At 36.5% G+C, this 135,786-nt stretch overlaps 5 protein-coding genes and 1 non-coding gene across 7 annotated transcripts; 3 read left to right on the top strand and 3 right to left on the bottom strand.

Annotated features, from left to right (window-relative positions):
* The first annotated feature begins 53,354 nt into the window (after positions 1-53,354).
* On the top strand, positions 53,355-55,682 carry LOC145042280 (Protein kinase superfamily protein). The gene is made up of 7 exons (XM_078990683.1): positions 53,355-53,604; positions 54,119-54,374; positions 54,465-54,517; positions 54,599-54,666; positions 54,798-54,887; positions 55,007-55,076; positions 55,181-55,682. Exons 1-7 carry the CDS (start codon positions 53,553-53,555, stop codon positions 55,495-55,497), a joined length of 906 nt encoding a protein of 301 aa, XP_078846809.1. The 5' UTR covers positions 53,355-53,552; the 3' UTR covers positions 55,498-55,682.
* A 6,227-nt stretch (positions 55,683-61,909) lies between these two features.
* LOC145044505 (small nucleolar RNA R71) lies at positions 61,910-62,016 on the bottom strand. The gene has a single exon (XR_013681453.1). It is a non-coding gene; the product is annotated as a small nucleolar RNA R71 (small nucleolar RNA).
* A 12,782-nt stretch (positions 62,017-74,798) lies between these two features.
* On the top strand, positions 74,799-77,387 carry LOC145042279 (uncharacterized). The gene is made up of 3 exons (XM_078990682.1): positions 74,799-75,145; positions 75,641-75,928; positions 76,007-77,387. Exons 1-3 carry the CDS (start codon positions 75,014-75,016, stop codon positions 76,997-76,999), a joined length of 1,413 nt encoding a protein of 470 aa, XP_078846808.1. The 5' UTR covers positions 74,799-75,013; the 3' UTR covers positions 77,000-77,387.
* Positions 77,388-92,426: 15,039 nt separating this feature from the next.
* Positions 92,427-93,941, top strand: MOT1 (molybdate transporter 1). Its single transcript, XM_078990680.1, has one exon. The coding sequence runs from the start codon at positions 92,440-92,442 to the stop codon at positions 93,823-93,825; it is 1,386 nt and encodes a 461-aa protein (XP_078846806.1). The 5' UTR covers positions 92,427-92,439; the 3' UTR covers positions 93,826-93,941.
* A 103-nt stretch (positions 93,942-94,044) lies between these two features.
* Positions 94,045-96,775, bottom strand: LOC145042278 (Ribosomal protein S5 domain 2-like superfamily protein). Its single transcript, XM_078990681.1, has 4 exons — positions 96,068-96,775; positions 94,776-95,216; positions 94,536-94,619; positions 94,045-94,366 (listed from the first exon to the last, which is right to left on the bottom strand). Exons 1-4 carry the CDS (start codon positions 96,765-96,767, stop codon positions 94,275-94,277), a joined length of 1,317 nt encoding a protein of 438 aa, XP_078846807.1. The 5' UTR covers positions 96,768-96,775; the 3' UTR covers positions 94,045-94,274.
* A 4,113-nt stretch (positions 96,776-100,888) lies between these two features.
* LOC145042276 (putative serine/threonine-protein kinase At1g54610) lies at positions 100,889-104,525 on the bottom strand. 2 transcript variants are annotated; one of them, XM_078990679.1, is made up of 9 exons: positions 104,229-104,525; positions 103,659-104,084; positions 103,298-103,582; positions 102,872-103,189; positions 102,532-102,759; positions 102,120-102,220; positions 101,896-102,007; positions 101,327-101,788; positions 100,889-101,226 (listed from the first exon to the last, which is right to left on the bottom strand). In XM_078990679.1, exons 2-9 carry the CDS (start codon positions 104,052-104,054, stop codon positions 101,008-101,010), a joined length of 2,121 nt encoding a protein of 706 aa, XP_078846805.1. In that variant the 5' UTR covers positions 104,055-104,084; positions 104,229-104,525; the 3' UTR covers positions 100,889-101,007. The 2 variants fall into 2 exon arrangements, with proteins under 2 accessions (XP_078846805.1, XP_078846804.1); XM_078990678.1 differs by having other exon boundaries at positions 103,659-104,525.
* Positions 104,526-135,786: the final 31,261 nt, after the last annotated feature.

Genomic DNA, 135,786 nt, shown 5'->3' with positions numbered 1-135,786 from the left:
TGGACTATTCTAGACAACCGCGTGGAAACACCAGCAAGCCCATAATCTGTAGGTGATGAATTACGAGTTCATGCAATATAACTACGTATTCATGCGATGATACTCTAACCCTTTACTATGAATTACGAGTTCAGGCGATGTTGTAACTACGTATTCATGCGATGATGCCCTAACCCTTGTTGGGCACGTATTAAGTGAGTAATCTTTGAATCAATATTGTCTATGCGATGTAGGCGATGATCCTTAGGAAGAGTCCTTATTAACAAACATATAAGAAACTGCGATGTAAGGAGATGAGAGGTAAATATGATGTATGAGACGATCCTTAGGATAAATCCTTAGGGAAGGTACTTAGGAATAAAGAAGATAATGAGGATGAGTAATTGGGTTAATTGTTTGATGATTAAACATAATAATTATATTATTGTGGGTTGAAAACCCTGTGTACTCACCAGGTTTCCCAACCTGACCCACTCAATTTACTTGTATCACAGGTGACGATGCGAAGTTACATTACACTGAGAGATTAAGGAGATATAGATCACCAGTGTAAATGAATGTAAGTTATGTTTATGCTTATGTTTTTGTATTGACGATGACATCCTAAATGTTTTAAAATGAATAAAAATACATTTCTTCGGAATGCTTTGATAATGAAATTATCATGTTTTTCTGGGAACAAATTCCGCAACGTTTTTATTAAAAGAGACACTCTGGTTTTTATAAAGCATAAACAAAATCGGTCTTTTCTGGCCGTGAAAATGGGGATGTCACATGTATCACAACACAACAATTTGAAGTTTGTATCATGTGAATGGTGGAAACCCCATACCAGGACAATGAGAAGAAACATAAAGGTTTGAACTAAAATAGAAAGTAGAAGGTGGGAGGGTCTAAGCATACCAAACAGAAAGCCTTCAAATACAACAATTGTTAAAGGGGTAGAGATTAAATCTTAGAAAGCGAATGATACGCAAGTGAGTGATGGAAATGGTGTTTTCATTCAGTAATAGTGTTGTAATGCAATGAAATCATGCTTACCTTATTTTGAATCTTTGATAATTCCGAGAGAAGCCTCAGATCTTGCATCGCCGACGGTGGCGAGGTGATTCGTCACCGGTAGCCTCAGATGTCTCAACTGACTCAAGCATAAACGGTGGATTTTCAGTCAACAAAAAATCGATACTTGATGTTGGTGACGATCGTACCGGGTAAGCCAGACAAAAACCCTAAATATTCAGAAAAAAAAAAACTTTATGTAGTACATCCAAATTGCGAGGAAGCGTCAACGGGTGACGGGCAGAGAGATGTTTAGAGGAGCGACGGTGAAAAGCAACCCTAAGAGTTTGTGGACACGAACTGAAGCAGACAGTGGTGATGGTGGTACTCAATTACTTCCAAAGAGAAACAATCACTGGAAGGATCGAGATAAAGAAACGCTGGGAGATAAAAGGAAGAGGGTGGAAGGATTGGGAAGTAAAAGGCGGAACCCTGTGGAACAGTGACACAAATGCAATGACGATAGACACGTGTGTAAAGTATATACATAATTCCATAAAATACACATGGAGCCGTAATTGCAACGAAAGCCATAAACAGAAAGCCATTTCTGCTAACCCCCTAGACACTTTATTGTTTATCTTTATGCACAACTTTAATATATAGATAATAATAAGGTAGTTCTCTTTTTTTTTTATATAAATACCTCCATTATAATTTTTAAAAAAGGTAGGTCCTAGGATTTTTTTCAGTTAAAAAAGGTATATAATAATAAGGTAGTTCTCTTCATCTGTATACGCCCCTGTAGATGGTCCCTATAGTTTCAAAATCTTGTAAACACAATTTTTTTGGCTAATTGTGTTAATTTTTTCAGTTAAATCATTTATGAAATGACACATTTTATATTCTTTATTCCATCCATAAGTACCACTTATGTAACGTCATCTATTATTTATTATTATTTTTATCAATTTATTTTTATTATTATGATTTAGATTTTTGACGTTTTGTTCGAATATGTTATTTAATGTTTTTTTATATATTTTTCGCTTATATTTTTTGATATTTTGCTCGTATAATTTTTACTAAATTTTGACATTGTTTTTCAAATACATTTATTAATATTTCTTTCGACTTTTTATTTGAATAATTTCTTCTCTTTTTTTGGACTTTTTGTTTAAATATATTTTTTATTGTTTTTTTTCTACATTTTGTTTGTTTGTATTTATTAAAGATTTCATGGTCACTCGAATCATAATTCATAACTTAGATCTTTTACAATCATTTTTTTTTTGTTTTTTAATATAGATAATGTTTTATAAGTATTATTTTATAATTCAAATATATAACTATCTAACACATATAAGAGTGTATAATTATTATTGTGAAACTTTTTTATAAAAAAAAATGTTAAACATGAATATGATTAATATAAATTAGGTACACGTAGGCTAACCTAAGACAGTCTCGTAGTCTTGACGAGAACACTCATGTCATCTCACATTTGACTTAACTTTAGTATTTTTTTTTTTTCGATTAGCCTATGTGTTTCGATTAGCCTATCTATATTAATTAGATTCACATTTAACAAAGTTTTTTATATGTTTGTAAAAAGCTTTACAAAATAATTATTATACAACCTTATATGTGTTATATAGTTATATATTTGAATTAAAAAATAATTATTATTATATAACTTTATATACATTAAAAGAAGAAAAAAATAGAAAAATATTAGTGTAAGTGAATTAAGTTACGAATTATGACTATAGTGACAATGAAATCTTTAACAAATATAAACAAACAAAATGTCAAAAAATCATAAAAAAATATATTCAAACAAAACGTCAAAAAAATAGAAGAAATTATTCAAGCAAAAACGTCAAAAGAAACATTAATAAATGTATTCGAATAAAACGTCAAAAAAAATTGAAAATTATATGAACAAAATATCAAAAAATGGAAGCAAAAATTTTAAAACAAAAAACAACAACAACAACAATATATTCGAACAAAACATCAAAAAAAATTCTAAATCATTGAATATAAATAAATCAAATAATAAATAATAAATAATAAATAATAGACAAAGTTACATATATGGTCCCTGTAGCTGGAACAAATTACATAAATGGTCCTTATGGCATGAAGGGAAAATGAATCATTTTACAAGGGACTTACCTTAAAAAGTTAAAATTGTTAGCCAAAAAGACGGTATTTGCAAGGTTTTGAAACTACAGAGACTATCTACACACAAAATTTGTTATAAGGACCAAAGTTGGTCAATTGTGTCTACCACAAGGACCATTTATGTAATTTTGTCTAATAAGAAAATCAAGATTTTAATAAACCAGTTCGAAGATCGAACCGCTCGTACCAAAAACCAGACATGATTGGTTTTATGCCAAGTTTCAAGACAGATCGAACCAGACGATTTCTTCAAAAAATGTGTTAAACCAGTATGATAGAACCAGTAAAAAACCATTTGAATAGGTTTATTGGATTTGGATAGTTGTATTTTCCTTTGACCGTTAATAAAAACTCATCTCCAAAGCAAATTGATACATATTTATGTTTGTGGATGTCAAATTCTTGGTTATATATATATATATATATATATATATATATATATATATATATAGAGAGAGAGAGAGAGAGAGAGAGATAGAGAGAGAGAGAGGGAGAGAGAGAGAGAGTTAGGTTGATATACAAACTCTAAATATTATGTGAATGTATGGTCAATCGTAGACCAATCATTTAATTTTGGAAACTTAATAATATGACAATTATTAAATCCTATAATTTTGGAAACTTAATAATTATCATTAAATTTGAATTCCAATATATTAGGCATGTGTATACCATTATCATCCACCTAATTTGAATTCAACAGATAAATCCAACCATACGACCAAGTATTGTTAACAAAGATTAAAATATACTCTCTTCACAAGTGAGCTTCATAACCTTTAGTCTTAAAAAATTGATTTCTAATAAATCATATTTTTCAAATATATTCAAATTCTTGTAGAACGAGCATTTTATGGTATCAGTTAGGGCAAGTTTTTTTAAATGATTTTTACATGTTATTCTTACAAATTGATAAACTGAAGCCTCGAACTTGATCGCCGACATGTCATTCTTAATTCTCGCTGATGGTCTTCTTGATTACTAACAAAATCGTTAAATTATATTATTTTGCCAGAATATTAGTTAGCAAAGTGTGTATAATTTCTTATTCTTTAATAATATTATATATGAACTTGTAAGTTTTGAAATATTCTTTGAGAAGGAGGATGATAAGAATTGAAATAGAATTATATTCCTGAAATGTTCAAAACAATATCCAATAAAAACTTATTCATAAAGAATTAAAACGGTAAGAATGAAAATTGATTTATATTCTTGGTAATGTTCAAAGCAATCTCCAATAAAAAACAAATTCTCCAAGAATTATTATGATTAAAATGGAAATTGAATTCTCAAACATATAAAAAAATTACTTTGTATTTTTAAGATTTTATTATTAATAATTAATTTGGTTTTGTTTCCTAAGATACATGTATTTCTCATTTCTCCTTCTTAATAAAATGCATTTATAAGTAATTAAGTGTAGTTATATAGTAAATGATAGTCTATCTTAATACAATGTACCCTATGATCACATCTGTTCACTTTTTTCAATCGAATCGTTAGAATTTAGTCACACATTCCTACTATATTTGTAATTCATATTTAATCCTAACCCTATATATATATATATATATATATATATATATATATATATATATATATATATATATATATATTATATATATATATATATTGAGAGAGAGAGAGAGAGAGAGAGAGAGAAAATTGCAAAAATGATCCTTGTGGTATGCATTTTTTTGGGGGTTGGGTCCAAACCACGAGTTTTTTTGGCTTCGTGGTCCTTTTAGATTGGTTTGTCTGTGAAAATGGTTCCTTTAGTTAACTCCCATTAAAAACAATATGTTAACAACCTCATGTGCCTTCTACGTGAGGGTATTTCCGCATTTTTACTTCTAGGGACCATTTTTGCATAAGAATGGCAATGCTTCCTTTTACCTTTTATCCCTCATTTACATTCCCAAACACCCGTCAACTCCCCACCTCCTTCCTTCTTCCTTTTGCTTCATTAAACCTGCAAAAAACCTCATTCGTTATCCAAAGAACCTAATCGAAGCAACAGAGACAAGGTCATACATTAAAGTCGAAATGGTGTACGTAATGTGGCAGATCATACCAAAAAAATAAAGTTGTGGACGTATCATCCGTATATGGTAAGTTGCTATTTTTTCTTTAACTTTCCTATTTTGCATTTTTCCCTTGATTGAAACTAAAATCTGCAAATTTTTGACTTTTTTATCATGTACAATTTTGACTTTTAGCGGGTGCACCAACATGGTTTAGTATTAAGCTTCATCATGATGGGAAGTTTACTAAGTTACCTGATATAAAGTACATTGGAGGTGAAGTGTGTTATGTTGATTATGTGGATATTGATTAGTTTTCTGTACTTGAACTTGATGCCATAATGCTTGACCTAGGTGTAACGTCGTGAATTTTTAAAACAATTTTTCATTTTTAAAACATAACATATCTCATAAAGTAAACTCAAAACATCAAATGTATCAAAAGTTATCTCAGTAGAAACATATCCCAGAATCTCAAATACATAATGCATAATACTCTATCAGTGTGTACAGATCATGCTGGCGCCTTCCTGCGATCCTCGCAGGTACCTGAAACACATATCACATAACACGATAAGCATAAATGCTTAGTGAGTTCCCCAAAATACCACATACAACACATAATCCACTCGAGGCTATAACTCGGTTAGACCCTCCGGCCAATGTGTCTCAGCGGGACCCTCCAGTCCCGTAGCTCGTTGGACCCTTTGGTCTGATCTAAATCGTTGGACCCTCCGATCCGATCTGATTAAGGACCCTTTGGCCTCGTAAGTCGTTGGACCCTCCGGTCTGGTCTAATATCACACAACATACATAAATCACAAAGCACATAATAGCAAGCAGATAACACGTAAGACCCTCGGGTCTGCACATAGATACCACTCTAGGTAATGTATAGTGAGAAGACTCACCTCGGGAAATATCGGAAAGTCTAGAAATCGAAATACTGATCTAGCCTCCGCCTAATCACATAAAGTAATTATCTCAAATCAATAACGACTCTCAAGGCTAGACTAATCCCTTCCCATGTTCTCTCAGAAGGCTAAAAGACCATTTTACCCCTCTAATGGTCCAAAATTCCACATGTTGACTAAACCTTAAAAGTTAACGAAAGTCAACTATAGGGAGGTGCGATGCGCGTACCAGCTATGTACGCGGGGCGTACTCCGTGGTCATCCGGAATCGGGGAACTCGACCCCCTACGCGGCGCATACTGGGATTACGCCCAACATAAGTCCTAGTTTCATACTTTCATGATTTTTGGTCTGAATAGATTAAGACATAAGCTCATATCTCAGATCCAGACACTCTACTGTCTCTTAAGCCATAAAGTCGAAACCTTTAAGCCTGTGCATGGCTGTAAAAGTCACCAATCATTTCAAACACATATCCTCTTTCCCTATTGAGCCCTAATCTCATGCATGACTCAATATTAACGTCCAAGATTGGATTTTTATGGATTTATAACACAAGATACACTGAAATGGGGTAGATCAAGGTCCATGGAGTCCCTTCGCTCAAAAAGTCTCCACCTTTGGGACTTAAACCCTAAATACGCTCCTATATGAGGTTCATAACAGAAGAGTGGTAAAGTTTAATGGTTTTTACCTTTGTGAGAAGCTCCCCACTCAGTTTAGCTTAAATTTAGAAGCTTGGACTCCAATCTTTCCTCCTCAAGGTCTTGTCTTCTTCTTCACAAGCATACAATGACACTTTCAAGCTCAAATACACACACACAAGTTTAGAATGAAGGTTTAGCTATTTTAGGGTTTCACTCTCTAGAAATGGAGGTTGGGATGGAGGCCATAGGATTACTTTTATAGTGCTCATGTCTCATTTAGGGTTTTGAGTCTGGGCCCAGTACGCCCCATGCACACTTTGGTACACCTCGCATACTGGGTTGAATCTGCGTCAAAGGCACGCCCATGGGTATGCGCAACATACCCTTCAGTATGCCCAATGTACCCACTTGTCATCATTTTCTACTTTGGGTTATTTTTGACAACTTGGAAAAGTAGAAGGATTAAAGAGATATACCTAATTTTCAGGATGTTACAATTCTCCCCCACTAGAATCAAACTTCGCCCTCGAAGTCTCATGTCGTAAATAACTCTGGATGATGCTCCCTCATCTCTGACTCCAGCTCCCAAGTCAGCTCGGACCGTCTCCAATGTTGCCATTGGACTTGAACCAGAGGCACCTCCTTGTTCCTCAGAACCTCGATCTTCCTATCCAGTATTGCAATTGGCCTCTCGATGTAATTCAGGCTCGCGTCCACCTGAAAATCCCCCAATGGTACAACTTCCGCCTCATCGGTTACAGACTTCCTCAACTCGGATACGTGGAAGGTGCTATGAATCTGAATCAACTCCTCAGGTAGCTCCAAACAGTAAGCTACCTTGCCCACCCTAGCGACCACACTGAAAGGGACAATGTATCAGGGCCCCAATTTGCCTCTCTTCCTGAATCGAATCACTCCTTTCCAAGGAGATACCTTGAGGAGTACAAAGTATCCAACCTACAACTCGAGCTCGGATCTCTGCCTATCCGCATAACTCTTCTGGCGGCTCTGGGCTGTCAGCAACCTTTGTCGGACTTGGTGTATCTGCTCAGTAGTCTTAAGCACTATCTCAGTACTACCCATCACTCGCTTCTCTACCTCTCCCCAACAGATGGGAGTCTAACACCTCCTCCCATATAAAAGTTCAAAGGGAGGCATACCAATACTCGAATGGTGGCTGTTGATGTAAGAAAACTCAGCCAAAGGTAGGTATATGTCCCAACTTCACACGAAGTCCATAACACATGCTCGAAGCATGTCCTCGAGCTTTTGTATCGTTTGCTCACTCTAGCCATCCATCTGTGGGTGGTAAGCAGTACTGAAGTACAATCTCGTACCTAACTCCTCATGGAACTTCTTCTAGAACCTGGAAGTGAAACGTACATCTCGGTCTGACACAATCGAGATCGACACTCCATGTCGCGATACCACCTCTCTAACATATGTCTCTGCCAGTCTCTATGCAAAGGAACTCTCACTGATAGCAAGGAAATGAGCGGTCTTCGTTAGCCGATCCACTATCACCCAAATTGCATCAACACCCTCGCGGTCCTCGGCAGTTTGGAGACGAAGTCTATAGAAATCTGTTCCCACTTCCACTGGGGAAATTCTAATGGCTGTAACTTGCTATGCAGATACTGGTTCTCGGCCTTTACCCAACGACAGGTCAAGCACCTCTCTACTACCCATGCCACATCCCTCTTCATACAAGGCGACCAATAATCTTTCTTCAGGTCCAAATACATCTTAGTGGCCCAAGTATGGATCAAGAATCTCGATCTGTGTGTCTCCTCCATCAGTATGATACGTGCCCCGCCCATAAACGACACCCAAATCCGACCATGAAAGGTCATAAGCCCTCGACTATCGGTAACAAAATTGGATACATGCCCAATCACCCGCTCTCTCTCTCTCTTGTGGTTCTCCGGTCTCACATCCTCTACCTGGGCCTCTTGAATGGTATCCAACACCGGAGTCATTACCGTCATCCTCATACATATATCTCGAATCGGGGCACTCTCCGTCCTGTGGCTCAGAGCATCGGCTACCATGTTATCCTTGCCCGGGTGGTATAGGATCTCACAGTCGTAATCCTTTACCACATCCAACTATCTCTTCTGGCATATATTCAGGTTGGGCTGATCCATCAGATACTTCAAACTCTTGTGGTCCGTGTATATGGTACATCGAACCCCATACAAATAATGGCGCCATATCTTGAGCGCGAACACCACTGCCCCCAACTCCAAATCGTGGGTGGGATACCTCGTCTTATGAGGCTTTAGCTGCCTCGATGCGTACGCTATCACTTGCCCTCTATGCATAAGCACCGCACCCAATCCCGATATAGATGAGTCACAATACACCACAAAATCCTCCATTCCCTCTGGAAGGGCTAACACCGGTGCTTCGCATAATCTCTGGCAAAGAGTCTCAAACGAGCTCTGTTGCTCGAGACCCCAAGTAAAAGCAACGCCCTTCCGGGTCAATCTGGTGAGGGGAACGACAATCTTGGAGAAATCTCTGATAAATATCCGATAGTAGCTGGCCAACCCTAGAAAACTCCTGATCTCGGTGGGGGGATCTCGGCACCTCCCAACTCATAACAGCCTCAATCTTGGCCGGATCGACCAATATCCCATTATGATTAACGAGGTGCCCCAAGAATTGGACCTCTCATAACCAGAAATCACACTTGGAAAATTTAGCATAAAGCCTCTCCGATATTAATACTCTAAGGATCTCTCTCAGATGCTCCTCATGATGCTCTATGTATCTTGAATACACTAGAATATCGTTGATGAACACAATCACCGATCGGTCTGCACACTCGGTTCATGAGATCCATGAACGTTGTTGGTGCATTGGTGAGCCCAAAAGGCATCACCACGAACTCGTAATGCCCATAAAGAGTCCTAAATATCGTCTTCGGGATATCCTCATCACGCACCCTCATCTGATGATATTTAGACCTCAAGTCTATCTTGGAGAACCAAGATGCACCCTGCAACTGATCGAATAGACCGTTGATTCTCAGTAGTGGATAACGATTCTTGACCATCAACTTGTTCAACTCCCGGTAATCAATGCACATCCGGTGTGAACCATCCTTTTTCTTGACAAAAAGGATCGACGCTCCCTACGACGAGCTACTTGGTCAGATGAATCCCTTCCCTATCAACTCCTGAAGTTGTGAGGATAATGCTTGAATATGGAACTCCTCCTGCCTCTCTGGAGGTACACCCGACAACTCCTCGGGAAAACATCCGGGAACTCACGCACTATCGGAACCTCATCGACAGAACTTGGTCTCTCTGCAGCAACTCGTGTATCCATCACATACACTACAAACCCTCTACATCCATGTTGTAGACACTATCTCGCCCTGGCAGCCGAGATAAATGCTGACCCTGATCGGGTACCCTCGCCATACACCATAAGTACTCCCCCACCAGGGTCTCGTATGGTCACTAACTGACGATCGCAGTCGATAACAGCTCCAAATTGGCTCAACCAGTCCATGCCCACAATGACACAATCATCCCCTATCGCAATCAGTACCAAATCTATCTGGAACTCAACATCGAAAATCTCGAGTACACATCCTCGAATCACATCAGTAGCAAAAACCGCCCGCTCGTCAGCTATAGAAACTCAAAAAGGTCGACTCAACGCCTCTCGTCGGATACTGATGTACTGACTAAACGCCAATGACATGAAAGATCGACTCGCACCCGAGTCAAATAACACCAAAGAAGGTACATAATTCACAAGAAATGTACCTAACAATACCACAATATAAGCATAATATTTCAAACTCAGTAATAGTAAATAAAAGAATACATACCAGCCACAACATAAGGCGTTGCACGGACCTCCTCTGATGTCAACTGGAATGCTCTCCCACGAGCCTTCGGTGCCTCGGCCTTCATTGGCCAGACCTCGGTAGCTGTAGCAGTAGGTGCAGATCCCTATGCTGATCACTGAAGTAGTTGTGGGCACTTGGACTTCCGATAGCCAGTATGGTTGTAGTGAAAGCAAACTGCAAACCCCATGGGGCAATCCCTCGCTAAATTCCCCTCCTTTCCACACTTGTAGCACACCCCTGCTCTGCATACTCCCTCATGGCTCTTGCTGCACTTCCCACAAGTGCGGCCCTTCTGTCCCCCAAATCTCAACTCAGCGGGCTTTGCCCGCTTGACTGTCGGATGTTACTGCACCGGTCGCCCGTCCCTCCTCTAAGACTCGGCCTCCTCCCTGGCCCGAGTCTCCAGCTCAATCTCCCTCTTCTGGGTATTTTCCTGGAGCTTGGCAAATATCCGGTATGTCGAGATCTCCGGGAACTCATGAATGTCTCTCCTCAGTATGCTCATATATCGGCTCATACGTGCCTGCTCGGTAGATACTTGCTTAGGGCAAAACAACGCCCTCTCATGAAACATCCGTGTAATCACAGTCACGAACTCTGTCCCCCGCTTGAGGGACAAGAACTCCTGCGCCAACCGGTCCCTCTCCACCAGGGGAACATACTCATCTCGGAACGTGGTGGTGAACCTCTCCCAGGTCACCATTGTAATCTCTGTAGGAGTGAAATCAGCCATCACAAACTTCCACTGGTCCTTCGCTCCCAAGAAAAGCTGGTTTAGAGCGAACCGTACCCTCAGATGCTCCGGACAAGAGCAAGTGTAGAAGCATCCCTCAATTTCAAATATCCACCTCATTGCAGCTATTGGACCCTGAGTCCCATCAAACTCTAGTGGTTTCGTGTTACTGAACTCTCAGTACAACAACAAGTCACCCCCCTGTGGCCTCGTGGTGGCGATAACTGCAGTGGCTGCAGCAGCCGCCGCCTTAGTAGCTGTAACATATCTCTTGTCAAATGTCTAAATCAACAAGGTCTTAATAGACCCAAACATCTCCGAGATGGCCTCCCAGATCACCGTGGCCACGTCATCATGAATCATCCGACGAATCTCCTCGTCGCTAACACTGTTGCCCCCTGGTGTGTGTCGTGTCCCAACCATGATGTCTCTAAAACACAACATAAAAGAAATTAGAGACTCGCTCGATTATACTCACACTTGATACTCAAACCTACTTTCCTTAGTACCCTAAGGATTCTTACTTGGACTGCTCATGGATCCGGTGTTTCCAGTAGTATGGGCCCTGTACTACCTTCCACACCGCATTAGTATTCTCCCAAGTCCTCCTCCTAGGATCCCAGATCACAAGTACACTATATCTCACTAAACACAGGCTACCCTCCAGTAGACCACTCATAAGCTCCTTGTTGCTACCTACCCACTCTCGAAGTAACTCATAGTAGTAGTAATATCCTAGGCTAAGGCATCACAAATCACGCCACTCTAGTCCTAGATATGAATACCTAGCCCACTCTAGCACGCATAGCATATCACATAATATCTCATAAAACATAATGTAAGGGTATTTTGGGAAATCACCGTTCGGGCGTTGACTGATTGTACACACTGCTCCGTTCTGTTTTTCGCAAATCTTTTACTCTTTTAGAAAAATTGTTTCTTTTATGAAAAAATTTCTCAAATCCTAAGTTTGTGTCCAGATACGCCCGAAGGTGCATCCGAATCCCTCAAACCACGGCTCTGATACCAACTTGTAATGTCGCGAATTTTTAAAACAAAATTTCATTTTTAAAACATGACATATCTTATAAAGTAAACTCAAAACATCAAATGTATCAAAAGTTATCTCAGTAGAAACGTATCACAGAATCTTAAATACATAATGCATAATACTCTATCAGTATGTACAGATCATGCTGGTGCCTTCCCGAGATCCTCGCTGGTACCTGAAACACATAACACATAACACAATAAGCATAAATGCTTAGTGAGTTCCCCAAAATACCACATACAACACATATGCCACTCGAGGCTATAACTCGGTAAGACCCTCCAGTCAATGTGTCTCAGTGGGACCCTCTAGTCCTGTAGCTCATTGGACCCTCTGGTCTCGAAGCTTGGACTCCAATCTTTCCTCTTAAAGGTCTTCTCTTCTTCTACACAAGCACACAATGACACTTTGAAGCTCCAATACACACACACAAGTTTAGAACGAAGGTTTAACTCTTTTAGGGGTACACTATCTGGAAATGATGGTTGGGATGGAGGCCATATTATTCCTTTTATAGTGCTCATGTATCATTTAGGGTTTTGAGTCTAGGCCCAGTACACCCTCATATTGGGTTGAGTCTGCGTCAAAGGCACTCCCATGGGTACGCGCAACGTACCCTTCAGTACGCCCAGCGTACCCACTTGTCACCATTTTCTATTTTGGGATACTTTTGACAACTTGGAAAAGAAGAAGGATTAAAGAGATATACATAATTTTCAGGATGTTACACTAGGTTACCCAGACCGATGGATGACTGAATTCGTTGATGAATCCCCAGTGATATACTACCATTTTAGGATACCCAATGGTAACTTTCAATTTGGTCTTACAGCTTTAGGGAATGATCAAGATGTTACCAATCTTTCTAAATTTATTCCGAATAACAAGTTGATTGAGGTGTACACAGAACATGGGAAGAATAATCTACTCGCCTACTTCATGTCTCCAAATGCAAATGGTAAAGTTATCATTGAGGAATTACTAGAAAATGAGTAAATTATACGAATGGTCCCTATGATTTTGGGTAATTTGCACGCTTGGTTCCTTACTTATTTTATTAACTCGAAAGGTCCCTACTATTTTTTTTGTTATACGCTTGGTCCTTACTGTTTTTTTTGTTATGCGTTTAGTCCATCTCTTACCTAAAAAGACTATTATTTAAATAGGAAAAATGGTGAGCTAGATAAGGTAAGGTGAGGGGTAGGGTTGGGGTGTGTTTATTTAAATAAATTAAAAAAATAAGGGAAAATAGTCTTTTTAGGTAATACAGGGACCAAGCGCGTAACAAAAACAAATAGCATGGACCTTCTTAGTTAAAAAATAAGTTATGGATCAAATGCGCAAATTACCCTAAAGCATAGGGACCATTCGTGTAATTTACTCGAAATAATGACCGAGTGACAATTAGCCGACACAACCTAAACGAGAATTGAAGATCTCGATAATAGTAGTACAATAGTAAAAAGGCAGACGAAAACGGACGTCTCATGAAGAAGTTATGAATTTTTAATGGACTTTTCCTGTACCAACCTATTAAAAATAAAGTCAAAATTATCTGACGAAGTCTAAACAAGAGTTTTAGAATATATTCTCACCTACGCGTGGATATAAAGAACGTAAAAAACGGAGCTCGTACGCAAAAGTTACGGAATTTCAAAGATCAGGGCACAAACTACAAGGTTGGTCCGAAGGGAACGCCCCGCATTCGAAAATGCTGGGTCTCGGTTAGTCCATGTCGCCCCTGGTCACATCACTTGGTCCATCCGAGGCTTCGGTCAACAATGATGCACGGAGGTCGCAGAACGCGCTCCGTACGAGAACGGAACGCCCTACGCTCCGGAACGCCCAGCTTTCCTCGCAGGTACGCCTTGCGTCCGAAGTTCAGCCAACCCCTATAAATATGATGCGAGGCTGCCCGGGTTTGGTTGCTTCCTTACTCATTTCTTTCACCATCAAACACCTCTTTATCCCCTCTAAGCTACCTTGAAGCCCCAGTAACATTGCTAGCACACGACGCAAGTCCCGACGCCCCTGAGATTTCCGAGAAATCGACTTTCTCTAGTCAAAGTGCTGCCCAAATTTGGTCTTGTCTTCATCAAAAGGCTACTTCTACCAGGTGAGTTCACACCCCTATATTTTCACGTCTTTTCTATGTTTTAGGGGGGGGGGGAATACAAGTGAAACGCAAGAAAAACTTATGTTAAAATACAAATCGTTACATATAAGTTCTAATGTTTTACCTACATCATATGTATAAATGTTAAATATGTAAAATAACATTACTACTAATGTTATAGACTACTTTACATGCAAAGTTGGCAATACACCAAGGTTTAACATTCAAATGAAACACACTTTTTGAAAAACTATAATAGGTATAGTTTACGAGATATTAATGTTAGTTTTACATATTATAAACAAAAGAGGAAATACTTATATTCACAAGAAAAATGGACTTTTCATACGTAAACCTGTTGATACTAAATTTTGTGAGATATCTGACTTCATTGAACCTTTCAGTTCGCAGATTAAGTCCTGTTTTATAAGCCATAATCTCTTGTAGGGAGAGCGTGATTTTTGTGTGTAGATCTATATGGTATTGATAATCTCACACCTAAACTGTTAGCTACAGTTAGACCGGAAGGTCTGGGGTGACAAATGTCATATCATTCCAATGCGGCAACGCATGAAGAACGTTGTTACAGGAAGTCTGGGTCAATAACACGATTATAAAAACTCACATGGAGTATTAATACATCTTGGTTTACGGGGCTGTTAAACGCCTTAGTGATTTTATATATATATATATATATTATATATATATATATATATATATATATATATATATATATATACAGATCTACTTATACTATTTTAGGTATGGAAAATACTTATGCATTCCGGTTTTTGGAACTTTTAAAACCACCACTCGATTATGGAAAATATTGGATTTTCTAGAAACAAACTCAAATTTCTTTATACTAAAAGGAATACTATTCCTACACAAAAATGCTTATGAACTCACCAACTTAATTCTTGACACTTTTTCAAAACTACTTGTATTTCTCAGGGGTTCAGTAATACAGGTAAACACAAGCTTTTGGGGAAGGGACGCTAAGGCGTCAGTTTCAAAACTTATTAAATCATCATACTGTAATTTATTTTGAAACATGTATCACATTTAACAATGTAACTTTTATATTATATTTATGATGGTTGTTTTTACTTCCTTTACAAATACTCAACTATTATGATACTACATGAAGTCATCCACCCCCGGATGTTTCCGCCATTCTAGTTTGGGGGTGTAACAGATTGGTATCAGAGCATTGTTTATAGTGAACTAAGTATATCGAACCACATAAGATATAAAAACTATAAATGCAAAGGGACTAAAACTCTTTGACAAACCATTTTCACACCAACCATACTTCATTAAATGAAAATGTTAGTTTTATAAAAGTATAAGTACATGCATGCAACTGTCTAGTATCCTACTCAAAACTATACAAAAGTATTATGACAAGTTGGACACTATGATTTGGCCTTGGAATATGTAATCAGGTTTAGGATGAATATAGCCTGATCAACTATATTTATTCTAGATACGACAAACGTATGTCGGGGAATAGTCATAGTGAGCAACTAGTCAAAAACTTACCAAAGAAAACACTAGAATCAAACTTACAAATTTAAAATACTATTGGAGTATTTTGTGTTGCTATAATTACGTATTTAAGAACAAAAAGGTCTTTATTAGTAGATCAATAGTTGCTGAGTGGATACGCTAATGTTATATGTGACTAAGGTGTCATAGACTCAAAATCTGTGATCTTTGGTTTACTTCCTGTTCCTTGTTTGGTTGTGTACTTAGAGTTAGGGTCACTTATTCGAAGGTCTATTCTATCTTGGTTACATATGGTTGGTATGCACTACACAAGTATTGAAGTAACTAGTAAGGACCATCCTATAATTATCTAAGTAGTACATATATTATATGTTTATTACACCCCTTTTTCACTTAGATTTCATGGCTGGATCCCATCTCCCTGGAGACCTGTACATTCCCAAACAAGGTAATGGTGGATGGACCGATGCAGAGCCAGAAGAGAATCATGCAATTCCATTGGATGACGATTTCGCAGAAAATTTCCCAAAAGATTTTGACTCCGAGCCAGAAGTCAATAATCTACCCCTGGTGGCTCCTATCCCTTGAGTTACCATGAACCGATCTAATTAGGAGTACTCGACGACTCAAAGCACAACAAATTAGATCGGTTCATGGTAACTCATAATACATTTATCGATTGGCCTCACCTCAAAGCGAACATGTTGCCCAAACTCCACTCCAACGATTGCCCCATCCTTTTAACAACAAGCTTGGCTGAATTTGGCCCCTACCCATTCCGTTTTTTCAACTCATGGCTCGACAATGAAGCATTGGATAAAATCATAAAAGAGGGTTGGGTCGTTGATTGGTGAAGTGGTTTTTTCACATCATTTTCTCCTTTATCTGTGGTTGCTGGGAAGTTGAAAAACACGAAAGAAAAAAAATCAAATTATGGAGGAAAGTTAAGGGTGAATATGAAAAAGGAGAATTGAGGAAATTATCTCCACAGTAAATGAGATTGACTTGAAGGCGGAGAAAAAAACCCCACCTACAGCTGTTATGATGAAAAGAAAAGACCTAATAAAGGAATTATCAGAATTCGAAGCCAAAAGATTGCTAGATTTGAAACAAAAATCTAGATGCAAATGGGATCTTGAAGGAGATGAAAACTCGGGATATTTTCATGTCATAATCAACAGGAACTTCCGTAAGAAACGAATTTCAGGCATAAACATAAATGGTATTTGGACGGATGACCCAGGAAAGGTCAAAGCAGAAGTCTTCAATCACTTTTTGACAAAATTCAAGGAAAACAACGAAAACAGACCGCAATTCATTAGTAGCCAATTCAAAAAATTATCGAATCTTGATCGGCCTTCCCTTGAATTGGAAATCTCCCTTGAAGAAGTGAAGTCGGTAGTTTGGAAATGCAGTGCAAACAAAGCCCCAAGTCCCGATGGTTTTACCTTTGATTTTATCAAAAAAAATAATAATAATAACAACAACGGAATACAATTGGAAGTGATATTTTTCTGGCTTTAAACCACTTTGAAAGAACTGGGAAGATCGATAGAGTCTACAACTCCTCCTTCATAGTAATGGTACCAAAAACTTCTGATCTGAACACTCTGAATGATTACAAACCTATAAGCTTAGTTGGATATCTTTATAAGATAATCCCAAAGGTGTTGGCTGAAAGACTGAAGCGGGATATTGGATCTGTCATTAGCTAAACTCAGACAGCCTTCCTAAAAATAGAAACATTCTAGACGAACCTCTAATCCTTAATGAAGTCATATCTTGGGTGAAAAATGCTAAAGTCAAAGCCTTTCTTTTCAAAGTTGATTTTGAAAAGGATTTGGACTGTGTGAACTGGAAATATTTGGATGCTATAATGTCTCAGATGAATTTTGGGAAAAAGTGGTGGAACTAGATTTGGGGTTGTCTATCTTTAGCTAGAGTATCAATATTACTAAACGGGTCCACAACAAAAGAACTTGCATTAGAGAGGCGTATTCGTCAAGGGGACCCGCTTTCACCTTTTTTTATTCATTCTAGTGGTTGAAGGACTTAATGTTGCAATGGAAGAAGCCACTTGCCACGACATTTTCAAAGGAATCTCTCTACCTAATTGTGGGCCAAACCTGATCCATCTACAGTATGTAGATGATGTGGTCTTTCCTGGTGAGTGGTCAAGCCAAAATGCCAAAAATCTCATTAGAATCCTCAGATGTTATGAGATTGCATCAGGGCTTAAGGCAATATATCAAAAAAAACCTTTTTGTTCTGGGAATAAATAATTTGGAGCTTGAATTGTTAGCAAGAAATGTTCAGTGCTCTATGGCTCATTTACCATTTATCTACTTAGGAATCCCGGTGGGTGCTGCGATCTCTCGAGCAACTTATTGGAGCTGCCTTATATCTAATTTCCAATCCAAACTTTCTAAATGGAAAGCCTCAACACTCTCATTTGGAGGAAGACTAACCCTATGCAAATCAGTCTTTGGGAGTCTTGGTACTTTTTTGTTCTCAATCTACAAAGCTCAAGTTAAAGTAACTAACACCCTTGAGAAACCGAGAAGGCGATTCTTCTAGGGCAGTTCGGTAGAAAAATCAAAAATTCTGTGGATAGCATGGGAGAAAGTCCTTTCGAAACAAACATATGGCGGACCAAATATCGGAAGTCCTAAAGCCCACAACCTTGCATTACTTGGTAAGTGGTGATGACGCTTTAAAGAAAACAGAGAGGATCTTTGGAAGATCGTAATTATTGCAATATACGGAAGGGATGGGGGTTTAAATGCACCTTCGAGGGCAAAAAGGAAATGGAAAAGTTGCTGTTGGGGAAACATTGCAAACCTAGCAACAATCCTCTTAAAGGAGAACATAGATTTCAAGGGTCTATTATCAAAGTATAGATTAGCTCAGTATATCAAATGGTCTTGGAATTTAGATTCTTCAAGGATATTCTAGGTCTCGTCCCTAAGGAATCTCATTGACATCGCTATCTTACCATGAACTACTATCGAGTGGGATTGGAATAATCTTGCCCCTAAAAAAGTTACAATCTTAGCTTGGAGAGTTGCTCACAGCAGAATCCCAACTAGAGTGAACTTGCTTGAAAGAGGCATTGGTAACAATCAATTATGCGTTTTGTGTAACCAAGAAACATAAACATAAGTACACCTTTTCCTTATGTGTAAAATATCTGCTGAGGTCTGGAATGATCTCAAAGCTTGGTGGCGACTCCTTCCGGACCAATTAGTATCACTATTTGACCTGTTATTCTGGAAGAGTGAAATGGTGTCTAGTACTATAACGCAATTTCAATCAGCCATTATGCTTGTATACATTTGGGTAGTTTGGAGCCACAGAAACCTTAAAGCTCATTCGGAAGGTCAAGCCTCTCATAATGGTTTGGCAATAACGTACAAACTCTCTACTATCTCTGGATTAACTCCAGATTAAAGAACAAGTCTATTGGATGGAGGGAGTTATAGAGTTTTTATTCGCTTTTATTGCAGATTATATTATTTTTGCACTCAATGTGAAGGAAGTAATGCAATGCCGAAAGTGTAGGAAAATGGAGAAATATTTTGGTATGTATGATCGACCATCTGGTGAAAATTTGCATAATTTAAGTTATTTTTAATTGGTTAGTTGCTACAATCAGAATATTTTTTCAAATTACATTGTCATAATAAAAATACATGAAGTTGTTGTAACCTAGAAAAAAAAAATCATGCTTTCAATCCATAAAGGCTTCCATTATTTATGAATAAAACTCACAAACACGTTCTTTTTTTCGGCATTTCATGTGCACTATTTATCTTAATTTGATGACATCGTCATTTAATATTTTAACTTTGTACATGAACGAACACATATACAAGCCTCTACGGTTCATGTACTTACATTGGTACGGATTCACTGCCCTTGTCTGACTCTGCCTTCCAAATGTTGATCCGCATGCATATGATCAAAAAAATTCATACAAGTTTCCAACGAATATATGTTATCACGTCATGTAAACTATTATATTTCACCTTCGTATAAAATAACTATTTATAGTATGTATCCCAAGTAAACTACATATGAAACTCACTTTAGATTACTTAGGCGTTCGCTAAATTCTTCACGACACATGAACCACATGAAACTCACCTTAGATTACTTAGGCATTCGCTAAATTCTTCACAACACGTGACCCTACAAGATCATCAATAGAATCTTTTAATTATCTCTTAGTTAACAAAAATCATTGAGGCCTAACGATTCTTACATGTATTGTAGACATTCATTAATCCATATCTTTTTGTAAATAACTTATTTATTTATTTTGAACTTTGAGTTACAAATATTATTTTAAAATCTCGTCTCATAATGTTTGTCAATGTATAGGCTGCATTTATTACAGAATTAATAACTTTATGGAAAGCATATTCGTATTCCAAAAAAAATTAATTTATAAAGAATCTTGCTAAAAAAGCCCTTTTCTTTTAGAATATATTATATATGATATAGATATCAAAAGATCAAAAAACAGTGAGACCTTGCCTAATAGGCCAACACACCTTTTGTTAGTTGATTCAAATGTCATAATCAAAGCCATATCTTTGGTCAAAATCAACATGCTATACAATAATAATATTATCATTTTATTTCAATAGTTAATAGTAAGAAAGTATCACAATATATAAAACAACAATAACATTACTAATATAAAACAAATTTATTTTTAGCCTATAAACATCGTAACTAAATTATAAGGCCACGATCTTTGATTGCGATTTAAAAAAAAAAAAAAAAAAAAAAGTTGTTCAAAATTTTCTAAATCGGTGAGATAAAATATCTTTCTTGAAAATTTAAAATAATCAAAATTAATCACTGACAGTAGAACACCTATAAAAGACGACTTGATAATTTATAATAGAAAAATGAGGATTCAACTTAGTTTGGCCCAATCTATCAAAACCTAATAATGGTCCAACATGATTCGGCCTAATCCAACAAAACATCACTCGGCCTTGATGCGTTATTCTGAGCCTACATCGACATTCGACACAAAACCATCGCCGGCAGAAATGTTCACGGGATGATGACTTTGGCTAAAAAATTTCATCGTTTTACGCCATTAATTTAACACCAACCTATGATAAAGTCATAAAACTCATATCTAACGTTTAGTTTAAGAAACAACATTTAAAATGGTGTATGTAACTTTAGATAAAAGATTCAATCTTAGTTTCTTGAACCAAAGCCACGAGAAAGGTTTGTTGAAAGAGAACATACTAATCTCGCCTTAAGTACTACTTTGTAATGATAATTACATGTTAGAGTACAATTATATATTGCACCAAAAATTGCCATTATGACATTTCAATACATAGACTTGAATAAATATAGCATGATAGATATAACATCGATCGAGCGATTAATTTTGTGTGATTATAACTTCTTTCGCCTAAGATGTAACTATTAAAATTTAAAGGTTCTTAATTATGTTTGAAAACTCGATATAAACTACATTGTCATGACTCATGAGTATGATGCATAATACAATCAATCATCAGAAATCAAGAAACCATCTTAATTATGTTTCGTGGTTTTAGTTTTTTTTGTAATGATGAAAAGTTCACTTTTTTTTAAAAGACGATTTATGTATCTTGATGAAAAACGAGACTTAAATGGAAAGATACATTTTTGTGTTAAAAAAATAAAAATTAATTTCTCGGTTTTTGAAAACTTTTCATCCATGGTTCATGGCTATGGTCGGTTAAAACTATTGTTAACTGCTAGTTTCATATTTATAATATGTAGTTAATCACAACTAGAGACTGCTATACAACTAGACAAATATATCTATTTGTTTTTCAATATAGAGATGGTAAGAACATGTTGTCGACCATATATGATTCTAATAAAATATCTACTACTAATTAAACTGGAAAATAATTTAAAAAAACGGGTTTTGATTTTAAAGTTCATAAACTTCTAACATTGACTTTTTACAACTGAATAGCAAACAACTACTGATATTGAGCAAAATGAAACAGATAATAATTTAAATTAAGATATAAATAGTATTTTCGTTTCAATTCTCTCTTATGGTTGATTTCATTAATAGTACAATACATTTATTAGTTAATTACTGAATTTTATATTGATTAGTTATCTTGATTGGATTTCGTGATACTAATAATTAATGAACAACTAAGACAATGATCATGTAATTAGTGAACACATAATTAATTTACTATATTCGAAATATGAAAGATATGGTCTAGTGATTTTATATTCATGGTCATGACAATCAATCAAAACATTATATATATATATATATATATATTACTTTCTAACACAGTGAAAGTTAACAATTAATATTATCTAATCCTAGGATTAGATTGATCTCTAGTCCTAACAGTTTATGATCATAAATCAATTAAGATTCAAGTTAATGTAATTAAACTGATAGTCTCAACTACACATAATTCAATAATAGGCAATAAAAATCATAACTTTAACATGAATGGTAAAGTGATGGATCAAACATAAATAATAACCAAACTAGATTAAATCCAAAATTATTAAGGTCAACAACATAGTTTTGAGGTTCACCTACTCTAAACGAAAGTAAATGGTTTCTAACCCTTAACTCACGTAGAAACACAAATAAAAACGAACTAAATTTTGTTAAACATGATTAAACAAAGCAAACTGAATGATAAAACACGTTTTGACTCTCCGTATCTTCAAATCTCGCTCTACAATCGATTTGTGGTCTCCAAAGGGTTCTTGAGGGTTCTCGAGTCGTCAAACTTATAGTAATAATCAACGTCTCCTCCAAAAAATGAAAGAGGTTCGTATTTATAATGTTTCAAAAATTGTGTCGCCGCGTTGTGGTGAGGTGATTACCGATGCATGGTGTCGTCTCCTTCGCTTACCCTCCAAGTATTGTGATTTCTACTCTATCCGATAAACATGTTAATAAGGACACATCACCACGGTGTGGAAAATCTATTGTTGTGGTGTGGTAGTCAGGTTTTTGTCGATTTTTCTTCTTTGATTATTGTTTCTTGCTCTCCAACTTCCAACACAACATTTCAACTCCTTTTCTCTTGAGCATTTCTTCGCTGCTACAAAACAATTTTTAAACATTATAAGTACAAAATATCTTCAATTAAGAATAAAATGTGGCTAAAATTAATACGATATCGCGTAAAATATATGACTATATATGGCGATATCAACTACCAAAAACAAACGAATTAAACAAACTCGTAGGTATGTTTGGTAAAACTAAGCTCGTAGTTGAAATAAGATGGTAGATGGTAGTTGGAAGTATAAATTTGTAGCTTTTATTTATGCAAAAGTATTTGAAAAAAAATAGTTGGTAGCTTTTAAAATGTAAAACTAATAAAAAAAAACTAAAAACTAAAATCTCTCGAAAGTTACTTAAAGTAGCATTTAGAATCTAAGTTTTTGTTTAAAATAAAAGCTCGAACATCATATTACAAAACGCTCATAACTGCTAATGCTTAGGAGAGATTTTACATACCAATAATTGATTCAGATAAATGAATAGACTTGACTTTATTGCATATATATATATATATATATATATATATATATATATATATATATATATATATATATATATATATATATATATATATATATATATAACTTTGGTTTATTATATATAACATTTATGGGTTAAGGTTCAAAACATCACATTAGTAAATAGTTAATTTTTAAAAATTATTAAAAGAGAAAATGACAAAAATAGCCATTTACACTAATGACATTACAAAAATAGCAAAAAAATATCCAAATTACAAAAATAGCCAACGATTTCACAGATGTAAATGCCACATCTGCGAAATCGGCATGCCATGTGCGAATGTACAAGCATCTAAAGTACTTTTGTGCTTTAGGTGCTTGTACATTCGCAAGTGGTTTTTTTTTTTTTTTTTTTTTTTTTTTTTTTGTGTATAATATAGGGGTAATTTCGCAGATGGAGAAGGTCCATCTGCGAAATACTCTCATCCTATCTACGAAATACTGAACTTTTTTGTATATTTTTTTTAGTTTGACTATGAAATAAATTGATTTGACTATGAATCATGTTGCTATATAAAAAGTTTTGTAGAAAAATATCATTTTGGTTGTTATTTGTTTAGGAACTTTCTCTACAATTTGCTCAAAAAATGATTGAATATTTGGTTTGTCTTGTAACCGGTGGGAGATGGCAAGTTAATGGAACTAATCTGGAATACATATGTCCACAGGGAGGTATTTCTGAACTTGCTTTGATATTTTCTGAGTATATTAGTTATAGTGATTTTGTATCTTTGATAAGAAGCAAAATTGGTTTGTTAGACAAATATAGAATTAGTCTTCGTTTCCACCATCCCGAATTAAATTATTATATAGCTATAGTTGAAGATATGGATGTTAGAATGTTGATAAACGTAATCAAATGTAGTGGAGGAAGGGTTGTGAAAGTGTTTGTGGTGGTTGATGAAGTTGAGGAGGTTAATGGGGGTGGTGAAATCGGAAACCAGCTTGTTGGTAATTTATGCAGTTATAAAGGGAGCAACGATCCGATAGGTACTTTCAATACTCCTAGTGTACCTCAGTTTCATAGTGTTGCTGAAAATGTTAATGTTAGTTATTCACCTATTCACTATGTGGATCCTGAGAATTACAAGCATGTTGGTGATGATGATGTTGGTACTTATCTTGATGATGTGGGTGGTCGTTGTGATGATGTTGCCGAACAAGAAGTTAAAGTTATAAGTATGCGTGTGGTAGATAAAACTAAAAAGAAAAAAAAAATTCAAGTCTAAAAAATGAAAAAAATCATGTTTACGGGCATTATGTTGATGTTGGTGATGTATGTTTAGATATAACCGAGCTACAAAGCAATTCTGATAGAGATGAGTTGGGTGATGAAGTTAAAGCTAAGTTTCCCGATAACCTTTTTCACGGTATGTCCACTGTACCAGCATGGCCATTTGATATTAATGAAGATATCCCAACACAGATGGTAGACATGAATCTTCAAAAGATTCAATGCGAGAGTATATTTAAGAACAAAGAACTTTTAAAGCGATGTATTGGTAAAAAATGTCTTCGAGAAGGTTTCCAGACGAGGACAAGTAGATCCACCAAATCAAGGTATGAAGCTGTGTGTGTTTCGAAAAATTGTTCTTGGTTATTAAGAGCAAAAACAATAAAAAATTCTGATGGACTTTTCCAAGTGAATAAATTTGTTGATGTACACACATGTTCTTCAACATTGTTGCAACCTAATCATCGACAAACAAACAAATATGTTTTGGGTGAATATGTTGCTGATGTTTTGGCTGAAGACTATAGTAGAGTTTATCGGGGAAAAGAAATTGTTAATGATATGAATGCTCAATTGAATATCAATATCTCATACCATCAAGCATGGCGTGCGAAGCAATATGCATTGTTGTCGTTAAGGGGTACGAAAGAGGATTCTTTTACCAAACTTCCGGCATATTGTCACAACTTGGCCAAACATAATCCGGGTACCGTCACACATATTAAAACAAATGTTGATGATCGCTTTGAGTTTTTGTACGTCGCACTCGGTTGCTCGGTTAGTATTATCATATTATATTAATTTTTTAATATTTGTTTTGGTGTATTTGAATAGATATACAATGTATTGTAGGTACGCGCTTTTGTCAATTTTTGTAAGCCGACCCTAGTAGTAGATGGAGCTCACCTAAAGGGCGAATTCAAAGGTACCATGTTACTTGCAGTTACTAAGGACGGACAAAACCAAATATTACCGGTTGCATATGGTATATGCAAAAATGAGTGTACCGATTCTTGGATATGGTTTTTTCAAAAACTACGTGAGTGCATAGGAAATATGCAGGAGCTTACAATTATATCTGATAGGTCTCCATCTATAGCAACATCCGTTGCCAACATTTTTCCTCACGCTCATAATGGAATATGTGGTGTCCATTTGTATTTCAACATAGTATCTAGATTCGGCAAGAGTAAGACGGTTAAAGGAATTTTTTGGGAGGCGTGTAGGGCGTACACAGTTGATGATTTTGATGCTGCTATGGATGTTATGAAAAAAACAAAAGAACCAGTATGGGAGTACTTAAAAAGTATAAATCCAGAAACTTGGTCAAGAGCACATTTTAAAGGGAACCGATACAATCTTATGTCGTCCAACAGTGCGGAGTCTATAAATGCATTATCTAGACACGCACGTAAGGCGCCAATACTTATGTTGATCGATTTTTTTCGTGCTACAATGCAACAATGGTGGTTTCAAAGACGTAACTTTGCAGGTATTAAGTAAATTTTTAATATTAATGTTTTATTAATTTTGATGTTATTGATCTTAACTTCTTCATTTTGGCTATTTTTTTAGCGGAAGCAACAACAACACTTACCCCTTGGGCGGATGAAATTGTAAAAGAAAATAAGAAAACTTTTACCAAATGGGATGTTCGCATGATCTCAAATACGAAATGCGAGGTCAAAAAGGGGCCACAAAATGTGATTGTTGATTTCAAACATATGACATGTACATGTAGGCATTAGCAACTTGATGGGATCCCTTGTGGTCATGTCATAAGATGTTTAACAGTGAACAATTACCAAGACTGCTCGAGGTATGCATTAAATGCTTACTTTACCGAAACACTGAGGAAAACATATGAGGAATCAATAAACCATCTGCCAAAACCATCCGAATGGGAGATCCCTGATGATTTGATGATTATTAAGCCACCAATAATGGATAAACGTCAGCCAGGCAGGCCAAGAAACACAGACCGCATTCCATCCCAAGGCGAGGGTCCAATTATAAAAGAGTGTTCTACATGTGGTCAAATTGAACACACGAGAAATAATTGTACTGGAAGGGCGTCCGGTAGCGGAGCACGTCACATAATTTCTACTGCAGAAATGGCATTTAATATTGGTGGTTCAGCGAGTTGCTCACAAACCATTAACGCTGATTTTGATTTAAAACAACCTTGAAATGAAGACTAATGACGAGTTGTTAACTTATATGTATTGTAATATTTTTATTAAATCTTACAAGACATTGCTATGCTTTCATATTTTTGTTTAGTTTGTTGATTATAACAATTAATGAAGCCTTTATTTTATAAAATATAGGTTGCAGAATTTTTTTAACAATTACAACTTGTTATTAAAAAAAACAACAAACGATCCTTTTGCAACCTAATCTGTATCATGATAATATAACAACAATTTTGTAACTAGTTTTTAATAAACTTGATCTATAACCGGTATTTATACATACTAGACAGTAATGACAAGTCCAACTTTAAAATGACTAGACAGTAATGCCAAGTTACTGTAGTAACCTGCAAATCGTAGTGGAACCCTTAAGTGACATGACATAAATGACAGTTTGACATGATAAATCATTGCATAAAGCTGAAAATCGTAGTCCAAATGTAACCATTTCATAGTCAAAGTTTTAATTCGTAGTCTATTTATTTATATAAATAGATGTTTAAGTTCTAAGAACCAAACACCCAAATCACCTAAACGAAACGAACTCCCATTATTAGAAATGTCGTCGAATGCAGCAAGTTCTTCGAATGAAGTACCTGGTTCCAATTCTGAAAGGCCATGGACGACAAACGAGGTGTTAGTTCTAACACGTTGCTGGCTAAGTGTTAAGGATGGTGTATCGTTACTTGCTCCCCCGCATTGCCTAATTGGTGATGGATGGACTCGCATAACATCTTTGTTTAACCATGAGATGGGAAAAGGACAAAAAAGAGGAAAATCAGATGTTGTTACTAAGTGGCTGGATGTAAAGGAAGAAGTGACATGGTTCAATCGAGCATGTAATTATGCGAAACGTAACAATGTTCGTTATCGGGATGAAGAAGAGTTCTTGGAAGTTGTTACAGATTTTTACATCTGTGAGCATGACGGCAGAGACTTCGAATATGAGGAAGTTTGGAAGGTTGTTAAAAATAAACAGTATTTCATGTAGACCGCTCTAATTTCTGTTAAGAATAACCCATGGACTTGTGTTTTACGTTAATGCTTTGTTCGTATTATGTCGTTGTTTTTCATGTAATTGTTGTAATGGTTCATGGAATCCTTGTTAGAAATGTATTCTGATGTATTGTGAAAACCAAGGCTGTAAAAAACGCTCGGCGTTAGCTAGTCGGTGGACTGGGGTTAAGCGATTAATCGGCTAGGCGGAGATTAATCGGAGGATTAATCGGGGACCATTAATTGCTAATTTGTTGAATTTTAAAAACCTAAATATGACTAATATTATATTAAAGTTCATAAATACCACTAATATTATAACAAAATAGGTTAATATGATTAATACAACACTAATCATGCCTCAAATAGTTTCCATTGAGATAAAACTTCTTCAAAATGTTAAAATTTCATCATTTCATACTATTTCACTCATTATTTATGTAGGGATTAATCGTTAGGCGCCCTCTAATCGGTTGAGTAGCGCCTAGGGATTAATCGGAGATTAATCGGGACCTAGTCGGGATTTTTACAACAGTGGTGAAAACTAATGCAATGGGCATTTATTAATTCAAATTAATCATACGAGTTGCTCACATAATAAACTAATTTAGATTTTAAACAAACGAAATACATATGAAATACATACGAAATACATGAAAATAACCTAGTACATGAAAATAACCTAGTACTCACATAATAAACTAAAATAGATTTTAAACAAACGGGATATGTTTCAAAATATTCCAAGGGGCTTCAAACTGGAATTCCAACCCGTTACTTGATGACTTGTACTCCTCCTTAGCAGCTTCCAAGATGACCTCCTCAGTAGCATTTAAACGGGTATCGTCAATTTTGGTATAAAGATCGTTGAATAATAGAACTTCGGTTTTCATTTCATACCATCTTGCTAAGATGTCTAGTTCGTCACGATCATTTCTTGTAGCCATTTGGTTTTCAGCATTGAAAATATTGGTTAAACGGCTCCAAAACATTGGATCGTTCAACTTGCTTGTCTCGTACACATGAATATAAGCATGTGTAAGAACCAAGAACTCTTCATTGCTCCATGATATAGAACTCATTTTGATTGAAACTAAGAGAGTGGAATATAAAAAACAATATTTGAACAGCTGTATTGGTTTATTTAATAAAGTATTTATGTAACATAAGGTCAATTTATAGTAGTTTCTACACAAAATCGCAGTCCAATCTTCTAATATGTCTGCATTTCATAGTCAAAATTAACTGACGAATGCAGTGTACTATACTTATAACATAACAGAGCACTGTTCGAGTTGACAAGTCATCCCCGGTCGAATGACAACACAATACGTTGCTGCTTGAATTGACAAGCCATTGCAGCAGGAAAGTAAGGAGTCGTTATAAATAGATTTTAATATCCGTTGTAGTTGTTTCGTATTACTTCCCTCCCTGCAATTATGGACTCACCACATACATGGAGGAACGCAGAGGAGGTCGCTTTGGTTCAAGCTTGGATTATAACTGTAGAGGAGGATTTTCCACCGGGTCCCCCACAAGTTCGTGCTGGATCATTTTGGTCTCGTGTCTGTCATTTGTTTCACCATTTAATGGGGCGTACTCAATATCGAAGAAGAAAAGATGTCAAAGCGAAGTTTCTGGATTTGAAAATGAAGGTGAAAGAATTTCAACGTATTTACAGCGAGTTAGATAACGAACATGCAAATACGGATGAAGACATTCTACGGCAGGTGGCTTTGGAACTATACCGTTTTGAATATGATGGTAGCGAGTTTACCCACTTAGTGCATGCAATCTTTTAAAGAATGTCCCTTATTTTTAATATGCATGTTGGTTAAGGTAATGGATTTTCGTTATTTAAGTTGTTTGTTGTTGTATGTGTGTAGTCGTCACTATTTAATAAACGTCCATTTCTTTTAATGTATGTTGTTTCCTCAATAGCCAATACATAATACGACATAAATTAAATAACTAATACATAATACGCCATAAAATATGAATGAGGTACATAAATAACTAATACATAATACGACATAAAATATAAACAGGTTTCACGGATAACTAATACGTAACACGACACTAAAATAAAAACGGGGAACATAAAAAACTAATACATAATACTACATAAAATATAAAGGTGCTACATGAATAACTACTGCATTGAGGGAGGTAACAGGGCCACCGTTTCATTTGGTATTTCCCAATGCACATGTGATGGTATAGTATTCACCAACTCAGATCCATATGCAAGTCGATAAACATAACTAGTGAACTTGTAATCAACCATTCTGTTAATGGATTCAAATGTACGGGTTCTTAGACATGCTATAGCATGGGCACATGGTATACCGCTTTTTTTCCATTTACCACAACTACATACCCTTCGTTCAAGTTGTACGTTGGTGGTGGCAAAATTGTCATCGACTTGATATGTATCCCCATACAAACATCTTGCATTCTAATTATAAGACTTGTTGACACATTTTTGAACCTTACTCTCAACATAAGGGGTCAACCCACCAAAAAACCTCCCTGTAAAATTTGATATTTTAATAAAAACAATAGCACATTAAAAAAACTAAATATAACAATCTCCCTTACCCGCCACGTCGGCCCGTTCAGCATAGTTTGATTGTATCGACGTGGTGATTAACTCAATTATCTTTGTTACAGGAAACTCACGTCTGGATATAATTTGCAAAATTTCAGGGACGTCAATCGATTTAACATTGTAGCGTATTTTTGGGAAAAATGCTCGTGTCCATTTTGAAATCGGTATATCGTCAAGCCAGTAAATTGGACTCCTAAGCAAGGAAAAGAAAGGTGATTTCCTACATGCAGTTTTCAACCTTTCCAAACACAAGTAAAAATCATCAACGCTATATGCATTGCATGACTTCCAAAACAACGATTCAACTTCCGTATCGTTATGTCCCATAGAGTCACGTATCTTTCGAGCTATATCTTTAGGACAATATCCATGATAGGAATCCGGGTAGGCACTCTGAACACCAAATTCTATTTTATCACATAGGTTGCTTATGAAACCAACCTCTATGTCCTCACCTAAACAATCTTTTAACCTCATCATGAACCATCTCCATGATTCTTCACACTCTAAGGTTCCCAAACCAATTGCTAAGAGTAGTGGTTCATGATTTCCATCTAAAGCCACTGCGAAGTACATTGTTGTCAGATAGCTCCCAATAAGGGGTAAATAACCCACATATATCAGCGGTATCATGCACCTAAGGAAGGTACGAATCTACATAAAAACGAACACATATTAGTGATGAGTAAAAACTAATCGAGATACATTACCATGAAATATTATATAACTCAATAAAAGAAGTATGTTATACCACGCAACCTAAAGCCACAAAACAGAACTGAAAGCGGTTGGTATCGGTTTTCTTGATGGCTGTGAAGGTATTAGGATTTGTTCTTTGAAGGTTATGCAAGAAAATTGGTAGTTGAGAAAAGTTTCTTTCGATGTAAGTACTCATTTTCAAAACCGATGAAAGTGCTCTACAATCATCACACAAATGCAATATCAATAAAATGAGATTATAAATAGAAAATATTGTATCTCTACTGTTCACAATTCATAGTTTAACCTTTTAAATTCATAGTCAAACCAGTTCATTTCATAGTTAAATTTCACTGACCGACATGACAATACTACAGAACGTACTTGTCTGGATTTCGTAGTTCAACTTTTTGAATTCATAGTCAAACCAGTTCATTTCATAGTCAAATTTCACTGACCGACAAGACAATACTACAGAATGTACTTGTCTGGATTTCGTAGTTCAACTTTTTGAATTCATAGTCAAACCAGTTCATTTCATAGTCAAAAAGAATTGTCTGTAATATGATTTCTTCTATAAAAGGGTGTCACTCAGTATGAAAAATATATCTGTCAAAGCAACTCCTATTTATAAGAAAAACAAGACTAATGGCATACTGCAATTACGGAGGAGAACGTATCGTTAGGATTTCGGGAACATCTAAAAACCCAGGAAGATTGTTTTACGCTTGCCCATATTTGGTATCATGTTGTTAACGTCATTCAAATTTAAACCCTCGTGTCTACATGACAAACAATTAATTTCTTACTGTCAATGTTAAATTTAACAGGGACCAAAATGCAGGTTTACCAGTTGGGTTGATGAAGAGAAGGATCAATCATCTATGGTAATAGCTAAAGTAGCTAACTCTAATAAGCTCTTTCAATCAGAAAATAAGAAGTTGAAGATAGAGTTGATTTGTAGTTGGGTGTTGTTCTTGGCAGTTCTTGTTTACAAGTTGTAAGCTTTTTAATATTGTTTTTATGGTTTTGAAGTTGTTAGGTCAATAAATTGTTGTGTTTGTACTTACGTTTACAACAGTCTACTTGTAACGTTAAAACAAATGTTGTAGTCGTTCTTATGTTGTATGTATTCATAAGTTATTAGTAGGTCATTAATTTGTTGTAATTGTCGTAACGTTAAATTTTTTGCCATCCGTTCACGAAACTGAAAAAATAAACTAATAATCATATCCAACATTAATTTAGATATACAATTATATAATCCAACTACATAGGACCAAGACTAGACCCCCAAAAAAAATTTGCCATCCATTGACGGAACTCTAAAGCTGGGGTCTTTGGGTCAATAAGAACACGTATTGGTTGACCTGAAACGAATTGCTCCATAAACATACAAACAAAAACACCGCAATCTCCCAAATGACTACTTTGTTGGGGAACATTTTCTTCATAAATGAATTGCATATTCAATGGAATCCTTGGGGTGTTCCTCCGGGCCCAATACTTAATCTTGTCCAAATAATTTGCCACCCGACGTTCAAATTTGGAAAAGATTCCTTCAGAGTAGAATTTTTCATAAGCCGCTCTACCAAGACTATCATAAATATGGACTTCCATTGATGCTAATCGTAGTTCCCCAAATAGCCAATGATTAGGGGATGAATGAATCGGCAATAAGACCTGTATAAGGATCATAAAATAAAATTATATTTTTTTACATCACAATACAAAAACATAACAAAAATAACGATATTATTTTCAATATAAACAATTAAGTTTACCGTATCAACATCCCACCAAGCAACCATGAAGTCGGGGTATGTAGCTATACCAGACATAAACGCCCTCCAGTCCTGTCCTTCTTCCAAAGCATGAGAAACAAAAAAATTTGGAGGCATTATTGTATGTCGGTCGCTCTCAAACCGTCTCTCCATTAATAGTCGGTACCAAATGGTTATATGCTGCACACATGATACTTTTGTTATTGACTAAAAAACAATTAACTTTTAAAATAATAAATTAACAATTAATTTACCGATGACTCCAACCATCCGTCGTGTGTATGCCCAAACAATGAGCTCCAAAAATCTTTATCTAACACGAAATTTAACAAACGATGCTGGACATCATATGAATGAAATAAATAATTTTGGATGACAACCTCACCGCCTGCTACGTAATGTTGCAGGCGCAACATGGAGAAGTCATGAGCAAGACCAAAAACTGGAGGAGGAATGGGGCTTGTTGATTTGATATCAACCTTCTTTTTTGTTCTTCTTTTTGGCTTCAGTGTCGTGTGCAACTAAAATCAATATTCAAATGTTTAAATCTATATCTTTCAGATAATTCACATAAATATAAAATCATGAGTTTATAAATAAAACGAATACCTCGGTGTAAGGAGTGCACAAATATTGTGATGGTTTTCGAGTCCTCATTTTATCGTGTGGAACTTCTTTGCAATCATACTCATCAAAATAATCTACAACTGCCGTAATTCTTATTGCATCTTCGTCCGGCACCTAATTTAATAACCAATAATCTCTAATTATCATTTTCTCTTATTAAAATGGTTAATCTTGTGAAAAGTAATTTTAGAAACGGTCCATTTTATGAAGTGGGGTTATTTTCAAATCCTCATATAAGTGAAAAATAAAATTTTAGAGTAAATTATACAAATGATTCCATGGTTTAGGATATTTTCTAGGACGGTACCTAAATCTTTTTTTTTTAACTCGAACAATTCTCAGATTCAAAACTTATTAACTCGGTTGGTCCGTCCATCTCATTAATGTTTCTTTTCTTCGTAAAAGCCCACATTAAACAAGGGTAGTTTTGTTCTTTCATATTAAACAATTGAAACAGGTATATAAAGATTCCCCATTCTTGATCACTTCTTCTTTCTGTCTTTTTCGAAAATATCTAGTATATATGCTCAAAAAATTTATTAAAGTAATATTACTAATTAACATATGATATTAATGGGTCAAACTAATAACAACGTGGTACAGTTGATTATTTATTAGAAATTGGTTTTAATAAATATTCAATAAACTCTTATAATAAACTGGGAAAATATTTATTTCATGGAAATAATTATTTCAAAATACAAATAACATCACATAATTCATATGGTATGAATAATTAAGTCATGCACAATATTTTGAACTAGATAATTTTTTTTTTGTTTTTTACCAAAAAATTAAAGTTTATATTTTATACATTTGGTTTATAAAATAGAAAAGTATTGTCTTATTTTAGCACTTATTTTCGAAAATTGAAGAAAGAAAAGGAGGCATGACTTTCAAGTTTAATTAATCAAAAGTAATTTCTAACCATACAAGCATGGGGAGACATGTTGGTCTAGTGACAAGAGAGCTTAAATGATTAAGAACTTATGTGTAAAAGAACTACTGTATGATGCTTTCATCTCGGTCTCTTTTATATGCATAAAATCGTAAGTGCTTATGCACTTCATACTCTCTTTAGCTTTGATTCACATACTTGAAGATTAGTTGCATTTTATGCTCTCTTTGAACCATACTTCGGTTTGGTTCAAAGCTTAACGGTTTTTCTTACAAAGACTAACATATTTACATCAAGTTAAGTTCTTGTTGGTGTCTCAAAAGTTCCATATTATCCATCAACTTCTAAGCCTCCAAGAAGACCCAATGAAGTACAAAAGTTGTTATCTCTTCATCTTCTTCTTTGGTGCTTATTTTCTTTCCAAATTTTGCAAGAAGATCCATGGTTGGTTATAACTAATTTATAGTTTTTCAAAAATACTCAAGCCTTCCATTGCTAAAATCTTGTTTTTGAAATTAATTTTTGAATAAAAATCCAACATTTCCTTCAAGCATCTCTTCCTTTCTTGAAACAATCGATGTGGCTACTCCATAAATGAAGGTGCTAACAAAATGTTGTGGTAGTTTGTGATTATAAGGACCTTGTGGATGCTTAATAACCTCGAAAGATGTCGCACCCCAAAACCGGAACGGCGGAAACGTTTATGGGGCGAAGGATGTCATGTACAGTATCGCAACAAAGCATAATAGTAAACAAGCAACAACGTCATCCGTTACATTAATAGTATAATTTAATACAAGTGTGTTCTGTATAGTTCATAAGACACCAAAAATATGAATCAAAATAAAAGATGAGTCTTGAATGTGCTCCATTTTATCAAAAGCTGACATAGGTACCTGTCTACTGATGACCTGAGAATACAAGTTATTTTGAAAGAGTTTATCAGCTTTAAGGCTGGTGAGTTCATAAGCATTTTAGTGTCATTATTGTATAAAAATGTTTATAAGTGTTTGATGTATAATTTTGTAAAAGTTTGTAGTAAATGTTTGTATCTCCTAGAAAATCCTATATTTTCTACAAAAAGTAGCCTTCTACCAAGGCATCAAATGTTCTGCATGTTTGTTTCTTGTAAAAGTGTGTATTTTCCCAAGTGTGACTATTATTTAACAAAATATAGTTTTTACATTATCGTTTATGTGAGACGATCAGAATGTGAATGCAATGGGAAAAATAATAAAGTACTGTAGTGTTGTATTATAGTAACTACTGTCGTACTAACTACCTTAAACCGATTGTTAATTAAGGTATAATGTGATATGATTGTAACCATACTTGATCGACTTAGTAAAAAACGACGCTCGAGGACGTCGAAATGGTATGACATTCGTCACCCGTAGCCCTACAGGTCCCACTGTAGCTAGCAGCAAGGTGTAGGACGGTCAGTCCAATATAGATCTATACACAAATTCACGCTCTCCCTCCAAGAGACTTTGGTTACAAAACGAGCCATAACAGTGATGCCATGCCCCGAAGTAGTGACTCACATTTATGTTATAGTATTCTTGTATATGTATTGTATGCACTAGTGTAGTGTATGTTCTCTCTGTCTAGTATGTAGTATGTTATGTTTGTTTCTCATCATAGTATGTTCTCTTGTATAGTGTATAGTATGTATTGTTTCTCATTATAGTATTATCTATCTGTTTCTGTTTATAGTAAGTATTGTTTCTCGTTATAGGATTCTCTATCTGTTTCTCTTTATAGTAAGTATTGTTTCATGTATGAACTGAATCTTTGTATGTTTCATTGTACTAGAAATAGTGAATAGTGACTTACTAAACTATACCTATTATAGTTTACTAATAGAGTTGTTTGTATGACTGAGTGTGTTGAACTGAGATAAAAGCTTTTATGTCTATACATATATACAAAATATATAACTGAGGATCAAATGACACTCGGACAAACAACAAGGTACTCTAAGTCCACAACCAAACAAGTAACAACAAATAAAGTGAGTCATGAGTCCTAAGTCCTTCAAACCTTACATATATAACTATATATGCATTAGACATGGTTTTGACAATATATAAGTTTGAAAGATTTAAAGAAAAGGTTTGGCATATAAGCACAAGTTTGGTAAAGAGTTTAGTATTGTAAAAGAGTTTGATAAACATTTTGAAGTAGTTTGTTTGATAAAACAGTTAAAAGTATAGTAAGTCCATTTGTTTAATAGTTATTAATCACATGTGATTGATATAATAACTATAATGTTTCAACTTGTATTCCCCCCCCCCCCCATACACACACACACATACACACATAAAAGCATTTAAAATCATTTAAAAATTGATTAAGGGGTATGAACTCACCTGTAGTGAGTGGTCTGGATAAATGATCGGTATAGGATGCTAAGTGTCAAGTGAAGACTTGAGCACACACGGATCCTATTTAACATATAATGACACATATATGCATCTAATTAGTGATTAAAATAACTAATTAAGCAAGTAACAACACCCTAGGACATGGAAAACACTTTGATTCAAGTGCTAGAAGTGCAAAGGGTTGAATCTACGGGTTGTAGTGCCTCACATAGGAGTTTACAGCCCAATGGTAAGACCCCCATGAGTTTACGGCCCAATGATTTTACTGCCGTAAACTCATTGTACCTTGTACCATTTTGTGTGTTAAGGTCTTATGGTCTTCTTGGAAATGTTCTAAACTTAGTTCCAAGGCTTAGGAAGGAGTAGTGACAACATTGCACCATTAATTAGGGTTTACGGCCAAGGGATATTGCCTTGGCCGTAAACACCCTTTTGTTCTTGAGTTCTTGATGTTTTCAAGGTGTTTAACTAGTGATTCAAGCATATAACAAGCTAAGGGTAGTGTACTTACGATTTGAAGGAAAATGAGGGTGTTTTCGGCCCAAAACACTTAAGTGTTCTTGAGGATCTTGAAGATCTAGACTCAAAAGATGAAGTTTGTGGATTAATTCAAGAGTAAATAAAGAAGAAGTGATGTATTAACTCACAAAGGGAAGGAATCGCTTACATTTTTGAAGATTGGAAGCAAAAGTTTTATGATCCTTGGGAGAGAAATCCGATTTCTAGGCTTGAAAGGTGAAGAATGAGGAAGAAATGATGGAAAATCATGTATATAGCATGAGTTTACAACCACCATATGTTTACGGCCGTAAACTCACATGGTGTGGCCGTAAACTCCACATGATGAAGTCTAAAGTTTGATTGTTAGGTTAAAACCTCAACTGACACTTCCTTTCACTCATTCCTTTGGTGTACTAAGCTCAGGATGCTTAAACAAATTCTAAAAAATGCTAAAAGTTAGCAGAAACAAGTCTGACTTTGATTAAAGTGAATGGTTTGTACATGATAGGAATTCCGTGTTGTCACAAAAGACGCATTTTCACTTCTCAAAAACAGTTGATTTTATGATTTTTGAAACTAATTTTTGAATAAAACAAAAAAATTGGTATCAAGAGCCATGTAACAACCCAATTTTCACGCCCAAAAATTTCATTTACACTAAGTGGTTTGTAAAATATTTATAGTAAAACACCATCCGATCATATCATCTCATAAAACATATTTCGTGTCCGAAACCAAAACGGAAAAACAACCATAATGTCAGAGTACAAATCCCAGAATATCTCGTAGTGCGGAAAACAAAGAGCGTGTGTGTGATATGCCGCTACCGCGCCAGCTCCTTCCCCTTCGCTGAAGAGCCACCTGAAACAACAACTGAAAACCATAAGCACGAAGCTTAGTGAGTTCCCCCCCCCCCCCACCCCCACTGTACCACATACCAAATAACCACATAACATACATATATTGTCAGGCATATCTAGGTGCCCGACCTACCCCTTCGGTCCTCTCGGCCGAATATCGACTAGCATATCTGGGTGTTGGTCTCCCCTTTGGTCCTCTCAACCGGATACTGACTAGCATACGTGGGTGCTGGTCTCCCCTTCGGTCCTCTCGACCGGATACTGACTAGCATACCTGGGTGTTGGTCTCCCCTTCGGTCCTCTCGACCGGATATTGGGGACTATTTTACCCCTTACCACTACCACATAACATGTATCACATAATCTATCTAGCATGGTTGGGCATATCTGCCCCTTTGGTCCTATCGACCGGTAATCTGGGGACTATCTCCCCTACTATTACTAGCATATAACATGATATCATACTAGCACATAAACATAACACAGGTAGTAACAACCCTAGATGAATATCACAGAGACAATCATCTAATCATACAACTCCTACTAGTGGGTCGGCATTGTGGCCTTAGACCCACTGCTACTTGAAGGTAACTCACCTCGAAAAGTAGCTGCTGAAAGTCTGCTTGCTAAGCGCCTAGCTGCTGAATCGGTAATCCTCCGACTATAAATCATAAACATAGATTAGCCACTCATAGATACCCTTAGGTCAGATGACTGACCCACCCCAGGTCCAAGGTCAACTCCTTGGTCAAAGTCAACTTCCAGTTGACTGGACTCATCGAGTCTTGGCACTGACTCGTGGAGTCCTTCTTCCATTAACCCAGTCCCACTCTACAAGTCCCTTTTCCCACTCACTGAGTCACCCTTAACTCACTACTTGGGACGATAGAACCAACTCGTGATTCGACTCGCCGAGACCAAAAATAATTCGCTGAGTCCATACGAGCAGATCTCCTACTCGCTTCCAAATCCTCACCAGAGCATCCTTTATAAGGATTTGGGTTTCTGGTACTATTGCTACACGTAGATTGCTTATTCCGCGTGCAGATACGAAGGGTTTGACCTTCAACACCTAAACCCTTCTTACTCATTAACTGTTCATCTGACTCTCCGAGTTTGAAGAACAACTCACCAAGTACCAGACATTCTTCATATGACTCGCCGACTTGTTCATCCAACTTGCCGACTCTAAGGCCATCTTCAAAGAACTCGTCGAGTTCCACTTTGGGACTCGCCGAGTCCCTTGACCCATTTCCCATATCGACTAAATCTGAGACATGCAACGCTTCAAAACCATAGATCTATGTTCCTAGGGCATGCTTATCACGTAAAGTTGCAAAATTTACGTGCATGCATGGCCCTACAAGCTCAAAAATGCAAATCCAAGCTCTTTATGAGGTCATACACCCAATGGGGACCTCAATCACTTCAACCACATAAACTTTAGGCTTCTAATACGTCCACAAGGTCTAGGTCTGAAGTCCTTTCGGATCATTAAGCACAAACACATGGAGTTTGGTGTTTTAGGGATTGAAAACAACCAATTTGGGACAAAAATGGTATCTAATGACCTAGTGATAAAGGTAGGAGCTTTTCTACTTGAATGGAAGCTTCTCACAGTGTAGATTTCGGATCTACTCCCCTCTTTGCACTCTTCAACCTCCTCCTCCTTCTTCTACGCTCCAAACTTCCTTCACCAAGAAAAATCACTCACAAGAACAATATGGGGGCTAGGGTCTCACACTACAGCTCTCTGGAAGTGTTAGGGACAAGGGAGGCCAAGTTAGAGGGCTTAAATAGGGTGCAAACACTCGGGTTAGGGTTTTAGCCCAAACAGGGCCTACTCGCCGAGTCGGGGAACCGACTCGCCGAGTCCGAGGCTCAGACCCCGCATCTCATCCCGCTCCTACTCGGCGAGTTGGTCCTTCAACTCGTCGAGTCCAAGGCAAAAATGCATGAATTAAGAATTATTAATTACAAGAAATACGTACCGGGAACCAGGTGCTACAAATCTCCCCCACTTATTTTAGACTTCGTCCTCGAAGTCTGCTGCTCGATCCTGAAACAGGTCGGGGTAGTGCTCCATCATCTCTTCCACCGGCTCCCAAGTCCACTCCGATCCTTTCCGGTGCTACCATTGCACCTTTACGAGTTCCACCCTCTTGTTCCTCAGATCTTTCGACTTCCTATCGAGGATTGCTACAAGCCGCTCGATGTAATTCAGGTTGTCATTGAGCTGAATATCGTCCAAAGGCACCAGTGCCGAGTCATCCACCAAACACTTCGGCAACTGAGAGATGTGGAAAGTGTTGTGGATCTAGCTGAGTTCGGCTGGCAGATCCAAACTATATGCCACCTTGCCCACCCGGGCTACAACCATGAATGGCTCGATGTGGCTTGGGCCCAACTTGCCTCATTTTCAGAATCGGATGACGCCCTTCCATGGCGACACCTTCAGAAGAACCATATCCCCGAATTGGAATTCCAAGTTTGAACGGTGCTTGTCGACATAACTTTTCTGCCGACTTTGTGCAATCTGAAGCCTGCTCCGGACTTGCTGAATCTTCTCGGTCGTCTTGAGCACCACTTCGGTTCTCCCCATGACCTTTTGGCCAACTTCACCCCAACATATCGGGGTCCGACACCTCCTCCCGTACAACATTTCGAAGGGAGGTCGCTCAATACTCGCGTGTTAGTTGTTGTTGTATGAGAACTTAGCTAGAGGAAGATAGGTATCGCAGCTACCACCGAAGTCTAGCACGCATGCCCACAACATATCCTTAAGATTCTGGATGGTCCGCTCACTCTGACCATCTGTTTGCGGGTGAAAAGCGGTGCTAAAATGCAGACGAGTGCCCAACTCGTCATGAAATTTCTTCCAAAACCTGGAAGTAAAACGCACATCCCTATTTGAAATCACGGATACTGGCACCCCGTGTCGTGCCACTATCTCCCTAATATAGATGTCGGTCAACTTTTCGGCCGATATGCTCTCCTGAATTGGAATAAAATGGGCGCTCTTGGTCAATCGATCCACGATGACCCATATCGAATCCACTCCTCGCGCGGTCTTGGGAAGCTTTGTGATAAAATCCATCGTAATATCTTCCCATTTCCACAACGGGATCTCCAACGGCTGTATCTTGTCATGCAGTCTCTGATGCTCGGCCTTGACCTTCCTGCAGGTCAAACACCGCTCAACGTACCAAACCACATCCCACTTCATGCAGGGCCACCAATAGTCTAGATGAAGATCCCTATACATCTTCATCACCCCGGGATGAATAGAGAACCAGGATTTGTGCACCTCATCCATCAGAACCTGACGCACGCCACCATGATAAGGGACCCACACCCTACGGTGAAGAGTCAATAACCCTCGGCTATCATAGTCGAAGGAGGAAACCTGTCCCACAATCCGCTCACTCTTTCGATGTTCCTCCTTCATAGCCTCCTGCTGAGCCTCCCGAATCTGCTCCAACAATTTAGTCACTACTGTTATCCAAAGGCAGATATCTTGGATCGGTGCTGCCTTACGGCTAAGCGCATCGGCCACCACATTGGCCTTCCCTGGGTGATAAAGGATCTCGTAATCGTAATCCTTTACAACGTCCAACCACCGACACTGCCTCATGTTTAGATTTGGCTGATCCATGAGGTACCTCAAACTCTTATGGTCCATGTAAATGGTACAACGAACCCCATAGAGGTAATGATGACAAATCTTGAGGGCGAACACAACATCCCCCAACTCCAAGTCATGTGTCGGGTAATTCGCTTCGTGAGGCTTCAGCTGCCTCGACGTGTAGGCGATGACATGCCCTCTCTGCATCAATACCGCGCCCAAACCTGAGATAGACACATCACAGTACACAACAAAATCCTCTATGCCCTCAGGCAGGGCTAAGATTGGCGCCTCGCACAATCTCTGTCTTAGTGTCTCGAACGATACCTGCTGCTCAGGCCCCCAACGAAAGACCATGGCCTTCCTTGTTAGCTTGGTCAATGGTACGACTATCTTGGAGAAGTCCTGGATGAATCTACGATAATAGTCTGCTAAACCCAGGAAACTCCGAATCTCAGATGGAGACTTCGGAACCTCCCATCTCATCACAACCTCTACCTTGGCCGGGTCTACTGAAATCTCGTCCTGGTTGACAAGGTGCCCAAGAAACTGCACCTCGTGCAACCAAAACTCACACTTTGAGAACTTAGCATATAAGCTCTCTCTCCTCAAGGTCTCTAACACCTCTCGGAGATTCCCTTCGTGCTCCTCATGCGTCTTGGAATAAACCAAGCTGTCATTAATGAAAACTATCACAGACCGATCCAGCATCGGTCTGCACACGCGGTTCATGAGGTCCATGAACACTGCAGGAGCATTGGTGATCCCAAACGGCATCACCATGAACTCATAATGGTCATAGCGCGTCCGAAACGCGGTCTTCTGCACATCCTTCTCTCTGACCCTCATCTGATGATATCCTGAATGCAAATCGATCTTGGAGAACCAAGATGCTCCCTGCAACTGATCAAAGAGATCATCAATCTTCGGGAGTGGGTAACGGTTCTTCACTATTACCTTATTCAGCTCCCGATAGTCTATACACATCCGATGCGACCCGTCCTTCTTCTTCACAAATAGAATCGGGGCTCCCTAGGGTGAACTGCTTAGCCTGATAAATCCCTTGTCTAGCAGCTCCTGCAGCTGCGTAGCCAACTCCTACATCTTGGGAGGAGCCAACCGATAGGGTGACTCGGCTATGGGAGCTGCACCAGGGACTAGGTCGATCCTGAACTCCACCTGGCACTCCGGAGGTATCCCAGGCAGCTCCTCGGGGAATACGTCTGCGAACTCTCGTACCTACCTCCTGGTATCCATAACATACGCGATATAACCTGCACAACCCTGCTAGAGGTAGCGCCTTGCCCTTGTTGCCAAACATAAGACTGGCCCTCATTGTGGTCCCTCACCCTGAATCACCAATTCTCCCCCACTTGGGGCTCTGACTCGCACTAGCTGCTGCGCGTAGTCTATCACTGCCCCATTGGGGCTTAACCAATCCATACCGATAATAACCTTTTTCCCCTGCAAAGATATGGGAACCCGATCCACCAGATAACGCTCCTCAAACAATCTCAATACATAATCCTGGAAAACCTTTGATGCTCGCACCGATCGATCGTCAGCAATCTCCACCTCTAAAGGGCAATCCAACTTGCTCGAAGACTCAGGAAACTTCTTGCTAAGCGCAAGAGAAACAAATGATTGGGTAGCCCCCGAATCGAACAACACCTGAACTGGGATACCGTTCACATGGAACGATCCTAAGCATAGCACATACATATAACATATCAACATTACAGCAGCATAACATAAAAGCATAAATAAAGAATCATACCAGTCACCACATTGGGTGCGGCACGTGCCTCCTCGGTAGTCAACTGGAATGCCCGACTCCTCATCACTGGAGCCTCTGCCTTGCCCTGCTGGCTATCAGTGATCTGCAGGGTCGCTGGAGCTAGCGCCTTCACTGGCGCTGAAGTTGCTGTCAACTGGGGGCAATTGGCCTTCTTGTGGCCCCTCTGGTTGTAGTGGAAGCACAACAACTCATACGTCGAGAAGATAGGTGCAGGGGCGATACAATCCTTGCTAAAATGCCCTAACTTTCCGCACTTATAGCAGCCTGATGATCCCAACTTCCACGCTCCCTCGTGCGTCTTGCCGCATTTCCTGCAGCGGCCTCGCCCCTGTTGGCCTTTTGGCCCAACATCTGATCCCTTGGGCTTCTTCTCCGAAGCCCCTGTAACCTGTCCCTCCTCTGCTTTCCTCTTCTAGATATGCTCCAGATCAATCTCCCTTTCCCTAGCCCTGGCAATCATGGAATCTAGGGTAGGGCAAGTTGAGAAACTAACATGCTCTCGGATGTCCGCTCGTAGCATGTCATGGTAGCGGGTCCTCCTCATATCCTCATCACCTGCATACTGGGGCACTAACAACGCACTCTCCCAGAACTTGGCGGTGATCTCCGCCACGGTCTCCGTCGTCTGCCTCATATCTAAAAACTCTCTGGCCAGCTGTTGAAGCTCGACAGCCGGTGCAAAATCTGCCCTGAATCTGGTCACAAAGTTTGACCAGGTCATAGGCTCGACAACCGAGGCTCCCAATGAGTCACTAACAGACTCCCACCAGTCTCTAGATCTGTCTCTCAAACACCCTGCTGCGCATCTCACCTTCGACCCCTCGGGGCAGAAGCTAGTAAACTATGCAGACTCGATGTCTGCAATCCACCGCTTGGCAGCTATGGGGTCCTTCGCCCCGTGAAAATCCGGCGCACCACTGCCCCTGAAGTCCTTAAAGGACAGCGTACGAGATCCCAACTGGCTAGATGTCATGTCGCTCTTGAATGCCCTGAGGCGATCCTCCATCAACTCAACTATCCCTTCCTTGATCGACCCGAAGATAATGGGAGTCAACTCAAGGATTTCCCTGGTGATCTCTGACGCGATGAACTCGCGTAGCCTCTCATCCGCTAGCTCGAAACCTGATCTTGAACCTGATCCCTCTCCTGAACTGCCAACTACTGACCTCGATCATAGTACCACCATTCTGCAATATATAAACAATGACTGTTAGCGATGCTGATACTTCTTGAGGAACCACATCCACTACAAGTTTCCTGGTCTTATCTCGCCCTTCCTCGGTCCGTACCTTCTTCAAGGACTGGCTTGACTACACCAGATCCCTTTTTACCACTACTGATCACTGCTATCTTTATCCTAGGCTTACCCTAGGAAAATCTCTGACTCCACATAAACTAATCCTCAGATGTTGAAGGCCTCTTGTAATGCCAATTAGCCATCACCTGAATACCATCACATGTGATGAGGCTCGGATAATCCTTCGAGTAAAAGACTCGTCCCTACAATGGTTGGACTCAAACGAGAGTTGCGCAGCCGGGCCAAATCCAACACTATGAGATTATCTAACCCTGGTCCCATGTGATGTGACGTATTCACCTAATGGATAACTCCCATCACTTGGAGTCCCACAAAGCACAAAGCAAGCAACATTTGGATACAGGAACTACTCAAGGAAATCTATTCTCATAACGAGAAACTGCACTAGCATTCAGTGCTGAACTCATACTATCAGGCATAACCTAAACAGGCTATCCTACTGCTGTCTACTCAATTTCTAGCATGCAATTCACATAAGGCTGGAACACAAAAAGCAGGCACGTAAGGAATCCTCCTAGATCCTTAGTCGTATTCTAGCATGCTGTTCTACTGAAACTGATAAACATAGTATAACATTGTATAGGTACTTTGGAGAATACTTACTTGAGCTCGGCCGGTCGCGCACATCACACACTTCGTTCTTTCTTAAAACTATTTACTTAATCTTATAGAAAACCTTTTCTTTTTCGAAATACTTTAATCCCTCGGTTTGACTTCAGACACTCCCGAAGGTGTGTCCGAATCCCTCAAACCAGGGCTCTGATACCAACTTGTAACGACCCAATTTTCACGCCAAAAAATTTCATTTAAAATAAGTGGTTTGTAAAATATTTATAGTAAAACATCATCCGATCATATCATCCCATAAAACATATTTCGTGTCCGAAACCAAAACGTAAAAACAACCATAATGTCAGAGTACAAATCCCAGAATATCACGTAGTGCGGGAAACAAAGAGCGTGTGTGTGATATGCCGCTACCGCGCCAGCTCCTTCCCCTTCGCTGAAGAGGTACCTGAAACAACAACTGAAAACCGTAAGCACGAAGCTTAGTGAGTTCCCCCCAACCGTAACACATACCAAATAACCACATAACATACATATATTATCAGGCATATCTGGGTGCTCGACCTACCCCTTCGGTCCTCTCGACCGGATACTGACTAGCATATCTGGGTGCTGGTCTCCCCTTCGGTCCTCTCGACCGGATACTGACTAGCATACATGGGTGCTGGTCTCCCCTTCGCTCCTCTCGACCGGATACTGACTAGCATACCTGGGTGCTGGTCTCCCCTTCGGACCTCTCGACCGGATACTTGGGACTATTTCACCCCTACCACTACCACATAACATGTATCACATAATCTATCTAGCATGGTTGGGCATATCTGCCCCTTCGGTCCTATCGCCCGGTAATCTGGGGACTATCTCCCCTACTATCACTAGCACATAGCATCGTATCATACTAGCACATAAACATAACACAGGTAGTAGCAGCCCTAGATGAATATCACAGAGATAATCATCTAACCATATAACTCCTACTAGTGGGTCGGCATTGTGGCCTTAGACCCATTGCTACTAGAAGGTAACTCACCTCGATAAGTAGCTGCTGAAAGTCTGCTTGCTAAGCACCTGATTGTTGAATCGGTAATCCTCCGGCTATTAATCATAAACATAGATTAGCCACTCATAGATACCCTTAGGTCAGATGACTGACCCACCCCAGGTCCACGGTCAACTCCTTGGTCAAAGTCAATTTCTAGTTGACTGGACTCGTCGAGTCTTGGCACCGACTCGTCGAGTCCTTCTTCCACTAACCCGATCCCACTCTACAAGTCCTTTTTCCCACTCACTGAGTCACCCTTAACTCACTACTTGGGACGATAGAACCGGCTTGCGATCCGACTCGCCGAGTCCAAGAACAACTCTCCGAGTCCATACGAGCAGATCTCCTACTCGCTTCCAAATCCTCACCAAAACATCCTTTATGAGGATTTGGGTTTCTGGGACTATTGCTACACGTAGATTGCTAATTCCGCGTGCAGATGTGAAGGGTTTGACCTTCAACACCTAAACCCTTCTTACCCAGTAACTGTTCATCTGACTCGCCGAGTTGTTCATCCAACTCGCCGAGTACCAGGCAATCTTCATAGGACTCACCGAGTTGTTCATCCAACTCGCCGAGTCTAAGGCCATCTTCAAAGAACTCGTCGAGTTCCACTTTGGGACTCGCCGAGTCCCTTGACCCATTTCCCATATCGAATAAATCTGAGACATGTAACGCTTCAAAACCATAGATCTATGTTCCTAGGGTATGCTTATCACGTAAAGTTGCATACTTTACGTGCATGCATGGCCCTACAAGCTCAAAAATGCAAATCCAAGCTCTTTATGAGGTCATACACCCAATGGGGACCTCAATCACTTCAACCACATAAACTTTAGGCTTCTAATACGTCCACAAGGTCTAGGTCTGAAATCCTTTCGGATCATTAAGCACAAACACATGGAGTTTGGTGTTTTAGGGCTTAAAAACCACCATTTTGGGACAAAAATGGTATCTAATGACCTAGTGATCAAGGTAGGAACTTTTCTACCTGAATGGAAGCTTCTCACAGTGTAGATTTCGGATCTACTCCCCTCCTTGCACTCTTCAACCTCCTCCTTCTTCTTCTATGCTCCAAACTTCCTTCACCAAGCAAAATCAGTCACAAGAACAATAGGGAGCTAGGGTCTCTCACTACAGCTCTCTGGAAGTGTTAGGGACAAGGGAGGTCGAGTTAGAGGGTGGTGGTTGTCGAGGCCAACACAAATAATAACCCTAAATATTACACACTAAAATAGTGTATAGTGGTAAAGGGATCGAATCCACGGAGATTTGTTCAATTTATAACTCTATGAAAAAAAATCTCTTTGTAAAAATACTTGTAAAATGACAATAAATATAAAATGGGGGGGGGGGGGGTGGTGTTTTGAAACACTTGAAACAAACTAGAATTAAATATGATTTAAATAGACAAATGCAACAAAAATAAGAGTTTGATGTAAAATCAATAAAGGAGAGAAGGTTGACTTAAAGTTTCCTCACTTTGACTTTTGAGGAACATATCATTAGAATCCAATGGTGCAATACTTTGATTTAAATCCTTAATTTGGCTATAGTAATCCAAGGAGCTTGAGATTACCTAGACTTTTCTTAATTGTTGAAATGGCTAGAGAAGCTCATAACAATTTCCTTAGTCAAAGTCACTAATTCCAAATAGCATGTAATTAGTGAAAGTCAACTAGCATTAAGAACCAAAAAGTCACCAAATTCAAGAGGGGTCAAATGCTTTCACCACCATGTTGGAGGAAATGTTTTTATGATTGTGTGAAGCAAAAACAACACAAAAATCATTTGTTGCTTGCTAATTTGAGGATCCTTTACTTAATCAAGAAATTAGCCAACTAATCACTACAAACACATTTAAACTCATGAACTAAAACATACAAGTAATGATAAGATGTTAAAACACAAAACATTCCCATAAAGATTCAAGAACATGTTCATGGATTCTTCAACATTCAACAAAAGTTCCAAGGATTAACCAAAAGTCAACCAAGATTAGCTTAGCCAAGCATGGCTAAACACAAAGAAACAAAGTTAGAGAAAATTGTACCAAACATTAAGCAAGAATCAAGAGGTAAAAATATGATGTTCTTCAAGGGTTCTTGGCCTTCAAAAGTCTTCAAAACTCCAGAGAGAATCTCTAAAAATCGGATGTCCAAGAGTATGCAAAAGATGGGCACCAACCTTCCTCAAATAGCTCAAAAGAAGAATTTCCGAAACTGCCCCTGCAGCAGGTTGCGCGACCCGCATGCTGCTGCGCGGGTGGTCCCTGGATGTAGCATCTTTGAGGTTTTGGGCCTCCATAGCTTAGCCCACTTGGCCCAGATCGAATCCAATCACCTCCTAGCCCATTTTCTTCAAGTTTTTCTTCATTTTAAGCCCAATTTGACCTCTCCAAATCCTCCAAAACTCGTGAACTCGCCCGATTAATAATCTACGCACGCTTGAATATTCCCCCGCATCTTGCAAATTTAAAGTTTATTTCTCTCCAAACCTTCAAATAATCATCAAGATCACTCCATGCATCATCTCCACTACCCATCAAGCCCAAAATCATTTTTGTCTACCAAATCTCATCGCCTCCTATACGTCCCGAACACTCCCGCTCCGCTAGACCCGAAAACCTGCAATTATGCTCACAAGATTCGAGAGTACCCAAAATAGTCATAAAATAACAAAAAGGAAAATATGCATGGAAATTATCTAAATTATGAATGAAATATGCTAAAATAAACTATAAAAAGAAGTAAACAAAACTAACTATCAGAGGGCTTAAATAGGGTGCAAACACTCGGTTTAGGGTTTTTGCCCAAACAGGACCTACTCGCCGAGTCGGGGAACCGACTCGCCGAGTCCGAGGCTCAGACCCCGCGTCTCATCCCGCTCCTACTCGGCGAGTTGGTCCTTCAACTCGCCGAGTCCAAGGCAAAAATGCATGAATTAAGAATTATTAATTACAAGAAATACGTACCGGGAACCAGGTGCTACAAGCCACCTTTCAAGTTTTGTTAGATTTTATGATTTTTGGAAAACTTAGTTTTTGGAAAATATAGATAACTTGTTTTTGTAAGAAAATGATTTCATACATATTTTCTATGACAATTGTATAATTGTTATTTTTGAGATAAATGTTATCATGCATCGTTTGTCATTTAAAGTTGTCTTAGAAAAAATATATTGTTTTATGTGTATGTTCATATGTATGATGTGCATAAACTAGCGAATGACCATTGTGATTGTTGTGTTGTGTTTATTGTTTTTGTTATAAAAATGGTTGTAATAATTTATTAATTCATATGATATGTAATAAATTAAATCGATTAGTTTTTTTGGTTTATTTTTTATACGTAACATATTAGTTTTTAGAAATGACTTATTTGTACAAAAATGTAACAAGAAATGAAGTTGAAGCCATTTTTAAAGACAAGAAGGCAATTTTCGAGGTTAATAACTGTGTTGGCAAGATAGTGACAATTTCTGAAAAGTGTCCCTAAAGTTGTTTCTAATGACTTTTGCTTAAGGGTTGTTGACCTTTTGCAACAATTTTTTGTAACACCTTCTGAAAGTGTTGCATGTTGTTGAAATGTTACCTTTAAGAAGTTTTCAAATCTTTTGCAAGAAATTGGTGTGTTCTCAAATGGGAGCTTCTACAACAACATTACTAGAAGGTTTTTGGTCCCTTTAAATGTTCATTTTGGAATGGACTTGAAATCTTTTGTGTTGGATCACAAAAATGCCATTAGTTGGTTATGTTTATGCATATATGTTTTATGCATGTTTGTGTTGTTTATTTTTATGCAATTATTATGTGTGGTTGATAAATTAGGTTTTCACATGCTAAAATAATTTTGAACAAAATAAACATCACATGAAGTTTGGTTTTCAAAATTTATAATATGGACGTAAGCAAGATAATTCTAAGGTATAGATGGGATCAAACATGTTTAACTAAATTTGTAGTTAACGATCCTACAAATCTAGAAATTATATAGTAGAATATAATTAATAATCGATATCTATCGGGTTGGATTCAAATGAATTGGATAAATGTTTGAGATTAGTGTTTTATCATTTTTTTTCCTTTCAACTATCTTGGTATAAAAAAAAACAATTGAATCGTTTTTTTTTATCTATTTTATGTTAGGTATTGAGATTAACATTGCTACATCTAGAGGATAGATTAATATATTGAAGTCCCGTAATACTAACTTGATGAGAGTGCCTTATCTTGTGTTAGATGAGGTTGATAGGATGCTTGACATGAGTTTTCGGTCTAAAATAAAAAAAAAAATTGTTTCATGGGTTTGTGATTATTAGTCTTTAATGAATTTTTCAGACATTATAATAACGAAAAAGATAATATTAATTATTTTTATCTCATGGGTTTGTGCGTATATGCAGATTTGAGCATATTACCAAACATTGTATTGGAATACAACATAGCCAAAGGAAGTTGAGCAACTCTCAAGATAGTTCTTTTACAACCCATAGTAAGTAATTATTTTTTTTCAAATTTCACCATATATTCTTATTTAGTCCTTTTTTTGTATTTTATGGAAACATTGGTGCTTGAAATTTGTATGATTGACTTAGAAGACTTAAAAGCTAATTATTCCTATAAAATGTATATCAAGGAGCTTTTTCCAAATACAAGGTTTGAGGATCTAATCAACCTAAAAAGATGTAGATAAGCTTTAGAGGTGATGTTCTTTATTTGGAGAAAATGAAGGAAGTGGTAGTTGTCAAAAGTAGAAGGTTTTTAATTGTGAAATGGCAATTCGATATTCATGTACACTTAACAATTTTTTTTAAATGCTTAATCAAGTAACATTTTTACAATGGAATAACCTCAAAATCATAAAAAGTTTTGCAAAAAAAAAAAATAATAAAAAATAATGAATGATTCAGTAATATTAGATGATAAATGATTATAACAATCGACAAAAAATATTTGTAATACCAACTGGTCCCCGCAACGCGGTGGCAACTCTTTTTTCTAATTATTAATTAATTTTAAGACGTGTATAATTTGTATAGATTTAAAATGTGAAAGGTTATACGAAAATGATCCATTGACCTGAAAACACTTTCTTTCTTAAAGGTAGAAAAATGCAATAAATCACAAGAGTATTATGTATGTAAGAGTTGTTTTATCGAGTTAAATTTATTAATAATATTATATAGTCCTTCTATCGCATGATTTATGAATTATTTTTTTAATTCTACTAATTTTTTTTTCTTTTGTATAGAACTAGAAAAGGGCACGCGGCTCCGCTGCTTTTGGACTATGTCATAGAGGTTAAAAATCGATAAACTTTAAAAGATGTGTTGAAAGTGTAAATCGCCATCAATAAAGCAGAAAACCGACAACCCCTAAAATTAGATGTAAAAAGTGTACAACCAAAAGAAAGAATATTGACTGAGAAAAACAAAAATGTTGTGACTATAGTCTGAAAGTTGCCAAAGTTAGAAAAATATGGTGACAAAAGTCTAAAGAAGCTTTTTTTTTTGTGTGTGTTTTTATATCAAAATACAAAAGTTTTGACTTCAAGGTTGAAAAGTATCAAAGACATTAAAAATTTATGGAAAAAACATCAAAATATAAAAGTTTAGACTGCAATGACGAAAAATATCAAAGTCACTAAAGATTTGTATAAAAACCTAAAGATACAAAAACATAATTAAAACTTAAAAATATAAAAGTTTTTATTGCGAGGACGAAAAATATCAAATTTAGCAAACATTTGTGGCAAAAACCTAAACCCCAAAAAAATTACTATTCCTAAAGGAACCTAAAATTAGTATATATATATATATATATATATATATATATATATATATATATATATATATATATATATATATAGTAACATTGTTATAATATATTTATATTTTAAAAGTATTGTTTATGATTTGTACTTGTTTTAACCATATCTATCATTATTGCTATATAACCTATGTTTATAAAGTGTTAATAAACAAAATTAATGTCAATCAAGTTTCTATTAATAAACCGAACTTGTTTATATGTTTTTGTTTGATTTTGATCCCTCTGATTCTAATTTGAGAAATTAAATATCCTTTACTTTTTATTTCTATAAATCTTTCTACTCAATTAAATAGTAACATGTGTAACATTTAATATTTATGTAATGATATTTTAATATATTAATATGACACATATAATCATTTAATTAAGTAGAATGATTTATAAGAACAAAATATGAGGAAATTTAATTTCTCTTCTAATTTTTGTAAGCGTAAAATCCTGATGAAAAGAATTATCATAAATCTAACCGTTGCAATTTTAATGGTTATTTTTAATATTTGATTAATTTTTTTATAGAAAGGAATGAAATCATAGGTAAATCTAACCCCATGAAATTTTATTGATTATTTTTAATATTTGATCTAAACTTTATTAAAACTTAAAAAATTATTTTAAAAAGTGATTAAATTTATAATCTTCTCTGTTAATTATACCTTCCTTCTAACCTTGTCGAGTGGAAGGTGGGGAAAGATATTCCTAGGGGACACTTGATAGTACAAAACTAATTCTAATTTTATCTCTCATAATAACTACACTAACCAACTTATAGATTCTGTCTTTACTCAGAAGATTCTTCGAAATTACAGATCAGAAACACTTGCAACGATTTGATGCATATTTTAAAGAAAACAATAGCTCAAAAATTCGATTTCTGGAATCCCAAATTCCAATTCTTCCGGTGTCAGTAGTTTCGAGATGAACGACGGTTTGTTCTTCAAGATAAAACTCCTTCTCCGATCTCGTACAGGTACTGCTCCTCTTTTCCCGCACAATCTTACTCGTTTTTTGCGTGGAACGTGATCTTATTCGCTGAATTATTGCCCCACGAATCGTGGGCATAACTTAGAATCTTATATTTTTCGTCAGATTTTGAAAAGAAATTACAGATAGAATCCCGATCTTATTTGCTGAATTATTGGCCTACAAATTGTGGGTATTTCTTAGAATCTTATGGTTTTCATCATAGTTTGAGAAGGAATTAGAGGATAACGATGGATCTGCGATGTGTTTCTTGCTGTTATAATTAAACTTCGTGAAAATTGGAATGGGTTTTCTGATCCTAAATTCGTGTTGTTACGATGTTTTGATTAACTCCTTGAATGATTTGGTACTGTTCGACATTTTGTGGCCAATCAATTCACGCGACTCATCTCAAATTCGTTAGGATTCCATGAAATTTCGATGAATGAGAAGCTCTATATTACTACATGTCTAAAGAATCCTCCATTAATTCTCGATAAGCTTTAACTTCTCTTTTACAGTCCCAGTAATTTTCTTGAGGCGTTTCTCTTACAAGACCATAAAGCGAGCCACAAACGATTTCAGTAGAGTTATTGCGACTTCTTCCAATGGGACTTCTTATAAAGCTCGATTTGAAGGCGATCATGCTGCTGTGGTGAAAGAAATACATCTGATTGATCAAGAAGATGATTTCTTCTATCGGGAGGTCCAAATTTTGGGACGTTTGAATCATCGTCATGTTGTTTCCCTTACTGGATTTTCTGTAGGCCAAAAGAAGTACCCAACTTTGATTCTAATTCTTTATCAAATCAATCAGTTTGCTTTCGTTTCTTTAATTACAACATTCTACTTCTCTTCACGTTTCAGGTTTCTCATCTTTGAGAACGTAGAAAATGGAAGCCTCAAGGAACATTTGAATGGTAACTTTTGTTCTCTGTGTATTTATATATAATACAGTGTTTATTAAAGTTAGTTTTTGTTTAATATTTGGTTAATTGTAGATCCATTGAGGACCCCTTTGAATTGGAGAATCAGATTAAAGATAGCCGTTGGTGTAGCTGCTGCATTGGTGAGTTTTAAAGCTTGAATCTTTATAGAGATGTTCAAATTTTACAACTAACACGAACTTCCTGGAATTGCAATTTTCGTATTGAACAAAGGGTATATATGTCATTTACCTCTAAAATTACCATCGTGCAGGAATATCTACATTTCTTTTGTGACCCTCCGGTATACCATGTCTCTATCAGTTCAAACACAATCATGCTAGACGAGAATTTTGATGCAAAGGTAAAGATATTTAGGAGTTAATACTCATTTATCCTTATTAAGTCGTTCTTTTTTTTTGTCTGAATAAAAGACTTTTCTTCTTCCATATTAATGACAATTTCTGTTTTTTGTTCTGAAAGCTATCGGATGTTGGGCTCCTTGGTTCGGGTAGTGATCAGGTTATGGCATGGAGGACTTCAAGTTCTAATGGTAAATATATTTTTTATTGGGTAACATGTCAAAATAATCTTTTTTTTTTTTTTTTTAATTTTATAAATAATTAATGTCTATAAAAATGATATGGTTTGTTGTAGAAACAAACGGGCAGGTGTACGGAAACATAATGTATCAACTTGGGTTGTTGATCCTTGAACTAATAACGGGTCAGTCATCAGAGAAAACGGGTCCTGATTTGATCCAATGGATCGAAGAATCTTGTTTTCCAACATCAATGGATAACATGATCGACCCTGATCTTGGTAATAATTACGATTCTAGAGAGCTTAAAGGACTGTTAGCAGTAGCAAGATTTTGCATAAAATCAGTGGATAAACCGAATGCATACAATTACACTCCACAGATATATAGGTATCTACAGAGGAAGGTGAGTATTCACACCGCTTGGGTTTGATTTGTTTTTGTCCTTTTTTTTTTTTTTTTTTTGAGGGTCTTATCTTATGAATGTGAAGATAAATAAGACCGAGACCCCTAAAATAAAAATAAGAAATAGAGAAAAACGTTATTTGTAAATTCATTGTATAAGAAAATAAGTGTACTTGAAAAGTGATGAATAAGAGCCATATGTATTCTCCATCATGCTTTACTCATTATTATTATTTTTAATGTTTAGGTGGTGAATGATCTTGTTTTGTTTTTTTAAAGGGTTAACTGCAAAATATGCGAAATAATAATGGACTTTCATTTATTTGTTTATTGTAGCATTATATTTTTTTATTTATTTCTACTACAACATTGTATATCGAAATATTCACTTAATTAATGTTATTCATATATATAAATCAATTTTCACTGCTAATAAGAATCTTTCAAAGTATGCCCATAATGATGTAGATTTCTCAAAGTACCATTTAAACCTTAAAAAGTACAATGTTGTGATATATAGAAAAGAAAAGATGATATTAAAATAAACAAATACATGGAAGTATATTAATATATTCTTACATATAGCTTTATTTTAAATGATGTTAAATAAATAGTTAAATACAATGATTTTTGGTAACATAGAAAGTCAAACTTTTTCTTGGTCCATCGAGAACCATTAAGAAATATCAGTAACACTATACTAAATTTATTATTATTTTTTTTTCTTCTGGTATGAAGATAGTAAATGTTTTTAAACCGGTTTTTTAGTTGAATTAGTTTAGTGATTGAACTTAGTAGATCCGGTTTCTAGAATTTTTATTTTTTATTCCTTACGTATATAAATGTGAAAAAGACCATCAACTTTATCAAATTAAAGATGTAAACGGTGATAAAAAAATATATATATAAATAGATGTGAAAAATAGAATCAAAGTTTGTTATGCAAAATGTCTCATTTTCATATGTTTTTATTCAATTTAAATGGTTCAAATGAGTTTTAACCGTTCAACCATGTTTTGTAAACACCAGCCAGTTCATTTCAATCCAGAAATCATAAAACAAATTAAAGATGTAAACGGTGATAAAAAAATATATATATAAATAGATGTGAAAAATAGAATCAAAGTTTGTTATGCAAAATGTCTCATTTTCATATGTTTTTATTCAATTTAAATGGTTCAAATGAGTTTTAACCGTTCAACCATGTTTTGTAAACACCAGCCAGTTCATTTCAATCCAGAAATCATAAAACCAGTATCCGTTGAATCGTTCACTTTCCTAGTTTTCGGAACAACCAGTTCGAACCAGTCTTTAAAACATTAAAGATATTGAATATATTATCTTACTTGGTATTTCTTTAGAATTTTGATGGTAAGATTGGTTTTACATGCAATGCTCTTTACTAGGCCTCGGTAGATCCTCAAAAATCAAAAAGTTCATCGGTTTGATACCCACAATTAAAACAAATAACGACACGTAATATAAATTAAAAAACAATTTATAAAAATGAGGACCATGGTAGATGTTTGACGCTTTTCGGGGCATACTTAGGTGCTGTTTGTTTTTTCTGAGGTAAAATGTCTGCAGTCTACGGATCACATCTGTAGACCTCTGCAGTAGAAGAGGTGGACCAAACGTCTGCAGTCTGAAAAAAGAAGACTGTTTGTATTTTTAACATCTGCGGGCTATTAAAATAAACTGAAATCTAAATAAACTGGTTTTTTAAAACTTCAAAGCGAATTTTTTATATATTTTTACGACTTTATTATAAATATATAACGAATCTAGATCAACTTTTATGTATTATTATATAAAAAATAAAAATAAAAATGGTATTAATTCATATACATATTTGATAAAAACCAACAATTTTGATTGCAAAGTTATAACTAAACATTATAATTAGTGATCAAAGAATTTGATACATAAATAGATGGAAATAAACTTCGATTTTTTCAAATAAATCTATTAAAAACGTACGATAAATATTTTCTCGAGAAATTGATGATACTCTATTAAATAAAGTTTTACAAAATTTTGGCAAAAAAATATAAGAATATATTATGATTTTTTTTTCATATTTATATAAACAACTTCAACGACTATTATTATAATAAATTTTTATTTATAAATTTGTTAAAAATATCATGTTTGTATCGTCAAATGTTTTTTTTAAAGTTTTGTAATTTTTTTTTCATATTGTTTATCATTAATAAAGTTGGAAAAAATATAAATTAAAAAAAAACTTAAAAAAAATAAAGATATATATGTTTTTTTAAGCTACAAGATGTCTGAAGATGTTAGAAGATTCTGGTCCACATCTGCGCCAAGAAGAGGGCGCGCAGACATTTTTAGGTCTGCAGTCTTCAAAAAAACAAACAGTCTGCGAAGACTAATGTCTGCGCGTGGTCTGCGCGGTGCAGACAGAAGACGTCTCGCAGATCTGCAGAAAAAAAAACAAACGCTACCTTATACTTAATGGGAAATGCCTTATATTCAGGGATCATTCGTATTAGCATCGGAGAATGTCTTATAAAGGGGATTATCTAAACCAACAATTGTTTTGTAAGAAAAATTAAATATCATCTTATCTTTTTTTTTTTCTACTTATCCTCCTATCCATATAAGATTATGACATATCACATACGGATACCATTAATATTTAATCATCTCTCTTGATTTCCTCTCTTTATTTTGATACGTGTCTTGATCTAATTAGTAGAATAATAAGTAGGAAAAAATCGAAGAACGATATTTGATTTCTCATTTTGTAAAGCCTCATTGTAGTGCACAATTATAAGCAAGGTTCTAAAAAGCTCGCTATGGCGAACCACGACTCCAAGGCTTGCACCTGCCACCAAGTTTTGCTAAAACGCTACTTTAACTCATATATATGTATAAAAATAAATAATATTTGAAAATACATATAAAAATAGTAATTATATAGAAAATTGCCGCCTTAAGTCACGCTTTACAAACGTCATGGCTCGCTAAGGCTCGGAAAAGTTTGAGGTTTGACATTACCACCAAGTCACAACTTACGTTATTTAGAACATTGATTGTAAGTCTAAGTTACCTTTTATAAGCAGGAAATGAATTATTTTCCATCGGTATGATAAAAATATTTTTATTTTGTAGAGATAAGTCGAACTTTTTATTCAACAAAAAAATGACAAAATGTAAATCATGTTTCTATCATTATACCTTTACAACAAATGTAGATTTATTCATCTATACAACAAATCTTGAATTATTCGTCTATACTACAAATATAGCAATTTGAGTGCACCACAACCACCACAATGTTGTCCGGACTTGTAATAATAGGCAAGCATGTCCGACCCATGACAACAAAACATTGCACCAAGCCATGTTGTAATAGAAGAACAGAGGGGAGAGAAATTGGGGAAGAAAATTCAATTTTAACTTCTTCATTCAATTGAATAACAACCACCAAAAGAACAATATATTTGTACAAAGAAAGCTAAGCTAACAAACTAGTTGGTGTAAGAGAGATGATGAAGCTACCCCCCCCCCCCCCCCCCCCCCCTTCTTAAGATGACGATATGGTTGTAAACCAATATTGGAAAGTGCTTCACCATGATTAGAGCAATGTAAGGGTTTAATAAGAGCATCAATAAGTCGTTTCTTGGTTAGTACATGTACCACTTTGAAGCTTCTTTCTAACAAAATGAAAGTCAAGTTTTATATGTTTGATATGCTCGTGAGAAAACTGGATTATTGGCAATATAAATTGTGGCTTTTATTACATTTCAGAGGCATAAGAGTAACATTGTTCATATGTGCATATATATATATATATATATATATATATATATATATATATATATATATATATATATATATATATATATATATATATAGATCCGGTAAGAAATTTTTTTTGGTAAGAAGGTAACAAGTTTTTTTTTCTACATATTTTTTTGACGAACAAAATAAATGAATCACTAGATGATTCACAAGAAAAATTTTCCAAAAAAACATCTTTATGATTCATTTTTAAGTAAATTAAGGAAAAAATCATTTTTATGACAATTTTAGTCAATAACAACAAAATTATTGTATAAATGAATTATCGAGATGTTTTTTTGAGAATTTTTTCTTGTGAATCATCTTACAAATGAATCATCTAATGATTCATTTTGTTTGTTCGCGAAAAAAATATGTAGAAAAAAAACTTCTTACCTTCCTACCAAAAATTTCCTTCTTATTTGATCTTGACTCTCTCTCTCTCTCTCTCTATATATATATATATATATATATATATATATATATATATATATATATATATATATATATATATATATATATATATATATGTTACATCATATCTTAATACTATATGCTATATTTATGCTTATTATAGAACACAATATACGTGTTATGTTTAATATGTGCTATGTAGCATAAAATACATGCTCGGAAGCAATATGGAAGTTGGAAGCAACAAAATGTGAGTTTAGTCAAAAAGAAGACACAAGAAGGATGTTGCTGGATAGATTGACCACTCATCAGTATTTTGACCATATCTCATGACTCATAACTATGATTAAGGCGGTTCAAAATGATCTGAAAACTAGACACAATTTCGGATGACTTTCGTGTTTTGAGAAAAGTCGGATTTCCAACCACCACGACGTGGTGAATGGAATCTTCACGATTCTTGAAGCTGGCTTAGGGAATATGGAATAAACACGAGGACCACGATGTAGTGCCTTTACCACGTCGTGGTGGCCAGATTTTAGGAAAGTATATATATCCAAACATTATAAAGAATTGAGAGACTTGGATGTGACTTTCTAGAGAAGTATTGCGACAAAAACCCTTCTAAGAATCCTTTGGGGTCGATTTTGAAGCTAGGAAGTTGATTGGAGCAAAGATTCGCATCTACACATTCGGTTTGCTTAGTTTAATGATGTTTAGCTTAGTTTTCCTTATGCTTATGTGTTTATCAGTTGTGATTATGGGCTACAAAACCCTTGTTTTCGTTTAGTTAGACTAAACCTAAAACTATGAGTTAGTTTCTTACTTTATGGATTATATGAATTTGGTTTATGCATGTGTTTGATTATCATTACCTAGCATGTTAAGGTTTGTAACTTTTTTCCTTATTTCAAGTGTAGTGTAGCTTAGTGACCAATAAATCACATGAACTTGATTACCTAGTGATTTAGTGACCATTAAATTGTTAGAGCTAGGATCGACCAAATCTTAGATAAGTAATAAAGGTAACAAATTTAGTTGTGCTGGAGAACATAATTGTGACCAAAGTTGTGTTTGCTTAGATAAATCTTACATAGCCCGTCTATAATGAATAACTAATTTTGTGTTTTGTTTGTGTATGATGATACAAGATAGTTCACAAATTGGTGAAAATATTAGTAAATTTGGACTTGAATTGCTAATTACATATAACTTGGTAACCAATTTCATTAATCCATAAATAAGAACTAACCATAGGAAAAGGTGGATTCGAAACTAAACGAAAATGTTTTTAATATATTGATTACTATAGTTTTTAGTTGAGTGCTTAAGTTTTTCTGAACTTATAAAATCAGATAAAAAAACCCTCATTTTAGTTGTTTTTCTTAGTATAGTTTTTAATAGTTATTTTATTAATTAAACACCGTTCCTTGTGATCGACACCCGAATTACCTAAACTATTTTATAATTCGACTAGGTATACTGTCTAGGTGCATTTTGGCTAGTTAAGTTCATTAGGTTATAAATTCAAAAGTAGATAGGTATAATTTTTGCACATCAAGTTTTTGGTGTCATTGCCAGGAAACGACTTATTTGATTATTACTTTAATTGTTTTTAGTTATTTCATCCTTTTTGGGGGTAAAAACCACAAAAATTTACATTTGTTTCATTTTTTTTTATTTTAGTTTTTTTTTTCTCTGAGATGCAACCACATCGTGGTCATCTTCACCATGTTGTGGTCTCACTTCAGTTAGTTTTTCTTTTATTATTATTATTATTATTTTTTGTTCCTTTTTATGCGTGTTTTTTCTATTTTTTTTAGCAGGAAATATGGGGGACATCATGACTATGTCAATGGAAGGGTACAAGCGACATATGAGGAACGAAAACAAATGGGGGTCTTGATCCACCAAAAATCCCATCCACGACAAAGTTTGAACTTCCGGGGCACATTCTCAATATGTTAAGGGAACTACCTTTTTATGGGAAGGAACACGAGGACGCTTATGAGCATATAGAAGAGGTGGTGGAGATTTCACATTATTTTAATGCACCAAACGTGAGTAAAGATGTAGTGATGCTTCGACTTTTACCGGTCACATTGAAGGGTGATGCAAAAGAATGGTTAAAATCACTTCCCTTTGGAGCAATCACGACATGGGTTGATTTTAAGACTGAGTTCATAAACCAATTTACCCCTCCTTTAAAAGTGGCGAAGCTTATAAGAAACATAAAAAAATTTCAACAATTAGAAGGGGAGTTGCTATATGAAGCTTGGGAGCGTTACAAGAGATTATTATGACATTGCCCTCAACATGACTTCAATGTGCAACAAGAAATCTTGATATTTTATGATGGAGTCAATGTGTGTATTCGCCAACTTTTAGACTCGAAAGGGCCCATGACAAAGAAGAATCTGACAAAAAATAAAGCTTTGATTGAAAAATTCGCTAAGCATTCAAGAGAGTATCATAACTCAAAGGAGGATTTCACTAGAGGAAAGTCAAGTAAAGATGGAGTTTCTGAAGTCCTAATGATGGTAATGACGAAACTCAATGTCATGGAAAATAGGCTAAAAAAAATCGATGGATCAATTAATGTGGTGCACAATATATGTGAATCTTGTGATGATTCCAAAGAAGGTGTAGATCTAATGAAGAGGTCACATTCTCCGGCGAGGCGACAATCATGACAACGTGACAATTCCAAAGAAGGTGAGGCGTTTGTGAACAATGAAGCTTTTGATAGTGGTGGAGACAAAGATTCATGTGGTTTTTTAGGGTTTTAGACAAAGATGTGAGATGGTGGTAGGTGATGGTGGCACACCGAAGATAAAGATTTTGGTGGTGGTTCAGATATACAATGGTGGTGGTGAATATTCTTGGTGATGGTATCCAGAGAGAGAAAGAGAGAGATAAAGAGAGAGAGAGAGAGAGAGAGAGAGAGAGATATTAAATTAAGAGTTTTAAAAAGGTGGGGCCATGTTTCTTTTTTAATTAAAAAATAATAATAACATTAAATTAATTGGAAAAAAAATAGAAAAGGGGCATTATGGTCATTTTAGATCTATCATGGACTAGATGCGAAACAAAAACATATATCAGGGACAAAAAGTGCAAGGTTTATGTAAACGAGGGACAATCCCAGTTAATTTTTGAAAATATAGACTAAACACGCTTTCTACACGAAGGACGATTAGTGTAATTTACCCTTCATCTAACCTTCAAGACTTGAGATTTCTTGTTGATTGTTTCTAGTGACCAAAATATCATACACAAAACAACTACTATGACAATTGAATTTGAAGTTTCCTTATGAAAAAATGAGTGACCATAGCAGAAAGAACATATCCTTTTCTGTGTAAAGCATGATAATTGGAATACCATTGACGAGAAGCTTGTTTCAATTCGTATAACGATCTCTTGAGTTTGCAAACAAGTAAAAGTGATTCAACATTAAAACCTAGGGGTACCTTCATGTAAATCCCCATGTAACGCTTGGTTTATGTGTTATTCAGTTTTCAGCATTCTTAGACTTTTGGGCTAGGATTCGACGAGTTGTGGACCTCCAAATCGTCGAGTAGAGATCATTTATGAGGATGCGGAATTTAGATCCTACTCGATGAGTCGAAAGGCCCCGACTCGACGTGTTGACACTGGAAAGGAAAACCTTAATTTTCAGGGTTTGTACCCTATTTAAAGGCCTTAAGCCTCACTTGTAGCCTCCCTTATCACCCCCTTTATCCAGAGAAACCCTAAATCGTGTCTCATCTTCCATTTGAGTGTGTGAGGGCCTAATAAGTGTCTTTTTGGTGTTTATGTGAAAAAGCTTGAAGTAGTTGGTGCATAGCTGAAAGGAGAGGTTGTAGATATGGTGTTTACTCTGTTGTCGCAAACATTTTAAGGTATAAAGTCAAAACCTTGACCTTCCATTGCTTAGATCTTCTTCTATGATAGTTTATGGCCATTGTTAGCCTAGTTTGGTAGCATTCTTGGTTTTGAGCATGATATGAAGATATTGCTTTAGATCTGGACATCTCAGGGCCTTTGGAGACTTACAGTTGCCAACTTTATCAAGTCTTGGCCCTCCTTCATGCTCTAAGTCCCTTGACAAGCTTTGATTAAGTGTTTTTAGCCTTTGATGTCTTACATGCATGTAAAGTTTGCAACTATACGTGGTAACTACACTATAAGGGGTTGCATGTGTAGTTTAGAGCCTTGCATCCCACTGGAAAGGACTGAACATAAAAAGAGCTGAAGGGAATCGACAAGTTGCTTAGCCAACTCGACGAGTCGGGAAGGCTTTTCCTGTTTTCGGGATCCTAAGTAATTTCGGTGAACAGATTAAGAGATTTCGGTCGAGAGATTTCGGTTTAGAGTTTTCTGCCCATGGACATTAAGGAAATCGACGAGTTACTCAGGTGACTCGGCAAGCTGACTCGGGACTTCGGTTGTATGGACTCTGAAGGAACTCGACGAGTTGCTAGATGCCTCGACGAGTTGGCTCAACATGGACTGTTGACTTTGATTTTGACCTTGACTTTGGGAAAATTAGTTCCAAGGACTGCTTGAAGTAAACGAAACTATAAAGAAGGAGATTATGGGATTAGAGTAAGGCCCATAAGGATTTGGGTCCCAATTTGGAAAATTGGGCCATTGATGGATTTATGGACATCATAGTGTTGGGTTTTTGTTTTTGGCTTGGGCCTCAATTTGGATCATACTGGGCCAGGGGTAGAATGGTTATTTTACCCCATGTATGGATTAAGGATTATAGTATGGGACTCAATTGCTAATTGGGTATACTGGTAGGTAGTGAAAACTCAGGAAGTCGGCAGGGCAGCAGCTAAGGATGTCATTCGGGAAGCTTTTGCATTCGAGGTGAGTCTCCTCACCATACTGATGAGTCTAAGGCACCAAGGCCGGCCCATTATTGTTATGAGTTATGACTAGTTGGTTATGGGATAGGTGGTATGCTAGTTAATTGTGATACTCACATGAAAGACCTCGGGGGGTTCCCGTAGCGCTTATATGCTCCAGTGAGTTAGTGTGGCGATTTAGTAAGGTTGGGAACCTAGGAGAGCCTAGGATATGCTCCAGTGAGTTAGTGTGGCGATTTAGTAAGGTTGGGAACCTAAGGGGAGCCTAGGAGGTGCTTCGGTGGATATTGTGTTTCTGTTTAACAGACATTTAGTACATCATGGTAGGAGGTGACTTAGAGCATTCATGATGATTCTGGAGGAAAGTTTGGATAGGTGTGGAAGGTAGTATTGGGCCCATACTACTGAAAGCACATGATTCATACTCGAATCGGGGAAAGTCTTAGAAAATCTAACAAGCCTGGGAATGAGAATTCTTGGTTATGCTATGATTGTGGGAATAACTGCTTTGCAGAATGAGGATGAGCACGTATGGGAAGGACCAAGGTTTGATCCCGGCTTCGGTGGTGAGCCAGTTAGTGGAAGGACTGCCAAGATTTTGAGTTCGCCTTGGATCTCTTGTATCAGACGGCAAAAGGACCGATTGTGCGATTTATTGCACTTTCGGGATTGGAGACTATGTCTTGGGGGTAGCTAGTAGCCCAATTTAGATTGTAATTCTGCCGTTGACAATCGAGATTGTGAGTGAGTCAGGGTGCGAGACCCTGAATGAAGTGGGTCCCAAAGCCGAGGGCGGATGATCGATTTGGAGTACCTCGATAAGAGAGGTTTAGGTCATGTGAATTTATTGGGGGGATCTTGGGAAGAGACCCAAGATTTCGGATCAACTTTTGAGAGGCCAGCGGGGCTGGATTTAGTGCAACACTTGCGGGAAAACTGCACGATGGAGTTATCACTACAGGAATATGGGTCGCTACAAGTGTAGCAGGATTTATCGTGTCAGAAGGTGACATTATGAGTGGGTGCTCGATTAAGGGTGTGTCTGATCCGATGGATCGGCGGTGAGGTCTTGGACCATTGTGATGAAACGAGAGTGTTGTGAGACTGCGGGGTAGCCCGTAACATTTACCGATCCATAGGTAGCGGTAAGAGGGTGGTAAATTTGTATTTGCCTTCAGAATCCTTTGGTAAAAGGGTGCCTTAGGGACTGATTGGATAATACGATTGCTTAAGAATACAAGAGTATTCTTCGGTATTTCCAAAATTGAGTGATCATTGTGATTGAATAACCATGGAGCGCCTGTGTTGTCGGTTCAAGATTTTGACGGGTCATGCATATTTATGGAAATGGATCGTAGATCCATAAGGCATACGAGGTGAAAGAGCATTGTCGAGCCCAGGTAGGGGAGAAACAAGTGGCTGCTTAGGCTTAGGTCGTGTTGGTGGGAGTTCAGGAAACTCCTAAACGCTGGTCGGTATCACCTTGATTATGCATAATAAGTAACGGAAATCCATAGGTGCGACCCGAACTCCTGATGGGATATAGGATTCAGCTCAAGATGTGCGATGAAGTGATAGTGGAGTGTAGAGAGGCCATGGGTGGTAAGCATGGTTGGATAGAAGTAGTGTTAGGTTGCGATAGGATCATAGCGTTTATTGGTTCGAAGTAGACTATGTATGTAATGGTCACAAGCATGGTAAGGATTTTTGAGTTAAGGGTTTAGATCTGGAGTTGTTGGATCGTGTGGACAACATGTGTGTGATGAAGCAGAGTCTAGGCCAGGTAGCCTCGATATTGATCTCTTGGGAATCTGGTGGTTGGACCACGTGTGAGACTGGTAGTCTTGGGGATTGGCTTAAGGGTATTTAATTATCGACCAAGTAAGGGATGTTGGGAAGTCGTGGTGCATTATGTAAATGCAGATTTGCAAATCTTGGGGTAGGAGCGGAGTATCGGTTTGGTTTGGATAAGATCCCGAATTAGAATTTGCGCGTGTTCCACACGATATTTCTGTTCCAATGGAATAAGGATTGAGATATTTATACGTTAGGGGCATCCGCACCTTGGACTTCGGGATCCGAGGATGATATCATTTTAAGCACCTGGAGTCAGCGGTGTCGTTAGGATGCGGGAAGTGTTTATCTGGTCTTTAGAAGTTGTATGATCTTTGAGGGACTGGCTAGCGATGGAGCACTAGTTGGTAAGCGCTAGTTATCATCAGAACGATCATTGTAAGGTTAGAAGGATTGGGAATCCCTTAATTTTCGGGTGCTTTGAGAGCTTAGTTGATTCAAAGTGAGGAAGAATCGTCTAAGGATTCAGAAGCATGAGTGGTTACGAAACTAAGATGAGTTTCGCATCCCGTCGGGGAGGAAGGCGACCCAAGTGGCTTATTGGTTTGAGGTTGGTGTGAGTTGGGAGTTCGGTAAAACTTCCTAACAATTGAGATTGCGTTTGCTCAGTGTAGTAGCAGACTTTTGGGAAAACGGGTTAGACCATGTGCGTGCTCAACAGTGGGAAGTTTTGTAAGGCTACGGAGTAGCCATAACACTCACTAACGGACATATAATGCGGAAAGCGATGTAGGACTGCAGTTATTCTAGTAGCATTCATCCTTTTGCGTCAGATTCAGTGGCGACGGGTTGTCAGCTTACTCTGGTCAGAGGGATCAAAAGTATTGAAAGGGCCATGAGTGGCGGTATAGATAAGGTTGTATTGTTAGACGAGGTGTCCTTCGGAGGTCGCGTGGGGCGAACGCAAGGTTGCCCGTTGGCTCAACAACCGGGTGGGAATCTGGTATTCTGGATGTGGGTGTTCTGCATCTGGTTATGGTAAGTGAATTCATCTAATTGGTAACATCGAGATAATCAAAACTAGAGGTGTTTGTCGGTAAGTCATTCCTGGAGGAAATTGTTGGTACTGTTTCAGCGCAGGCGGTCGGACAAAGAGTCAGACCAATGTGAGGTCTTAGGATCCGGGAAGGCAGGAGTAGTTTCCTGCATGAGACGAAGGATTTACCCTTCGTTGTGACTAGAGAGAGTCTGATGTGGTTAGGATCAGTTGCCTTGGGAAGGCCATTGGAAGCTCGGGGTGATGGTTGTGTTCCTCAGGATGTTAGGTGTCGGTAATTGTTGGGTTCCAAACGGGTTGTCAATTTGTGGTGAGAGTTGGATACTCAAGTGTTATTGAGGTCAAAATTCTCTCAAGGCTTCACCTTAAATAGCGACACCCTGATTCGGGAAGTAGGGCTGAAGGCCAGGTATTGTGATTCGACTAGAATTTGGCCGGTTGGGCAAGGTGATGCATCGTGTAGGACTGTTGCGGAAGCTCAGACTGGTTCATAGTGCATACTATGTATCAACCATGGAAGTGTTTGGACGACGACTCTACCGTACTTCCTTATAGTTAATATTCAGGCAAGGAGCATCTGAATCATGGGAGGAAGTTAGTGTTAGTTATCAAACAGAAAATGCAGACCATGAGGAATTAATGTAGCAAGATTAGTGAAGGGAAACGGGAATCATCAGTCGAGTCATAGTAGGTAATGGAAGTCGTAGGTGTGGCTCGTGAACAGCGGCCTGAGGAGGAGATGAGGAAACATTAACCAGACCCTGTGCATCAGCAGACTTCGAGGACGATATTGTCGCACCCCCAAACCGGAACAGCAGAAACGTTCGGGGACGGATGATGTCATGTATAGTATCATAATAGTTGAGTAATAGTAAAGAAATCAAACACAACCATCATAAATATAATTTAAAAGGTTACATTGTTGCATGAGTTACATGTTTCTAAATAAATTACAATATGATGACAAAATGAGTTTTTAACTGATGCCTTAACGTCCTGTCCTCAAAATCTGGAGGTTATCTATTATACTGGTTCCCTGAGAATACATGTTGTTTTGAAAAAAGTTTCGACAATTAAGTTGGTGAGTTCATTAGCGTTTTGTATGAGAAAAATGTAAGCCTTTCCGTGTAAGTAATCGTGTTTGTTTTCAGAAAACTCGATATTTTCCATAAAAGGAGTTGTAATTCGTTTGTTTGTGAAATGATAGTGTTTGTTCCAGAAAATCCAATATTTTCTATAAAATGAATTGTAGTTTTAAATACTCCAAGATCGAAATATATAAGTATTTTCCATACTTAAAATCATGTATGTAGTTTTATACGTATATAAAACTATTTAAGTGTTTGTTAGCCCCATAAACCAAAAAGTGTTGTTAATACCCCATGTGAGATTTTTATAACCATGCTAGCGACTAGTTGGCCTGTTATGACGCTCTACGGGTGTTGGAATGTTATGACATTTATTACCCCAGAACTTTCGGTCTAACTGTAGCTAACAATTTAGGTGCGAGATTGTCAGTCTCGTATAGATCTATACACAAGTGTCACGCTCTCCATCCAGGAGACTCAGATTATAATACAAGACTTTTGTTGGTACTTGGATAAGTACTTGAAAATGTGTCTCACAAATTTATTCATTAATATGTTTACGTCAAAATGAAATGAAAATCTTTTTTCTTGTAAATGTATGTATTACCTTTTCGTAGCGTAAAAATAATTATATTTTTTTTATAATTATTTATTTGTCCCAAAAGGGTAAAATAGTGTGAATATTCCACAAACTATACCTATTATAGTTTGTAAATGTATGTTCCATTGAAATGAAAATCATTGTGTTTTAGCAACTTGGTATGTAAAAGTTTATAAATTTAGTAGTAATGTTATTTCATGCATTTAACAATTTCACGTGAAATGTATATAAAATATAAGAAAACATAAATAACGATTTGTAATTTAACACAAGTTTTCTTGTGTTTTACTTGATCCCCCCCCCTAAAACATAGAAAAATCTTGAAAAATGTGGGGGTATGAACTCACATTATGTGTGTTTGTGGTTAGATAACCAGACGACGTTGAAAATCTTCAGGCTACGAATGCTCGGAAATGATTGTATCCTAAGAGTTTTAACACATACTAATGTGTGTAAATTAGAATGAACTAATATGAGAGTGTTTGTAAATACTAGACTATATAATAAACACTTACCACAATCCTTAATGACTATCTTGAATAATAAACCTTTGAAAATGTTTGGACTTGTTCTTGAGAAAAGGCACTTGATATTTGAGAGAATATGAGGTGAAATAATTTACTGAGAAGTGTAATGAAGTGAAAATGAAGAAATGAAGTGGTAAATTCGGTTATATATATATATATATATATATATATATATATATATATATATATATATATATATATATTGATAAATGGAGTGAAGGTGATGTGATATATGCCTTGGTAAGTGTAATTATCTCATTGGGAAAGTAATCCACCAATCAAAATCAGCACAAGTGGGTCAAGGGGGGTGATTTTGGCTTAAGTGCTACCAAAATCAAAGATGATTTCGGCATTGGAACAACCAAAATCAACATGATGATTTCAGCCTTGGTTTAACTAGAAATCACATGTGATTTCGGCCTAGCGCCAACCGAAATCCCATGTTCTTTGTGGTCTGGCTCTTTTAACCTTTAACTCATTTAATTCACCGTTAACTTGTTGACTTGGGAAAGTTTATTACGACATGTTTTTTTAACATATATATATAAACATAAACATGCCCTCTTGGTTTTCAAAGTTTTATTGCATCAAGTTACATTTGTGAATTCACTTGTATACAGTTAAAGTTTAGACATTTTTTGCTCTAAAATTTTCTAGTTGTCACATCTAGTTCAAGTGAGGGAGATTTGTAACGCTTGGTTTACGTGTTATTTAGTTTTCAACATTCTTAGACTTTTGGGATAGGACTCGACGAGTTGGGGAGCTCCAACTCGTTGAGTAGAGATCCTTTATGAGGACGCAGGATTTAGATCCTACTCGACGAGTCGGAAGGCCCCGACTCGATGAGTTGACACTGGAAAGGAAAAACCTAATTTTCAGGGTTTGTACCCTATTTAAAGGCCTTAAGCCTCACTTATAGCCTCCCTTATCACCCCTTTTGTCCAGAGAAACCCTAAATTGTGTCTCATCTTCCATTTAAGTGTGTGAGGGCCTAAGGAGTGCCTTTATTGCATCAAGTTACATTTGTGAATTCACTTGTATACAGTTAAAGTTTAGACATTTTTTGCTCTAAAATTTTCTAGTTGTCACATCTAGTTCAAGTGAGGGAGATTTGTAACGCTTGGTTTACGTGTTATTTAGTTTTCAACATTCTTAGACTTTTGGGATAGGACTCGACGAGTTGGGGAGCTCCAACTCGTTAAGTAGAGATCCTTTATGAGGACGCAGGATTTAGATCCTACTCGACGAGTCGGAAGGCCCCGACTCGATGAGTTGACACTGGAAAGGAAAAACCTAATTTTCAGGGTTTGTACCCTATTTAAAGGCCTTAAGCCTCACTTATAGCCTCCCTTATCACCCCTTTTGTCCAGAGAAACCCTAAATTGTGTCTCATCTTCCATTTGAGTGTGTGAGGGCCTAAGGAGTGCCTTTTTGGTGTTTATGTGAAGAAGCTTAAAGTGGTTGGTGCATAACTGAAAGGAGAGGCTGTAGATCTAGTGTTTACTCTGCTATGGCAAGCATTTTAAGGTATAAAGTCAAAACCTTGACCGTCTATTGCTTAGATCTACTTCTATGAAAGTTTATGGCCATTATTAGCCTAGTTTGGTACCATTCTTGGTTTTGACATTATATGAAGATATGGATTCAGATTTGGATATCTCAGGGCCTTTGGGGACTTAAAGTTGCCAACTTTATCAAGTCTTGGCCCTCCTTCATGCTCTAAGTCCATTGACAAGGTTTGATTAAGTGTTTTTAGCCTTTGATGCCTTGCATGCACGTAAAATTTGCAACTTTACGTGGTAACTACACTATAAGGGGTTGAATATGTAGTTTGGAGCCTTGGATCCCACTGGAAAGGACTGAAAAACAAAAAGTGCTGAAGGGACTCGACGAGTTGCTTAGCTAACTCGACGATTCGGGAAGGGTTTTCCTGTTTTCGGGATTTTGAGTGATTTCAGTGAATTGATTAAGATATTTTGGTCGAGAGATTTCGGTTTAGAGTTTTCGGCCCTTGGACATTAAGGAACTCGACAATTTACTTAGGTGACTTGGGACTTCAGTTGTATGGATTCTAAAGGAACTCGAAGAGTTGCTAGATGCACTCGACGATTTGGGTCAAGATGGACTGTTGACCTTGACTGTTGAGTTTGACTTTGACCTTGACTTTGGGAAAATTAGTTCCAAGGAGTGCTTGAAGTAAACCAAACTATAATAAAGGAGATTATGGGATTGGAGTAAGGCCCGTAGGGAGTTGGGGCTTAATTTGGAAAATTGGGCCAGTGATGGATTTATGGACATCATAATGTTGGGTTTTTGTTTTGGGCTTGGACCTCAGTTTGGATCATACTGGTCCAGGGGTAGAATGGTCATTTTACCCCATGTATGGATTAAGGATTATAGTATGGGACTCAATTGCTAATTGGGTATACTGGCAGGTATTGACAACTCGGGAAGTCGGCAGGGCAGCAACTAAGGATGTCATTCGGGAAGCTTCTACATTCGACGTGAGTCTCCTCACCATATCAATAGGTCTAAGGCACCAAGTCCTCCCCATTATTATTACGAGTTATGACTATTTGGTTATGGGATGGGTGGTATGCTAGTTAATTATGATACTCTCATGAAGGACCTCGAGGGGTTCCCACGACAGGAAGATCGTGTGGGGGTTCCGATGGCAGGAAGACTATGTAGGGGTTCCCATGGCTGGAAAACCATGCGGGGGTTCCCATGACAGGTAGTTAAGACCACATAGGGGTTCCAATGACACTAGGTGTAAGACCCTGGAGGGTTTCCATGGCTTCCTTATATGTTTGTATGCATAGCTTATATGGTTTATGTAACTTTTATAACTAATATGAATTATGTGATTATGTGGATTGTATGGGTATGCTCTGGGGAACTTACTAAGATTCGTATTTACAGTTTTGTTTATGGTTTCAGGTATCATCGGTTTGGAAAGGAAGGGCCCGACGTGATCACAACGCACACACCCGTGTTTCTGTAATATATGATTTTGGGACGAAGTTTGATGAATGTTTTAATTAATCATGTTTTGATTTAAAGATATATGTGTTTTGACTGTATTAAAAAATGAAATTTTTACCATTGACTGTTGGGTCGTTACACCCCATGCAGAAAAAAACATTATTAACATCCATTTGTTGAATTATCCAACCATATTTGACAACTAAATGAAACCATGTAAGGAACAATATTAAATTTGACAACAAGAGAGAATGTTTCATGATAATGTATACCAATTTTTGAGTGAAACCCTTTGCCATTAAACTTGCTTCATGGCTTTCAGTAGATCCATTAGCCCTATGCTTAATCATGTAAATGCATTTGCAAGATATCCGCTTCTTTCCTTTTTGGCAATTTAACGATTTCCGATGTTTTCTTTGCATTTAAGGCCTCAAGTTCTTTAGTCATGGTTATTTCCCAAGTCATGGTTCTTTCCGATGTTTTCTTTGCAAGTCAGTAGGGTATTCTGAGAAGGATGAATAAGGGTTAAAACACATATCAATAATAGTATGAGTAAAAAAAAGACATGGAGGCAAAAGTGTCAACATGATTGTAATTTGTAAACATAACCATACAGGAACATGAGCATTATGAATTCTTGAAGTTTTTCTTACAGGTAGATTATCAATTAAGGATGAATAATTTCTAACAAAATCCTATCAACAACACCTATAGTCTAACATCAACGTATATCAATTCATATTCTATTGGCAGATGTGGCGTAAAAGTGGATGTTGAATATTATGATAAAAAAGCATACAATTTTTTTTAAACAATGATGTGGTTCCAAAGGGAAATTATACGTTATAAAACAGTAACCAATATGTGGGTTATTGCCATAAAAAAATGTTTTAAGTAGTCTAAAATTATAGCTTTCTCAAGGCTTGATATGTTTCCATCTGTTTTTAGTTTAAGTTTTAAAAGCTATTATTATTATAATTATTATTATTTTCATGTTTGACGTTAGTGGGTATGACCTTTTTTTTTTTTTTTTTTTTTTTTTTTTTTTTTTTCTATTGCTACATCCAATATTTGTTTATGCAAATATAAATGTATATTTTAGTATCATAAAATAAGAATATATTAGAACTATCTAAATTTGGACCGACTTTAAACGACTCTAATTGTGAAAGTTCTTTTAGATGTTCCATTCACTTCTTATATGTAAAACCCAATTTTTTAAGCAACACTCACATAGATTGACGAGGGGAACCTTCATACTTATTTAAACTATTGTTTCGAATTTCAGACTAATTCTACAAATTTGATTGTATGCAGATCACAAGTACTTATTAAAAAAATAATACAACATATTACTATTAACAATAACAAAGTGTTTTTCTAAATAAATTAAAAATCAATTCCTAACAATTTTTCATATTTCAGAACAAATATTGGTATTTTGGAGTGTTTTTCTATGGTTGTTTGGACTACAAACATGTTATCAAGACGTCTGGAAGCTAATCTAACAAAAAATTATGGGAAAATGGAATCTAGGTTTCCATAGAAGATACGTTTTGAGACCTATTTTTCATATTTTGAAGATGTTCTGGAATGACAAAAAATCTAAGTAAATAAATATATAAAATCAGCGTAATTCATGGAATCAATGTCTTTTTTTAGAAAAACAATCAAGTTTGAGTTCCAATTTTCTAGATTTTTGAGGAATGACATTTTGTTATGAGTTGTGGATATTATTTTTATAGAATGGGAACGTTAACCCATTTATATCGGGTCCATAATGTCAAATTCCGAACAATTTGGTTAATTTTCAAGTTTTTAAAAACATAGAGCTCCATGAAAAAGCGATTGATTTAGTTGATATCTATCCCTTTATTGTTTTCGTTGATTGCTCTAAAAGTCTCGATTATGTTTGTCTTTGTAGGTCATCCGAACCTTTTGAAAAGGTTTAACCGTTTAAATTTAGTTTGGATTTATTATCATGAAAAAATGTTTTTATTTTTGATGAAGCAGATTAATAGACAAAATTTCCTTTGATAAATGATATACACTAATTAAACTTGGTTGAATATTGTCAAGAAAATTTTATAATTACTTGCATATAAATCAAAACGACTATTAAAATTCAAAATTGATGAGGTCAAAGCAAAACCAATAATAATAGAAAGGGATCGCTACTCCAAATCCCACGCCACGAAACCTTTTCTCTTGAAGACAATCAAGGCGCAGAATACTTTATATTATCCCCTCTCTCTCTTTCTCTCTCTCTCTCTACAAACCCTAATCCTTTGTTTTGATTTTCCGTATAATCTTCACCCCTGAAAGAGATCCGTTTCTCCCGATTATCTTGCTCCGTATTGCCGATTTCAGCCGATTTTTTTTTGCTTTATGGATTCTGGATCGTCCAAGGGATTCGATTTTGCATCCGACGACATTCTTTGCTCTTACGAAGATTACACAAATCAGGAAAATTCCAACGGAAGTCACTCAGATTCTGCGATCGCTACTAATTCCTCTAAAGTATTATTCGTTATCTCTTAATCTCTATTATATATAGCTTTTATTTTCTCTCTAGGTTTTATTTTCCCTTTTAATTGATTTTTTTTTCTATACGGTTGAGTTTAGGGTTTTTCTGTTTTCAGCTGATCTATGCGCAATTTTGTGTTTCATGATGACAAATACTTAGAAATGCTTTTCGTTTTCTATATTTAGAATGGCCTGCAATATTCGAAGTATCGATGGGTAGTTTTATGTTTTATGATCATCGCGGCTATTTGTGCTTGATTATAGAAAGGGGTCTGATGCTGTTAGCATTTAGACTTTTGTCGCAGTTTTTTGGTATGTGCTTTGGATTACTATGGTGATTTGTTTGATTTGCTACCTTGTGCATTTGTCAATGCAAATGATCATAATTCACAAAACTAGCCATAAATGCTTTGTATGAATAGTGAACACGCATTAAATGTTGTGCAAATACACATTTAAGCTAAAAAATACTGATGTTTTTATAACCAGGAATTCAACAAAAGCAGGATGAGTAGACCATCATTCCCAGTTTCTTCATATAGTCCACCAGATGATTCTGGTAACCAAGATGTGGTTGTTGCTGCTGTTGAGAGATCCGTGAAGAAACATTCTGAAAATTTGATGCGGTTTCTTGAGGGGCTTAGCTCACGTCTTTCACAGCTGGAATTATATTGCTATAATGTGGATAAATCAATTGGAGAGATGCGATCTGATTTAGCACGTGATCATGGAGAATCAGAAACAAAGCTTAAGTTTCTTGAGAAGCATCTTCAAGAGGTTTCAACACTATCTTTTCTCCATTTTCTTAACTTCATAATTAATTCAAATGCTAAATATGATAACAACAAAATACAGGTTCATAGATCAGTTCAGATCATAAGAGATAAACAGGAACTTGCAGATACCCAAAAAGAACTTGCTAAGCTTCAACTTGCACACAAAGAGTCTGAATCTCAGAAAACCGAAGAGGTTTCCACACCTTCTTCTGATAAAAGGAATGACAATTTTCCAGAAGGACACAATCAGCAACTAGCTCTTGCTCTTCCCCAACTCCCTGCACCACCACCTGCTGCCCACCAACCGCCCATGTCTCAGCCACAAACATACTACCTATCTCCAGCACCAACACCAAATCACTACCTGCAACAAGACCCACATTACCAGACCCAAGTCACCCAGCCACCACCGCCACGCTCCCAACTCTCTCAACCACCACCACCACAATATCAGCAGCAGTGGGCCCAGCAGATGCAGCCGCCGCCACAGCCCGCCGTAAGACCGCCATCACCGGCTCAAGTTTTCCCCCCTTATCTCTCGAGTCAACAAGTCAACCCGCCCGCCCCCGAAAATCTCCCAAACAGTATGCCAATGCCGCCTTACTCCGGTGTCCCTCAGCCCGCCTATGGCCGGACAAATCCAGGTCAGCCACAACCACAGCCACAGCCACAGCCAGCACCGCAGCATATGAAGCCGGGGTTTGGAGGTCAGGCGGCGGATGGGTATGCCGCCAGTGGGAATGCTTATATGATGTATGAGAGTGAAGGGGGAAGAGTTGTTCCCCAACAACACCCTACCCATTCGACCCACTTCCCGCAACCCGTTTACCCGCCAAGTCAGCAGCAAAGCAGTGGCGGCAGTATGATGGCAAGGCCGCCACCACAGTTCATGCGCAGCCACCCTTACAATGAACTGATCGATAAGTTAGGGAGTATGGGGTATAGAGGTGAACATGTGATGGGTGTGATTCAGAGGCTTGAGGAGAGTGGACAGACTGTTGATTTCAACACAGTGCTTGATAGGCTGAATGCGCATCCGTCTGGAGGCTCACAGAGAGGGTGGTCTGGATGAACCTTTTTTTTTTTTTTCTTTTTTTGAAAATTAGACCAAAATACAAGAAAAAACGCAAACTACTTTCACCAATTTTTATTAATTTGGTTTTCAAAGTATGTTGTGGTTTTCTGTATTTTGTTCTTTTTTCAAACTGGTTGCGATTTCCATGACAGATATTTCGGCTTTTTAGCAGCTTTAGTGTCTACGAGTGCAGAATAAATATTGTATTATGTCGATATGATTGTCATGGTGATTTGGTACATATGGATATGGATGGCTGGAGAGATTATGTTTTAGTTTCTACTCTCTCCCTACTTTCAAAATGTCATCTGTTATTGTTTTATAAACCGTGTTTTTTATTTCTTGTGATTTGCCTTAATTTGTCAACTACGTTTTACTTGTGATATTGTTATTTTAGCATATGTAGCCAACATATTTTTCTTTTCTTCTGTTTGTTCATTTATTGTCCTGGTGATTTGGCACATGATCTGAGAATGTCAAACCCCATTTTGAAGCATTTTATCTTTTTAACTTTTTTATAAGTATCCTTGCTAAAAAACCGTCCACTACAAAATTCCTTACACCACATCGCATGCAATTTATTTCTATTTAAATGAGAGCTCGGTTGTTGATTGAATCATATTCAATAATTTCTTATCAAACTTGGTAACAGACATATAAGAGGCATATTAGAGGCTATAGAATCGAATCAGAACCAAATAATTATGTTATCAAACAGTTTAAATTTGATTGAGTAACATTCAGCATTCCATGAGGTCATATAATGTTTTAGGCATAAAAAAGTAAAAGTATGATTTCTCGAGACTATTTGAATTCTTAATTTTTCGAAAAAGAATACCAAAAGTGGAGAAATATGAATACATAATTACATATAGTCAACTATCTGAAAATGGAATAAGGTTGAAGAAAAATTGCGGAATCTGCAAGTGAAAGTGGTTTCAAGAAAAAAAATGTCAAGAGAGCTTTGTAGATGCGAACAACTTCTAAATTGTATTAGATCATAGTTTAAATCTTTATTTAATAAATTAACACCTATGTTAATTCCAACTACATTAAATGACCGATGACCAAAAAATCAACAAAATATCTCTTTTCACATAATATTGGAAAGATCGTATTTCGCTTTCCGTGTAAAATGAATAGTTAGCAAAACAACTCACATGTTTTCGCTTGACATATTAATTTATGTAAAACTTTGTCGCGTATAAATATATGTTAATCTTTAAAAACAATACATTTGCAATGGTTGGTTAAACTTAAAATGTCCCTAATGTCTCATTATATACCCTTTATTCTCTTTACAAATTGGCCTTTGGTTGATGAAAAGGTCATGTTCCTCGTATAACTAACAGAATGCCTCGTTAGTTTTCATAATCACAGCATATGGTTTTTAATGTAATGCTTGATTAATTAAGAAGCATCTCATCGCTGTAAAACTCATTCATACGAAATCAAGTAATTTTATTAGATAAATAACAACTTATCATTAGATAAATAACATTTTTTTAAATCTCTTATCTATAATAATTAAACACTTTTTACGGGTTATATATTATTATTATCAGAACAAAAATATGTATATTATTGCAGATAGATCCATATATAATTTGCATTGTTGTTGGATAAGGCCGATTGAAGCCCTTAACGGTAAATTTTTTAAATAAATAATTGATTAATTGCTTAGATTCTCGAAGAATCTGTTAGAATATTTTTGTCATCTCCATTAATTTTGAATACAATCTCGTTTTTCCTTTTTTTTTTTGACTTAATACCAATATATATATATATATATATATATATATATATATATATATATATATATATATATATATATATATATATATATATATATATATATAATAATAATAATAATAATAATAATAATAATAATAATAATATAAGTAGATACATTAAAAAAAATAGATACCCAAAATTTGGAGGCCTGTCCTCATCCATATTCTTAATCTTTGTAGCAAAATAAAAATGTTTTTATTTTAAATAAACTTTCACAAATCTCTCTCTCTCTCTCTCTCTCTCTATATATATATATATATATATATATATATATATATATATATATATATATATATATATATATATATATATATATATATATATATATATATATATATATATATATGAGTCACGTCCTCATTTGTCATTTCTACCAAATACATTTCGAACTTGTATACTACAAGTTTACAACACTTGTCAGCAATGAGAATACTCAAGGTTCTGAAAAGCTCGTCATGGCGTGCCACGGCTCCAAGGCTTGCACCTGCCGCCAAGCTTTGTTAAAACGTCGTCTTAACTCATATATGTGTATAAAAATAAATAATAGTTGAAAATACATATAAAAATATTAATTATATAGAAAATTACTGCCTTAAGTCACGCCTTACAAACGTCATGACTTGCCAAGACTCGAAAAAGCTTGAGGCTTGACATTGCCGCCAAGTCACGCCTTACGTTATTTAGAACATTGAAAATACTCCATTTCCATTAAAAGAGCATGATGCATGATGTCATGTTGTGCATCATTTATCCCCTTCATATAAAGGTCTAAAGTATTACAGGTTTACAACACTTGTCAGCAATGAGACATTTTATAGGAAACTAGTATAATATTTCATAGAATCGTCCCAAGGTCATGTCTCATTAAATTGTGGAACATTAAATCTGAAGGGAGCGACAATAATTTATCATATCTAGCATAAAAAAAGGTAGGTAATATTTTTTTTCTCTCAAGTACTTTACAGTCTGCAGATCATATCTGATGAGCTTTACAGTAGAAGAGGTGAATCAAACGTTTACAGTCTGAAAAAAGAAAATTGTTTTTAACATCTGCAAATTGCTAAAATCTACATAAATGCATTTTTTTTTTAATTTAAAAGATTTTTCAATACTTTTATGACTTTATTATAGAGGATTAACAAATCTAAACCAACATTTATTTATTATTGTATAAAAAATGAAAATAAAATTTTACAAATTAATGTATATATTTGATAAAAACCAACAAGTTTTGGTTGCAAAATTATACATAAACATTTTAATTAAGGATCAAAGAATTTGATACATAAAATGGATAGAAATAAACTTTGATTTTAAAATGAAATTTTCATTTTACTTTTTCAATTAAATCAATTAAAAACTTACTATAAAATCTGATACAAAAAATATAAGATAATATTAGAATTTTTTTATAGTTATATAAATAGCTTCAACGATTATTAGCGTAATTAAATTTTTATTTATAAACTTGTCAAAAAGATCATGCTTGTCAAAGAGAGCCAATCATAACCTACCTTCGAACATTATATCTCCTCTTGCTACCTGCTTGATGAGACTATGCGGACGAGCCCCTTGGTGCAAACCAGGGGCGGTGTTTTGTGAGGCTAGCACATGCTAGCGGTGGGTTTGGCGAACATCACTCTGTGAAGTCTAATAGTCAATCGAACTTCACCAAGTTTCCACCCAATATCTCAGTTATATAATATTTCATTTTCTTTTTTTTTCGGTTACAGATTTTTAAATAACTAGCAAGAAGCTTAATAGATAACAAATAGTATAATAGTAATAGCGAAAAAAGGATTATACATGCAACCAATTTAATTAAAACTATGGATTTTATGTTTATTACTAAACCAGAAATGAAGTTGTTTCTAGATTTTCAAGCAACCCAAAATGTAGTAATAATGATAGCATCAAAACCTTTTTTCGTTTCACTCTACCAAGCTTAACATAATTTTAAAAAGTTTTAGGTGCTGTTTGTTTTTTCTAAAAAACATTTTCTGACCTTTTATTGCTGCGCCGCGCAGCACTTGGTCCTTCGCAGCTGTTTGTTTTTCAGAAGACTTCTGACTTAAAAACTGTTGCGCGTGTGCTGTGTGGCGTAGCACTAAACCAGCTGCTTCAAATCTCTTCACGTCTTACTTTAACTTACTGCAACAGTCTGCAGACATTAAAAAACAAACGGAGGGGGGGGGGGGGGGGGGTAAAATGTTGCAACCGTTTGTTCCACCTCTTCTGCTACAGAGGGTTGCAGAGGTGCTCCGCAGACTTCAGACATTTTTGCTTTGAAAAAACAAACAACACATTAGACTCGGACTCCGCAATATGTAACAACCACCTATATTGTTTATAAGTTTAACCTTTTTGAAAGATTTATATGTTCAATAATCATAATAAAATGATATTTGCTAATATATGATCCTAAAGGATTACACTAACGACTTGATGTAAATATATTATATATAAGAATTTGATTCTTGATAATTATTAATAACTCTTATAATTAATTGGAAATCATTTATTTTATGAAAATATTTATTTTCAATGTCAAGTATCATAATATATCACAATGTATAATTTATTAAGTCACATACATCTTTTCCGACTAGAAAAACTTTTTGACTTTTAGCTAAAACGATAAGGTTTTATATCTTATAAAAGACTTGAAGATTTTCTATAAAAATCTTCTCTTTTTCTTTGTTACAATCACGAGCTAGTGTGGAGATGCTAGACATGGCCTTTTGATTATTATATTCAAAGGGACATGGTTTAAGAATTCATGAGTTTAAAGCATGATTAAGATATAGGCTTGTAGAGGCATGGTGATCTTAAAGGATTAAGATCTAATGGATAAAAGATTAAAGTAAGGAAGATAAAAGCTAGTTTTCTTCTTCATTTTCCACGCGATCAAATTTGTGAATAAGCTCTCCTTTTCCCTTTTTCTATCTAGTTTTCTTAAGGAGTTAAGACCTAGAAGATAAAGGTGATACTTGGATTCTATCTTTAATTCATTACTTGGGTTTTTGACTTAAAGCTTAAGAGATTCTTATCATTACAAGAGTTAAAGACTAGCATCTTATCAAGTTGACAAATTGTTGGTGTTTCTACTAAGGTGGAGTTCCACTGTACATTCTTCATCAACTTTCAACATTCCAAGACGAATCAAAGAATTCAAAGGTTGTATTCTTTTATTTTTATGGTTGCTTTAATCTTTCTATACTTTCAAAATGATTATTGGTGGGTTAAAATGGTTTGAAGTTTATTCAAAATTTTAAAGCTTCTGTTTCCTTTTCGAGTGGTTTTAATATCAATTTTTGAATAAAACCTAACACCATTTAAGTAGTTTTAATATATAGAAAAAAATTTAATAATAATAATTAAATTAAATCATACTAACAACATAAATAACAATAAAATAATTAAAATTTAAATTAGATGCATGTCAATTGAGTATTCTAGGAAAAACCACATACTTAGACTCAATTTAAACTAAGCAACCTATTTGGATGGTTAATTTGTAAGTAAATTAGTTAATTTAAGATTGTTTCGTGATTTTCTAAAGTTAGTTAAGTGTTGGGAACTTTTGTGATCAAATGAGTAAGTTTGGAAATATAGGAATTGAGGGACATTTAGATTCATAGGACGTTTTGGAAGAGGGGTTAAGATTTATTTCGAAAGTAATCAAGAAGGAAGAGTCAAGTTTGAGCTCCATTGAAGAAATTAGAGATTGAATCCACACTTAAGTTTAAGAAGGTAACTATTAATGTATCCCACCAGGAATACGTCAAAGATAACGAGATCGTTACCTAAGGACGACCTAGTCAATGGTCATTGCTCAACAAGTGCTAGGCCAGGGCCATCGCCTCCACGACCTCGCACATATGCCCCGACACCCTAGCGCCAAGGCCAGACCTAGGACAAGAAGCTTCGGTCTATAGTAGATAAAATAGTACTAGATGCCCCCAAGAGCGATAGGTGTAGCACGCAACGCACTACCCTGTGGTAGATCTGCACTAATAGCGAGCAACCGCTAGTAGAGTACAATCTACCAGTAAGACGCCCTCACGTCAGAAAAGACAAAAAGGAATTGTTGGGGGTCTGTCCCTGTGACAACAACTATATAAAGAACTCCTCTCCTCCAAGAGCTATCTGATACCCAAGGAATTGCCCTTCCTCTACACCAAAAGTGCACTTAGATGGATTTAACTTCATCTTCTCTTTGGCTATCGTCTGGAAAGTTTTTTCCACATCGCGGAGTAATGCTTCTTCATTACAACTCTTAATTACCATATCATCGACATAGACTTTGATATTCCTACCAATTTGATGGGAGAATAAATTGTCCATGAGCCTTTGATAAGTAGCACCAACGTTTTTGAGTCCAAACAACATTTTCTGGTAGCAGAAGGTGCCCTTTTCAGTGTGGAAAGTAGTTTTTGCTTCGTCCTCTCGTTTGATCTGTACTTGATGGTAGCCCTTGTACGCGTCAAGGAAACATTTGAGCTGAAATCCTTCGAGCGATTGGACCTTCTGATCAATCTCCGGGAGAGGATAACAATCCTTTGGGCAGACATTGTTAAGGTCCGAGTAATCAATGCACATTCGCCATGACCCGTTGGTTTTCTTTACCATAACGGGATTTACGATCCATGTTGGGAACATCACTTCCCTGAGGATGTCGATGTTCACCAGATCGGCCACCTCTGTGTTTTTGGCCTTGTTCCGTTCTGCCGCCTGACCTCTCTTTTTTTGTTTAACTAGGTTGCTTATGGACGTGATATTAAGGTTGTGTTCTATAACCTGTCGATCAATGCCTATCAGATCTGTTGGTTTCCAGGCGAAAACGATGGAGTATTTCTTTAGGAGTGCTACCAGCCGTGCCCTGGTCTCGTATGATAGGTGAGCGCTGATTCGTACAAGTTGTTCAGGATATTCCATGTTTATCTGGAGTTGTTCGGTGGAACATCCCTCATTGGACTTTTATGGTGTGTATACAAGCTTTGGGGCAGCTATGATCTGGTGGCAATGTTGTGCCCTGGTGTTTGTGGTGAGGACCATCGCAATCCATGATGTGTGTTAAATTTAATGATATCGTGGATCGTCGATGGTATGAGGTGCATTAAGGAGATTGTTGATCGTCCGAGCAGAATATTGTGTTCTGTTGCGTACCGGATCACAAAGAATTTGATTGTTCTTGTGATTCGGTCCTTCTCGTCATGACTGACCAATGTTAAGAGCAGCTGAATAGTGCCCAATGGCCACAAGCTGTGTCTAGTGAATCCTACCAATGGTCCACTGGTTGGGGGCTATAGCCCCTCCTTCCACGCATCTGGTAGTTGCCGGATCAATGCTCATAGAGTATATCAGAACAACTACCATTGTCAATGTATATTCGATGGAATTTCGTGTTGTGAATGAATCCAGATATAAGGAGTGGGTCTCGTGGATCCCAGTTCAATTGTATGGGATCGCTACTCGAGAAACTAATGTTCAGTAGGTTTCTCGAGAGTGCCTCAATCTCATCTTCTACGTAGTGACGTGTGTTCCTCTTATGAGAGTCAGAGATGGTGAGTACCTTTTTTCCATCATACGAATTTGTCTGCAACAGATCGAGATGTGATATCGCCATCTGAGGTAGTGAAACATCCAACGACAGTTGCTGGAAATTGCTCTGGAGTACTGGCTCTGCTATTTCTTCCGTAATTTGTGGGACCTATGCCATTAGCACTTGGATTGGGGCCTGTGTTCTACACTCGCGATGATGGTCGTTGTTTAACGTCACCGATATTTTGAACATATCTTCTACTTCCGTCACAGATGCTGTTAGGCTTAGATCCCCCTTTTGCAGAGAACCAACATCATCTATTAGCTATATCACTATGAGGATACGTCCAAATGGTGCCAAATGTTGTGACATGCTCTACAGGGGTTTGGATGTCGGATGATAGATATCTTGGGAGCTTTCCTGAGAACACAACATGGAGAAGAATCGTTAAAGGACGTCTGGGTATTCTCCGGGACGTCGCTCCGACAATCAAGTTAGCTTTCTGAGAGGGGTAATTTTAGGGTAATATTCGTGAGAGAGAAGATGGATCCCTTCCTTGAGGCAGAATAGATCCTTTTATACCTGCTTCTAACAGACCGCAGGGACATCTTCCTATGAGCGTGAAACGTGGCCTCCTCTGAGTGGGAGGATCACGCCCATGTTAACTAACTGCCCGGTTCCGTCAGTTTTGGGCATCACCTAAGTTTTTTGTCACGTCTTGATTAGACGTAAGTGAATGAGAAGATCGCGGGGGATATTCATCCCTCGTGTAGGGAAACGAACTACCACCCTGGTGCTAGACTGCCTTGGCCAAGACCGGGTCTTGGCCAAGGTCTTGATGATATAACATCTCATTTATGATTTTGGTTACATTTAACATGGTCGTTTGTGGTAACGCTAACAATTATCCCATTCGAGTTCTTTGCTGCATTCGGGGAATTCTCACTGGCGAAAGTATGCATTATGACAAAATCCTTGAAGAAATTAAATGAAGAAATTGTTATCCTGGTTGGCGAACGTATGGTTAAAATTGGGATCAATGAAATGGATGAATCATGGATCCCCTTCAGGAAGCAGACGTTAGAGGATAATTGGTTGGACGACCTACATGAATCCGATGAGGAAGACCACCTGGGTATTTCTGAGACAGATAATTGAAGCGAAGATGATGATTTGGAGGAGGGAGAAATATGTGTGGTATGGAGACGGGAATAGTTGCAGAAACTGTGATGCAATCACCGAAAAAAAGATATTCGGCCGTTGGTGTTGCCGGAAAGGAACGGTGATGAACCTCATTGAGAATCGCAAAAGTCACAATGTGACTTCCCATGGGTTGAAATTAATGCTCCAGTTCTAAATTATGTCCTTGTAAACTCGATAAATCCGAGATGCCCCCCCCCCCCCCCCCCCCAACAACTGGGCAAAATAGACTAATCACGAACTTGCCTTTGGAAGAAATTTGGTCATTCCAATTCAAATCAGATGTTCATTCGGGACCAAATATAACAAGACATGCATCCAGGCCTTGACAAATGACGAGTTCAAAGTTTGCTATGAATGAGGAGTCATGTGGAAGTAAAAGAAAGCGTCCAAGGGTTAGTCCGTCCAGAGATACTTCCAACCTAGATCAAAACCAATTTATCTTCCCAAACCACGACTGTGAGGTGAATGTTCCAACACTTGATTTCAATAGAACCGCTACTCCTTGCTTTTCACGGGTGGGGACTGAGGAATCGATTGGGAGTATGAATAACGAGGAAGAAATCAGCCGTACAATTGAAGTTGGAAACCTAATTGGGATCAAAATGGACAGGAGCAATGAGATCCTGTTGGAAGACTTGGGCGTTAATGGTGAGACAATTGTTCCCCAATGAATCTGCTATCAATAAAATCTAGAGGTATGGGTGAAGACTCAAAAGTGGAATGGATACAAAGGGCCAGGAAGGAAAATAAAGTGAATATTATAGGTATTCAAGAAACACAGTTGGGGGATTCCTCTTCAATTAATTTCAGGAAATGTTGGGGGAACAATAATTTTACATGTGATTGGATTAACATTGAAGGTAGGTATGAGGGAATTTGTGACAACCCGATATTTCGAGTCAATGTAATGACCTAAAAAGTCAAGAATTGTAATCTCTTTTGATATAATGAAATTAGAATAAAAAATAATATGTTCAAAAGTCTCTATTGGGTTGCCTAAAATGATAGTTATCGTGTCAAGGTTTTCAGAAATATAAAGAACACTAAAATTTGAGTTATAACGAAGAAGTTATGACCAATCGAAAATTCGTGTCAAAACTGGTAAAACACTGACAAACATAAAAAAGTGAAATTGCAATAAAATACTTTTTAGGCGTAAGTATCTAAACGAAATTCGTATATTATACTAAACCGTGAACGTGCATAAAAAGAACGTCAAAATCCGACTTCGTATGAGGAAGTTATGATATTTCTAATTTTCAGGATAGCGGTAGACAACTAAAAACTCGAAATAGAGATCGAGGGATTTTTGGCCGAAACAATCTAAACAAGAATCGAAGATCTCATCAATAGTAGCACAGCGGTCAAAAGTCTGATGAAAGCGGACATCGGATGAAGAAGTTGTGGATTTTTAACGGACTTTTCGTGTCCCGACCTGTTAAAAATAAATAATTAAAAATAAATTCAAAATTATCCGACAAAGTCTAAACAAGATTTGTAGAGTATATTCTCACTTACGCGTGCATATAAAGAACGTTGAAAATGGAGCTCGTACGCGGAAGTTACGGATTTTACAAGTTCGAGACACAAAATTCGAGGCTGTCAAGCAGCTCACAACGTGAGCTAGAAGCTCACGACGTGAGCCTGTGACTGATGGGTTCCAGAGCCTATCAACGATTTGTCACGTCTACGGGAGGAGACCAGGTCGAGCTCACGATGTGATCCACCCATGCTCACGACGTGAACCCTCAAATTGCACCCCTATAAATAGAAACTGATGGTTTCGGGTTTAGGTCCTCAATTCTCTTCGTTCTACTGCCGAAGCTCTGTGTTTAAACCCTCGAAGCCATCTCGAAGTCCCGGTTTTCATATCCAAGTTCCGAAGGAAATTTTACACTCCTGAGATTCCCGAGAATCCCGAGAAATCAACTTTTTCCAGTCGAATTTCTGCTCAGTTTTTGTCTCACCTTCTTCGATCTATCAAGTAAGTTCATACCCCTACAACTACGTTTTCAAATGCTTTGTAAATACTTTCATACAATTTTAAGGGGGGGGGGGGGGGGGGGAATACAAGTAAACACACAGTTATCCTCGTGTAAAAAACATCAATCTTTTGCTATACTTTTTATTATATAATCAATCATATGTGATTTATAATTATCATACGAAAACGTTCTCATGCAACATATCACGATAACACACTGTCCTTTTGGAATAAAACACGTTGTTATATAAATATCAAACACTTTATTTATATTTTGAGTATAAATGTTCAATAATGTTATTACAAATGTTATACTTTACATACAAAGTCGATACTACACTAGGGTTTACCATATAAACGAAACACTTTTAGAAAAACTATAATAGGTATAGTTTACAAAGAAATCATGAGATTTTACATACTATAAGTACTATATCAAGGAAATACTTCCATATACAAGAACAAATGAAATCTTCATACGTAAATCTATTTGATACTAAGTTTTGTGAGCCATTCAACTTCACGTATTTTCAGTATGCAGTTAAAGTCCTGTATTATATACCATAATCTCTTGTAGGGAGAGCGTGATACTTGTGTATAGATCTATACGGGATTGACAATCCCGCACCTAAATTGTTAGCTACAGTTAGACCGGCAGGTCTGGGGTGACAAACGTCATAACATTCCAATGCCTAAAGAACGTTGTTATAGGCAGTCTGGGTCAATAGCATGGTTATAAAAATCACATGGAGTATTAAAAACACGTTGATTTGCGCGGTTATCAAATGTCTTAGTGATTTTATACATACATAAATCTACTATTCTAGGCATGAAAAACACTATTGCATCACAGTTTTGGAACTTTTAAACTATCACACACTTATGGAAAAATTTTGGATTTTTAGAAGCAAACATTCAAAACAGTCGGGTCTTGGTAGAACACTACTTTTATAATAGTAGGAAATATGAGATTTTCTAGGAGTTTTCAAACATATACAAACATTGACATTAAATACTTATGAACTCACCAACTTAATTGTTGACACTCTTTCAAAACTATTTGTATTTCTCAGAGATTCAGTAATACATGTAAACATCAGCTTTTGGAGAAGTGATGCTAAGGCGTTAGTTTAAAACTCATTTTGTCATCATATTGTAATTTGTTTTGAAACAAGTATCATTCAACAATGTAACTTTTCAATTATATATATATATATATATATATATATATATATATATATATATATATATATATATATATATGTTGGTTGTTTTACTTTCTTTACTATGTATTCAACTGTTACGATACTACATGAAGTCAACCGCCCTCGAACGATTCCACCGTTCTGGTTTGGGGGTGTGATAGAATTCTCTCAATCTACGATCCAAATTTATACAAGGTATGGGAGGTCATAAAATTAAAACAATTCGTAATACTTTTTTGTGAATGTTTTGGAGTCAAGGGGGTGGTTGTTGTGGTAAATGTATATGGTCCAAAGTCCCCTGCTGAAAAGGCAAAAGTATGGGAAGAATTACTTCACATCAAAAGTAACAGGAATGTTATATGGATTTTAATCGGTGACTTTAATGTGGTCAGGCACCAGGCAGAAAGAATCAATTCGCGTTTTTGTGCTTATTCGGCTCATACTTTTAATCAGTTCATTATTGAAGCAGAACTTCATGATCTCCGTATGGGTGGGCACAGATTTACATACTTCCAACAAGAAGGGGCCAAGCTAAGTAAACTTGATAGATTCTTGGTATGTTCAGAATTTCTTAATATGTTCCCTTGTGATTCGGTGACTGCACTAACTCATGAGCTCTCAGACCACTACCCGATCCTCCTTCGAACTTCGTTCCTAGACTATGGCCCTAGGCCTTTTAAATTTTTTAACTCATGGCTTCTACGTGAAAGCTTTAACCAGATTGTGCATCAATGTTGTTCTTAATTTCGTGGTTACAGGGGCACTTGATGCTAGGCTGGCTGCAAAACTTAAATGCATTAAAGAAGGAATTAAGAAGTGGCGTGTTAGTGAATTCCCCAAGGAGTCAAATTCGATTATGCTTGAAAAAAAAGGATTGATGAGATTGATTTCATTGCTGAGAATAGGCCGCTGTCGGTGGAAGAACTGGAAGATAGGGCCTTGGAACTAAAAAAAATACACGGAATCGGTTCGCATAACAACTTTAGATTTGCGAGAAGGCCAGGGTGAAGTGGGTTACGGATGGAGACGAAAATATGAGATTTTTTCATGATTTTGCTAACATTAAAGCAAGGAAAAATCACATTTATGGACTCAAAATCGATAACTATTAGATTCCAAAACCGGCTGCTATCAAAGACGAGATGCATAAATTCTTCTCGGCTAAGTTCATGGATCGTTGGCTCTCTAGACCGAAAATTAGAAGTTCGAGATTTCAGAAACTTTCGAGCTTAAATAAGGAAATGTTGGAAGCTGAAATTAATTTGGGGGAAATAAAGTCGACAATATGGTCTTGTGGTGATGATCGGGCTCCAGGGCATGACGGAGTTACTTTCAAGTTCTTGAAAAAATATTGGCCGATGCTAAAATAAGATATTTTTTCATTTGTAAAACATTTTGAAAGTTGTGGTAAGTTCTCAAAGGGAATTAACTCTTTGTTTATTTCTCTTGCGGCCAAGGTTAAAGACCCATTAAGCCTATCTGACTATAGGCCAATTAGCCTAATCGTATCGATGTACAAAATCATTGCGAAAATCCTTGCAACCCAAATTAAAAGTGTTATTGGTAGTTGCATTGGGGAGGAACAATCCGCCTTTATTGAAGGGAGAAACATTCTTGAAGGCCCGCTAATCGTAAACCAGTTAGGCGCTGGGTGAAGAAAAGAGGTAAACAAATGCTATTATTCAATGTGGATTTGAATAAGACATTTGACTTGGTAAATTGGGAGTATCTTGACTCGATTATGGAACAAATGATGTTTGGGAAAAAATGGAGAAGGTGGATTATATGCTGTTTGGAATCCACAAAAGCCTCAGTCATTCTCAATGGTAGTCCCACCGCAGAGTTCCCAACATCAAAAGGATTGAGGCAAGGTGACCCATTATCTCCATACTGGTTCAATATTGCAATGGAGGGGGGGTCAAAATCGCAATTAAGGAGGGGGGTCAAAAGAAATATTCGAAGGTATCTTGATTCTAACACAAATAGGATTGTTTCTCATTTATTTTACGTGGATGATGTCTTGTTCCTAGGTTAATGGTCAATAAGAAACATAGCAAACCTTGCTAGAATTCTTAGATGCTTCCATGTGGCATGTGGCATCTGGTCTCAAAGTAAATTTTGATAAATCTCGGGTATTTGGTGTAGGTGAAAATACCAATGAGGTGGAAAGTTGGGCTTTCCCTCTTGGCTGTGAGCCAGCTTCCTTACCATTCACATATCTTGGGGTTCCTGTGGGAGCCAATATGATCCTCAAGAGATCATGGAAACCGATAATCGACAAAATAAAATCTAAACTTTCCTTGTGGAAAGCTAAGATTTTAAGCTTTGGTGGCCGTGTAACATTGGCAGGTGCTCAGCAATCTCCCAAACTTCTTCTTCTCAATATTCTTGGCTCCAATCGGGGCTGTGGAAGAAATTGATAGAATAAGGAGGTGCTTCATATGGCAAGGATCTCAAAATAATAGAAGTATTCACTAGGAAAAAAATCCTTGCCCCAAGAGATGTTGGTGGACTAGGATTAGGCTCTATTAGAGCCCTAAACTTATCTTTAATGGCAAAATGGATTTGGAGATTAAAGACAGACCAAAATTCACTATGGCCAAGGTGATTAGTAGGCTTCACAAGTTAAATCAAAATTGTCCAGAAAGAATATCGAATAAAGCATTACATGGTGTATGGTTGAATATCTCAACAAGCATTCAAGAATTGGGCAAACTAAGTATAACACCTTCGCAAATCATCAGATGGAACGTATCAAACACTTGGTTGGAGTCCGACTTTGCAGATGAAAAATCCTTTGTGGTGGCTGAACTGCGGAAAAAGATTGAGCATGCCCCCCACTTTGTCTGTGATTGTGTGTTCTCATGGTCAAAATTGATTCGGTTCAAGGTATTGTGTTTTGTGTGGCGTGCAAGGTTGGGAAAGATCCCAAGTGCTATGGAGTTAAGCAAAAGAGGAGTTCATATTAATTCACTGAAATGTCAGGCATGTGGTAATAATACAGAATGCTAGAACCACTTACTTGTCTTTTGCCCAATGACAGAACAAGTGATCAATACGATTCTCAATTGGTGTGGCCTGGTGATTCAACGTTTCGAGTCCGTGAAAGAGATCGTGACATTCGCATGTAAACAGGGAAAAAAATCGAAAGAAGCAAAAGGTGCTATGTAGTATTATTTTTGGTGCTTTATGGTGCATTTGGAGAGCCTGTAATGAATTGGTATTCAAAGGAGTCAAGACCTCACCGGCAGCTATTCTTGATATAGCAAAATCTATGGTTTTCGTTTGGTTGAAAGTTGAAACATAGATCATCAAAGGGGAGTTTAGATTGGAAGTTTTGTCTTCTCCCTTAATTACTTGTAAATATTTTATGTACTTGTACTCCTTGTTACCACTAGTTACTTGGTGGTGGTAATTGTTTAATATATTTGTGTGTTAAAAAAAACAAAAACAAAAACTAACAAACTAACAAACAAAAAAAATCTTAATTTCTGATTTTTGTGATTTATTTGAGAACAACAAACAAATTGACCCCTTCAATTGTCTTGGAACGATAAATTTGCGGCAGTTGACTAAAAGATGCCTTAGATAGTGAGATAGTGACATCACATCATAATAGCACATTCAATTCCCTCCATCCTTATAAAAGGTGGTATCCCAACCCCAGAACCCCTCTATATAACTACAACACTACAATTCAAACCTCATGGAGTCCGGCAACTACCAATCCCCACCGCAAACCACCCCTACCACCACCACCACCACCCTGGCCAAAAAGCTGAAAGAAAATTTGGTTTTCCGATCAAAATGGGCGGAACTCAACGGAGCAATGGGCGACTTAGGGACATACATACCCATCGTTTTAGCATTAACACTTGCCGCTGACCTCAACTTGGGCACCACATTGATTTTTACCGGCGTTTACAATATCGTAACAGGTGCAATCTACGGCGTCCCTATGCCCGTCCAACCCTTGAAATCAATTGCTGCGGTGGCTATCTCCGACCCCGATTTTGGGATCCCGGAGACCATGGCCGCCGGAATCTGCACAGGTGCAGTTTTAATTTTTCTGGGTGCGACCGGTCTCATGCAGCTAGCTTACCGGATGATTCCGTTGCCGGTGGTCAGGGGAATTCAGCTAGCACAAGGTCTATCATTTGCCATGACTGCAGTCAAGTACATACGGAAAGTTCAAGACTTTTCAACGTCAAAATCCAAAGGGAATCGGAATTGGTTAGGACTCGATGGGTTAGTTCTCGCAATCTTTTGCTTTTGCTTTATCACAATTGTTAATGGTGGAGGCCAAGAACCCGAAAACGAAAACGAAAACGAAAACGATGAAGAGAGTCAAGATAATAAACGAAGAAACTGGAGAAGGAACGTGGTAAGTTATTTACCCTCAGCGTTTATTGTGTTCCTGTTAGGGGTAATTTTGGCAATTATAAGAGAGCCTAAAGTGCTGAAAGGGTTCAAACTGGGGCCATCTTCTATACAAGTAGTTAAAATTTCAAAAGGTGCTTGGAAACGAGGGTTTGTGAAGGGCACAATTCCGCAATTGCCCTTGTCCATTCTTAACTCGGTTATCGCAGTTTGCAAACTATCGACCGATCTTTTTCCCGAAAAAACCGTGACACCAACCTCGGTTTCTGTAACAGTCGGGTTAATGAACTTAACCGGATGTTGGTTCGGTGCAATGCCGACTTGTCATGGGGCGGGTGGGTTAGCGGGTCAGTATAAGTTCGGAGGGAGAAGTGGTGGGTGTGTAGCGTTACTTGGTGCAGCTAAATTGTTGCTAGGGTTGATACTTGGGAGCTCTATCGTAAGGATTTTGATCTCGTTTCCTGTTGGGGTTTTAGGTGTGTTGTTGCTGTTTGCTGGTGTTGAGCTAGCGATGTGTGCTAGGGATATGAATTCCAAGGAGGATTCGTTTGTTGTGCTTATTTGCACTGCGGTTTCGCTGGTTGGATCGAGTGCAGCTTTAGGGTTTGTGGTGGGTATGGTTGTGCATCTAATTCTAAGGCTTCGGAAATTGGGTGGGCCGGATGAAATACGATCTTTTTCCTCCTTTTGGATGTGTAGCTATAGCCCGTAAATTCTTGTTTATTACTTTGAAGCTTCAAATTGGGTGTATAAATGAATAAATATACATTTGTTGTACAGGTAGAGCTGTACGTAAAATATGATGTAAATGTACAATTTGTTGGTTTATATTTTGTGTTTGAATATAAAGTTTGAGATAAAATAGGAGCAAACTTGTAAAAAGTATGGCACCTATAACAAACGGAAACATTTTAATGCAATAAAAACGCTATAAAAGTCCAATAACAATATTATTATTTCGACCGTTACACCACCCTCAATGTAACCAAAAATCCAACCACCACAAAAACCCGTAAAATAACTAGAGACAACACACAAAGGTTTCCAAGTCCAAAAAGGCATAGATTATGATTTTTGCATTTTCTATGTTAAGATCCTACAAATTATCAATTTTGACTCTTTTGGGTGCAATTGAGTTTGACTTGGTAAATCAAAACCCGATTAACGCTTAACCCATTGGAAGCTCTTTCTTGCTTTGGCCTTACCAGGTTTCTTCCTTTCCACAATCCTCGAGTCTCTTGTCAAGAAACCCACTGCCAAAAACATAAATCACACATCATTGTTTATACATAAATAAAGTTATAAAACTACACAACTCCTAGTACTAGGTTAGGTGCAGTTTCTTTTTTACTTGCTTAATGGAGAAAGAAGTGAACTACTTAAATATAGAATGTCTAAATAACCAACAAAAACTCGACTTACCTTCTTTCAAAGGAGGACGAAATTGATCTGGTGCCCAGTTTTGTAATGCCCTGCTCATACCAAGACGAATTGCACCAATTTGACCTGTTTCGTTTATTTGTGTATTATATAGCATTCATTGTACTTTGAAAAATCTACCCAATTATTAACAATAAAGAAAAAAGTATAATGATAATTTTTTCACTAAAAACTAAGTGGCTAAACTCAAAGAAGCATAAGTTGCAAAAATTGAATGCTGACCTGACACACCGCCTCCTTTAACAGTACAATTAACATCAAGAAGGCCCAATGTTTTGGTCTCCGAAAGAGGCCGAAGAAGAGCCGCCCGTTGATCAAGCATGGGGAAATAGACATCAAATTGTTTGTCATTAATGACAAAATTACCCTCACCAGGTTCAATCCATACACGGGCAATACTACATTTCCTTTTTCCAGTGCCATAAGCCCTACCCTGAGTATCAACCTGTCTCACCCTTGATTTGGCAATTTCCTCTTGCTTTTGTCGCTCAATGTCTGCCCTAGTTGACTTCCTGGTGTTCTTTTCATATCTCATGTCCTCAATTGCACTCAGTGAGGGCAATCCTGGAACATCATCTAAGTCCTTCAGAGCCATTAAACTATCCAGCATCTCATCTGTGATTCCTGATGCAGCAATCAAGTCGCCAAATGCATGATCTGGACCTGTAGTATTGAATTCTAGGGTTAACAAAATCTTTCAAAAAAGCATGCACCAATTGTAGTTGATAACTAAAGAGCATGTAACTGCAAATGCAACACACACTTTAGACCTTACCTCCATATTATAAAGTAGTTACATTATGGCTGTTATCAGTAAAGAAATGAACGTAATTTGCTATTGTGGTTACCAGATTTTGGAAGAGGTTAAGAATTAAGATGCAGAAAAACACTGTGCTTCCACCATATTATCGATTTAGTCACCAAACTATTACTTTTTATGATTGATTATGATAATAGCCAAATGGCTAATTCAATAAAATGATTATGTTGTGCTTTTTTGTATTTTGCCCTGATATCAAAACTGGGTAACCAGGAAAATGGTATTTCTAAAGGGTCAAAAGCAAGTATAATAGTTTGATCAAAGCAATAAACAAAGTGGCTAAATCAATAAAATGGTGAAAGTACAAGTTCTTTGCTTTACTTTTCCCTTATTCTTTTTATAGTAAGGTTTGCTCGTATATCCACTACTCCTAGAATATTAATTTTAGGCTGCAATATGTTTTTTTCAAGCAAAACTTAAAGAGGATCCACAAACAAACCTCTCCTAACGAATCAAGGCATGCCTCTACATAGAATCACAGAGTCATAACATAAGACATGATTTAAGATCATAACCTCAATTCAGAGAGATGGTAAACTTCCATACCATATATATGTGTTTCAGCATTTCACAAGCTCGATCCACTTCCCTAGTTAGAAGCAGAGTTTCCACAAAGATCTCTTGATATAATTTTTATGATATTTTATCAAGTTTTATACTTTTATGAGAATTTGGTAATGAAAGGTATATATACCTTTGAGTACCTCTGATAGAGCTTTCTCCTCAATCTCCAGTAATCTATCTTCTTCTTTCTTTTGACTCGCCATTTTTTCATCTACATTAACATCAAGCTCAGCCAATTCCGAAACCCCTGCATCTCCAATATCAAAGATTCCATCTTCTCCGTCTCCCTCCTTCTGATCTCCCACCACAAAATTCCAAGCCTTAAGTCCTTCCTCCGCCCCCCACGTATCAGCACCACTCACCTCAGCCCCTTTCCCCTCACTCTCTATTACCTTGAAAATATCATCTTCTTCACCATTACCTCCTTTCTCCTTCGATTCAATACTAAACCAAGACTTCTCCTCTACTGCATCCTCGCCACCAGCGATACCTTCGAGGCTCTCAGTGTCTTTACCGAACACAGATTCGATGCTTTCTTCATTTCCCGACGAAATCTTCCAGATATCGGACGATTTACTACCGTCTCCGCGATTGGTGGAAAAATAGCGAGAGTTGATTGAGAAGAAAGTAGAGGAGATAGGGTTTTGAACCAGGGGAGGATGGTGATGTTTGTAGTGAGATTGAGATGATGAGATTAGGGCTACAAAACGGAGGCTTGAGGGTTTAGAGAGTATACGAGATAGCATTTGGAGAGTGCGGGAGGATCCTCCGTTGTCTGGTTTCTTTGAGGGTTTTAGCCTCCAGGAGAACCTCTTACGGTATAAGGCCATCTCCAGTGTCTTACCATTTTGCCTGTTGATCCTGGTACATCCGGGTCGGGTCGGGTCGGTTTTGCCCTACGTTTGATTTTTTTTTTTTTGACAAGAAAACCACACACTATACGCAAGCTAAAACGTATACAAGTTACAATGAATGACAATACAATTAAAAGAATGAAAAAAAATGGGTCGAACAACACGATCTCTCCATGGCCTTTTTCTATTTGAACACAACTCCGTTACAAAATGGCCATATGGCCTTTTCTATCATTTGATATCGAACAACACATATAATTCGAAAAATTGTCTCAAAAAACATCGGGTAATAATACATTTGTGGGGGCGTAATGATAACTTTACTCGAACCATTACGTTCTCCTTCAATGAGTGTTCATCATTTTCAGCTGTAGTGTTATGGAGAGTTTTTGCTAGGTTGAAAAAACATTTACCATAACCTTGTTTAATTTTTGTTTATGGTCGTGTTAACTCGGATATTTAAACAAATTGAAATCTCTTGCAACAAACTTTTTTATTTCGTTCCCCTTTTATGACATTGTTTGGGAAATATGTATGGATAGGTGAAGTTCCCCCTTTCTATTTATATTTTCCTGACATTCTCTTCTTGAAAGATAATAAAAAAATTTTGTGGCTTCGGATCAAAGGGGCGGATTGATTTGGGATCTTCATCACTTATATAGAGTTACTAGATGTTTTAACGGTGTCATTTGTTTGGCTCTAGGAAATGAGAGTACTATATAAAATATAGTTATTCCTAAATTGATTAATATTTCTATTTTGGAGGGTGCTTTTAAATCGTGGAACCATATTGATTACAATGGTGATATGGATTCCACTTTGAGTTCTTGTTGTTAAGGGACTTACGCTACATAGGATACTCATCATTTATACCTTAATTAGTTGTGAAGTGGCAAAACAATTATTGGCCCGTTGGTGGGATATTGTTATTTGATGTTGTCTTTTGTTATATACTTTTATGTGTGATGGTTAACTGATTCATTGAATGTCTCGAAAACAAAGAGATGAGTGTTAAATGTGATTGTTATGACTGGCATTTGGGTTCTTTGGAGTTATCTAATGCAAATGTGTTATGATCCAATAGCTACCGTAGAGATTTTATTTTTGATAACTTCGTTTCTTACTCGTTTAATTGATTTATTCATAGAAATAGAAAAAGTAAAACTCAATTAGGTTTTTGGTAGGGGTGACCATTTGGACCCGCGAGACCGGACTGGACTAATGAACCGTATCAGATCGGACCTGGACATGGACCTTTTTTTGGACCCCCGATTCGATTCTTGGTTCTAGGATTTGATCAAAACCGCTCTGATCCAGCTGGTTCCGGCTAAAAACCGGTTTTGGACCTGATTTAAACTTTTGTATTTTGTGAATTTTTTTAAACAAACATATCTCATTTGTTTTAAGTCTGATTGATATGCGTTTTTTTTTTCCAACGTTTAGTTTAGAGTTTGTAGATCATTTTAGACTATAATTTTGTTGTTGTTGTGTTATATTCAATGAATTATAATCCTTCAAAGTTGGGATATCAAAGCTAAAATATTCTTTTTTTTTGTAAGAAATTTAAACTTTTGTATTATGTGAAATTCTTTAAACAAACATATTTCATTCGTTTTAAGTCGGATTGATATGCGAATTTCCACCTTGTAATTTAGATTGTAATTTTGTTATTTTTGGTATTATATGCAATGAGTTACAATCCTTCAAATTTGGTATATCAAAGCTGAAATATTTCAGTTTTTCAGCAATAAATTAAAATTTGTATTTTGTTAAAGTTTTTAAACAAACATATCTCATTTGTTTTAAGTCGGATTGAGATACGGTTTATTCAAACATGTAATTTAGAGTTTGTAGATGAATTTAGACTATAATTTTGATGTTTTTGATATTATATTCAATGAGTCACAATCCTTCAAAATTGGGATATCAAAATTAAAATATTTCAGTTTTTAATTATTTCTTTTTATTAAATGCTAACAACGTTTTCATTTTGTGTTTATATAGAGATTGAACAAACTTTAAACATGTTAGGTTTAGATGACAATGATATAGGGAAGAGATCAATGGACGAATAGATTATGATGTTTCTTAGTTGGATTGATTTTAAAAATTTTAAACTATGATTTTTGGTGTTACGGTAATTACTTTTGTATGTTTGTGTTTGTTAACTTTTGTTGGCACGCTTGATTTATATGTTAGGTGATTTTATTTTGAAAATTAATTTGCAAGTTATAATATTATAGATAAAATTATATTAGTTATGCATGAAATATGATAAAGTCATTAACTTATTTGATTCAAAATTCAAACAAATTATATAAACAGTCAAAATTTGACCAGTCCAACGGGTACAATAAACAAAAATTTATTCATTTTACGAGTTGTAACATATCAAACCAAACAATATATTCGTTTTAACGAATTGTATCAAACCAAAAAAATGCTTTTTAACAATTTGTATTGTATGCAGGTAAAGTTGTACCGTTCCAAACGTATCCAAGAACTAAAAAAACTAGACCTGGACCTAGACCCGGTAAGTCTCATCCGGTTTGGTCTATGTTTTCACAATATTCTCCGAAACCGGTCCGGTCCAAATGTTCACCCCTAGTTTTTTTGTTACAAAGCCTAATACTATCCATTTGTAATTGTAAGTTTCCTTCAAGCTTCTTGCTACTTTTATATTACTTAGTCGTTCAAAAAACAAAACTTTGTTACTTCATGTTGGGTTATGTCGAGTTTTGCTTTGTCTAGTATCGTGTGTGGTTTCTTTCTTCGTTAGTTTCTCCCTTTTTATCCATTCTTTATTAACCTCTCACCCCTAATTGCACTTCATTCTTGATGATTATATTATGCATTATAATGCACTTATATGATTATTGTTTTGATGTGCCGGTTGGTCATAACTGATCAACAAGAAAACTGGTTTGGTGAAACAACAAAACTAAACACAGACGATGGAAAAACACAACCTAAATATGTTTATATTAAATACTATTTTTCTTCCAATAAAAAAAAGGTTTGCCCCCCTAAAAAAAAAAAAAGAATATTCCACATGTGACTTGTGAGATCTCACAGGTTGCCTATGCAATTATGCATGACGAGGCTTGTTCTTGTATTAGCCTACTATGTTATAATACGAAACCATTGCTAGTATATTTAAAATTTTTATATAGACAAAAAAATAACAAATGTCAAAAAAAAAAAATTGTTGATTGTAAGTCATAAATTAATTTGTTAAACAAAATAAACATAATAATGTTATTAAGATATAATTTTGTATTTTTAAAATTTGAATTGAATTTGATTTGTTACCAAAAAAGAAAATAATAAAAATCATAGAAAAATATCATGTATCAAAAAGATATTTAAAAAACTGATAATATCATTTTTAGGTTTCATTTAAGTAAATTTACCGGGGTATTATAATATAATTTGGCTTGCCCCCACGATCGGGTTTATACTTTATCCACGCTCACATTTTTATAAACGGTTCCATATTTATATTAAACATGTTTTTAGATTATTTCTGTCATCAACTTATTAAATAAAAGGCAACGTGGATGGATGCCATCATGAGACGCAAGTTACAACTTATTTTTGTTATGTTTTTTTTTTTTTCTTTAAAAAAAACAAAAAAGTTTTGATAGAATTCATGAGTTGCAGATTCGTTGAATACATCTACCGCAACATTAACTCAAACGTTCAGAAATGCAGATGGTTTTGTGTTTTATTACCATATGTGTAACTACTAGTTTTTTTGTTAATTTTTTTGTTGTTAGTTATTGAGATTTATTAGATATTGAGATGACGCTTTTTGTAAAGTTTATAAATCTATCGTTATTTGATTTTTTTGCATGGATTCATACTGTTCAATATAACTGATCACACGTGTAGTTTTTACCTTTTCCCCGTTTTATTCAACAGAAAATTTTTTACAGCCTCCTTTTATTCCAACACGAAATTTGAGATCTCTTTTTTATGCAACAACAAACGTTCTACTTCTTTTTTTTTTTTTTACCAATCTACTATAAAGACGTTTCCAAACCAAAATTTACGCCATAAAATTCCCCTATATATATTCCAACACAACATCCTAATAAATTCCAAAATTACCGACAATAATTAATTACTATAATTACTATGTACACAGTTATACAGTCACATAGGAGAGCGATCGACTCCCTCTCTCTCTCTCTCTCTAGATTTTTATCTATTATTACCTGGGTCTGCGGCTAGACATATAAATAGGGTTTGCCATCATTTGTGTTGCATCTGCTTTATCTTTGGAGAGCCTTGTCCTATCAAGGCGCGCTCTTCTAGCAGCTTCTTGAATATGTCGATCATGATCTTTCAGCATCTGGTCCACATTCGCATTCGATGAACCCAATGGACCCGAGAAATGGATCTTGTTGTTTCCCTTGTATCCATGACCATTCTACAATATAAATATATAACCAAACACACCATATTTAAACATCACTCTACTTTCCTTCATTTGTAGATATAATAATATAATATATAAACATATAACTCACCTGAGCAGGTTCCTTAGTACTAGATCTTCCACTTTCCATGTATCTCCGGGAAAGATCTTTCCGATCATGCTTTCCGGAGTGCCCGAATTCTTGGGTGAATTCCGATAGTCTTCCCATTTGATTTGTTGGATCCAATTGTGAAGAATTAGAATTAGACACACGTTTTTCACGATCTTCAGCTGATAATATCCGGGAGCTCACTAAACCCGAGAGCGAAGATAAATCAGCTCGGCTCGTGATTGAGACATCGTCGTATTTCTTTCCTGATTTTGTCCAGGAATCCGCAACCAACGGGCCGGAATAGGATTCCCGCATTGGTGGGTGTGGTTTGGAATCGCGGATTGAATCTTTCGAGTAATGGGAGAGTCTCGGGTTTTCGATGGGGAAACCGGAAGCCGTGTCGTCTTTGTTACGGGAGAAGTACTCGCTTCTGCTCTTTGAGTTTGCTCGGTCTTGCCTTCTCTGGAAAGGAATTGGATTCAAGTGTTGTTAACAAATAATAAAATCATTAATAATCATAAATATAAATATAAATATAAATAATAATCGTTTAGTGGCTAAATTGATACCTGCATTGATGCTACTAACTCAGCATTGGCATCAGGAGCTGGAACTGCCCGAGGGTCTTTTGGTCCTCGGCTTTCCTTTTCCACCTTTTGGCCCTTATATTCCGCTCTTTGTCTACACAACATTAAAAAGTTGATTTAATCAGGAGTTATCCATTCCATTCCATTCCTTCTCCGATTCCATAATTTAGTGTTGTAAATAGTATAACATGAATACATGCACATACCTTCTAGCTTCTTCCTCCCTTAGTTTTGCATCAATTTCTTTGCTGGGAGGATATTTTGGCAAGCTTGAAGGATCACAAGCATGTGGTTTTGTTGTAAAGAACTGCAATAATATTATAATCATATATAAGTCATCTGAATGTTTAGTTTTAGTCTATCATAAGAAAACAAAAAGAATTAACAAAATTGAAAGGTGGCTTAAAACAGTATGTATATGGTTTAAATGGGTAAAAGTAATGGTTTAATCACAACAGAAAACAGTTAAAAGCCTAAATTGATAATAATGGTTAAGTAAAAGTTGTTATCTTTTTTGTTCCCTTTAAAACATATCCAATGACCATAAACTGACTGATGTATTCATTATTTCCTGAATTTTATGTATTACTTTACTTGTGATATTTTGTGGCCCATTACCTCACTCTTAAGAGCAAATAATGCGGTTCCTCTTTGTGAAGGATCTATTGCAAGTAACATCTCCATAAGACTGATAGCAACAGGAGGAACATCTTTAAAAGTTTCTTCAATTCGACATCTGTAAGGTTGTGTAGGTTTAAACACTGCTGAATGACGTAATTTTGATTTTCTCCAATAATCCTCAGATGGTGAACCACAAAGTTTGAATATTTTATGCAATTGCTCCACCTACAAAATAGAAATCACAAGTCAAAAGAGTAACCAAGAGGAAGATCAGTTCAGAGAATGTTTTTGGAAGGAATGGAATCTGAAGGAAATGGAATCTGTCAAGTTTTTAGACCTCTGTTCGACCAGGCATGATAGGTTTTCCAGCATATAACTCTCCAAGAATGCATCCTGTGCTCCATAAGTCCACTGCAACTCCATAATGAGTTGCTCCAAGAAGAAGTTCAGGTGGTCGATACCAAAGAGTCACAACTCGGCTAGTTAATGGCAGGTTTTCCCGATGATCAAAAAAACTTGCTAAACCAAAATCTGCAATCTTCAAGATTCCATGATTGTCTATCAAAAGATTCGACCCTTTTATGTCACGGTGTAAAACACCACGACTATGGCAATGCTCAAGTCCACTTAGCAGTTGTTGCATGTAGCATTTAACCTACAATACAAGAATGCATCCATCATCCATGTAACATTATGTATCCAGAAAACTCGAGAAGAAGAAGAAGAAGAAGAAGATGAAGAAGAAGAAAGAATCTGAGTCTACCTGTGGTTCTGTGAACTTAGCCCCAGGTAATGATGCAAGTCCAGTAAGATCATGTTCCATGTACTCAAAAACCAGGTACAAGCTGCATGAAGTGCGTGAAGTGACCATTCCTTCAAGCTTGATTATATTGGGATGATCAAGCCTTCGCAAGATAAGAATCTCTCTCGCCATAAACTTCACACTTTCGGGATCCATGTTATCAAAACGCACTCTTTTTAAAGCAACAACTTTATTGTTGGTGAGATCACGAGCCTTGTAGACACTGCTATATGTTCCTTGACCAATCTGCATCAAAGCAATCAGATTCAGAACGTATTCAGCACCTGAGATATCAAATTTCGCAAAAGTTTCGTAAACATACCTTTTCAAGTTTCTCGAATGTATCTGCTCGGCGAGGTAACCATCCATTGATGGCTTCACCAGCTACAGCAGCAAGCCAAGAAGGCCAACCTGCCACGATTTGTTCACCTTCTATAGCTTTTGGAATAGTCCCTATACCAGGAATATTAGCAATAAACACTTCTGACACCTCTCTCTTCTTCTCGTAATGATCATCACGAACACGTCGTGAAGAATTCAATCTCTTGTCGATGGATCCAGTTCTTACTTCACCTCTATTCTTCACCCTAAAACTTTCTACCCTTTTAGACCGCGATCCACGCGATTCTGATGAAGCTTTACTCGGTACTCTCTCCCTTGAACTCGTACTCCCTCTGCCATCATCGATGGCAGCAGGCTTACCACAAATCCCACCCATTAAATCCCCAAAACTAACCGCCAATCACAGCTATAGAAAAAACCGATCAAACTAATCAAAAAACAACGATTTCACTTCTGTGGATGTGCGTCGATTAAGCATAATCGTTACCGACTAACATCATACAAAATGAAATTCAATCCGGCGCTTGATATAGTACAAAACTGATGATACCTTTAGACCTGATTTGAATGAAAACCCAAATTAGGGTTTTGATGTGCTCTCCAAAATCAAAGAATTCGTGCAACGATTTTCCGTGGATGACAGTCAAAATTGAACACCTTTACTTGCTCGTATGCATCAACGCGCTTTCAGATATAAATATCGATAGATAACACTCTTTGCCGGCATGGCCGAGTCAAAGAGTTGAACTCTCTCTCTCTCTCTCTCTCTCTCGAATGTTAAAAAAACAGTCAGAGGATAAATGGTCTCTCTTTCCTCTCTCTCTCTCTCTCTCTCTCTCTCTCACTGTGCAAAGAATGTTGTTTATGGGGTTTAAAGTTTAATAAGAGAATACATCATTTTACTCCCATACACTATAGTGTATGTTTGTTTTTGACCCCTGAATTACAATTTGTACTAATAATAGTACATTATGTCAGATTGTGGCCTTGTGGGCACTTGAATAGACCTTCTAGACCCAACAAATATGAGACAGATGTTATGTGAGGAAACCTGATGGTCTATTGGTCCATATCGAACCAAATATTTTCTAGACAGAGTATCGATCTTTTTTAAAGTTTTGTAAACGTATTTTTGTAATTTGTTAATTTTTGTAAATTCTGTTTTTTTTTTAATAAAATTTGAAATTCTAGTATTTTGTATTATATAAGTTTTAAAGTAAAACTGTGATAAATTAGTAATTATTATAAATCCATGGTTAACCATTTTTTTTAACTTATCAATGTTTCCTTACCTCTATAGGTTAAAATGAATGTTTGGATAGATTGTTTTTTAAAAAAAAAATAAAATAATTTATAACAGTGTGAAACCAAAGATAAGTTATTTTTTATAAGTTACTAACCCCTAACTTATCAAAACTTCGAATAACAGTTGTCCGACATCTCCGTAAAGCCTTTTTTTATTATTATTTTACCAAACACTAAAAAGACTTATTAATTTATAGTGTTTTGACATCGGATAAGTTAATTCAAACACTTTTTTAAAAACTTTGTTTTGACACCGCTATAAACTAATAAGCTATAAATTAAAAAGTAATAAGCATTTTTAATAAGCTTAACCAAACACCCTCATACTAAATCGGTAACTTATAATGAGTTATAGTAGGATCTGTGATATAATTTACCATGAAAGTTCATTTTGTTACCATTTGATTACTCAACATCAAAATTAGTTGAATTGACCTTAAAAATCAAAATTTTGACATTATTTACCTATTCGAACTTGTTTTTATGCAATTTGTATTGTTACTTATCAACATGGATCCACAGGGAATGGTGTGGCATCCTACATGGAAAATCATATGATTTTAATATTTGGAAGGGGCTTAAACGTTATTAGGGATGTAAACGAGCCAAGCCGAACATGAGTCTGACTAAGCTCGCTCGTTTAATTTTGAAGAAGCTTAAGCTTGATTCGAGCCATAAAATGAAGCTCGAGTTCGGCTCGTAAACAATTTAATGAGCTTATGAGCCTAAACGAGCCTCTCTCTCTCTCTCTTTATATATATATATATATATATATATATATATATATATATATATGCTCATTTAGCCTCGTGAGCCCACAAATTAAAGCACGGCTTGAGCTCGTTTAATGAACGAGCTTCATATTCATATTTAGGCTCGAACTCGGCTCAAACTTGTTTAATTCGATCTCGAGTCAAGCTTTTAACGAGTTGATCCCTAGTAGCACACGAGTAACTCAGCTCACTTACACCCCTAAACGTTCTTGTTTTAGGGTTGTTCTTGCATGGGGGCTAAGTGAATGGTCACTTTACCTTTTGAGTCATACCACGACCAAAGCTCTCTTCTCCTTTCTCTATAAGGGTCATAATTTGTATTGATTTGTTATGAAGTTAGGGTCTTCAATTTGAAGCACTTGTCGCTTATACCTTGGTAATTTGGTTATTCAAAGTCGTATACAATATCATAAAAATGAAGTCTGAAAGTAAGAGTAAATGTGATTTTGCAGTGGATACCAACTACTATGGCTTTTCGTTCCTAATCCTCTATAATATTGTAACACTCAAGTTTTGTAACTTTCACTTTTAACCCCTCCCCTTTATTGAAAAACATTGCATTTTGGTCCTTTAGCAAGTATGTGGGGCGTACTAAGTGGTACGCTTGGCGTACTAGCCCGATGATTGCTCGCGTATTCCACCCAAGTGGGGTGTCCGTGGAGTACGCATGTCGTACATAGGTCTGGGACAAATCCTAATTTTTAGGGTTTGTGTGTTATTTAAACATCTTAAACCTATCTCCTGGATAACCAGCCTCCATCCTCCTTGTCCCAGAGAACGAAAACCTAAGTGTGTTAGTGAGTTTTTGAGCTTGATAAAGTGATTTTTGGTGTCTTAAGGTGAAGAAGAAGAAGAAGCTGATTGAGCTAATCTAGGATCACCTTCTCATTTGCAAGCTTTTTGAGGTAAAAAACTCACACCTTTATGTTCATTTATGATAGATCTTCTATATGGTGTTTCTTGGGCATTTTTGAGCCTTTTATGTTAAAGGTGGGTTTTTTTATCTACTCTAGAAGTAATGGATGCTAGATCTTAGCTCCATTCTGTCCCCATGATCATAAAAATGTAAACGTTATCGTGTATTTTGACCCATGCATGTATTAAGACCTTTGTTAAGCCCTTTTTGAGCTCTTGAGCCCCATTAAGCCATGCATGCATGTAAAGTTGCCAACTTTACGTGATAAGTGAGTTTGGATAACAGACTTAGCGGGTTAAGTGCTTAATGGAGTAAGTTGGCACACTGAGGAGTACGCAGGATGTACCCAGCTGGTACGATGCGTGTACTAGCCCCAACTGGAGTACACTAAGCGTACGAGCTGAGTACTCCCTGCGTACTCAGCAGATGGGCTTTTAGGCTTAACGCCATCGGTATTAGGCCATAGTGTGGATTTGGAAGTTTGGTCCTAGTTGGGCCATTAGGCCTCTATTTTGGGCTTTGGGCTAGCATGTTGGGATTCCTTGGATTTTAGGACCATGATGTGTCCAAATTAGGCCATATATTAGGCTTTAGGATTTGGGCCTTTGAATAGTTGAGTTGGGCCTTGGTTTTGGGCCAAGTAGATAAAGGGTAAATTGTTCTTTTACCCTGGTTATGGGCCAAATAGTTTAGACTTTTGGTTATGCGTCAGAATCCAATTAATAATTGGATGTTGTTTTGTTTTGATAACGCGAGGATTTTTTCGGGCCAGCAGTCAAAGATTCTTTCAAGTGATTCAGTAGCTTGATGTGAGTTTCCTCATTGTGTTTAGCAAGTCGAAGGCACAAATGTCGGACCATGGTTTATTATTGTTAGGATGTTCGATATCTACATGACTTGCATGTAACCACCCAAATATCAAGGGTAAAAAATTCATTTTTGTTATAGTTAAAACACAGATATCTTTTAATCCAAGTATTTCAAAAACATTGCTAATTAAAAACATTTATCAGAGTTCATCCCAAAATAACATAATGCGGAAAACACGGGTGTGTGCATTGCGATCAAGTTGAGCCCTTCCTTTCCAAAACAATGATACCTGAAACCATAAACAAAACTGTAAACATGAAGCTTAGTGAGTTCCCCAAAGCATACCCCATATAATCCACACAATCCACATAAACCGTATCAACTACATAGGTCATGCATACAAACATATAGGGATGCCCTAGAAACCCTCCAAGGTCTTACTCCGGGTGCCCTGGAAACCCTCTATGGTCTTAGCCCACTGCCATGGGAACACCCACATGGTCTTCACTAACTATCAATCAAACCATACATACAAACATATGAGCTAAATATGAATACATATAAGGATGCCTTGGAAACCCTCCAGATCTTACATCAGGTGCCATGGGAACCCCCACATCGTCTTAGCCCAATTCCATGGGAACCCCCACATGGTATTAACTAAGGACGCCATGGAAACCCTCCAAGGTCTTAAACCCTAGTGCCTCGGGAACCCCCCCCCCCCCCAGGTCTTTACCCAGGATGTCATGGAAACCCTCCAAGGTCTTATACCTAGGTACCCTGGGAACCCCCCAAGGTCTTCCATGCAAGTATCACAAAGACAACTAGCATACCAAATATCACACAATCAACTAGCATACAACATATAACTAATTTCCATGGGAACCCCCGCATGGTCTTCACATAAATACATAATGTATCAATAGCACATTCCCAATAATCATCACAACTAAATAAATGGGTCAGCCTTGGTGCCTTAGACCCATTAGTATGGTGAGGAGACTCACCTAGCACTATCGAAGGCCCGCGGATAAAACTCTAGCTACTGGTCAACAGATTCCCGAACTATTAACATCAAAACAACGCCTAGTTAATAATTGGGTTCTAATACACAACCACAAGTCCATGCTTAGGGTAAAAAGACTATTTTACCCTTAACATAACTTGGTCCAAAACCAAGGTCCAACCACACACTCTGAAAGCCTAATAACCAATCAATGAACCAAAGCCCAACATATGGCCCAATTTTCCAAATTGGGAACAAACATCTACATGGTCTTATCATATGGCCCAACCATTTATTCTAGTCTGAACACTTGGAATTTTGATAGCCCAATATCTCATAATCATCAAGGCTCAATTATGGCCCACCTATTACCCAATTTTCCAAATTAAGCCCAAGCTTTTCCAATGGGCCTTATCCTAAGGCCCAATAATTTCCTTAGTATATAAGCATGTTCCCCATTTAGCTCATGAAGGCCCACAGTAAGTCAGTCCAAGAAGTGGCCCAATAAGAACCCAAACCCAATTAGGGGTTTTCACATAAAATGACGATTAGGGTTAAGTGTTGCTTACTTAACCCATTAAGGACTTAATCCATTAAGTCCATCACTCTACTAGATAAATCATATGGTGTGATTGGGTTTAATTCATATTTCAATTCCAATGGCCCAAAACACGGGTCCCGATGAGCCAAAACCAACAAACCCAAAATTAGGGTTTTCTAAACCCTAATTAGGGTTTCCAACTCAATCATATTCCAATTAATCCATTTGTTAAATTTTTTGGTTAAATAACTGCTAGTAAAGTCGGGCACCACCCATTACCACCTTGGGTAGTGGTGGTCAATGGCGACTTACGGTGGTGGTGACGAATTTCCTCAAATCATTCCGATCAAAATACAATACTACAATGCAATATCCAATTGAACGCACACACACAAATAACATGTATACACACACACACACACACCCAACCACCCTTGTGGCGACAGGCGGTGGTTGGAGGTGGCAGCCACCACCTTACGGTGGTGGTGATGGCTTTTCTCGTGAAGTCCGGTCAAAGTAATACATACAACATAATACATCAACCCATACCTAAACACATAGTAAAACACGCACACAGTTACCTTCCACGGCGACTGGTGGTGACGGAAGATGGCAGCAGACGACGGCCACCATGGCTGGTAGCCATGGTGGTTCTTTTCCTCGATCTCTGGCCAACAACACTTGCAAAAGACATCTCGGGTCCAAAAATAACATATATCCATACCCGACATGACACCACCACTCCAAACCATCGACTAGGCGACTGAAACAAGTTGGAATGGCGACCGAGAGCCATTTTCCAGCGGCAACGACGAGCCACATCGGTAGCGATGAAGAGGCGGAGCTTGGGGGGTTGCGTCATTGACTGTGAGAGAATGGTGGCTATAGAACACGTTCATTTGGTCTTCCCATGACCACAATGCCGTTCTTGATGGTTTTTCCCGGCTACACACGACGTCCGGCGACAGTAGAGATGGTGGTGCAAGCAACAACGATGAGGAGGGTCACAAGCGACAGCGTAACTGAAGGAGACGACGTAACTGAAGGAGACGGCGTAACTGAAGGAGACGGCGTAACTGAAGGAGACGACGAGAAGGGTCACAAGCGAGGCTCTCCTACCAGTCCCTCGTTGGTCTAGGTGTTTCTGTCGTAGAGAGCTTCGTCAGTATTCAGCGTTCTCGACTTCTCCAGCGGCAAATCGTGGTGGCGCCGGTTGGAGGGAAGAATGGGGTTAGCAGCTGGAGGAAACGATTAGGGTTAGGATTACACCATTATATATATATATATATATATATATATATATATATATATATATTATATATATATATATATATATATATATATATATATATATATATATATATGTGTGTGTGTGTGTGGGGGGGGGGGGGGGGGGTAAGTGAGGGTGATGGGTTTATACCCGATCACATGGGACCTTTAACCATAATTCACTTTCAGCCCCTCCCTCGAAATTCTTTTCAACTTAAACCCATTATTTAACAAGTAACCCCCATCTTCAATAATTCCTTACAATTCAAGTCCGAAAAGTTACCAATCAGCCCCTAACATTCAAAAATCTATTCAGTTTAAGTCCAATATTTTACCAAACACCCCTGACTTCTGGAAATCTTTACAAAATAAATTCCGAAATTACACTTTAACCCTCGTAAATCAAAATTATATCATTTGGCTCCCCGTAACCAACACCCGCTAAATATTATTGATTTTAGGGCCATTATAAAATAATATAAATTATAAATTTACATCTTGGGGTTTTAGATTTTATTATTTATTAACTGTGACATCCCTAATTTCACAGCCATAAAAGATCGGTTTGATTTATGCTTTATTTGAAAATCAGAGTATATTTTTAATGAAATATGTTCCGGAATTTGTTCCCAAAAATATGATAAAGAATTTATCAAAGCATTTCCGAAGAAATGTATTATATTAAAAACCTTGGGATATCATTGTTAATACAGATCAAAAGCATAAATATAAGCAACATAGGCCTTATAATATCTATTTATTCTAGTGACCTATAATCCATTGATCTCTCATCAGATCATCACTCCTGTGCTCTATTGTCACTACCTATATACGAGAAAACTGAGTGGGTCAGGCTTGAGAGCGTGGTGAACACATAGGGTTTTCAACCCACAATAATTAAGTTTATTAGTTTCATTAAATCAGTCAACCCGATTATCCATTCCCGTTATCCTTACCTTAGGTCCCTAAATATCTATCATAAGGGACCTATCCTAAGGATTTTCATCGGGATGGACACTACTACTAAGGGGGTTCCGCAGCCATATATATCCGTAAGGCAACCATGAGGGGGATGGAGTCCATCGGTGAACACATCGTTCACAAACACCTACAGGTTGTGAGCCTGCTAGCGTTCCACTAGACCGTCTAGAAAAGTCTGTGGTGGTCATTTATACTCCGGTAGATGACTGGATCATCGTCAACATCGAGGCCTCTCATCATTTTATTTCATTTATCCATGTTTTACTCCAACATATTTGTAGATATGAAATACATATATAGTTTAAATCATTTTGTATAAAACGTTCATCCATCATAGATATTAGGTAAACAGATGATATGCACACATAACATGCAATTTATATAAAATACTTCATATCTATGTCTAAGATGAAAGTAACTATGCACTCACATTAATAGCATGAGTTGATAGAAGCTAACTAGAAATGGTCAGCGGTTCGAGATCGTTAGGTTCGGAACGCGAAATGGCCTTCGGAAAACCATAGAGAACGAAAATAGAAGGTGTAATGAAAGAATGGGTCTCAATTGCTATTTATAGGCTGATTTTGGATCTCTCATGTCATAAGAATTAATGCTCACATCGTGAGCCATGGCTATATCATCTCATAGACTTGTCATATGTGTTTATGGCTCCAAAATGTGTCCGGACGACTTCTCACGTCGTGAGAATGTTATGCTCACGTCGTGAGTTTCCAAGAGTCATACCGTAGCCTTCCCATGTGTTTTTTAGGCTTGATTAGTGTTCGTTTGTCTCCTCACCTCACGAGAATTGATGCTCACGTCGTGAGTTTAGTTAGATTAGGTTTTCTGACACGTGTCATGCTCTCAGACAGCTACATCTTTGGAAGGCCACAACTTTTGCGTACGAGCTCCGTTTTTGACGTTATTTATATCCACGCGAAGGTAGAGACGTACACTACAAATTTCTTTTATAACCCTAAGGCTAAAAAGTAATCTATTGTAAACTCACTTTTTATGATTCCCGGTGTCGTGTCGGTTTCATCGCGAAACTTCGACATATCATAACTTCTTCGTTATAACTCGGATTTCAACGTTCTTTATATCTCCATAATCCTTTTCCTGACCACTACAACTTTCTTCATAGATATTCGGTCTATCTATTATTTTAATTTTGATGCTTATTTTTATTCTTAACTTATTATATCTTATAAATAAGTATAATGCATATAATTCACATGATATTCAAATAATTTCTCTTAGTTACTTCAAAAGAGGTTACAATTGTTGACCCTAACTATGACACCATTATACTAATGCTTATCCTAGAAATATGGGCGTTACATTTACTCATTTGATTTAATTTCAAACGGAGTGTTACATTATATGTGTTATGTGTTGGTATGCTTACCGGGCAAGGCCCGATGTCGGGCAGGGCCTGATGATTGTATTGTATGTTATTATCTTTGTGATTATCACATGTGTTTGTATGATTATATGTTTATATGCTCATATGTATACCATCCGATGCCTATTGACTGACATATCTGTATACCGAGCGGGATTCGATGTCAGGTGGGGCCCATTATGTGTTTATTATGTATGTTATGCGGTATTTTAGGGAACTCACTAAGCTTTGTGCTTACGGTTTTCAGTTTATGCTTCATGTACTTCAGGTTCGAAAGGGAAGAGCCTGGGATGATTGCAAAGAACACACCCTCTTATTCTGCATTTTGTGATTTACTATGATGTTTTATGATGTATTGATACACTTTGTTCCACCTTGGTTTCATGATGATGTTTTGGACTACAGTTTTATTAATTTAAAAATGAAAAAATTTGGTCTTATTTTTGGGATGTTACAAGTGTTGGGTTTTGAGCATTCTAACACTCCTAAGTGTACATGCAACCCTAAATACCTTGGATCTATGTTTTCTCTATTATAAATGCAAATATGAACATCCAAGGTATTATCCTAATCTAGCATACAAAACAATGACTATAGCAAGATAGAATACATACCTCTTTGATGTAGAATGTCTTCATGAAGCTTGAGTGCCTAGTGCCTCAAGTGTGACACCTCAAATGGTTCACACAACACCAAATACACTTGGAATAACTTGAGAGAATTCTACACTTCATGAAAATCGGCTAGCCCTATCACTCACTTATTATGGCCGATTTTCCCAAGAATATGATCTTTATATAGTGTTACAATTAGGGTAAACCCTTAATTGTCATGGATTTCCATTTCCTTGGATCCATGGGTTCAAATACACCATGGAGCATCCTATGGGTTTTATCCCAACTTGATAATCCATGGAGCATTAACCCAATATACAAGTATGGATGATTTACACAATCAAACCATATATTTAATTAGTGTTTTTTTTGATCACTTAATTAATTCTAAATTAATTCTTGATCAATACTAATTAAATAATCCTATTAATATATTAGAACTTATAATATATTAAATAATCATTAAGTGTTATTTCTCTCGTTATAGTCTATCCAAATGCATGATGCCATGCAACCCGAATGGACCATGCCGGGTCGGGTCAAGTCTTACCAATTATAGTTATGGACTTAGACATTAATACAACAGTCTTCCACTTGGATAAGTCTAAAACTATTATTGCGTATAACTTCAAGAACCGACTGGCAATTGTAGCTCTCAAAAGCTTCTGTCGAACTCTGACCTTGTAGATGAACTCTGACCTTTGTCAATGAGTTGTCCATATAAGGGATCATATATTCCTCCATTCTAGATATCATATGGACTGAGACATGGATTATAATCATTCTATCTGTCCATTTGTTGTTTCCCGATTTCCGATTTATGATGACTGACTAATTGAACAAATCAAATCAGTCCTGGCCCGGCCGAGCACTTCCATTTGTCATCATCAAATCATCGAGGGGCCCACAAATATCGCTTTTATCCCGAAGGTAAAAGGAATGGATAAACTTCGACTCATATGGCTTGTTCTACTACTTGTTGAATCATACACAAAGACACGTTTTATAACATCGAGTTACCAATGCGTTTTCGTGCAATCAATGTACTATCAACTCATAGTAACAACTCATATCTCTAGGTTTGAAGAATATAAGATATTATCGTCTCATGATCATTCGTGATAAAATCCATGAAGTGATTCCAATGAGCGCGGGTTGAATCCAATACTCAGAACTTATGAGCACTCATGAGTGTTGTAGCCCTTTGTCCAACATCTTAGACCTATACAAGCCAACCCATGACAGTCTTAATTCATATCTACTTCCAACATATGAACGACTGTGGATGGTTTGAATAACTTAGTCATCCAGAACAATGACCTAGTTTATTGTGGAAGTCAAAACATGCAAAATGAAACACAATAATAATTGAATCCAATATGGTATCAAAACCTATGAACATAAATAAAACACCTTTTATTTATCACCATATGATTACACATTATTCATTGTATACTGTTTCAGCTATCAACTTTATTCTTGAATTTAAAACAATAGTTGTCCCATTCTCCAAGCATGTACACTATGTTTTCTAAACACTAGTCATGCCATACACCAAGTATGCATACTATGTTTGTCTATGATCTTTACTTTGTGAAATAGATCAATTGAACATTACTCCAATGATCCTCTTTTCACAGTCCAAAATCCTTACTGCAAATGTAAGAATTCCAAATTCATGCCATTTACTGCAATCTGTTAGATTCTAAACTTATATGCATTGATCCTCTTGTAATGATTATGCACAAAGTCAGAAAGACTTAGCAATAATCATTACAAAGTATTCCAAAGTAGATCAACTCCTTGGAAACATTCTTCTTGCATTAAGTTTCCTAATCTTACAAAGATTTAATAATTTCTAACTTTGAAACATTTCCATATTCCATTTTGACTATCACTTATGAACAAGAGTTGTCTTCTTACAGATTATGTCAATATGGTCTTTCCAAAATTATCACTATACTTCCAACTATCCTTGAGCAACCATTCTTTGGTAAACCTTAGATTTTCCTCGACACTTGTTTAATCCTTTTAGTCATATCCAATTCTAGTCATTTTCCCTTCTTAATGCCCCAAGAATTTGGAAAATTTTAGAAGGATGAATATAGAACATGTAATCGATGCTATATCCGAAGCATATGTGACATGATTCATGATGTCTCACATAAAGACTAAACCAGTCTTTTGCTATAACATTTCCATTTATATTTGCCAAGTTCTCATAATTCAGATTATGAAAAGGGGTGCCATAATCATAATCGAATTTTAGAACGCAAATAATTGACCCATATATAGAATTTCCTTATGTTGAGCCATTCCAACATGAAATTCACATATATATCCTTGAATAAATACGATTAAAACCTCAATCTAAGCTTTTAGATTTGAGATGAAGTATAATTTCCTCTCCCTTAATTATAGCAAAACAGCTTTTTACCAATTGAGACCTTTTGTTTTCTATAATTAACATTGCTAACTTGCAATACTTCATCATAATCATCATGCTCCCACTAACATGATGATTATTAGCATAACACTTATGCTCCCACTAGCTTTGACATGTACTCAGAAATCAACTGGACTTCTAGAAATCAATACTTTATTGAATTTCTTACCAAAGTTCAGATTTCTGATACTAGATTGTTTTGATAGAACTTTATCAAAATCATACACCTTCCCTTAGATATCACACTTTTGTATCTAAACAATTATGAAGAGGGATGTCGTAATCATAATGGTTAGACCTTTTTGCCACTTCTCACAAGTCCAGGTTAGTGTGCCGGTAAACCACACACGCTCCACTAACGACTTGAGAATGCAAATATTACAATTGCTATCTAATTAAGATCTACTTAGTGAAAGTGTTTCCTCACCATCATTTTCATGAATCGGAGAGAAACCTTATGACACTTAGATTTAATGGTGTATGTGTTCTTATCCATGTGAATTGTCAAAACCATAGTCACAAGACAAGGATAATGACAAATCCAAACTCATATGGACTAAACTAATTCTTAATTTCTTGCCATCTGGCAGCTCAAGGGCCTACCATTGCTTCTAAGTTGTTATGCAACCAATTGAGAACTCTAAGAACTCATATGCAAAGCCAACTTTAACTGGAATGGGCATAGAATATGTCATCACGATAGGTTATAAACCTCAAGTCGTGTGCTAGTGAAGAACTTCAGGTTTTATTCTTGATTTGTTCTTGAGACTTTCAAGACCTTTAAGACTCCCACTGTCCTCTTGACATATAAGACTCTCTTGTCAGATATTCAAGAGATAGTGTGGATTCTAATCAAGACAAACACTTCACACAATTGGCCTTAATTGGTCTTTGTTTTATCCAAAACATCACAACTTACCAATTTCAAATGTAGAATAGTAGAAAGCTTTTACTCTTACATTTGAAAAGTGTTTTAAACCTTCTTTAAGACATGTCACTCAAATTACAATCTTGGAGTATGACTCTAAGACTTGTATTGGAACAAAGTATGACTCATCTTCTTGATTTAACCATTTCAACAATTCAAACTCCTCTTCTTAATCATAAGAATGCACTAAGATTTCCTTAGAGAACTAATTTTGATATGGTTTCTTAATCATTAAGATGATCACAGAACTGATACTAAAGTACTCTCCCATCTTTTCAGATTTGAGAAACTTTTATCTTTCTTCCTAAGTTGATTCTTCTTATTCGTTCTGCCATACATTGGAACCTTTTCCAATGTTTCAGAATTATACTTAAACTTGTAAGTATAACCATATTTACTGAACTTAATTAAATCATGATGAATAGTCTTATCGATCTTTTGTGGTGGACTTAAATCAGTGCACAAGAATGTGTACTCGATCCCTTAGTCCTTTACATGACTCACACATCCATGTGAACAAGTAATTAGTCATAATTTTCCAATGCTCGAAAGTTCTCATTCATCATGCTATACAACTTGCATGATTCCAAGTTTCTATCCTACTAAAACTTGGGTGATGAGAATCTTTCCTTATTTGGTAAATTTAGACATTACCACAAATGAAATAATCAATTTCATATTTCCACTCTTGCTATTAATGGAATGAACAAAAATATTCACAGATGCCATTGTAAGGATATTTTAAAATAAATAAAATCAGAATTTTTCCTTTTAGTTTAAAAACTTTGCGGAAGAACTTATCCTTACAACCCATATGAAAACTTGTTGTTATCTATTCCTAATAAAAATCTCATAACTCCTAAGATGTAGCTCAAGAATCCAATCTTCAAACTATGCGATAGAAATCCATCTACGCGATCAGATTCGGCATATTCTTTCTTTAAGTTTCTTTACTTTTCTTTGATTCTTAAACCATCAACATGTGACCCAGTCACATCATGTATCAAGAATCTCAGAATAGAAACTTAGCAGAGTTAGTGGACTTTACCTGAAGTAGAGTCAAACTTATTGACTTTAACATCCTTAGGTAAAATTTGACAGCTTCGCAACTAACGCCCCTTCCTTTGGCAATGAACCCTTGATAATGAGACTATCTCAGACTTAGCCTCTCTCTTTACCATTTGGTCAACCGAATTGACTATGGCCAATCCCTTTCCATTGGGAAGAGAGAGCTTTACTGGATATCCAATGTCATTATTGTCAATATCCATAAAGTTTTAGGAAGTTGACCTTAGAAAATGGATAAGATCATTAAGGGTCTTGTCTTAGTCTGTTTCATAGGGGTCCCAAAGGAACTCACTATGTGACTTAGAAAGTGATTGAGCCACCAACTTTCTCAAGACTTTGACACCCAACTCTCCCGGCTCGTTAATATGTGACTACATCTCCAAGATGTGATCACACATAGACCTTTACTTGCCAATAGGGCTTGAGTGACCTTGAAATTTTCAAGAACTTGTGGGTTAGGGAGAATAATTGGAGGAGGTGAAAGAAGTATGATTTCCATTGGACATCATCTTCATTTAGGAAAGCTTGTTTCAAGAGATTTGGAAAGATCATTAATGTCTAAACCAGACATCTTTTGGGAGATATTCAAGATAGTTGATCTAAAGTCCTTAATATGACACCCAATATGAAATATTAAGGCTAGGACCCTACAAACTATTTTATAACTTAGAAGAGGGATGCCGTAATCCAAGCTATAAAATATTTGAAGGTAGGTGAATGACGATTCACCAATTTCCACCAAGATAAACAAAATGTATTATTAGGTTTTAATTGGATTTGAAACTCCTAGATCTTTTGAGATTCATTGAACTGATCAATGGCATGTTTCAATCTCGAGTGTGCCCTTCAGGTTTTGTGACTGGGATGCCGAGGATCACAAAACAAGGTGTGAAGTAACCATGAAAATTACTTGGCATCCTTAAGTGTTTACCCCTCAATCGATGTGCCGGTTAACCACACACGCTCCATCGATACTATGATAAACATTAAGTTACCCTTTGCCTACCTTGTTAAATACGAGTTAGTGTGCCGGTTAACCACACACGCTGCACTAACCGACTTAAACAAAGTGCAAAGTGTAATTTTATGGATTAGCACCTTATTCACATTTTCCTAAGTAACTAAGATTGGATATTTATTAAGAGTTTAGTTACTTAGTATTTATCATTAATACTTTTAATGAAGGGAGAATTCTAGTCCTATCAAACCCGTTCGGCTAACGACCCTCCATCGGTCAAGGAAGCGGTGGGTGAGAGTGGACACCCATTAAACTGCCATTTTATATGCAGTAACCTTATACCCCCCCTTATAGACCGACTTTGTGAATGAGGCCTACTAACGGTAAGATTGACTTTACTCTTATATATATATATATATATATATATATATATATATATATATATATTATTAACTTATAATATTATAAAGTATAAGGGTTGAATTTTAACTTTTAAAATTCTAAGGGCTAACTTGGAATTAAAGTATTCATAAGAGAAAACTTTTCAAATTCCAAAACTTGAGGGCAAGTTTTGAAACTATCCAAAACTAATTAATTCCATAACTTATGTGTTTAAAGTAGTTTTAATCCAAAAAGTTTTCAAGTTCCATAACTTGAAGACAAGTTATGGAAGACTTTAAACTTAATAAAAGAATGTAACTTTTCTTTATTTTATAACTTATGGAATTATTAAGGTTACACACTTTATTCTTTAATGAAGTGACTCTTGAACCTCCATAACTTGAGGACAAGTTATGGAGTCATAAATACAATTAATGATGACAAGACTCTTCATTTTTTGTAACCATTGCCAAATTTTATGAGTTTTATGAATCTTAAATGTGTCTTTTAATATAACTTGAGGACAAGTTACAAAAACACATTTTATCATCAACTCTTAGATTAAAATGGATCAAACACATAATCAATTAACGTTTCTATTAATCTAAGTAACTCATAAGAACAAGATAATTCAAATCAAACTTTTTAATGTAATTAGTCTAAACTTTAAACTAATACAAAACATGAATCTATTGACAATTATCTTTGAAATTGGATTAGCATGAACATTACCACATCAAAATCAAGTTTATCAGTCCAAAAACATGTAGGGTAATGTTCCTAGTCCAATTCCAGCCAAAAAAAGTCGAATTTATGCTGTTTGGGGGTCCAACTCATCGAGTGCATGAACCAACTCGACGAGTTGGATCGATTTGATCACTTTTTAGGCATGGACTCGCCGAGTCTAATGATCAGACAGCAACAACTTCGATTTTTTAAGCAGTTTTGCAAGTATAACACGAAAACAAGCCTAGGCTCTGATACCACTGTTGAGTTTTGAGCATTCTAACACTCCTAAGTGTACATGCAACCCTAAATACCTTGGATCTATGTTTTCTCTATTATACATGCAAATATGAACATCCAAGGTATTATCCTAATCTAGCATACAAAACAATGACTATAGCAAGATAGAATACATACCTCTTTGATGTAGAATGTCTTCATGAAGCTTGAGTGCCTAGTGCCTCAAGTGTGACACCTCAAATGGTTCACACAACACCAAATACACTTGGAATAACTTGAGAGAATTCTACACTTCATGAAAATCGGCTAGCCCTATCACTCACTCATCGTGGCCGATTTTCCCAAGAATATGATCTTGATATAGTGTTACAATTAGGGTAAACCCTTAATTGTCATGGCTTTCCATTTCCTTGGATCCATGGGTTCAAATACACCATGGAGCATCCTATGGGTTTTATCCCAACTTGATAATCCATGGAGCATTAGCCCACTATACAAGTATGGATGATTTACACAATCAACCCATATATTTAATTAGTCTTCTTTTGATCACTAAATTAATTCTTGATCAATACTAATTAAATAATCCTATTAATATATTAGAACTTATAATATATTAAATAATCCTTAAGTGTTATTTCTCTCATTATAGTCTATCCAAATGCATGATGCCATGCAACCCAAATGGACCATGCCGGGTCGGGTCAAGTCTTACCAATTATAGTTATGGACTTAGACATTAATCCAACAACAAGTTGGTATCAGAGCCTTGGTTTGAGGGATTTGTACGTACTCTAGATTATGTATGAACTCAAACTGAGGGTTTGGTAATTTTTTCAAAAAGAAATGTTTTATAAAAGATTTTCTAATAAAAGAAAAGGGTGTGGGGCATGCAATTGGCCGAGCTCAAGTAAATTTTTCCCAAAATACCCATACAAGATTTATGATATGTTTTTATTTATGAATCTATGAATCGCATGCTAGTCAGGGCTAAGGATTTGCTCAGGATTTACATGATAGAATGCTAGGTGATATACCTTTCTATGCCTACTATATGAGCTTGTAGACTTTCATGTTAGTATTGATGAGTTAGTGATAGGATGACCTAATTAGGTTATGCTTGATTCTGATTACTCGATGCTCGAATGCTGCTTGCTTTGTGCTTTTAGGAGTTCTCACTAACATCAACTAACTAGTAAGCAAATGTGTTAGGTTACATATTGTGGAAACTAAATATTTTTAGAAGGTTAGCTTTTAACTCTATTACTCAACTCTTGTTTGAGTCCAACAGTTGTAGTGTGAGACCTTTAATTTGAAGAATTATCTAGTGTTAGTGATATATAATTGTATTTGTGAGCTAGTTAGAGGATGCTGGTAGGAGTTCCTTCTCCAACTGATGGCGGAGAGTGGTGTAGTGGTTGCCTTAGGAAAACCTAGGAAGAGATTTAGTGTTGGGAGCCTTTTTTGTGGAGATTATTGTATGGTTAAGGAGTGACTTGGAGGAATAAAAGCAACCATTGAGGAAAGTATGGATAGATGGGGAATGTAGTATGGGACCCATACAACTGGAAGCAGAGGATCCGTACTCGAGTCAAGGAGAAATACGATGAAACCATGGAGCTTGTAGAGTATGAGACTCCTTGATGTATATATTGATGCATATTTTGATTGTTTATATGGTCTATTTTCAGTATGGTGACTCTTCGAGGCTGGCTGGTTAGTAGTTTTGGTGTTGGTGAGGGCTTAGGCTCAGGTTCTGGAGCAGGGTAGTTGGATGATCAGAAATGGGAGTTCATTTCATCTAAGATTACCTGGAGCATACTTGAGCAGCCACTTGTGATCTTTGGTACGATCAAAGAGGGTATCATGGAGGCGTTGGAGGATCATTTGGGCTCTCTCAATTTTGAGATGGGAACTTTGATTGGGACATGTTCACTGACCTTTAGGTAGTTTCAGACATGCGGTGCTCTGGATTACTACGAGGAGAAGGCCCCGATTGCAAGCAGGCGTTGGTTAGCGGATGTCGCTAACACCTCTAGCACCAATAGTTGCCCCGATGGGGCAAATGTCATACTTATTTCCTATCTTTTGAAAGATAGAGCTTGAGATTGGTGGGAAGAGGTTGGACGCTCTGTTGGTGATGAGGTTGTTGATTCAATGATATTGGATGATTTTACGACCAGATTCCAAGCTGAGTTCATGCTAGTGATTGAGGTGTAGCAGTTGGCAAGGGAGTTTCAGGACCTTCTCCAGACTACTAAGACGGTGGTAGAGATCATCATTATATTACGTGAGAGGGCGCTATTGGTTCCGCAATATGTGGCGGATGAGGAGATGAAGAAGGAGAGGTGCCATGAGATGCTGAGGAGTGACATTCAGCAATTTATGTATGAGCCGATCCAATTGCAGGACACTAGAGGATATGATTGCGAGGCTTAGGGAGAGGGAGTTTGATCTTGAGATGGAAAGGAAGAGGAAGCCAGATTAGGCTTGGGTTTCAAGGGGTTCGGGCAAAAGGCCCAAAGTATTTGATTCCAGATCGAGAGGCCAGCAGGGTCGGAGCCGCTATGGCATATGCGGTAAGACGCATGATGGGGCATGCAGAGTGGGTGTTTCTGGCTGCTTCAAGTGCGGTCGGACGAGTCATATTAGAAGGGATTGTATTGTTACCACCACCACCACCATCCCAGTACCTGATTTAATTTGCTTCCATTGCAATCAAAGGGGCCACAAGAAGGCCCATTTTCCGAGTTTGGCAGCAGTGGGACAAGTGGTAGCACCCGCTCCAGCGACGTTGAGGATCACCGATGGCTGCCACGACAAGGCATATACGCCTATAGTGAAGAGCAAGGTTTTTCAGTTGACAACCAAGGAGGCTCGTGCGACCTGATGTGGTGATGGGTAGGGATGAGAATTTGGCCCGAAAACCCGAACCGAACCGAGAACCAAACCGAACCGAATTAGACCCAAATAAGCAATTCAATTCGGTTTTCGGGTATCTATATAAGGATTATTCGGTTTTTAGGTTATTCGGTTCGGGTTATCCGCATAAGGGCTTATTCGGTCCAAAGAACCGAACCGAATATGAAGAGTCGTTTTTTTCCCTTGCATAATTTACGTATTCGTTATGTGATCATCACAATCGATCCCAAAAAAACCAAATTGAAGATCGTTACCACTTAATACACCAAATCGAATATCCTATTACACCAAATCGAGTCGACTACTTCCATATTGATGATTGCGACAAGTTTGTTTGATCGGCAATTTCTGATTGCGAATTGCTCCTTCCGACAATTTTTTTTTTGATCGACAATTGATCCTTATGACATTAGTCTTTGATCGACATTAGTTTTTGATCGACTTCCCTACTTCAAACTTCTATGAATCATCTCCACATCTTGTTTTCTAGTTTCTACTCCATTCAATTCATGGAAAATTGGGTTCCAAATCAAGAAACTCAAGTAAGAATTTGTATCTTAATCTACTACTCAATCTTTCAATGTGTTATTATGTACGTTACTTATTGAAAATTGATGTGCTAATCTACTATTCAATCTTTCAGTGTGTTATTATGTATGTTATCAATTGAAATTTGAATGTGCTATATTAACATTTAACTTTTTTTCTGTAAGTCCAAGCAATGGGGACTTTAACCTTGAATGAGAACCTTGAATAAGAGAATTTAATGAAAACAACCATATATGTTCTTTTACTTGTTTCATTCCATATTGATGAATTTATTTAAATGTTATGATGCTTTAGATTGGTGATGAATCTATTTTGTTATTATGCGTTAGATTGATGATGAAGATGTGTTTGTTGATAACACACAAGTTAAAGGAACAAATCAAGCAACAAAGCTGAAGAAAAGGAAATATGCCCAAAGGGTGGCTTGTTGGAGCGATTATGATGTAGTTCATATTGAAAAAGTTAGACATAGCAAATGAAAAAAAATGTGGAACTTTGCTCAAAGCCGAATCCGGCACAAACGGTACGTCTAGTATGATCAAACATACAAAAAGATGTAAAATGATCCCAAAAAATTTAGAAAAAAAAAACTAGAAAACCAAACCGCTTTAAATTTAAAAAAAATGAAAACGGAGAGAATAGTATTGGGACTTGGAAGCATGATGAGAAAAGAATAAAAAAAGCTTTGTTAAACTTATTTGTAGTTGGAGAATTACCGTTCAAGATTGTAAAGAACGAATCATTTATGAAGTATACAAATGCAGTGAACGGGAAAGTAGTTTTGCCATGTAGAACCACAATTTCAAATAGAGTCACCGATTAGTTTCTTGAAGAAAAGGCTAAGTTGTTTAAGTTCTTTAGTAATCCCCTAAGTAATGTGCATTTGACGACCGATTGTTGGACAAGCTCATGTCAAAGGTCGAGCTATATAGTGGTCACGACCCACTTTATTGACGAAGATTGGGTCATGCACAAAAGAATTATCAACGTTAAATCTCTAGATAGTCATAAGGGAGAAGACATTGGGTGCACGTTGTTGACTTGTCTTCAAGAGTGGGGTATCAATAACGTAATGACCATAACCGTTGACAATGCTAGTGCGAATGACAAAGCAATCGAAATTCTAATGAAAAAGCTACCAAACTTGTACGATGGGGGGAAACAATTACACGTAAGGTGTATGGCCCACATCCTTAACCTTATTGTTAGGGATGGGTTTGATCAACATCAATATAGTATCAAGTGCATACAAAAGGCTGTTAAATACATTAGGAATTCTACACAACGGATTCAAAGGTTCAAAGAATACATGAAAGAGGTAAATGTGGAATCCAAAAAGTTTTTGTGCAATGATAGCCCAACTCGATGGAACTCCACATACAAGTTATTGAAGATTGTGGTGGAGTTGGAGAAGGTATGTGACATGTTTGATGTCAAAGGTAATTTCATATTCGATTCCAATGTTTTTTTTTTTTAATATTTCTGCATGTTTGCAAATTTTTAGCTTACTTTGAAGTGTCATAACGTCTTCGTTATTTGTCCGATTAGCTCGATTCTTTTTCAGCTTGTAGTTTACAATTTGAACTATAGTTTACACTATTTAAACGTGTTATTTGGGTGTATATTCAGTGAGTTACAGGCCTCTAAACATTGGATATTAAATCTGAGTTTTTCTGTTTCAGCATTTTTCCAAATTTTTAGCTAACTTTGAAGTGTCATAACGTCTTCGTTATTTGTCCGATTAGCCCGATTTTTTCCCAACTTGTAATTTACAATTTTAACTACAGTTTACACTATTTAAACACATTATTTGGGTGTATATTCAGTGAGTTACAGGCCTCTAAACATTGGATATTAATTGTGAGTTTTTCTGTTTCAGCATTTTTCCAAATTTTTAGCCAACTTTGAAGTGTGATAACGTCTTCGTTATTTTTCCGATTAGCCCGCTTTTTTCCATCTTGTAGTTTACAATTTGAACTATAGTTTACACTATTTAAACGCGTTATTTGGGTGTATATTCAGTGAGTTACAGGCTCCTAAATAAGGGGTATTAAAGCTGTTTTGTTTTTAAAAAATACTAACATTTACTTTGTTATAATAGATCCTACATTTGTTCGAGACGTTTTGACCCCCTCAAAAGAAGATTTCAACATTTGTAAAGCTATGGTTGGATTTCTTTAGAAACTCAAGGTGAAAATCGATATAGTATCGACGTCAACAAAACCGATGGCACATCAGTTTTTTGGAGAAATATGTGATGTATACAAACACATTAAGGAATGGGCGACTAGTCCCTAATTTTGTTTGATCGGGAAGGACATGATTGATAAATACAATAAGTATTGGCGGCGATCTTGAAAAATTAAATGATTTTTTTTTTGTATTTTGCGGTCATATTAGATCCATAGTTCAAGTTTGATTTTCTTCAACAAGCTTTTGAGAAGTTGATTAAGTTGAAGAATCCACAAAAGATCCTATGCTCAACTCGGAAGTCATTTTGAAGGCAATGGTCTTAATACGGGGTCTTCAACAAAGATTTGAGATGTTTTTTTTTTTTTTTTTTTTTTTTTATTTCTACAAATCAAATTTTGACAATACCGACTCTTCTCAAAATCAAACACATGGTCATGAAGATGTAGTTGTGATTGATGATGAGAATGACTTCATGGGTGATTTAATAGTACAAACTGATTACCCATCGACATCAATGGAAACGGAGTTGACACGATACCTAAACGAACAGTCAGTTTAATACAATAAATATTTTGATATTCTACTTTGGTGGAAACAAAATGCTTCTCGTTACCCTATTGTATCCCATATGGCGAAAGGTATAACTTTATTATTTGTATAATTTTTTTATAATTATATTTTAACTTTTTCTATGTTTATGCTGATAGATATTTTGGGACTGTAAATCTCTACCGTGGCGTCAGAGGCGACGTTTAGTAGAAGCGGACGGATATTGGATCCATATCGAACAAATTTGTCTGCAAATATAATAGAGACTTTGGTTTGCACTCAAGATTGGGTAAGGAAATCAAGAAAGCCAATTGTGGACAACATTGATGAAATTTTGAAAGACGACGAGGTCGTGAAAAGCTTTAGAAGAGGCGATAAAGAACGGACATGGAAAAGGAAAACAACCAATTAATATTCCCGAATAGTTAATTCGTGTTTGAAAATTGAAATTTTGGATATTGGATAAAAACTTAAGATTCATATTTTAATTTGGATGTTGAATGTTTAATGTTAAACTTATATACTTATAGATAGATTTTTGGGTGTTTTGGATGTTTAATTTATAGTGTTGAATTTGTTTCTTTAAAAGATTTGTTATGAAATCATAAGCTACAAAAGTCATACAAAATACAATATTTATTCGGGTTATTCGATTCCTTAATCATCTAGTACATCGTATTTGGGTTATTCGGGTTATATACTTATAGATAGATTTTGGGTGTTTTGGATGTTTAATTTTTAGTGTTTAATTTGTTTCTTTAAAAGATTTGTTATGAAATCATAAGCTACAAAAGTAATACAAAATATACAGGTTATTCGACTCCTTAGTCATCTTATACATGTTATTTGGGTTATTCAGGCCAGAACCAAACCGAACTGAATAATACCCGAACCGAACCGAACTCGTATTGCTTATTTGGTTCAGTTTTCGGTTCATACAATTACCCTTCTTCGGTTTTCGGTTTATTCGGGTCTGTTCAGTTCGGTTCGGTTCCGACCTAAATAGCATCCCTAGTGATGGGTATGTATCTTCTCCTTATATCTTTATTTATATTGAATTATATGCTTATATTTATGTGTTTTACTTTAGACATCATTAGTAGTTAGTGGTAATTGACGAGTCTCATCTTGACCCGTGAGAGTGGTAACGACATCTCTAACTACTTGTCTTACAGGAACATAAGGACCTTCTTTCATTGACCTCCATATTTCTTCACCTTTTTCTTTACCATGCAAAAATTCTCCATTCTAACTTTCTAGTGATCATACTCTTTGACAACTAGAAATGGGTAACCTACACCATTTGCGATATGCACTGAATACATTTGGTGAGATTGATTAGAAGCAACCATTGAAGTTAAGATATTTGAGCTGAAGTGGTATATAGTAGAAATTTTATCTTGGACATAGAAATGATTGAGATACAAATGTAATCTTCAAATATGTTCTTATGGATTCATAGGACAACCACTTAGGCTCTAATACCAATTATTAGTTCAAGGATTTGTGTGGACAAGTTTTAAAAACTCAAACATTGAATTAACTTAAGATCAATGATTGCTTATAATATGGTTCCACTAAAGTCTGGTAAATTAGTCTTGTCTCGAAAATGATTAACTCAACAAAGTGCTCAATATAGAATAATAATAAGTATGAACAATGTAAAGCAAACAAGAACAAGAAGAATGTAAGAGAGAACGAATGACTGAATGATTCTTCGATTTCATGGGGGTGAAAAAGGTGTACACTTAAAGAACCATTGTTCAATACAAAGGATGTCAACTACTTATATAGCCAAGGAGTCATAAAAGACAAATATAGAGAAAGGTGACACAGTCGTTGCTGTTGATCATGTCTCATGTACTATACTAAAAGACATTAAGGATAATACAAAATAGTACTTGATACATTTAATGCACTACAATATCAAAATACTTTTAAACAACGATTGATCTCAGACTAGGTCTTCACTTCAGAATCTCTTCACTTTGAACTTCGTTCTCTATCTCAGACAACTGTATCTCAGATTGCATAAGGATCACTTTTCATCTTCCAACAGTATTAGTAGATCAAATCAACCCCTCCATTTGTTTTACAAGATCAAAACAGCCCCTCCATTCATTTTGCAAGATCAAAACAGTCCAACTTGTTAAAATTATTACAAACCATTCCCTTTTAGTATTGATTTTTCATTTCTCACGATAAGCTTCACAAAAATGAACCTAGATCAAGATCAAGCATCAAAGGTAAGTTTTTATGGCCTGATTTTTATGATTTTAATGTTTGGGGAGAATACATGTTGAGTGTTAAAAAAGATTTGATGGATTATAAGTTTTTGTATACAAAATGGCATCATACTTTGTTATTGGTTAAAAGTTTGTGAAATAGCAATCTAAAATGTTATAATTCATCAATAAATCCTACAAGTTAAAGTAGAATGCTAAAAGATGATATACTTTTACCTTAATGAGAAATATAAGTATGAAGGATAAGAAAAACCACAAAATCATAAGTAGATTGCCATAAAAATGCAAGTATATTCTATGATTTATAAAATTATGATCATTGTTAAATATAAGCATGAACATGTCAAGGATGTATAAAATGGCATTATATATAACGTAGATGTTTTACAAACTAAAAATGTATAATATAAAAGTGCATTGCCTAAATTGTTTAAAAAGAGGAGTTTGAACAATTATTTGATAATTAGTTGGACAATATCAAAAATCAACTAATATTTATATATACTCCATGAATTTGTGTAAAGATGAACATAAAATCGATTTTATTATATTTTTGTAACTATTATAAAACTATAACTCATTTTTAATGTAACACCCCGATTCTCAGGTATTGTTTTAAATAAGATGTATTGGGTTAAGCTCTACTCGAAGAGCTGATTGCCCTACTCGTCAAGTAGTAGCGGGGTAGGATCGCGTGTTAAGTGACCTACTCGAGGAGTCCATATTGGGACTCGGCGAGTAGGAGTTGGCAGATGAAACGCTAAATCCTGGGGTTTGTACCCCTATTTAAAGGGACCTTAGCCTCCTTTGGACCTCTATACAGTTCTAAAGAGTCCTTGAGAGCCCTTAATCGTGTGTGTGTGCCTTATGTATGTGTTGAAGCTTGGAAAGAGGATTATTGGAAGGAGAAGACTTGGAGGAGAAGGAGATTGGAGCAATTAGAGTGTGGAAATCAACATTCATCTTAGATATCATCTTCTAGAGGTACCTAAACCATCAGTTTCCTTATAGATCTCCTCTATTGGGTTGAGTTTTAGGGTTTCCTTGGAATATCAAGTTGGTATGATGAGCTATGGGCTAGATCTGAAATTGTAACTTCAGATCTGGACCCTCTACAGTTTTGGTAGTGATTGAGGTCCCTTTTGGGAATGAAGCCCCATTAAGATCTTAGATTTGGCATTTGGAGCATTTAACGCCATGCATGCACATAAAGTTTGCAACTTTACGTGATAAGCATGCCCTAGAAGCTTGGATCTGTGAGTTGGAGTCGCTGCATGGCTCAAAATAGGTCTGTATGGCAAAAGGACTGAATGGACTTGGCGAGTCGCAAGGTTGACTCGGCGAGTCACATGAAGATGACCGTGAAATCGACGAGTTGGATGAACAACTCGGCAAGTCCGATGATGATTGCTATAGACTCATCGAGTTGAAGAACAACTTGACGAGTCAGATGAGTTTTCTCCTGGATATGTATGCGTGTGTATCCGTCGAGTTGCAAGGAGTGAACTCGACAGGTGGCCTTAAAGTTTGATCGAGAATCGAAGGAACTCGATGAGTCACCCTAATGACTCGGCGAGTTGGAATGTGCTTCAAGGAACTCAGCGAGTAGCCGAGGGTACTCGGCGAGTCGAGGTCAACATGGACTGTTGACCTTGACTGAGGACTTTGACTTTGATCAGGGGTTGACTAGTGGGTTATGGAGTACCTTATTAGGTTAAGTACTTACAAGCATATTGTGCTATAGGTGGTGGAGCTTGTGTCAAGTAATCCGCGAGTTGGAGCTTACCTTCCGAGTCGACATCTGCGAGGTGAGTTATCCTTACTATATCGATAAGGTCTACGATACCAAGGTCGGCCATTTAGTTGTTATTGTTATGGTATGCTATATGTGGTTATGATCTATTAGATCAGAATCAGGGTAGACAGTATGCTATGCTCTTATGATCCGTAGGGATTGGTATGTTAGTGACCTGCTAGGTCGATACTCTAGTTACGAGAGAATTCTATGATTGATGACTAGTGATAAATATGCTTGATGTTTATATATGCCAGTATATGATAGTTATGCACACATAGTATTTGTTTGTTGGTTGGGTTGAGGCGGTCATGCTTTGTGCTGTAGGCCAACAAGCGGTCCGGGGAGACTGTAGGCCCACATGGCGGACCAGTTATGCCGAAGGCTCGGGATAGATCTAGATAGACTATAGGCCATGTAGGGCGGTCCAGTCAGGCCGATGGCCCAGTATGCATGTTGATTGATCGATTATTACTAATATGGTATTGTCAGTGTGGTATTGGTATTTTGGGGGTAGCTCACTAAGCCCTCGGGCTTACAGTTTTCAGTTTATTGTTTCGGGTACTTTAGGAGATCATGGAAAGGCGAAGGCGTGACTGTACCGTTCCTCATCCTTATGTTATGATTTTTGGGACACTCTGATGATAATGATTTGAAAACATTTTGTAAATAATGCTATTTGGTTTTTATTTATGATTGAAAAGTTTAAATTTGGCGTAAAATTTATGGATGTTACATTTAATAAGTTAAGAAATCGTCTTATATGATTGCATAAATGATTTCTAGATTTTTAAGAATCGTTATCTAAGAAATTATGTATCATGTCAATTATGTAACTTATCGATTACTATAAAAATTGTTGGTTTTGACATTGGTTGAAACCTGAAAATTGTTATAAAAGCAACAGTTATTTTGACCAAATTTCGTCATAACAGACAATAAAATTTAAAAATCCTTTAAGCCTTACAAATCTCAAATACTAAAAGACTTCAATTAAAGATTATTCCTAAACAACAACATTATAAGTATCCAACAATTTTAAAATAGAAAGTTTAAAATAAGGATGCCTAGACACATTTTTAGGATCCAACACTTGCATGTCTTCATATATGAGCTATGTTCATTTTGTAAATCCACAGGGACTAGGATCATTTCTTAAGCCATGTAGGCTATGTTTGTAACTACACTAAGATTGTATGTCTTAGTAAAAGTCCTATGTGTTATAATCGTTAATCCGTTTGGAACGTGGAACCTCATGAATAGATCGACGATACCGATTTATACGAGTAGACATCTCACTAACGGGTGCTAGCTACAACAATCGTCTGACGAGGAGAAATCGGGCATTGACGTTTCTACACTACTTTCCCCATGACATTAATGAAGCATTGATGTGGACCTTTTAGCATGCCCATTTTTAGTGTTGGTGCAGAGACGTCATGTCGCAGTTCGGTTATGAGCTCATTACAGACCCTAGATTTATTCGTTACTGTATATAATTGAAATAGGATTTATACGAGGGTTTTTGTTCACTTATACTAGTTGAAAGAGACTATATGAAGTGGGATAGTTTGTGAATCAAAACGATAAGTGCCATTACCAAAATTTAAGTTATATAACACTTAATTAACATCATGAAATGAGTGTTTAATGTTTGTTAACTTACATTTAATAAGTTATTTATATAAACCCTACACTTTGCACGAAACACAACGTTTATGTGGGGAGGAGTTTGCCCCACTGTTGCGGTGTTAGATCAAGCATCAAAGGTAAGTTTCTATGGCCCGATTTTTATGTTTTTTATATTTGTAGGAGAATATATGTTGAGTGTTAAAAAGTGTTGATAGATTATATGTTTCTGTATACAAAAAGGCATCATACTTTGTTGTAGCCTAATTTTGTAAACATAAAATTGTTAGGTGTGTGTCGTGATTTTTCAATAGCCATTGTCACACCCCAAAACCGATAACGGTGGAATACGTTTCAGGGTGGAGGACATCATGTACAGTATCATCACAAATGTATAATAGTAAAAACAAGAAAAATACAACCATTTCATTTCATAGTAAGTTTAGTTATAAGTGTGTGCTGTAGAGTTCAACAAACACCAAAAGTAATACAAAAATAAGAGATGGATCTTGTATACTCCATATTCTCCAAAATGCTGCACCTGTATCTGCCTATCTTTGACCTGAAGATACAAGTTATTTTGAAAACGAGTATCAGCATAAAGCTGGTGAGTTCATAAGAGTTTAGTGTGAATTTTGGTATAAAATGCATTAGAACATATAGTGTGTAAAGCTGCAATTTACAGTTAAAAGTAGTAGAAAACCCTAGAAAATCCTATATTTTCTAGAAAATACATCGTGAGTGAAAATCATTAAGTTGCATGTAACTTTCATTCTTGAAACCCGTTTATGGTAAGAGTATATTAGTAATTTATCAATACGTAGTGTGAATAAGAAGAGGTTATGCATGTTGTCCGTAATAGTGGTGCAAACTCCCATTAGTAATAGTTACTTATTTACTTCGGGGTATTAGCTTAGACTTTAGTTTTAGTATTTTAGTGTGGATATAGTGTATTCTTTGTATGCGAATGATAGTATGAGTAATAGAGGACCCCATGACCTTCCTGGTCATACACAGTGTAGTGAAGTAGTGTCATCCCTGGGCTTGCTCGGCTCGGACTCTAGTTAACCGTCGGGATGTAATAGTGTCTGCCCTGTATAGATCTATACATGTAGCGTCGTCTTCCTATCGGAAAACTCTGGGCATAGTATGTAGCGAGTAGAGTATCTTGTAGAGAGTTAGTGTATTATCTTCCTGATTAGTGCTATCCCTTGTATCATAGTGTAGTAGTCTTTTATATAGTTTGTAGTGTGTTCTCTTATTCGTGTATCGTCTAGTCATGGTATGTATTATAGTGTGTAAAATAGTAGCAATAACGAACACTAGCGGCCTTAACTATACCTATTATAGTTAACTTAGTGTATATGGTTCTTGGCAATTGTGTAGTATAGGCATCGAATGGAATGAAAATACTCGTATCCAACACCAATATATATGATATATAACTAAGAAATCAACGACAGTCAGACGGGTAACAACTACCCTAAGCCCACAATCAAACAAGAATAGGAAATAAGGCGAGCTATCGGTCCTAAGTCCTTCAAGTCTTACTTATATAAATATATTAGTGTGGTTACATTTTATAAGAAAATTTATTTAATAAAAATCTTGTCCAAATAAAACATTTAGAAAATACTTTATTTATCCAAAGGAGTTTGAAAACGCAAAGTTCTTTTATAAGGCATAGTGATAAATCATATGTGATTTGAACTACGGATAGTGAATCACATGTGATTAATTTTCATAAACATGTATATTTGACTTGTATCTCCCCCCTAAAACATATAAAAACATTTGAAAGGTTCATTAAAGGGGTATGAACTCACCTGAAGTCGGGTAAATCGGGTAAATCAGGTAAGAGTGTCGGTTGAGCGTTTGGTGTCAATTAAGGACTTGTACACCGTTTAGGACCCTATTAACATATGAGATATGTATTTTACAAGATATTAGTCATTTTAGGCTTTTTATTAAAACATTTACATATCCTAACATCGATTCTAGGTCTTATGAGTTAGAAGTAGTTCTTGGGGATTGTACAAGACCAAAAGGGGTACTAAGGGGGGTCCAAGAGTTTACTCCCTTGGAGTTTATGGCCCAAAGGCCACTCCTTGGGAGTTTACGGCCGTAAGCCTCATGGCTTGGCCGTGAACTCTTGTTCACTCCCCAATTTTGATGTTAAAGCCCTTAAATCAATCCCTTTAATTTTCTAGTGAAGGTCTAGGGTTAATTAGGGGGTTTAAACCCTCATTTGGTGAGGTTTGGGGGAGTTTACGGTCGTAGCTTGTGCTTGGGCTGTAAACTCTAAATTACCCCTCAAAATGTGATGTTTAATGGTCCCAAACTCAAAATGGAATTTCCTAAAATCATATCTCAAGCCTAAACATGCATTGGAAGGGTTTTTGGGGCATTTTACATGGAAAAAGGGTGTTTACGGCCTAAGCATGTGCTTGGGCCATAAACCTTTGATAATGCCCTAAAACTTATGGTTTTGATGTTAAAACACTCCTAGGTAAAACCCCTAACTAGTATCCAAGCTTATAAGAAGGAAATTTGGGACTTTTTGGCACATTTTGGGTGTTTACGGCCTAAGGAGCTTCTTAGGCTGTAAACTCCTTTTCCATGTCTCAATCATATGGTTTTTGAGTTATAAAGACAATATTGTATGTTTAGAACAAGTTAGGGTTGAAGATCTTACGTTTAGGAGCAGGAAATTGCGGTTTTGGAGTCGAAAATGAGCTAGAGAGAGAAAGTAGTGAGAGAGAGAGTATTTGAATGGTAAAAAGCTTTCAAGAGGTGTTCACTCTCCTTATATATGCCTCGGGTATTGCACCCGGTACGCGACTACCCGATGCTAAAGTTTAACGGGGTTTTAACTTTTTACCCGGGTTAAGTGGTTGAATAATATAACTCTATTCCATTAAATGTAAATAACATTAACGGGTTATATTTAATTTACTATGATAATGATCACATGAAATATAAATAAATGATTAAATATCCATTTATTTTACGATTCCAAATTACGGAACTTTTGTAAATGACGTCTTCCGTTGGCGGAAACAGAATTATATAACGGATTAACGTTGGGTTGCCACAGCCATCAACAATGTAATTTCTATTTTGGTAATAATAGAAGATTGTATTTGTACTGTTTAGTGTATGTTCAATAACCGTGATCGCTGTTGCGTACTTTGACGTTTACGCCAGTAGCTGGGGGTGTGACAGTTATACACTTAAGATCATGTATATGAGCATGTGTCTATAACCAAAGTATGTACAGATGTATAGAGAAACAAATAAGATGTTATGAGTAATACCATTAAGAGTAGAAGAGATAGTTTGGGATTATGTGATATAATCTTATGTAAGAGCAGATGATAAGAAAAGGTATGTGTGGATACCTAAGAGAGTTTGGATAGAGATAGAGAATGATTATATGTAGTATAATCATAAGTGTATGCATATATATATATATATATATATATATATATATATATATATATATATATACATAATGGTATTGTGTAGAATACTTATATGTTACTAGACATAAATAAAGACTAAGTAATTAACGAATTAAGTGCTAGAAGTGTAATAGAAGATCTCTTGATGAGATAAAGAGATAAATGTTGGGTTATGAGCATTCTAACTCTCCTAAGTGTACGTGCAACCCTAAATACCTTGGATCTATGTTTTCTCTATTATACAACATCCAAGGTATTATCCTAATCTAGCATACAAAACTATCAATATAATAAGATAGAATACATACCTCTTTGATGTAGAATGTCTTCATGAAGCTTGAGTGCCTAGTGCCCCAAGTGTGACACCTCAAATGGTTCACACAACACCAAATAC

The sequence above is a fragment of the Lactuca saligna genome, chromosome 4, assembly GCF_052625555.1.
Source record: "Lactuca saligna cultivar CGN05327 chromosome 4, ASM5262555v1, whole genome shotgun sequence".
Lineage (NCBI taxonomy): Eukaryota > Viridiplantae > Streptophyta > Magnoliopsida > Asterales > Asteraceae > Lactuca > Lactuca saligna.
The sequence above is the reverse complement of the archived record's forward strand: the minus strand, read 5'-3'. Positions and strand labels throughout refer to the sequence as shown.

Excerpts from the sequence above, each read along its gene's own strand:
- LOC145042280 (XM_078990683.1), top strand. The coding sequence starts at position 53,553 with ATGAACGACGGTTTGTTCTTCAAGATAAAACTCCTTCTCCGATCTCGT. Across the intron at positions 53,605-54,118 it reads CCTTCTCCGATCTCGTACAG|TCCCAGTAATTTTCTTGAGG; the intron begins GTACTGCTCCTC and ends TCTCTTTTACAG. Across the intron at positions 55,077-55,180 it reads GAGGACTTCAAGTTCTAATG|AAACAAACGGGCAGGTGTAC; the intron begins GTAAATATATTT and ends GGTTTGTTGTAG.
- LOC145042279 (XM_078990682.1), top strand. The coding sequence starts at position 75,014 with ATGGATTCTGGATCGTCCAAGGGATTCGATTTTGCATCCGACGACATT. Across the intron at positions 75,146-75,640 it reads TCGCTACTAATTCCTCTAAA|GAATTCAACAAAAGCAGGAT; the intron begins GTATTATTCGTT and ends TTTTATAACCAG. Across the intron at positions 75,929-76,006 it reads TTGAGAAGCATCTTCAAGAG|GTTCATAGATCAGTTCAGAT; the intron begins GTTTCAACACTA and ends AACAAAATACAG.
- MOT1 (XM_078990680.1), top strand. The coding sequence starts at position 92,440 with ATGGAGTCCGGCAACTACCAATCCCCACCGCAAACCACCCCTACCACC.
- LOC145042278 (XM_078990681.1), bottom strand. The coding sequence starts at position 96,767 with ATGGCCTTATACCGTAAGAGGTTCTCCTGGAGGCTAAAACCCTCAAAG. Across the intron at positions 94,620-94,775 it reads TAAAGGAGGCGGTGTGTCAG|GTCAAATTGGTGCAATTCGT; the intron begins GTCAGCATTCAA and ends TAAACGAAACAG. Across the intron at positions 94,367-94,535 it reads TCGTCCTCCTTTGAAAGAAG|TGGGTTTCTTGACAAGAGAC; the intron begins GTAAGTCGAGTT and ends TGTTTTTGGCAG.
- LOC145042276 (XM_078990678.1), bottom strand. The coding sequence starts at position 104,054 with ATGGGTGGGATTTGTGGTAAGCCTGCTGCCATCGATGATGGCAGAGGG. Across the intron at positions 102,008-102,119 it reads AGGGAGGAAGAAGCTAGAAG|ACAAAGAGCGGAATATAAGG; the intron begins GTATGTGCATGT and ends AATGTTGTGTAG. Across the intron at positions 101,789-101,895 it reads AGTTAGTAGCATCAATGCAG|AGAAGGCAAGACCGAGCAAA; the intron begins GTATCAATTTAG and ends ATTCCTTTCCAG.